Source organism: Dipodomys spectabilis, unplaced genomic scaffold (genome assembly GCF_019054845.1).
Source record: "Dipodomys spectabilis isolate Male_0828 unplaced genomic scaffold, ASM1905484v1 ptg000652l, whole genome shotgun sequence".
NCBI classification, from domain to species: domain Eukaryota; kingdom Metazoa; phylum Chordata; class Mammalia; order Rodentia; family Heteromyidae; genus Dipodomys; species Dipodomys spectabilis.
Window position 1 is genome coordinate 610,390 of NW_024871329.1, and position 133,699 is coordinate 744,088.

The 133,699-nt window shown below is 53.2% G+C and overlaps 1 protein-coding gene across 2 annotated transcripts; it reads left to right on the forward strand.

Moving 5' to 3' along the window:
• The first annotated feature begins 38,189 nt into the window (after positions 1-38,189).
• On the forward strand, positions 38,190-119,989 carry Adarb1 (adenosine deaminase RNA specific B1). 2 transcript variants are annotated; one of them, XM_042671648.1, is made up of 10 exons: positions 38,190-38,345; positions 90,131-90,202; positions 93,493-94,427; positions 97,423-97,537; positions 99,623-99,791; positions 100,686-100,831; positions 101,797-101,965; positions 109,225-109,406; positions 118,682-118,860; positions 119,737-119,989. In XM_042671648.1, exons 2-10 carry the CDS (start codon positions 90,175-90,177, stop codon positions 119,914-119,916), a joined length of 2,103 nt encoding a protein of 700 aa, XP_042527582.1. In that variant the 5' UTR covers positions 38,190-38,345; positions 90,131-90,174; the 3' UTR covers positions 119,917-119,989. The 2 variants fall into 2 exon arrangements, with proteins under 2 accessions (XP_042527582.1, XP_042527581.1); XM_042671647.1 differs by having other exon boundaries at positions 100,683-100,831; positions 119,737-119,988.
• The last annotated feature ends 13,710 nt before the right edge of the window (positions 119,990-133,699 follow it).

Sequence of the window (133,699 nt, forward strand, 5' to 3'; positions counted from 1 at the left end):
CTACAGAGTCAAGACCCCTTTCTGAGCTTCCTGCAGGGGGCTCTGTGGGCTCTTTGCTGAGGGAGGGTGTGAGGTCGCTGTCTGTGAGACTTCATTTGCCACAGGCTAGTTTGCAGTTCCGCTTGCCTCTCTTCCAGTGCAGCACTCTGCAGCTGACAATCCATACCTGGGCAAGGTGGGCACAGGTCCAAAAGCGGTTCCTCTGAGTGGAGGTGCTTCTCCTGGGAGACTCTAATGCAGAAGCTCTATGGGGGTCCGATTCCCAGCATGGTAGAAGATGTGGTCATAATTTAGTTTCCTAGTGTAGTTTTTTGGTCTTTGGTTTTGGGTTCTTCCCTCCCCTGAAGCATAGTGATATATTTTTAAGAGTATAATCAAGTATGTTAGTATTTGCCTTTGTGTCTTTTGGGTGTTGAGTCCTATTTTAAAAACGTTTGTTCTATTGTCATATTCCTTAATTTCTCTTAGTAGTTTTGTGTTTTGTTTTTCACATTTAGCTGATTGCTCTGAGTAATACTCATTTTTGTTTGGCTTCAGGTTGGCCTAATGCTTTTCCATTTAGCTGGCTATTTGCCTCAGTGAGGGGTGTGCCCCGAGCCCTGGGATCAGGCATGCCAACCTCTTCTTCTTCTTCTTCTTCCTCCTCCTCCTCTTCCTCTTCTTCCTCCTCTTCTTCCTCCTCCTCCTCTTCTTCCTCTTCCTCTTCCTCCTCCTCCTCTTCTTCTTCCTCTTCCTCGTCTTCGTCTTCATCTTCTTTTTTTGGGTCGGGTCGTGGGGCCTGAACTCTGGGTCTGGGAGCTGTCCCTCAGCTCTTCAGCTCAAGGCTAGCGCTCTACCACTTGAGCCACAGCACCACTTCCGGCTTTTTTCTTTTTGCTTATGTGGTGCTGAGTAATTGAACCCAGGGCCTCAGGCATGCAAGGCAAGCGCTCTACCACTGAGCCACCTTCCCAGCCCTCTTCTTCTTTCCCCCCACCCCTCTACGTCTTTTTTTTTTCTTTCAAATTCTTCATTGTGAGTAAGTGATTACGTAATTTCCCAAATTTGACAGTATTGTGGGATAGTGACACGGCGGGCGCCTCTCAGTGCCTGTGGTTGTAACTCCTGCCCATAGTTTGTCATTTATATAAAACAAAGGATTTTTGTCTAGAGGATCCTACTGGGAGTATACTATCTCTTCCTTTCTAACCATGGTACCTTTCCTCTGTTAGCTGCTTAGAGCTTTGAGTACCTGTAGAACACACTGGTAGTGGTCGTTGGTGTTCTGCTCCTTTCCTTAGACTGTGTGTGGTAGCTCCTAAGGTGTGGAACTACTTGCCATGCTGTTCTGTACATAGTCTTCATCTGGTGTAGCAGCTGACCCTCTCCCTAGTTCATGGAGGCCTGTGAAGTACCTTTGTCACCAACAGCCTGAGGACTTCCTATCCTGTCCACCTTTTCTTACTCTCTGCTGCAGGAGCTGTAGCTCTTCCTTCTCTCCTGGTATGCACATCTCACAGGTCTCCTTTAGCCAAGGTTCATGTATTCCAAGAGACAGCCTACTCTGACCACACTTTAGAATTACATTTGCTGTTTAATACCTCTTGCTTTTTTCAAAATGAATCCCCCATTCTCAGTCCCTGAGTCCCCATCTCTCAGCCCTTCAGCCTTTCAAGACTTTTGAGGTATGGTCTAGAGACTGTAAGATACACACAGTGGGGCTGGGAAGGTGGCTGAGTGGTAGAGCGCTTGCCTTGCATGGATGAAGCCCTGGGTTCTATTCCTTAGCACCACACAAGCAGAAAAAACCGGAAGTGGAGCTGTGGCTCAAGTGGTAGAGCACTAGCTTTGAGCTGAAGAGCTGAGGGACAGCTTAGGCCCAGAGTTCAAACCCCATGACCGACAAAAAAAAAAAAAAAAAGATATAACACAGTGCTGTAAAGTTTTAACTGAATGCTTTTTTTGGGGGGGGGGATGGGAAACTCCTTGATTTGTAGCATTTGCCTATTTCTGTCATCTGTATTCTTATTTTCCATTTTAAGCAACCAGTGCTGTCAGCTGGTTGAATTTCTGAATGTGGGACATTGGTGGGGCCAGTGTGCCACAGAGCCTGGGCATGAAGTCTGGTGGCTTTCTCTCAGTCTGACACATGGGTGGTCCTCAGGACCAGGCCCCATCTGACAGGCGGCTCTGCCTCCCTTGGTGGGCAGTGCTCACCTGTGTCACCAGTCTGCTCTCACTGCTGGCTCGAATACCGCCTGTGTGTGTCTTCAAGTCACCCACTAGTTACTTATTTGAGATAGGATTTGCTATGTAGCTCTTGCTGACCTCCAACTGTGATCCTCCTACCCTCAGCATCCTGAGGGCTGAGATCATAGCTAGGCACCGCCTTGCTTGGCAGATCACCTATGTTTCTGTTTGAGCAGGTATGGCCCTGCATTTCCCACATAAGAACTTCCTTGTGATTAGTAAAAGGTAGAAATTATAAAGATTTTTATTGGAAGGCTGAGCGTGCAAGTGACCCATGCTTGGTCATGGTGCTAGTTTTACTAGAAACATTTCATGGGTTTGCGATGGCAGGTATGATCTGACAGTCATGCAACTCTCATCTGTAGTGTAGACTAGACCCTCTACCACTCACTTGTGTATGAGATGATGGAACAAGAATTCTTGAGTGCCTGCTATGACACATTTAGGGGCTGGGGATATGAGAGTAAATATAGAGAGCATACAGGCCTGGCCTTGCAGAGTGAGTGTATGCTCTGATGTGTCTGTGTCATTCAGTTGCCACACCTTTTGCCTTTTGACTGTCCTTGCCAGTTTTTCCTCTTTCAGACATCTGCTTCTCTTTGCTTCCATTATTATCTTACCCCAGTTTCTTCCACTGCTTCAGGTTTGAAATTCATGCTCTGATGCAACTTGAGGTTTAGCTTTAGTGCTTAGATAATTGTACTTAAATAGTACTTAAATAATTTCTGCTTTCACTATTTCTTATAATGAAAAGGCAAAGACATCGAGTCTGTTGATTTGTACATTAGGAAAGGCAAACATTTGAAGGTTGGTTTGGTGAAATGGCACTTTGTAAATGGGTGTGGACTGTCACTGCTGAGTTTGCATCTGTGGTCCTGGTCTCCATGGCTGCTCACAGGGAGGGCAGTAGGTGGTGTGACGTTCTGTCTTCAACTTCCTCCCATTACCTTCTGGAAGCTTGAAGGCTCTAGGAGCAGGAGTCTGGTCATCAGCCTGCCCATGGTGTGGCTGTGTTGCTGGCTACCCAGGTGTCCTGTGGGGAAGAGGAGATGGAGGCTCAGCAAGGGGTGGGCTCCTGCAGGGGGAGGAGCTGGAGGACCCAGATGGAGCTGGACTATTGTGGTCAGCTGGGCCAGGAGCTTGGATTTAGGCCAGTGGACCTTCAGGCACCCATCTGCTCATCTTTCTGCCATGCTGGTTTGGGTTTCTGCTGTTCTAATTCTTTGCAAAATTAATTTGTCTTTAAACATCATTATTTTATTTACATGAGAAAATAACTGCTTTATTTATTTGGAATTTCTTACAGGACTCTGTAGAGATCAGAGTGTGTAACACACAGTGCCAGGGATTATGGGGCCTGAGGGGAGCTGGGGGAGTCATAGGGCACAGGCTGCCTGACCAGGTATGCTTGCTCCTCCTGACCCCCGCACAGCACTCCCGCCACTTTAGGTGGGGAACTCTTGGGCCCTTTCATTTGCATGGTGGCCACGACCTCTTTCTTCATTCTCTCTACTGCCCAGCCAGCTGGTCGGTGTGAGGGATTCTTGCACATAAGAGTAAGTTGTCAGGCTGGGAAGGTGGCTCAGTAGTAGAGTGCTTGCCTTGCATGCCTGAGGCCCTGGGTTCGATTCCTCAGCACCACATAAGCAAAAAGAAAAAAACCGGAAGCGGCACTATGGCTCAAGTGGTAGAGCACTAGCCTTGAGCTGAAGAGCTGAGAGACAGTGCCCAGGCCCAGAGTTCAGGCCCCACGACCGGACCCAAAAAAAAAAAAAAAAGAGTAAGTTGTCATGTAAATATATATGTTCCCTACTTTTTATGCAGTTACATCTTCAATTTTAATCTTTGAAGGTAACAGTTATGAGGAATAAACCTTAATCTGGAGGTTGGATCCTTATAGATTACCTTTCTTCTTTTTTTGTTAATTTTAATTTTTATTCATTTATTTATTTTTTGCCGGCCTGGGCGCTGTCCCTCAGCTCTTCAGCTCAAGGCTAGAGCTCTATCACTTGAGCCACAGAACCACTTCTGCCTTTTTCTGCTTATGTTGTGTTGAGGAATCGCACCCAGGGCCTCATCCATGCAAGGTAAGCACTGTACCGCTGAGCCATCTTCCCAGCCCCTAATTTTTATTTTTTTTTTGAGAAAGTCTCACTTTGGAGTCCTGGGTGGCCTTGAACTCTTGAGCCTCTCGCCTCTACCTCCAGAGTGCTAGGATCACAGGCTTGAACCAGTTTGCCTAGTTAAATCTTAGTTCAGGAGTCCTTGATTAATGTAATTTTTTACTGCTGTTGTGCTCCTGTTTTTTTTTTTTCTCAGATATGGGGCTTGAACTCTGGGCTTGGGCGCTGTCCCTCAGCTCTTCAGCTCAAAGGGAGCGCTCTACCGCTGGGAGCCACAGAGCCACTTCCAGTTTTCTAGTGGTTTATGGAGATAAGAGTCTCATGGACTTTCCTGCCCGGGCTGGCTCTGAACTGTGATCCTCAGATCTCAGCCTCCTGAGTGGCTAGGACTACCGGCGTGAGCCATCGGCACCCAGCTTCCTGTTAAGATTCTTTTTTTTTTTTTTGTCGGTCTTGGGGCTTGAACTCTGGGACTGGGCGCTGTCCCTCAGCTCTTCAGCTCAAGGCGAGCGCTCTACCACTTGAGCTACAGCGCCACTTCTGGTTTTCTGGTGTTTTATTGGAGATAAGAGTCTCACAGTCTCTCCTGCCCGGGCTGGCTTTGAACCACGATCCTCAGATCTCAGCCTCCTGAGTAGCTAGGATTACAGACGTGAGCCACCAGCGCCTGGCTCCTGTTAAGATTCTTAAAGAAGACATATCTTATTTGTGTTTGTCAGCCACCTGGCCAGGACTGGTACCAACAGCATCACGTTATAGGGAAAATACATCTTCCTATAAATCTTAAAGGAGTGCATAAACTAGGGACTGTACGATGAGTAGGAGAAAGTCAGAGACAATCAGTGATGCTGGTTCTAGTTAACATCTAGCCTTTTACTTGGATATTTATAATGAATGAAGCCTTCTATTCCTATAAAACAGAGTCATGGATCCTTGCCCAATTTCCTATTTTTCACTTCGTGTCTAGAAGATAGACCCTAGGTCCTGAAGATGTCCAAATGCGTATCACTCCTGGCTTTCTGAAGTTGGGGGAACTCTCAGTCCCTTCGGTCTCCAGTAGGCACGCTGTTACTTGGCCACGGAAGCTGTCTTGGTGAGTATCAGATTATGACTCCTATGCTCACACAATAGGAGAATGAAAACCAGGAAACCAAGGCTCTAAAATAAGCTCTCAAGTGTGCAGTCTCTGAGGAAGGAAGCAGCCCCTCCAACCCTCACTGTGTAGGGCCTCACTTGGCCGCTTGTCCGGCCAGGAGCCAGTGCCTGGTTGGTTTACCAGGGTGCTGTGTTGTTTTGTCAGTGGCACTGAGCTTCCCTCTGCGTTTTGGGGAGGCTCCTAAGTCCTAGTGGGAGGGAGACTCTTACAGACCTAGCCAGGGCCTCCTCCCAAAGCTCCAGGTCTGCTTACTGCTCCCCCTGCAGGCTTCTAGAAGCATCTGTCTCATATCCCTGGCGTAGCAAGAGAAGCTCACGTCTGACTGTGAGTGCTGTACCTCTCTTCTGGTCATATATTGGCTGCTAGCTGATGTGGCCTGTTCTGCCATTTCCTGGGTATCGTCTGTGCTTCTGGAACTGGGCTTTACCTGTTTGTAGGGAAGCCCTGGTTGTTAAAAAGTTCTGGAACTTCTGGGCTGGGAAGGTGGCTCAGTGGTAGAGCGCTTGCCTAGCATGCCTGAGGCCCTGGGTTCGATTCCTCAGCACCACATAAGCAAAAAGAAAAAAGCCGGAAGTGGCACTGTGGCTCAAGTGGTAGAGCGCTAGCCTTGAGCTGAAGAGCGGAGGGACAGCGCCCAGGCCCAGAGTTCAGGCCCCACGACTGGACCCAAAAAAAAAAAAAAATAAGTAAAAAGTTCTGGAACTTCTGAAGTCTGTCATCACCCGTGCACAGTGAGTGGCAATATTGGCATCTGCCCTTGGCCTTGGTGGGCCTCGCCTTCTTTTGCTCTCTCTTCTTTCCTCTCTAGGGAGGAGGCTCTTCCACACGGGAGGGGTGCAGGCAGTGCCTGGGCTCCCTGTAGGGGTCAGGGGAGAGGTGCTGGAACCAGGGCATCTCCTGAGCTTTTAGTTATATCCCAGAACTTAATTACTATTCTACTGGTTATTTCTTTGAGCACTTACCTCTTACCTGTTCTCCTAAGCACATCACAACTGGTCTTTTACCTGTACAAGGTGGGGGTGTTAGCAAATGTCAGATGGGATCATGGGATTGAGGTGACTTGGTTCACATCGCTTTGTGACTGATATGATTATCTGTAGAGCTCTACCTGATTCTCTTTTGGATCTTGGTGCTTGCTAGGTAGGTGGTCTGCTGCTTGAGCTACCCTTCCAGTCCTTTTTGTTCTGGTTATTTTTGAAATAGGATCTTGTTTTGAGCTCTGGCCAGCCTGGTTGGCATCGTTCCTATTTATACTTTCTGGTATGTGTTTGCCACCACATTGTCTATCTATCTATCTCTCTCTCTCTCTCTTGCTTTATATATATATATTATGTTATATTGTTTATTTATTTATATTTATATATATATATATTTTATATATACATATAAGTGTGTGTGATCAAGGTCAATGGCCAGTATTTCATTTCTACCTTACTCAACATCTCAACAGAGCTTGATAGAACTGGCTCTTCTTTGCTAGCCTGGTGGTCTTTGGTTCTGTTTTCTGGGCAAGTTTAACTCTGTACTTCTGTTCACATTTTGGATTGCAGTTCCCCCAGCCTCCTGCTTCTGTGCTCTTCCTGCTTCCCTCACCCCTGTAACTGCCTTCTGAATCTACCTGGGAATGCTAAGTACAGCAGCTCCTCATTGCTCGGCCCTGATCCTAGACTTGACACTGTCTGCCCTCCTCCTAGGGTCCCTGCAGTGATCTCTCCGGGCAGACTGTATCTTATGACCTCAGCTCAGACTCTTCAGTGACTTCCTATCGCAGTGGGACATTTCCCACCCTGGCCTGTTCCTTTCTCCTTTTCCTGTATTTGCTGTTCCCTGTGGGTGGGACCACTGCTGTTGTCAGCCATCGGATCTGATGTTTCCTGAGAGAGGCTGTCTCTTCTTGTCTCCTTCTTCTCTATGTCACTTGGTCTCCTGAGTGACCTCTGGGTGTAGTTTGTGTGATGCCTGGGACCTGAGCTGCTTGGAGGCTCAGGCAGACCTGGGCACTGCAGTGGTTCTAGTTCCTGCAGTTTACACACCCAGCATCTCTTGCCTGTGTGTGGGTCCAGAGTGGATTGGTAGTGCGTGGTAGCAACTATGGCTGTTATGGCTTTCAGTCCCTGGCCCCCACGTCTGGGAAGTCAGTAGTCTGGGGCTGGACTAGCAGGCTGTGGCATTTCCTGACCAGACCTCCACCTGCTGCTTCAGGTACTTAAGTCTTGATGGGTGTTTAGGTCTTGATCAATGCTTAGGTCTTCAGGTCTGCTGATAGCTGGACTGCTGATGTTGAAGCACAAAAGGAGGGAAGCTGGAAGGGCTGGCATCTCCATCAGGAAAGTGAAAGCATTTCAGGAAAACCCAACTTTGCCTCATTGGCTGCAAGGTTTTACAGCCTCCCCTCCCCCATCTTGGGGCAGGTCTGTGTCAACAGATACAGGCTGTTGGATCAGCAGGAGCACTGGCTACTTGACCAATAGAGGTACAGAGTGCTGTGCTGGGCACCCGACCTGTTCTCTGCTTGGAGTCCTGGGCCCTCTGGGAGAGTCACCCACTGTGGATGGGAAGGTAGAGATCAGAGGTAGGTTCCCACCTAGGAAAAGTTCATTACTCCATAATCCCAAAGCAGGCAGTTACTCATCCACTGATGAAGCTTCTTCTCATGACGAGAGATCTGAGCACGTAGCACCTTGGCCCAGACTAGCCCTGGCGAGAGAAGGGTGGGGCTGGGCTACACAGGCAGCTGCCAACTTCAGACACTTCCTGCTGGGAGGAAGGGTGAGTTCAGTTGTTCTAGGGGAGCCCGGGAGGGGTTTCTCACCACTGTAGGTGGGCAGAAGTGTGGAAGCAGTGCAGTTTCCAGCCGGGCATTGCCAGTGCCTGCCTTGCTGGCCATCCTGCTGGGCTGGGCTGCAGTGTCAGCACACCCTGATGCTGTCCTGTCTGAAAACAGCAAAGCCTAACCTTTGTTTGTCTGCCCCTCATCCACTCACCAGGGGCTGTGCCAAGACTGGTAGTACATACCTATAGTCCCAGTACCAGGGAGGCAGAGGCAGGACTGCTTGAATCTATGCTGAGAATTATAGCAAAAACCTGAACAGAAATAAAGGTCCCTGGAATGGTTTCTGGAAAGCCATCCTGCCACAAAGGATCCCCGATGTCCTCACCCCTCCCCTGACAGTCAGAGTCCTTCCTGGAAGTGATGGCTTTAAAGAGACCAGAAGGTTCCGAGAAGAGAGGGGAGCCCCTGGGCATTTGCGGGGGCAGTTCTCAAATGAGGTTTCTTTCCAGAGGGTTCTCTTGGAGCTAGAGGCTGGGCTGGTTCCTATGTTCTCAGCAACACCCTCAGAATGAGAGAGGGGCTGGTCCTCTCGGAGAATTTGCTTGGGGGTGGGGGGCGCCAGTGCCTTTCTTTGGTGTGAAGAAAGGCAAGGCAGAGAAGCCAGTTCAGCTGAGTTCTATTGGGTGACCACATGCAGGTGTTACAAGAGCACTGTCCTCTCCCAGCTGGAGAACAAGCCAGTGCTCAGGAGTGTCTGCTCTGAGCGGGGGCGCAGGACCAGCTCAGAAGCTGTGGTTAGGCAGGGTCACTAGAGTGCAGGCCGAGGGGCTGCTGCGGGCAAGGATTAGAGCTGATGGGGATGTAGATGTCCTTGTGGGGTGGCGTGCAGGCTGCGGGGGTGCTGCTGGCAAGGATGGGATCCGTGGGGACCGAGATGTGCTTGTGGGGTAGAGTGCCATGCCTGGGCCGGCTGTGCTGCAGGGTGGAGGGCAGGGCAGAAGGCTTTGGTATGCAGCAGGGCTATACAGTCTTTTATTCTGCCTTCCCTCCTGGAGCCCAGGGGCCTCCTCGCCCCTGTTTCTCCAGGCCCAACTCATTGGAACCTGTGCTTGCCTTTCCTGACTTTTTTCCTCCCAGTGAATGTCACCTACACCCCATTGTGAGAACCTGGTAGTTATTGGGTTTCTTGGTTTTCTGTGTTACACAGGCCTCACATTCTGTGGGCCTGCTGCCCCCCAGCCTGCCCCAGGTCTTCCTGGAGAGGCCGGAGAAGTCACAGCCTCTCAGCTGGACCTGCCCTTCCCCTCACCGTCTTGCTCTGTGCACCGCTAGACGCCTTTGTCCTGTCCTTGTTGGTGCTCTGTATTCCGCTGGGCCGCAGGTTCTGCCCTTGTGCTTGCTGTCCTTAGTCATCTACATGTGTCTGTGATGAACGTCTCCTCCTTAGCCCAAGGTAAACGGCATGGCTCCACCTGCCCGTAGCTTCCCTTGGACCACCCCACCCAGATCCCCAGCAGGCCTGTGCCTCCTCCAACCACTGCCTCCCCCCACACCCCAAACACCCCGCTTCCTCCCCTGCCGGCCGGGCTCTAAGAGATGAAGCAGGACATTGCGGTGGACTTGTTCCTGGTTCGTGGCCTGGCAGGCATGCCGCCTCCCCCTCCCCACGGTGGCGGGCACCAGAGGGCTTTCCCGGCGGGCCCGTGTCCATGGCTGGGAGTCCTGGGCGCCCAGCCTGACCCGCGGGAGGTCCTCTGCCCCAGCTCTGTGTGTGTGTGTGTGTGTGTGTGTGTGCGTGCCTCGGCGCCCAGCTGACCCGCGGGAGGTCCTCTGCCCCAGCTCTGTGTGTGTGTGTGTGTGTGTGTGTGTGTGTGTGTGTGCGCGCCTCGGCGCCCAGCTGACCCGCGGGAGGTCCTCTGCCCCAGCTCTGTGTGTGTGTGTGTGTGTGTGTGTGTGTGTGTGCGCGCGCGCCTCGGCGCCCAGCTGACCCGCGGGAGGTCCTCTGCCCCAGCTGTGTGTGTGTGTGTGTGTGTGTGTGTGTGTGTGTGCGCGCGCCTCGGCGCCCAGCTGACCCGCGGGAGGTCCTCTGCCCCAGCTGTGTGTGTGTGTGTGTGTGTGTGTGTGTGTGTGTGTGCGCGCGCGCAGGCCTCGGCGCCCAGCTGACCCGCGGGAGGTCCTCTGCCCCAGCTCTGTGTGTGTGTGTGTGCGTGTGTGCGTGCGCCTCGGCGCCCAGCTGACCCGCGGGAGGTCCTCTGCCCAGCTCTGTGTGTGTGTGTGTGTGTGTGTGTGTGTGCGTGTGTGCGTGCGCCTCGGCGCCCAGCTGACCCGCGGGAGGTCCTCTGCCCAGCTCTGTGTGTGTGTGTGTGTGTGTGTGTGTGTGTGCGTGTGTGCGTGCGCCTCGGCGCCCAGCTGACCCGCGGGAGGTCCTCTGCCCAGCTCTGTGTGTGTGTGTGTGTGTGTGTGCGTGTGTGTGTGCGTGCCTCGGCGCCCAGCTGACCCGCGGGAGGTCCTCTGCCCAGCTCTGTGTGTGTGTGTGTGTGTGTGTGTGTGTGTGCGCGCGCCTCGGCGCCCAGCTGACCCGCGGGAGGTCCTCTGCCCAGCTCTGTGTGTGTGTGTGTGTGTGTGTGTGTGTGTGTGTGCGCGCGCCTCGGCGCCCAGCTGACCCGCGGGAGGTCCTCTGCCCAGCTCTGTGTGTGTGTGTGTGTGTGTGTGTGTGCGTGTGTGCGTGCGCCTCGGCGCCCAGCTGACCCGCGGGAGGTCCTCTGCCCAGCTCTGTGTGTGTGTGTGTGTGTGTGTGTGTGTGTGTGTGCGCGCGCCTCGGCGCCCAGCTGACCCGCGGGAGGTCCTCTGCCCAGCTCTGTGTGTGTGTGTGTGTGTGTGTGTGTGCGTGTGTGCGTGCGCCTCGGCGCCCAGCTGACCCGCGGGAGGTCCTCTGCCCAGCTCTGTGTGTGTGTGTGTGTGTGTGTGTGTGTGTGCGTGTGTGTGTGCGTGCCTCGGCGCCCAGCTGACCCGCGGGAGGTCCTCTGCCCAGCTCTGTGTGTGTGTGTGTGTGTGTGCGTGTGTGTGTGCGTGCCTCGGCGCCCAGCTGACCCGCGGGAGGTCCTCTGCCCAGCTCTGTGTGTGTGTGTGTGTGTGTGTGTGTGTGTGTGCGCGCGCCTCGGCGCCCAGCTGACCCGCGGGAGGTCCTCTGCCCAGCTCTGTGTGTGTGTGTGTGTGTGTGTGTGTGTGTGTGTGTGTGTGCGCGCCTCGGCGCCCAGCTGACCCGCGGGAGGTCCTCTGCCCAGCTCTGTGTGTGTGTGTGTGTGTGTGTGTGCGTGTGTGTGTGCGTGCCTCGGCGCCCAGCTGACCCGCGGGAGGTCCTCTGCCCCAGCTCTGTGTGTGTGTGTGTGTGTGTGTGTGTGTGTGTGTGTGTGTGTGCGCGCGCCTCGGCGCCCAGCTGACCCGCGGGAGGTCCTCTGTCCCAGCTCTGTGTGTGTGTGTGTGTGTGTGTGCGCGCGCGCGCAGGCCTCGGCGCCCAGCTGACCCGCGGGAGGTCCTCTGTCCTAGCCTGCTCCGTGCGTGCGTGCGCCGGCCACCAGCGCCACAGCAGAGGGCTGCTGGGCCCCCAGGGCCCGGGCCTGGGGTCTCCTCTGGTGGTCCGGTCCCTCCGCACGTACGCGCCGCACCCAGACAGATGCTTACAGCGGGTGGGGGGGCAGAGTGGGCGGGGAGCTGGGGGGGGAGCGGGGAGCGGGGGGGGGGACGGGGAGCGGGGGGGGGAGCTGGGGGGAGAGCGGGGGGGGGGACGGGGAGCGGGGGGGGGGGAGCTGGGGGGGGAGCGGGGGGGGGACGGGGAGCGGGGGGGGAGCTGGGGGGGGAGCGGGGGGGGGGACGGGGAGCGGGGGGGGAGCTGGGGGGAGAGCGGGGGGGGGACGGGGAGCGGGGGGGGAGCTGGGGGGGGAGCGGGGGGGGGACGGGGAGCGGGGGGGGCGGGGAGCGGGGGACGGGAACAGGGGGGATGGGGAGTGGGGGGGGCAGGGTGGCAGGGGAGCGGGGAGCGGGGGGGGGCAGGGGGGCTGGGGGGGCAGGGGGGCTGGGGGGGGAGGGGGGGCCGGGGAGCGGGGGGGCAGGGGTGGGGTCCGGGGGGGGCGGGGGGCTTGGGGTCCGGCGCCGGCCCCCAGATAGGTCAGATCAGACGCAGCGCGGCGCACCCTGCACCCCGCGCCCGGCCCGACTCGCCCGGGAGCGGGCCTTGAACTCAGGCGCGCGCCCTGCTGGCCTTTGGCTCCAGGCTGGTGCTGCCCCGCTCGAGCACGGCTCCGCTTCCGTTTCTTGGCTGCCAACTCGGACCCGGGGCCCCGGTCCCGTCCGGCCTCCCGCCCCAGCTTCCCGGGGCCGCGCCCGGCAGGAGATACCGCCGAGCCGCTGGCTTTACTCGTTTAATGAAGCAAAGGCCGGAGCCACGGCCGCCGGCGTGGGGCGGACGCGGCCCGCGCGCGCGGCGGCCCCGGCCGGCGGGGTCCTGGCCTCCGGGCGCGTCCGGGGCGCTAGCCGAGGCTGCGCGGCAGGGCCAGGCCGGCCAGCAGGAGCAGCGCCGCCAGCAGCAGGAGCGGCCGGGCCGCGGGCCGCGGGCTGCGCGCCTGGGCCTGGGCCTGCGCCGCGGGGCCGAGCGCCGCCCGCACGGCCGACGAGTTGTCCCCGGGGGTGGAGGCGGCGGTGGGCGCGCTGGCTTCGGGCTCGGAGCGGGTCTGCGCGGGCAGCAGCAGCAGGGCCAGCAGCAGCAGCGGCGGCGCCGGCGAGGCCCGGGCCGCCATGGCGGGGCCGGCTCTGCTGGGAGCTTCGGGTGCTGGCGGGGTCCGGCGGGGTCCGGCGGGGTCCGGCGGGGTCCTGACGGGTCTGGCGAGCGAGGTCTGGCAGGGGTGAGCCGGGCGGCAGTTAACGGTTGGTCCCGGACGGGGCGAGCGGGGCGGCCACGTGCAGGGAGGGCCGCGCTGCGCCCACGTCCACCCTCCCGCGTGGGGCCTCTTCCTCCTCCCAGCGCGCCCGCGCCCACCGCACCCCACCATGCTTGGTGGACACCTGGGGGACTGTCACCGCTGACCCCCCACCCCGCGCGTGGTGAAACCTTCCCTCTAGAGCAGGAAAGAACTTTCGTGTTAAAGAGTGACTTTATGGGGCTGGGAAGGTGGCTCAGTGGTAGAGCGCTTGCCTTGCATGCATGAGGCCCTGGGTTCGATTCCACAGAAAAAGCTGGATGGCTCAAGTGGTAGAGCACTAGTCTTGAGCTGAAGAGCTGAGGGACAGCGCCCAGGCCCCACGACCTACAAAAGAAAAGAGTGACTTTATGGCGTCTCTCCTGCCCCCCATTCCTCCCCCCAGGCTCCACCCTGACCCACCTCTGCTGGCACCTGCAGCATTGCTCCCTTCCCACCAGTCACTGCAGCAAGTACTGAGGGGGCTCATGATTTATCTAAAACTTTCCTGATGCTTGTCAAACGTTTTGATATATTTGATGCTTGAGTTGGAGAACACCCATTTCCCATGTGGTTTTTGTTTTGCCAGTCTTGGGGCTTGAACTCTGGCCTGGGCCCTGCCCTTGAGCCACAGCTTCACTTTTGGCTTTTGTGGTTCATTGGAGACAAGAGTCATGGGCTGACGTACTTCTCTGCCCAGGCTGGCTTTGAGCTGAAGCCCTTAGATCTCAGCCTCCTGAGCAGTTAGGTTTGCAGGTGTGAGTTACCAGCTCTGGACTAAGCAGTCCCCCCTCTCCCCTCCCTCTTTAAACTCCTCCTTCTCCCTTTGTATCAAAGTGGAAAAGCCATTTCTTCAGAATATGAGTTGGGGCTGTTAGCAGAAATGGGGAATATGGACCCTGTAGTAGACCAGTAGTCTACCACAAGTGCAATTTCTGTGTGCTCTGTAGAGCCAGGGCTCCCCTGAGAAAGGGCCGCTTCCAGGACTGGCCAGGAGCTTCCCAAGGTGAGCCCAGAGCACCTGCCGCCTGCAAAGTGAGAGGAGGCCGCTCTTCAGAGCCACCCAGCAGCAACACAAGCAGCTGCCAGCGGCCCAGGCGGGACAGCTTCACCAGCAAAATAAAGTAATGCTGGATGACAGCCCAAAGCATCTTTAAATAAACGTCACGACTCCCGAGGCTTAAATGAACCACTGTAAATAAACAGAGCTCCCGCTCCAGCGGGATCCCACAGCACCTCTGCAGTGAGGTGGGTGGGTGGGTCTGTCTGAGGAAGGGCGGCCTGGCTCCCTCCCCTAGGGGTGGGCCTGCAGGGCCCCTTCCTTCCAGACAGCATGGAGGCCAGGAACGTTCCAGAGAGCAGTGACCACATCTCCACTCGGTGTAGGGCAGCCTCCAGAGTGCAAGCTGGCCAGCGACGTGTGTGCCCGGTACAGTGTCGTGAAAATGGAGCCCGGTCCCTGTGACATTACTCCTGGCAGAAGTGCCTAACTTGTCTCCTTAGAATTTTCAAGGTTAAAAGCAAGGAGAGCCTGAGAAACTCTCAGTGAGGAGGGTCCTGACATGATGATAGGACCTAGGAAGAGGGAACACTAGGGAACTGAGGAAAGTGACTAAAGCACACAGTTCAGTTAGCAGTGATTAACTGATATTGGTTAATCATAACAAGTACATTGAATAGACTGTAGCAGAAGAAACTGGGCTTAAGGTGTGTGGAAAGAGCCTGCTGTGCTCAATTTATCTTTAAATATTTAGAATGTAAAATGTTCCAGAAAGCCCTGATAATTCCTTAGTGCTCCTTTTTGGTGTCCCCATCTATGTTCCAAATAAATATGACCCTAACTTTCATGCTAATTGTTCCATTGTTTTTTTGTTGTAGGGTAATTGGCTTTGTACCTTAACATATCCTTTGGCTTTGAAACTGAGGGGTAGTCACACATTTGGTGCTCACATGTGGTATACATGATTAACAAGCCAGCAAACAACACTTTGCCCCTCAGAGCCTCTTGGGTCCTTCTGAGAATAATGTATTAACTAGTGCATATATTTTTATCCAGTTTTCAAAAGTGAGGTCTGTTCACTTCAGTCAAGTAGGACTACCAATGTCTGCTGCCTGGGTTCCTTTGTCTCGTGTTTTCTGGTGCCTAGTGACCTTGGATAGCCTTGGGCAGCCTTGAGCAGCTGTAGACACCTTTGAACAGCCTTGGATGGCCTTGGGCAGCCTTGAGCAGCTGTAGACACCTTTGAACAGCCTTGGATGGCCTTGAGCAGCCGTGGACACCTTTGAACAGCCTTGGATGGCCTTGAGCGGCCTTGAGCAGCCATAGACACCTTTGAACAGGCTTGGATGACCTTGGGCGGCCTTGAGCAGCCGTGGACACCTTTGAACAGCCTTGGATGGCCTTAGGCGGCCTTGAGCAGCCGTGGACACCTTTGAACAGCCTTGGATGGCCTTGGGCGGCCTTGAGCAGCTGTGGACACCTTTGAACAGCCTTGGATGGCCTTAGGCGGCCTTGAGCAGCGGTGGACACCTTTGAACAGCCTTGGATGGCCTTGGGCGGCCTTGAGCAGCCGTAGACACCTTTGAACAGCCTTGTATGGCCTTGGGCGGCCTTGAGCAGCAGTAGACACCTTTGAACAGCCTTGTATGGCCTTGAGCGGCCTTGAGCAGCCGTGGTCACCTTTGAACAGCCTTGGATGGCCTTGGGTGGCCTTGAGCAGCCGTGGACACCTTTGAACAGCCTTAGATGGCCTTGGGCGGCCTTGAGCAGCCGTGGACACCTTTGAACAGCCTTGGATGGCCTTGGGCGGCCTTGAGCAGCCGTGGACACCTTTGAACAGCCTTGGATGGCCTTGAGCAGCCGTGGACACCTTGAACAGCCTTGGATGGCCTTGGGCGGCCTTGAGCAGCCGTGGACACCTTGAACAGCCTTGGATGGCCTTGAGCAGCCGTGGACACCTTGAACAGCCTTGGATGGCCTTGGGCGGCCTTGAGCAGCCGTGGACACCTTGAACAGCCTTGGATGGCCTTGAGCGGCCTTGAGCAGCCGTGGACACCTTTGAACAGCCTTGGATGGCCTTGGGTGGCCTTGAGCAGCCGTGGACACCTTTGAACAGCCTTAGATGGCCTTGGGCGGCCTTGAGCAGCCGTGGACACCTTTGAACAGCCTTGGATGGCCTTGGGCGGCCTTGAGCAGCCGTGGACACCTTGAACAGCCTTAGATGGCCTTGAGCGGCCTTGAGCAGCCGTGGACACCTTTGAACAGCCTTGGATGGCCTTGAGCAGCCTTGAGCAGCCGTGGACACCTTTGAACAGCCTTGGGTGGCCTTGAGCAGCCGTGGACACCTTTGAACAGCCTTGGATGGCCTTGGGCGGCCTTGAGCAGCCGTGGACACCTTTGAACAGCCTTGGATGGCCTTGAGCGGCCGTGGACACCTTGAACAGCCTTGGATGGCCTTGGGCGGCCTTGAGCAGCCGTGGACACCTTGAACAGCCTTGGATGGCCTTGAGCAGCTTTCACGGTCTTTTGCATCTGGCTGAGAGGAAAGTTGTAGATGTAATTAATTTGGGTTTCATGGAATTCACTTACCTGATGCTGCTTAGGTATGAGCTTGGGTTCAGGAGTTTTTGCCTGCAGCGGAAAACTATTAAGAAGGCCGGAGGAAGAGGTTGTTGCCCTCAGCACTCATTTAACTGCCCTTCTCCTGGGATGAGGTTAGAGCTCAGGAAAGAAGGGGAGGAGAGGTTAGGAGAGGTGCAGTGGCGTCAGGACAGGAGCGAGGAGTGAGAGACAAGGAGAAGCAGGGTGCTTCCGGGGAGGGGCTCTCAGAGGCTTCACGCGGGCCCCCACCGTGCTGGCTGCAGTGGCCTCTGGGGACTGACTCATCTCTGCTGGTGGGAAGGGTCTGGTGCTGCATGTGCCAGGGCTCAAGCAGAGGTGGGCCAGGGTGGAGCCTGGGGGGAGGAAATGACACCTGGTAGCACCCAGATGCTCCCTGTCATATCTGACTAGCCTCTCCCCATCTGTTTGGAGGGCCTCACATAAGCATCATGTGCTACAAGCCCCTAAAGGTCTTTCAGGGTGACTGCTGCCTATATGGGGTCTAGGCTATAATGACATGAATAGAAAGCTTGAACTTTTTATTCTTGAACTTTACTTGGGAGATACTCCTCCCAAATAAAGCCCCCCAATTCAGAGTGCAGTCTAGGAGAGCGGGGCTGAACTCCAGACCCTTACTAGCAGGATTGGTGTGCAAGGCAGTGAACTACAGGGGGTGGGCTTTCCTTCCCACATGGCTCTGTGTTTGCTATAGATGCACATTGATTCTCTGTATTTGTATTTTCAAGGAGCTTGGGTTTCATCTTGGCAAGAGAGATGGAAAGCCTGGTTTCCCTGTTTTCTTCAGCTACTCCTGGCTGGCTCAGCTCTTCAGCCGTGGAAGTTCTCAGATCACAATTCATTGATTTGTGTTTTGGATGAGACAGCCCATCAGAGGTAGCCCTAAGGAACTATTGACTTTTCTGAACACTGCATAGATAAAAGCCTTCTAAGACTGTCTTTATACTCTCTATTAAATTTCTTCATACAAGTAGAGATTATGTCCCTTTTACTCACAGGGGACATATTCCAAGATGTCCCATGGGTGTCTGACACTACAGATTAAGTACCAAGCCCTCTGTGTACTGTACTGTGTATTTTCCTATATGTGCACACTTGTGATAAAGTTTACTTCATTAGATAAGGTATTATTAACAGTAACTAATAAAATAGGACAGCTCTGCTAATGTCCTGTAGTATTATAACATACTGTAACAAGAGCCACATGAGCGTGCTCCGTCAGGATGTCTATTGTTCTGCATTCACCCTTCTTACGCTAGTGACGCTGGTTGACACAGTGCCTTTGTGAAGCACCAGCATCACTGTGATATAGCCTTAGGCAGGTCCAGAAGCCTCACTTGAAGCTGTTACTACAACATGGTGACAGTCCGTCAGATAACTGATGTGCCTGCTAAGTGATTTGGGGGTGATCAGGGTGAGCGGGACTCAGAGACCACTTACCTCCCAGATGGGACACTGCCAAACAGCAGGAGACTTCTTCATGCCTGTCAGAATGGCAGGCATTTTTGAAGTGTTAATTCCTGGAATTTTTCATTAATATTGTTGTGCTGTTGACTTCAGGTACCTGAAACCATAGGAAGTAAAACTGTAAGGAAGGGACAGGAAACTAAAATATAATGAGTGTACTTCTTAGTGTATAGATTGCAAGAGCTGGATTCCTTTATCAAAATGTATGGGAAGATAGTATACTAGAAATGTGACCACTTTAGTCTTCCGATTATGAACTTGCTAGCTGGGTTTTCCTTTTATAGTATGCCTATATCTAGGAATTTTACTGAAATCCGCTCTCTGCTTTTTGGTATGTTTTGCTAGCCATACTGTCATACTGTTCCGTGAAACAACTGTAAAGGACTCTCAGCAGTCCGGCAGGGAGATTCTTCATAAGATGTCACTGTGGTTCTGGACTGTTTGCTTCCTAACTTGTTGGTGTCTTATCAATAGAATTCAAAACTTTCAAAGCTGTTTGCTTTTTTTCTTTTCTACAGCTGTATTAATTCCTTTCCATTTATTGCAATTGTATCCTGGAACAGGCTTATTAAATTCCATGAAGGGTTTATAGGTCCTTTTTTCTGCTTGGCTGTGTTGCCTGCTAGGCTTAAAGCTCTTTTATGATCTTTAACAAAGCTCCCTGTGTTATGTGTTGGTTGAGGTTGCGTTCACCATTGTAACCTAGACTAGTATATTAAGTGCCAATGCAGACTGTCAGCTGACTGATTGTTCTAAGTGTGTCCATCGTCCTTTCTCCAAAGCTGTCCTAAGTGCTTGACTAGAGGTGGAAGGAATCACTAACTCAAGTGTGCAGGGATTCTAGAAGGGGCTGTGTGCACAAACCTCAGTCAGGGTGGGATACAGGCCTCTGTGTGCTGGCTGGCTCCTGTTACTATTCTGACAGTGAATGATCTGGGAACTAGCCAAAACAACAAATTAATAAAAAATGAATTTTCCCAAATGCTCTGAACAATTTTGGCTGACTTCCCTTTTATAAACCGTGTTTAGCGTCTAACGCAGAATCAGTAATTAAGAACATGATTCTTCCAGGGTGAGCTCTTCCATTGCTCAAGCCATGGCTAGTGCATCCATGACAGGACATACATGGAAGACAAGATCTCATGCTAATGGAAATTACACATGTGGCTAAGGGTAGACTAGGTATGTGATAATTAGAATACTAAAGCATTGAGTTACCATTTGGAAAGTTGTTTTCTTTGCTTATTTCAAGTTCCAACGAAGACATTTAGAAATCTAAACATCTTTTTCATAGCTCATGAATGTCAATCGTTTGGCCCCTCCCAGATGGAAGCTTTGTTTTTCTCTGTGTAGTGAGTCTCACTAGAGGTGCTTAAATATAATTGAACTCAAAGGCAAAAAGGCATCTTGAGAAGGAAAATGGCAAGATCAACTCTAGGACTGCTAATTTGTCTACTCTGTCCACCAGCTGTTCTCCAAAGCAGGGAGGAAGGCAAGGCTGGAGGGCCACACAGAAGACAGGGCACAGCATTATTAATGGTTGTGAAGGTTGAGTCAAGGACAAGAGAAGACAAAGACATAAAATGTGGGAAGGAGAAAGGGAATCTATCTGTGTGGGCAGAGAACCCACAAGCCCTAGGGAAGCCTGGTCCCCTGGAGCTCTGCCCTTCACATTGGTTGGTTAGTGGCTGTCTTTCAGCTCTGGGTAAAGAATAACTCAGATAATAAAAAAAAAAGATTCCCCAAGGTAGCAGACATACAAAATTAATATTCAAACACAAATGATGATTTTTAACACATGCTCCAAGTAAGCAGTTAAAAGATATGGAAGAGATCACATCAGTGATAGTAACACTAAGATAGAGAACTTAAGAATAAGATGAAAAGAATGTTTCAGAACCTGAGAAGGAAGCACTAACATACTGGTGAATCCACAGAGGAGTCGCGAGCAGGTGGAGTGCCTTACACATGGTTAGGGTGCCTCCATCATTGAGACACTAGTTCTCCAAGTTCTCAAATTTAAGGTGATATCAGTAAAGACACAAAATGAACAACAGTTAAGTGTAGGCAGGACTGGACACACTGATTCTAAAATTGAAACAAAAAACCAAAAAACATGGTTGCATAGAACATTTAAAAGGAAAGAGTGCCAAAGAGATCATACTTACCAAATACCACAGCAGGTCACCAGCCTTTGTAGGGAAATTACAGTCAGGAGTGGAGTAATATCAGGATAACATCAGGTGGTGTGTACAATGGTGGTCCGATAGTGTATCAGCCATCTTAGGATGCCCTGGTTGTTCACACCACCACAAAGTAGCCTAGTGGAACATTTCTCTGGTTGGCTTCCTGGTAAATGGTGTGTGACTGTCGTGTGGTAATGTGCATGCGTAGACAGATGAATGAAATAGGAAATTCAGCAATAAGTTCAAGCGTAGGCAGAGGACATGATAAAGGTGACGTCTCAATTTTCTGGGCCGAGGATGGTGTTGTAGTAAATGTTATTGCCCTAGTGAGATACAGAACAAGCTCTGAATGTGTCAGAGAGCCAAGTGCAGAAAATGGAATTATGCCAGTGCTAGATGAAAACATGAGTGAGTAAGTCTTTTCAAAAAGTAGTACTTAAAGTTTAGGTTCACCGACAGAAAAGATGAATAAATTTGCCTACATTAAAATATTGCAGCAAAAACCTTTTGCCTGTAAAGTAAAAAGACAAAAATGTCAGCTGTGAGAAAAATCTTTGTAACATATTTTTTTAGTTGAGAAAAGACCAAAATCTCATAGGAAAAATAGTCAAAAGAAACAAACAACATGGATACTCACATGCATGCACACACGTTTATGTAATATGGTTAATATTTTTCTTTTTGTGCCAATACTGGGGTTTGAACTCAGGGCCTTGCGCTCTCCCTTGGCTTTTTTGCTAAAGGCTAGCATTTTACTACTTGAGCCACAACTCTACTGGCTTTTTGGTGGTTAATTGGAGATAAACATCTCATAAACTTTTTTGCACAGGCCGGCTTTGTACCACGATCCTCAAATCTTTGCCTCTTGAATAGTTATGACTACAGATGTGAGACACCAGCATCCAGTTTTTCAAACTGCTTTTCTGATGCCTGTGTTTTAACAGTTCTGTGGTCTTCCCTTTCACAGGTCCACCTAGGGGCAGTCTGTGCTTCTCATCCTTTGTGCTGCAGGTAAGCACATCGTCTGGTCCGGAGCAGAGGTCCTCTGGTACATGACCGGCCCTCCTGGCAGGAAGACATGCTTAGTTTTGACCAGTCCATGCCTTTTGCTTCTCCAGTGTGTTTCTATATACTTAGCTAGGTTTAAGAAAAGTAGTTTGTTTGCCCTGAGATTTTTGCTTGGTGTCTACAGAGGGCAGCTCTGTGCAGGAGGTTTTTAGCTGTGCTGTGAGGGATTGTCTTTCTTCTTGCCCATCTTAGACATTCACTGGAAGTCACAGTGGCTGAAAAAGCCATGGACGAACATGTATGTGACTTACACCCTCTTGGAAAGCTTGGACTTTTTTATGTTCACCTTTTGCTCCATGAGCTGGTGTGGGGAGAAAAGAAACTTGAACTGATCCCTTTACTGTGTACTTACTTTCACTTGGCCTTTACCCTGCAAACTCTGCAGAGAAAGTGAGCAGTCCCCATCGCCATCGAGCTGAGAGGTCTAGAGAGACGCTGGCCTGGGCCTTACGAGTGGGGCTGGCCTAGCGGCTGTCAGTGAAACAAACCTTAAGATCTTCCTGTCTGTCCTGTGATGGAATTATCTTTCCTTCTTCCCAGCAAGTGTGGAAAGCCACATGGATTGCTGCCAGTAGTGCTGTGCTTTCCAGGCCGACGGCAAGTCTCTGAGCTGGCCGGGCGGTGCCTGTGACGACTTGCTGGTGACTAGCTGGATGACGGGGTGGGGAATTCCTTCACTGTCTCTTGTTTACTTTCCTTTTTCTCTAAGAAGCCAAACCTAATACTTGCTACTGACCAGAATGTTCCAATTCCTGGGAGACCAAACCCCTTACCATGGCAGCTTGAAGAATAATCCTAATTTATCAATCCCTTTAGAAGTTCCTGTATTAAAGGAGCTGTGAACATTTAATGTTTCTAGTCACCATTGCTGTCAAACTTCATTTTATCTTGATTAGATCATTGATGCTCCCCCTTATGAGAATAGCTAAGAAACATGTTCATTGAATCAGATCTCCTGGATCGTAGTATAAAAACAGACCTTTCCCAGCTCTGTGTTGGCAGCTCCCCTAGTGTGTGTCCCCATGGCTGTGTCCCCAAACCTTGTTCTCCTAGCCCATGTCCCCCACGCTTGTATTCCTGAGCCTGTGCTCCCGTGCTTGCATCTCGCTGAGCTGGTGGCTGCCACCCTGTGGTCTTCTGGCTGCACTCCCCTGAGACTGTGCCCCTCCCAATCCAGTGCTCCCGTTAGCCTGTGCTTCTCCCCCCTCCCCCCCAGCCTGTGCCTTATCAGCCTGTTTCCCACAAGCCTGTCCTTCCTAAATTTGTGTCCCTCCAGCCTGTAGCCTACCTATGCCTCCCTGATCCTGTTCTCCTATGAGCCTATACTCCCAACCAAGCCTGTGCTCCAAGAGGTTGCCCTGCCCCACACCACCCACCTCTGGGGAGTCAAGGCCACTTCCATCTGAAGAGCCCTCCTGCCCTAGCTTTCCTCTCTCATCAGAGTGGCTTGAAGCAGCTCGAGTTTTACTTTCATTGTTGAGAAGTGTCACATCCACAGGAAAGCACACATGGAAACATGCAATTGGGTGAGAGCAAACGTGCCTCCCCCAGTAAGTCACAGATGCGGGCAGCGCAGACCACTCCCTCAGGCGTCCATAGGTGCGGGGCCTTTCAGAGCACACCGCATCTACTTCCCCAGGCCTAAAGGTTGTCACTGAAGTGGATGTCTGGACCTGCATTCTAGTGATGCCAGTTTGTTTTTCACTTTTTAATAAGCTGCCTGCCCCCCAGCATTTGAAGTCTATAGCAAAATGAAGCAGAATGTATTGAGACTTCCCATCTATACTCCCTGACCACCCCAAGGTTCCACCTCCACTGTCCACACCTCAACAAGAGGGGACATTTGTGTGGTGCTGCAGATCTATACATAGTATTTTCTTGTGTTGGGATACTTGGGTGGTGTTGTACATGCGTCCTGGCTTGTCCAGGAACATGTGGTTCCTGGCTCGCCGTCCTTCCCGATATGAGTCATAGGAACGCCAAACTTCCCTGGTCTTGAATGGCCATGGGGAAATGGTCTCATGCATTGTGTCTGACAGGAGGTCAGAAGTCCCTCTTCATTCCAGAGGGCTCCTACTTCGTTCCCTGAAGGAAGGAAGTCCGGTATATTGGGACTGCGGGGCCTTGCCTTGCTGGGTTTCCCTGCGCAGGCTTTTAGCAGTCATACCTGTGCTGTGGGGTCTCCATAGGACCCCAACGGACAAGCCTGGGGGCTTCTGGACAGCTGAGTGTGTAGAAGGCAGTGTCCACCGAGGGCAGGGAGCTCCACGGGCCTTACCTGGGAAACGAGCAAGCATAGTCAACTTCCCCACACCTTGAGTTGCTTGCAGTGGAGTCGTCCATTGCTGTGGGCGGTCCTCTTCTGTTTGACCTACTTGTGCCCCTTGGGCTGAAGGTGGATATTTACTCTCCCCTGGTTTTGAGTAACTAAAGTGCTCTAACCATCAGTATTTCCTGATTCAGAAGCACAGGGCCTCAGTGGATGTGGCTGGGGCTTCGCGTGGGGCCTCACCTCTGCCTCTGCCCCAGGCACTGGGCATTTCTTGGGAGTTTCTGTCTGATTTCTACCTTTCCGACACCGTATAGTAGTGGGAGTCTGGTTTCTCATTTCATTTCCCTGATGTTCTTGAGATTGGACATTTCCTTTACATGCTTAGTGGTCATTTGGGTTTCTCTTACACGTACAGTGCCCAGATAAAGCTTCCTCACTGTGGATAGGGCACCTCTGCTGCGGCTCAGGCAGTACATACATCCCTTCTTTAAGGAAGCACCTCGCTTTCTTCTGAGGATTGTCACAATTGCGAGACCATTTCTGACTCCTATCACTGGTGTCTTTTCTGGAGTTATCTATCAAAATCACTTTAGCTCACATCTTATTCAGACATGTAGTAGTTCACATAGCAATGCACACAGCTCCACCTCTCAGCCTCTGCCTCCAGCTCCCTGGCTGGAGCAACCTTGGTGCTGGTGTAAGCCTTGCTCCCGGGGATTATCTCTGAGCGGAGTTGCAGGGCAGATGCAGATTCTGTTCTAAGTACAATCTGGTGGAAATACAGGGAGGTGGACATGGGTTACCTATACTCCTTTTGGTCTATCTGCTTCATAGGAGGAGTGGCCACCTCTTCAGACTTTCCCTCTGGCCTCCAGTTTGGGGACATAGGTGTCACAAGTAGGTGGCCATACGATAGGCTGCTTGAAAGGAATAGAATGTGCAACCAGGAAGTTGTAGGCAGATGGGCTCGTGCTCGTGAGGAGGCCAGGTGTGTTCTGGGTACTGCAGTTTTGGGCGGGAGATGGCTTAGGTTGGAGGCAGAATGTGTGTTTCACACATCAGCTGGACTTGGCTTAGTTTGTCTCTGAAAAGGGGAACCCAGCAAACTTGCTTGAATGCTTCACTCATGTTATTTGGGGAGTAAAATATGCTAGTAAATTTTAAACTATTTTGTAAAATGTGAATTTCCACTTTTATCCTTAACTCTTTCCTCATCTACTTTTGAAAGGGTGCTGAAGGGATGCATCTGGTGAGCCTCAGCCGGGGAAAGGCTGGGAGGCAGGCTGACAGCTGAGTTTGTCTGACAGGCTCTGGGCTCTGAGCTTGAATGGGCTGTGCTGCCTGTGTCGGTCGTAGGGCTTGAACTCTGGGCCTGGGCGCTGTCCCTCAGCTCTTCAGCTCAAGGTGAGCGCTCTACCACTTGAGCTACAGCGGCACTTCCGGTTTTCTGGTGGTTTATTGGAGATAGGAGTCTCACAGTCTCTCCTGCCTGGGCTGGCTTTGAACCACGATCCTCAGATCTCAGCCTCCTGAGTAGCTTCTCAGCCTCCTGAGTAGCTATGATTACAGGCGTGAGCCTTGGCACCTGGCTGACTGTGTATATTTAGTAAACTAAGCTTCCTATGTTTTAGAGGGTGTGCAGAAAGTTGCCTGTAAGTGCTTGCTGGCCACAGCCTTGGCTGTCTGTGTGAACCCTTGATGCTCCATTGCATCAGGTCTGTCTTTGTTTATTATGGCTCCACAAGTATTCCATATGTGCCGTCATTCCTGAGCTTCCTTGATTCGGCTCACTGTCCAAGGAGCCCTCATGCCAAGCCTGCACCACGTCACCCACGACCCATCTCAACAAGTGCAAGGCCAACCCCTGTGGCTGCTTGCGAGGTTTCTCACACTGCAGGTTGAGAGTTGTACTTGGCTCCTACTTTGTGGAGCAATATCCTGGTATGAATGCTACCTGTAAAAAGATTAGCAGGAGGTTATATTTGGTTTTGAGTGCCTTCCAAAGCACTGGTATTTATTAAGTCAAGGTAAACTGTGACAGAGTTGTGGCCTAAAGTTCCCTTTCCATGAGTATTTTGACTAGTAGGCTTACCTTGTAAAGCAGTCAGAAGTTGCCATCCTATTGAGCACATTCTGGCAATAGGTAGCAGTTGAGCATAGGAACAGAGAGGTTTCCTTGAGTCTTAAAGTGCTCTGGTAGAGGACATGAGGAATCTGAGTGAGCCCAGAGGGAAGTGTCATTCTGAAGCTGTGTCAGAAGGCAGGACGTGTGACTCACCACTCCCACACTGTACTCCATGTTCCCTTCCCAAAGCCCAGGTACCCGAGAGCCAGCAGGATGGCTCTTCAGAGAGCCTTTGCCATCTGCTCTATGGCTTGAAGATGAAATGCATGCGTTGCCACATGGGCAGTGTTGGAACTGGTCTGCTCCTTTGTCCCAGAGGTTCTGAAGCAGGTGGTTTTGGGTGTTTAGTCTCACCTCTTGGTGGTCAGGGGAGGTGGACCACCTCAGTCCGAACGCTGTCTGGGCTCGTGGGGAGGTGTTCGAGCTCCCTGCTGCACAAGACCCAGCAGAACCTTGTTTGCTCTTGACATTGGATGATGAGGACACTGGCAGTGTTGTGCTGTCTTTGGTTCACCCAGCTTGTTCCTGAGACAGCCCAGAACGAGAAGCTAGTTGGAGGTCAGGATCTGACATGCTCTGTGATATTCTGATGTCATCCCATTCTCTTTGCAGTATAGGCACATCAGTGGTCACATCACTGACTTCCTGAACATGGCCATTTTGACCTTAACCAAAGCATCTCCTGCCTCCCTGGGGTTTGAATCTTACAGGTTGAATTTCATAGTTGAGACTTCTTAAGTTTATAGCAGTTGATCCTAAGGGTTCTTGTGGCAGTGGATTTCACTTTGTCCTGTTTGTCTGTAACTCACATGAAGAATGGTTGTCTGCCCTGCAGTCTGTCGCTCTGAGGTTTCGCTGCAAGAGGCTCCAAGTGGGCTCTCTGCCAGATTCAATACTAGGACTCATACTTAGTATTTAGAAGAATGTTGTCATTTTAGAAGATCTTGTCGTTACTACACTTTTATTGGGTGGAGATGGCATTCTCTGAGTAAATACTGGCCGTGCTGGGTGAGAAGGTGTGTGTTCTCAGGGATGCGGAATACGATGCCACCGCTGGCTCGATGGGGCCTAGCCTATCCAAGCCCCGTGTTCCACCCCCCCTTTGCCACAGAGGAAAAAAGGAAAAGTCATCTTTGCATCTAAGACAGGAGCAACTGTTTGAGCTTGTTCCTTTGGTGTGAATGGTGTCTTTGATGCACATGGGCAGGCCTGCGGCCTGTGCCTTAGAGCAGCCTTGTTCCCATCACAGCTGCCCTCTTCTTCAGGTGCTACACAAGTCTCTGGAGAAAACTTTTTGTATTTCTGAATTCGTTCTAAAGGCCTCCACCCCAAACCACATCACCCTCGAACTGTAGCTTCTTCATTGTACCATGGACAAGACGGGCTCTCTTCCTAGCACTCTTTCATTTTACCTTTTTTTTTTCCTTTTACTATGAATTTTTTTTTTTAACAGTTCAGACATTAGAGGGGGTCCCCGGGACCCAGCCTGATCGCACTCTTTAGGGCACAAGCCAAAAGGTAGAAAAGAGAAAGAGGGAGAGAGAAAGGGAGAGATAGGGAACATTGGACATGATTGGCAGAGAGAGCAAAGAGAGCCTGAAAGTAAACAGACTTCTGACCATTCACCACTGCAGTGGCAAAAACTGTCTACATCTGAGAATGGCATAAAAAATTAGGCACTCTGGCCTTCCAGGGAGTGTAGGAGGCATTTCAAAGGGGTATCACGGCTTGGGCGTGACTCATAGCACCCCATTAAATGTGTGGGAGAGTCAGTCTGGTGGGTGAAGGAGAGCAGAAGCAACGTCCCAACTTCCCCCAGAGCCCTCTAGAGAGAAATGGCCAAGTCCCCAAAACCAAGTGTCCTTGGCTCTGAAGGTGACCGGCCTTTCGGCTAAAGGCTGCAGGAGCTCTCTGGCATGGCGCCACATCTGGACAGAGACTGAGCAACAGAGAAGCGTAGAGAGTAGTTTCACTCACCGGAGTAGAGAAATGGTGTGGACGTGGATGTGAAGGCCAGCAACGGTATTGGCGAAAAGTCTCATGTGGTGTCTCAAGGCAGTTCAGTTCTCAGAAAAGGGGTGGTTAGGAAATTCTAACGTTTCCAACTCAAAAACCCCATCCCAGGTCTCAGCACCATATGTAAGGTATATTAAAAGGTTTTGTTAGGTAGCCGCCGAAGAGAACACCATGTGCTACTCAGGCAGGAGAAGAAGTTTCTTTACCCAACTGCTGCTCCCGCTGTGCACAGTGGAGAGGCATGGCCAAAAGAAAGGGGAGACCCACCCCTGCCAGGACTTACCTAGGCCAGGGACAGGAAGAGGTGTGGCCAGGGAGAGGAAGGGTGTGGCCACACTGGATCCAGATGTGACCTCAGGGTCTGAGACCCTCCTAAAGTCAGGTGGGAGGCATGTGACCAGAGGTGGCCCAGGATGTGACCTAGCAGGAGGGGAAGGTGACTGCTTCCAGGTCTGCCAGTTACCTAGGTAACAGATACTGGGCAGAAACTTAGCCTAGAGGTAGGGAGGTGTCTAGACAAGTGGAACAACTTCTTGGTTACTGACAGCTCGTGTGTTTAACAGCGATCCTAGGAAATCGTAACTGAGCTGGAGAATTCCCAGTTCCTGGTGCTGTGCTATTGTAATGTCACCGTGAGCACGTTACCCACATGTGCAGCGGTGCTATTGTGTGGAAGTACAGTGGTAGCGGGGGTGTGCTGGCTCACAGTGGCCACCCTAGCTGCAGGGAGGCTGATATCTGGAAAACAGGCTGGAAGCTAGCCGGGGCACAAAGTTCACCAGACCTCATCGCAAACAATAAAAAGTTATCCTGGTGGCCCACGTCCGTCATTCCAGCTATATGGGGACTGTAAGTAGGAGGACTGAGGTCTAGTCTGGCCTGGGCAAAAAATGAGACACCTTCAAAAATAGTAAAGGCAAAAGATGTTGGTGGCATGGCTCAAATGGTAGAGCTCTTGCCTAGCAAGCATGAAATCTTGAATTCAGATTCAGATATGGCAAAAACTAAAACAAAACAAAGCAACCCAACCCAGCAGTACAGCAACACAGTTATAGACAACATGTAATACTCTATTGTGTTAATAATCAACTCTGTGTGTGTGCGTGTGTGTGTGTGTGTGTATACTTATTATTATTCTTTTTTTGTTGGTCATGGGGCTTGAACTCTGGGCCTGGGCACTGTCCTCTACTCTTCAGCTCAAGGCAAATTCTCTACCACTTGAGCCACAGCACCACTTCTGGTTGTCAGGTGGTTAATTGGCGATAAGAGTCTCATAGATGTTCCTGCCCGGGCTGTCTTTGAACCATATCCTCAGATCTCAGCCTCCTTTTTTTTTTTTTTTTGGTCGGTCATAGGGCTTGAACTCTGGGCCTGGGTGCTGTCCCTCAGCTCCTCAGCTCAAGGTGAGCGCTCTACCACTTGAGCTACAGCGCCACTTCCGGTTTTCTTGTGGTTTATTGGAGATAGGAGTCTGACGGTCTCTCCTGCCTGGGCTGGCTTTGAACCACGATCCTCAGATCTCAGCCTCCTGAGTAGCTTCTCAGCCTCCTGAGTAGCTATGATTACAGGCGTGAGCCTTGGCACCTGGCTGACTGTGTATATTTAGTAAACTAAGCTTCCTGTGTTTTAGAGGGTGTGCAGAAAGTTGCCTGTAAGTGCTTGCTGGCCGCAGCCTTGGCTGTCTGTGTGAACCCTTGATGCTCCATTGCATCAGGTCTGTCTTTGCTTATTATGGCTCCACAAGTATTCCATACGTGCATGCCATGTAGCTCGGTGTGTGGTGGACTGTGTGACCCTCCACGGCGTGCACAGGTGGTGAAAAGGACAGCATGCGCCGTTGATGAGAATGAATCCTTTGTTAGCTCAGTTGCAAATAATGTGATGTCCATACTCCACTTCCTATGAGGGCACATCTGTGCAGTGAACACACTAAAGTTCTTTAACAGCTCCTGTATTGATAATTATTTAATTATTGAAAACCTGGCATATGCCCATAATCCCATATGCATAAGGTAGAGATGGGAGGATGGCGGTTGGAGGCCAGCCTAGTCAAAAGGTTTGTAAGAAGCCATCTTATAGAACAAGCTGGGTATGGTGGCATGTGCCTGTCCGCCCAGCTCTGCAGGAGAGTCAAGGTGCTTGCCAGTTTGAGCAAGAAATGTGGTCCCAGGTTAAAAAAGGCTAAGGCTAGAAGGGCTGCCTCAATCTCTTTAAGTGCGGTGCGTGTGAGGCAAACGCCACATTCGAGCAAGAAGTGGGCACAAATGAAGCTAAAGACCCTTCTTGTGCCCCTGTTTGGAGAAGTACGCAGTGAGCAGTTCATGTCTTCTCGGCCGTCACCAGCATAACAGCAGCTCCTGTGGGAAGCCAGCAGACAGAGCCTCCCGGCTCCTAGCTGTTGCCAGTCATAGTTTTAGATTCATACTGACAAGGTCTAAACATTTGTCATCTGTTTTTCATTCATCTTTAGGCTTTCTCTATAAACTTTATCTAAAAATTTCACTATAAGGAAAGCAACATTTACAGTATTAGGATAATGTAAATATATTTTACCATAGAGCCAGGAGGTATAATTATGTAGCACAAAACCCTTGCCAATCGTAGGAGAGTGCTCACCGGAAGCAATGGTGGCTTTTTAGGTCTCTGTGCTGCTCCCGGCTGCTCCTGTTGCCATGGCTTCTCCTGCCTGTTTCTTGGGTTCTATTTTTGTTTTGCTGGAGCTTTTCCTTACTCAGCTGCTTTGTGTAACCATGGCCAACAGGCTACACTGCTCAAACATGTAATTATTTTCTTTCTCCTTACCTGAATGATAATCTGGCTGAGTCTGAAATTCAAGGTTTGTTTTGTGATGCCTTCAAACTTAGAAACTATTCTTGGTAGTTTTCCAGTCTACTATTATAGGTGAGAAGTTGGACACTGGTCTTGTTCTTTTCAGGCAAACCTCTTCTGCCCACCATCCTCAAGCACTGATAGTTGGATTTCTCCTTACCTGCTCCCTTCTTGAGGCCCATGAGGTTGCACCCTAAAAAGTTAGATTTTCTTTAGAAGTGATTCTCAAGTTTCTTTGTAGACAATGGGATGGTACCTCGTGGCTGCTGGCTCTTTGGAGGACCCCTTCTTCACCACAGGGCCTTGTTTTGCAGCTCCTGCTCCTTGCCAGGCCACCCTGCTTCCTTCCCTGGCTTTCTTGCCTTTGGTTCAAACCATTCTGTCATTTTTGAGCAATATTGTGGCTCATTCACTACACCCCAAGCTACTTGTTCTGACATTTTGACAGGACCTTGGCAGAATGGAAAGGAGATATGTACCTTACCAGCACTTTGAATCAGAAGACTTTTTGGGTCACTCTTGCAAAATGGAAAATTCTGGACCATGAGTCCCTTTGATAGTGGATGTTCTCTCTCCAGCAGCAACATCACTCAACACTGTCAAAGGATTTGGAAGAAATGAAATGTGCCACTTTCCATGAATTTGTCTGCAGCAAATATAAATCTTGTGTGAGACATGGGGTACTTTTAGATATCATCTCATGTTATATAAGAGTGTTCCATAAACTTAAAAATAGCTGGGCACTTTTGTTACGGTTGCCTTGGGCTTTACTAGTTGAACTTCCCATACTTGAGCAGTGCATGTCCAAGAGAGAAGATGTCACCACCTCAGCAAGCTGGGGAAGGTGCTGTAATCCGCTCTGCAGGGAGGACAGAGGTAGCCCTTAGCACTAGCAAGCTGCTGGATAATTCATCTAATGTGGAAGTGATAAATCGAAAGCAACACTGTGATTAAAAAAGAATGGTAGCAGCTAAAATCTGTGATAAATTAGATCTCCCTCTTCTTCCTCTTCTTCCTTTTCTCCTCCTCCTCCTTTTTCTCCCCCCCTCCCCCCCCCTTTCCCCACCGCCCCATTTCCCCTCTTCCTTCTCCTTCTTTTTGTACCAGTACTGGAGTTTGAACTCAGGGCCTGAATGCTGTTCCTTAGCTCTTTCACTCAAAGTGGGTACTCTACCAGTTGAGCTACAGCTCCATTTCTGGCTTTTTGGTGAATAATTGCAAATCCTGCACAGGCTGGATTTGAACAGAGATCCTCAGATCTCAGCCTCCTGAATAACTAGGATTACAGATGTGAGTCATCAGCAACTGACAGGTCTTCTGTATCTGAGCAGTTGACCTCGGTATGTTGTGAGTATGCTTGACCTCAGGGCCTGGTCACTGTCCCTTAGTTTTTTTCTCAAGGTAGAACTCTACCACTTGAGCCATAGCTTCATTTCTGGCTTTTTGCTGGTTAATTGAAAAGTAAAGTCTCAAAGACTTTTCTAACCAGGTAAGCTTTGAATTGTGAAATCCTCAGGCTTTAGCCTCCTGAGCAGCTAGGCTTATAAGTGTGAGCCACTAGCACCTGGCTTGTCTATGGTTCTCATGTCTATGTTTATAAGAGAAGTTGGCCACTAACTCGTTTTTTTATTTGGTCAAGGGGCTTGAACTCAGCCTGGGCCTTGAGCTTTTTTATCCAAGAATAGTACTCTACCACTGTGAGCCACCGCTCTACTTCTGGTTTCTAGGTGGTTAACTTAAGAAAGAGTCTTTCCTGTCTAGGCTGGCTTCGAACTGTGATCTTCAGATCTCAGCCTCCAGAGTAGCTGGGATGACAGGCGTGAGCCACCGGCGCCCAGCAGCCACTAATTTTTAATATCTGGACCATCTGTGACAGATTTTAGCTCCAGGCCTCATACAGAGTTTGGGAGGAATCCCCTCCTGTGTGCTCACTGGGACAGTCCTTGTGGAGACCTGTGTCTCCATGCTCCCTCCCTTGTTCTTCAGCCTTCCTGGCTGGCTGTTCTTTCTCCAGGACTACTCTCCTCCTGAACAGTGTCCTTGCAGTCCACCTCAGGTGTGATTTGTTTTCGTGGTGAAGTGCTGTGTAGAGTACAGAACTTCAGTGTCTCTGCCCACAGCCTGAGTATCTCCACATCATTTCCTGGTCCTGGTTTGTGGTTAGTTAGTGCCTCGTTGTAGGAACAAGGAAGTGATTCAAGAGGTTTCTGTCACCAGTGATTAGAAGCTTTTCTTGTGTGGGCAGTTCTGCGTTGAAGGCCAAATATAGCAGCAGTTTAACACATAAAACAGAGTTTTAGTATTTGTTGATTAACCTTACCAAATACTTTCAATTATAACATTACTGATGGAACCTGAGAATCTATGCATGCAAACCCGAGTCTGTGAGGGAGGGTGGTAAGAGGCTCAGGGGAGACCTCGGGCAGTCTGTGTCTGTCGCCACCTGTCCAGGACAGTGGTTTGCAGCCTCTGCTGACCCTGAGTGTACCTGTAAGAGCAGAGCACGAGGGTGCTCCTGCCTCAGTCCGCACCTTGCCACGTCTGTGTGTCTACATCTCCTTGGAGTGAGAGGAGAGGAGAGCGGTTAATGGGGCTGGAGCACCCACAGTCTGCGTGTTGAGCGGGAGGCCTTGGAAGGCGAGGGTGTAGCTGAGTCCTAGTGAGAGGGCCCAAGGACAGAAGAGGTGGGTGACGCTGAGTGCCAGTCCCGGGCATGCGCCGATGAGGTTAGAACTGCTGCTCACCAGGCAGGCAGGCAGAAGAGAAGGACACACCTTCTCCCCCTCCTAGGGCACTCTGCTACTCGCTGCCCAGCAAACAAACCAGACCTGCTGGGGAGTGAGCTCAGGGCCGGACTGCAGCAGCCCTGCTGGAGTCTGAGCCCCGCCCCCGCCCGTCCCATGTGCGGGGAGAGCTCTGGCCAGTAGGCAGACCCTGAGGAAGAGGCCATAGACCCTCCCGAGAGGCCACATCCTCATTTCCACCCTCTGCATCCTTAGCTGTCATGTTCCACCCACCCCAGGAGCCCATGCAGGTGCCCGCTGGACCCTCAGCATGGGACCAGCACTTGCGCTCACACGCTCTTGCCCTGCCTCTTGGGCTGCTTGACTCATCGGTATCCGTTTCTTTCCTTCTGTCTCCCATCTCTGGAGTTCGCTGTCTGTGTCTGTCTGTGGAAATGCAGAGCTCATTACTGGTGTTGGGAGCATTGGACAGACGATACAAAGTCATCATGTAGTGAAAGAAATGCACCTACTTAAAGAGTTGCTCTAATGTTGCCAACAAGCTTTAATTTCTCACCAAACATTAGAGTGCTGAGGGCTTGTAAAAGGGATTTCTCTCAGGTCATAAAAATACTTCCAAGCCGGGTGCCGGTGGCTCACGCCTGTAATCCTAGCTACTCAGGAGGCTGAGATTTGAGGATCACAATTCAAAGCCAGCCCAGGCAAGAAAGTCCGTGAAACTCTTATCTCCACTAAACCACCAGAAAACCGGAGAGCTGAGGGACAGCACTCAGGCCCAGAGTTCAAGCCCCATGACCAACCCCCCCCCCAAAAATTCCAATAATTTACTATTTCACTTAAAAAATACAAGGAGGGCTGGGAAGGTGGCTCAGTGGTAGAGCGCTTGCCTTGCATACATGAGGCCCTGGGTTCAATTCCTCAGTACTACATAAGCAAAAAAGAAAAAAGCTGGAAGTGGCGCTGTGGCTCAAGTGGTAGAGCGCTAACCTTGAGCTGAAGAGCTGAGGGACAGTGCCCAGGTCCAGAGTTCAGGACCCATCACCGGACCCCACCCCTAAAAAAAAAATACAAGGAGAATCGACACTGTTGTTCAGTGGTAGAAGCTTGCCTAGAATGCACAAGGCCCAGGGGTCCATCTTCAGCACTGAAAAATAAATAAGTTAAAAAATATAAAACAGTCCTTAGAAAAGTTTTATAGTGGCATAATTGACAAAAGCCTGAGCATATTTGAAAGTGGACCATGTGATCGCTGTTGGGACTTGCCACAGTGGAGATGGTGACACCGCCACCTCCCACGCCACCTGTGCCCTCACCCTGACAGGCAGGCCACCCGGCCCCTCTGCCTTTCCAAGGCTCAGGTCGGCCGGTGGAGCCACCTGGCAGGACCCCATCTCATGAGGCTCATCCACTCTGTGTTTACCCATAGTTCATCCCAAACCGTCTCTCTTGTGAGGGAAAGTATCATTTGCTAAGAACGTAAAATGTATTTCAATAGTAGAACAGGTGACAAAGTGTAGACCAAAGTGCAGAGAACCAAGAACAGGACAGCTGAGACCCTGACTGGCCACACGCTGTCACAGGACGCCGGCTTCATTGGGTCTGCAGAACTGATGGTCACAGGACGCTGGCTTCATTGGGTCTGCAGAACTGATGGTCACGTGACGCCGGCTTCATTGGGTCTGCAGAACTGATGGTCACGTGACGCTGGCTTCATTGGGTCTGCAGAACTGATGGTCACGTGATGCTGGCTTCATTGGGTCTGCAGAACTGTCACATGACGCTGGCTTCATTGGGTCTGCAGAACTGATGGTCACGTGACGCTGGCTTCATTGGGTCTGCAGAACTGATTGTCACATGATGCTGGCTTCATTGGGTCTGCAGAACTGATTGTCACATGACACCAGCTTCATTGGGTCTGCAGAACTGAGGTGTGTCGGGTTTCCTGGCCTGAAATGGACCCACGTACTCCAACTAGAACTAAGCCTGTTCAGGAGCCATTCCAAAGTTGTGGGTCTCTGGCATCTCAAGGTAAAGAGTCTGTTCCTTGCCCTTCATAGGAAGGGTGATTGAAAGGAGCCTCTGCCTTCCTGCCCTCCTGGGCCCCTTCAGCTCTGTGTGGGCGGGGCTCAGCGGCCAGCTGCTCCCCATGAGATTCCTAGTCTCTCCGTGCGAGGACCCTGCTCTTAAGCGTGCGTCACAGTTCCCACGGCCACGTCCGTTGTCCAGGTGGCATTTGGAAGCCAGCACAGGGCAGAGGAGCCCAGTCCTTGCCGACAGCACGCATCTCGGACGCACTTCCACTTCCTAGCTCAGAGCAACTGAGTGGTTTACAACTCTGGCTTTCCTTTGAGTTCCTCCTCTTGCTTATTGGAAATCCTACCTGATCCCTGGAAGTAGTGCTGCCAGGCTGGGTTCACTTTGCTGCTGCTGCTGCTGGACTGTAGGTCTGCCAGAGTCCTCTTCCAGTGTTCCCTGCCGCCGCACTCAGCACGGGTTCCCCACCTCCCACCTCCCACCCCAAAGCTACTGGATATTTTCTGAAGACTCTAGGGTGTGGATCGTCTTCATACCTTTGTGGTCTTCTGTCTGCCCTCCTGCCTGTTGTACCGAGACAGTCCCCTTTGGTATTTCTTTCTCAGCCAAGATGCGCCTGTGTCCCTTCCTTGACCCTGGGCTGCCTTTCTACCTCTTGGTGCCGAGGACTTTCAGTGCGCTGACACTGCCAGTTCTCAGGACTGTGCAGCTTAGGAGTGCCAGCCACTCCCAAAAGTTAGGGAGGCAGCTTCTTTACCATGCGTCCTTCTGTGTTGGCAGCTTTCTCCTTCCCCGTGGGCATTGCCCTCCGTGGGCATTGGCTTGGGAGTGTCCTGCCTGTCGGTGCCCTGGGGTGAGAGCTGCTGTGGGTGCACAGGGGCCTTGCTTACTATTTACCTCCATGCTTGGGGAATAGTGTTCCTTCTGTGCCTTGAAAATGACAGTACTTAGTGTTTGGCAGAGTAAAGCCCTAATTTCCAGTCTAATTAAATTGCAATGTAAATATCACTTTAAGAGGAAATGCAGTTGCTTCATTTAATCAATAAGATCGTTCCTGGCACAGCAAATCCATAAAGTGCCCTGAGTGATTTTTTTTTTGTCGGTCGTGGGGCTTGAACTCAGCCTGAGTGCTGTCCCTCAGCTCTTCAGCTCAAGGCGAGCACTCTACACTTGAACCACAGCACCACTTCCGGTTTTCTGGTGGTTTATTGGAGATAAGAGTCTCATGGACTTTCCTGCCCTGGCTGGCTTTGAACCGAGATCCTCAGATCTCAGCCTCCTGAGTAGCTAGGATTACAGGTGTGAGCCACCAGCGCCCGGTCTCAGTGAAATTTTTGTGCTGTTTGTACTATGTGTGAAGAAAGTGTTCCTGCTCCTGAGTGACCCTCACCTCGGTGGCACTCCCCGGCGTGGTGCACAGGCTCCCTCAAGTGCTCTCCCGGGAGCCCTTATCACGCGGCGGTGAGGAGGGCTCCCGAGACACAAGCAGCTACCAAGCAAAGCCCCAGGGAGCATCAGGGATCGGGCCACTGTCCTCCCCACCCACTGGTTTGTCCTGCTCTGCCCATCCCACATGGAACTGGGGACAGCTGCATGGCAGCAGGCTTACAGCTCTGCTGGGCTCTCTCCCTTGCGTCTCGAAATGTCGCCGTCTTCTCCTCAGTGCTGTCTCCTTCTCCACTGTGATTCTCCTTCTCCTCAGTGCTGTTCTCCTTCTCCGCTCGTCTCTGAGGAAGGCCGAGCCCCCGGCCCCTCTCCTGGCCCCATCTCATCTCCCGCAGCGGGCACAATGGCATTGTGCCTGAGTGGTGGGAACGTGGCAGGAAGCTCGCTCTCAGCACATCACTGACCAGCTAGCAGGCCAGCTGATGCGGCTCCCAGAGAGGGCTTCTTGGAGGACTGCAGCAATGAGGAGGAGGGAGGAGGAGACATGTGGACTTGACCAGTCTGCAGAGGCAGTAGCTGAGCCATGTTCCCATCTGCCTGGGCCTTGTCTTGGCTTCTTCCTCCAGGGTCCACCCTCCCTGCACACCGCCCCCCACTCGACTAGTAGGAGTCTGCAGTCCAAAGGCTATTGGTATCAAAGACTGCCGATTGGGGGAGACGAGCCAGCGCTTTGGCCCCCCATGGCAGGGTGGGCACCGGCTGAGCAAAGGCCTGCGGTGTGTGTTTCTGCTCTCTACTGCCACATACACCTGCAGAGGTGCTTTTATTTTGAAGAGAATAAATATGTACAATATTTTGCTGAGGGCCTCCTTCCTTTATGGAGGTGTGGTGTCTGTCTATGCCTGCCGGCTGGGTTGGGGGGAGCCAGCGTGACGCCTGCCTGTGGCCAGCCGGTGGCACAAGGGCTGACTGGCAAACCCCTTTACAGTTTGTATGAGCATGTTTAAATTATGTCCACTTGTATTAGATTATGTCAACGTTGAGTTTGGCTTGCTGACTGGTGCATGACAGCACCCAGGAGGCAGGAGGATCAAGGGTTTAGGGCCAGCCTGAGCTGTATAGTGAAACCTTGTCTCAAGACGAGCTCAGTTCTGAGAGGTGAAATGTCAAGTAACCAAATCTTTTTCTTACACAGAATGGAGTTTGCTGAGCTGGGCTTGGAGAGCTTCAGGTGTGGTTGGAAGAAGTACCATCCAGGTGGATCGTACTTATTTTAGTTCTACTGAGCTGTGATCTCAGTGATACTGACACAGAAGGAGCTTTGCCTCAGGATCAGAGCAAAAATATAAACTCAAGAAATTTCAGGGTAAGTACAAGCTTATAAGAATTGGATAAAATGTGATTGATACAAATTCTAGGTGTGATGGCACATACCAGTAATCCCAGCACAGTCATGGCAGGGGGTGGATCTCTAGTTTGATTGAACCTAGCTACATAGCAAAACCCTATCTTAAAAAAAAAAAAAAAAAAAAGACTTGCTTGACGTAAGCTGCTTAATTACGTCTTGTGGTTTGCCTTGCCTTTGACATGTATTTCGCTGAATGATGTCCAGATCACTGGTGACCCGCAGTAACTGGTTACTCTTGTTCACTCATGTCTTGCTGTGGACTCAGATCCCCTGGGAACCCCTCTAGGCACCTCATGGGTGCCGGCAGCTCTGGCCTCAGTCACTGCAAGTGAGGTCAGCACTTCATGCTAGGCACGAGGTGATTTTACCGGCTATTCTGTTCTGTTGAGGTGATTGCCGGGGAATTTCTTTAGTGCTAAGTTTTGGCAACTAGGGCATGAGTCAGCACCATGGCCTAATTCTAGACTGCCAAAGTCGACATTCCCGTGGAAGTTTCTTCTTGGGTTTGGAGGAAGAGAGAGGACACAGAGTGTGGCCATGGGGACACTGCGTACCCTGGGCTCCAGCAAGGCCCTGATGCACTGCTAGACCTCTTACCCCTCTCCCCCACTCTCACCAACACAGACTGCCTTCGCAGGCCGTCTGCAGCTCTAGAGCTTCCAGACATCAAGGGTAGGGCCAGCCTGCGCCATAGCCCGAGGAGCAGAGCTGTGAGGACAAATGAGGCCCCCCAGGGATGTAAATGTGGGTGCAGGGGAGTGGCCAGTAGGCCCTGGAGGTCACTGTGTTTAGGAAGCACCATTGTGCCTATCTCTGGCTCCTGGGATTTAAGTTCATGTCAGAAAAGGCCCTACTTATTATTTCTTTGCCTTTAAACGTCACAGAAGTAACTGGTCCCACTTATACTTATCTGAGTGTTGGAAGGTCAAGGGGAAGGTCATTTCTACTGTCACTATACCAGGTGGAGTTTTATATTTGGCTGTGACTCATCTTTCTGCCCATCAGTGATATGAAGTCAGTTTCTCGGTAACCAAAGTTTATTGAAAGGCACAGCATCCCAGAGCCACAGTAGGCCCAAGAAGACATACGGTTCCACGTTGCAGTGTTGACTGTAATTTATGACTGCCTATTTTTAACATGCCACAGAAGTAAAGCATTGCATTAATTATGCCTAGTATGTGAAGTAGCAAGTATTTTTATATAAAGTAAACATGCACTAGAGAAATGAATTATTCATAATCCTTTGCACAAATAAATTGTTCTTAAAGACATAGAAGCATATGCTGAGAAAGTAGAGATGAAGGGCTGAGGCGGTAGTGCTAGGGTGCGGTGGAGCATGTCTCCTCCTGCTGGTGATGTGGGGTAAGTGTTAGCTGCACTATAGAAACTATTGCTTTTCCCCTGTACAATGAGAACTAATTTCGGCAACAACAAAGAGTTTGAGGCTTTATTCTTTTCCTTCTGCTGGCTGTGAACATACAGCGAGCATAGGAGGCTTGGCTGAACATGCCAGTATGAGAGAAGAGATCGACTGACGTGCTGATTCCTCACCGGGGCCTGGAAGTTGGCTTGGCCGTGTTGGCTCTGCGCCAGCTCACCATGCTGCCTGGGCTTCTTCCTTGAGAAGCTGACATGGCTTGCATCTTGACACCTGAGATGCTCTCCTGAGGTGGAACACCATGGGTGAACCGCACAGTCCTAACGGTGCTCACCCGTGTGTGAATGACTAGGCTGCAGGGAGGTTTGCCTCTGGCTTACACGAGGCATTCGCCAGCTGTTTCTCATCCTCTCTGTGTACCAGATATTCTTTCAAAGCAGAAACTTAACTTTTCATTTTAAAATGAAGTTCATAAAAGATACTGCCTTATGTAATTATAGCCATATAATTTGAAGTGTGCTCAGATGTAGTGAAAGGAGAATCTTAAAAATGTGTAAAAATACCAGCCAGGTGCCGGTGGCTCATGCCTGTAATCCTAGCTATTCAGAAGGCTGAGATCTGACTTGAAGCCAGCCTAGCCGGGAAAGTCTGTGAGACTTATCTCCAATTACCTGCCCCGCCCCCCCAAGCCAGAAGTTGAGCAGTGGCTCAAGTAGTAGAGCACTAGCTTTGAGAAAAAAAATGCTTAGGGACAGAACTCATGAGTTCAAGCCCCAGGACCAGTACAAAACCAAAAAAAACCTTTCAGTCACATGGAAACATACAAACCTGCAACTCAGCTGCATCGTGTGCTGAGTGGCTGGCAGTGCAGCTAGACGTGCATTAGCACAAGCTTAGAGCTGAGAGCTGGCTTGAGGCAAGGCTCACCCACAGAAGAGGCGGGTGCACTCTTCCCCACACACGGTCCTTACGTGAACCAGGTGTGAACCCACAGAAGAGGCGGATGCACTCTTCCCCACACATGGTCCTTACGTGAACCAGGTGTGAACCCACAGAAGAGGCGGGTGCACTCTTCCCCACACACGGTCCTTACGTCCTGTGAACCAGGTGCACATGGAGCATCACTGTGCTCGCACGTCAAGCAGCCCATGCTTGTGTGGAACACTCATCACCATATTTGTGTGTTAAATAGTTAAATCATGTACAGAATGTCACCATGCTTGTGTGTATTTGTGTGTCAAACAGTCAGATCATACACAGAATGTCACCGTGCTTGCATGTAAAGCACATCACTGTGCTTATGTGTAAAACATACCACTGTACTTGTGTATAGAACAGTCAGGCTCATACATAGAATGTCACTGTGCTTGTGTGTAAAATGTAGTCAGGTCATCTACAGAATGTCACTGTGCTTGTGTGTAAAATGTCAGGTCATATACAAAATATCACTGTGTTCGTGTGTAAAACAGATCACACACAGAATGTCACTGTGCTTGTATGTAAAGCGCATCACGGTGCTTGTGTGCAAAATGTCAGGTCTGGGCTTGCTCTCTGTGGACAGCTTTACCAATGGGAAGCCTCTTGGCGCAGGACACAGCTCTGTGTCTGGGACAGTCCTGCTAGCCCCAGAAGCCTAGGAGGGCTGGATTACTGATAACCAGACTACTTTACCACTGCCCCTTAGCACCATACAGCCACCCGAACAGCACTCCTCTTGAGGAGGAGTGTGCAGGGGAAGGAGCCCGTGTCAACAGCAGCTGTGTCTCCAGGGGCTGGTGGAAAGCTTTGGGATGATGGGGAAGCAGTGATGGGAAAGGGAGGGAGGGGCCACGAGGACACTCCTCTGTAGTGGTCAGCTCCTGGTGTTCCAGTGCCCAGGGGAGGCCCGGGGATGACACTGGAATATCTCCTGTCCCATTTCCATTTCTTCAACAACTGTAGCCTTTGGAGTCTTCAAAGTGGTGAGAGGATTTCTGATGTCTTTCGTTTACTGGTGAATCCACTAGGGCAGCAGCTTGTGTGTGGCTTCAGGGTGGTTATTGGAACACTGGTTATTGGAAAGTCCACGACCAAGGTAGGATTAAAGAGTTGGGACTTACAGGGACCATTTGGCGGGTGAGGAGGCAGCTACCAGGGTGCTGAACAGGGACACAGTCCTACTGTGCCCACAGCTGGGCAAGCTGGTAGATATAGAATTTAAAATAATCTGACATCGGGCAACAGTGGCTCATATAATCTCAGCTACTCGGAAGGCAGGCATTAGGAAAATTGAAATTCCAGGCTAGCCTGGGCAAAAAGTTTATGAGATACATCATCTCAACCCAGCTGAGCACCGCAGGAAGTGTAGGTAGGAGGATTATTGTCTAGGCTGGCTGGGGTAAAAAGTGAGGCCCTGTCTCAAAAACAACCAGAGCAAGCCAGGCGCCAGTAGCTCGTGCCTGTAATCCTCGCTACTCAGGAGGCTGAAATCTGAGGATCGCGGTTCAAAGCCAGCCCACGCAGGACCATCTATGAGACCCTTATCTCCAGTGAACCACCAGAAAACCAGAAGTGGCACTGTGGCTCAAGTGGTAGAGCACTAGCCTTGAGCTGAAGAGCTGAGGGACAGTGCCCAGGCCCAGAGTTCAAGCTCCACGACTGACAGAAAAAACAGTAAAGAAGGTTGGAGAGGTGGCCCAAGCAGTAGAGTGCCGGTGGAGCAAGCCCAAAGGCTCGAGCTCATGCTTCTAGTTCTGTGTTATCATCTGCACTGTCACCATTATCATCTCAGTAAAACTTGGTCTAAACAGTAAGTTTTGGTGTGTTCTAGGTGGGTAGAGTCCAGTGTACGTGTGTGGCTTTAAGTTCCCTGGAGTGTGCTATCCACAGAAGTGCAAAACAAAGGAAAAGCTCAGCAGGCATGTGGTTGGACAGTGCTGGGGCAGAAAGCTGCCCAGAATTCCTCTTTGCTGTTCTGTGCCCTGGCCTCGACCACTCAGAGGAGAGGCCGTGGTGTCCTGGAGACCACGCGTGAAGAGAAATGGGAAGACCAAGCTGCAGGCTCCGGAGAGTCTGTTCATTCTTCAGTAGAGGCGCATGTGGAGACCCAGCATGGTCCTCCCTCATCCCGGTAGCACAGGTGACGCCTGCTGCGCTGGCTAGGATGCACAGCTTGGAAGTCTTCAGACTCCACCTGCTTCTTCCACCTGTGACAGCCATGCCCGGGGGGCCACTGCCATGCAGCTGTTGCTTGCCTTTCCTTGGTCTCTGGTCAGGGTAGCTGGGGCTGGGTGACAGCATGGCATGAGTGACCGTGTGGCCTGAGTGACTACGTGGCCAGGCAGAGAGCTGTTCTTGGTGTGATCTTCTCTTGTGTCATGGGGTAGCTGTGCTTTTGTGTCCAGTCAAGGTCCATGAATCAGGGGTAAGAAAATGCAAAACCCTGTTTGTGGAAGTGGTGCAGGTGGCTTCATCCAGTGCTGGTGTGCAGCCCCCGCAGTGGAGTGGACGTGGCCAGCACAGCCAGCTCTGAGCTCATGCACCGCGCGCGCGCGCGCGCGCGCGCGCGCACACACACACACACACACACACACACACACACACACACACACACACACACACACACACACACACACACACACACACACACACACACACACACACACTGTCCGTCCGGAGCAGAGAGGCAAGCCGGTGGGGGCAGGGCAGGGCAGGCCAGCTTCATGGCTGTGGGGTGGGGCTCTGTCCTAGAGGCTGAGCAGGTATTTTCCTGGCTGCAGGGCTGGAAGGCGGGGTCTGGTGAGTCAGAGAGGATGAGAATAGGGGCTGGCAAGGCAGGCTTGTGTGCATGCCAGACCAGTGTGTATTTCAGTGTTGATCTGAATGGCACCTTCAGATTGGACACATTGGACACATTGGAGGGCGTTTGACGAAAGCCAGCCCACAGCCCTGCCCTCCTCAGAACCTTTGGTGGTTGTGTAAGTGAGCTTTAGCTGTTTGGTTTTGGTGGTGGCGGGAATTAGCATGCTGCAGTGGTGGAGTCACAGCGGGCAGAGCACAGGAAGGACCGTTCCTCATGAAGTCTGCTTAGCTCAAGCAGGAAGATGTTGGTCAGGACCCCAGGCTCCCTCATCCTGGGATCTCAGATGCGCTGTGAGCCCATTTGTGGAGGCCCATGTGCTGGGGCGGGCCAGGGGCAGTGCATGTGTGCCCTTGTGTGCCTGCCGGGATTAGCAGGAAGGCGGAGTTGTCCTCAGTGGGGCTTCCGTGGGGCCGAGTCAGAGGTCTGCACTGGGCCTTCCCGCTCTTCACGCCACACTGCTGACCTTGGCTCCTCAGCTGAAAACTTCACTGCTGACCTGCACTGAGAGACAGAAGGGTCAGCCTGCTCCCTTCCCCACCTTCTCTGCCTGTGTCATGGAATACCTTCAATTGGAAGGGCCAGAAAACATCTCCAGTCCTGTCTAAACTGAGATTTGTTCATGTTTTATGTCACAAGGAATCCAAAGGAAGTTTTTTCCAAGGTTGGTACAGAAATCAGCTATGTTGGGCTTTGGTGTTTCTGCCATTCTTATAACTAGTTATTCCCCCACGGTGGCAGTGTAGCTGCTGCAGCTCCAGGCACAACAGGAAGGTGGCTTATGGGGCCGGCCCTTTCGCCAGGGACATTCCAGAAGCTTTCAGCTTATTTTCTTCCCCGGGCAGAGCTGGTTCCTGCAGCCAGCATAGCCACAAAGTAGACCATATGCTCTATAACTCCTGTGGTCCCTGGCAGGAGGCAGGGAGGAGCCTGGCTAGGACCGGTTTGGCCACCTGGGCCCTTGGCTGCTTCTGTTTGGTGCTCCTTGGCTGGTGAGGCTGCCTCATTCCGTGTAAGCTGTGCCCACCTTGCCCTGCTTCCCGCTACTCCACCCTAAGCTCCCCGATCAGGTGCCAAGCCCTGACCCGAGTCCTGACCTGCCTGTGCTGAGCACCACCACATCCCCCTCCATTTCTACCACCCAGCTTCAGAGTTACTGGCTTTATTTTCTCAGGCGCACCACAGCCTGCAAGTAGCCTTTGTTACCCTGGTTGCCGAGGCTTTGTGATTGGACAGCGCCGTTTTGAGCTTGGCACTGCTCTCTGTGTGCTGTCCTCTCAGCTAGAACTTCTCCTTGGGCAGCTCTGGGCCTTGCATGCTGCCCCTCTGCTGGGGGGCCTCCCTGGGCAGCTCTGCATCCTGGGTGTGTGGATCCTTCTGATGGAGCCCCTCCCCGGGCAGCGGTGGCTGTGGGAAGTGAAGGAGTTAACAAGCACAGCCTCAAGATATAGACTCTGGCCCCTGGTGGCCTGGCTCCTTGTTGAGGGAGAGCCACGTTTCCCTGTCTTTGTCTCCAGTTATTTCTGGATCACCCATTTGGTTTTTGGAGCCCATTCCACTCATTCTTGAAATCCATATATTTTCTATTTCAAATGAGACTGAAACCTTCATTCATCTTTTGACTTTTTCCTGGAAGTTTTGTTTGTGTCTTTCCCTGTGTTTATTGGGGGCTCATTGTCAGTTCGTAGCATCACCCTTGACGGGAGACCTCTGGTACAGTGTAACACATTCTGACCACCATGCAGCCACCTCTGCTTCCCGTCACTGCTGGCCTGCTACTGACCGTGTAGCCTGTGGGTGGTGAGGAGCTGGCCCGCCCTCTGGCTGGTTGCCCTGCAGGTCCCTGCCGTGGCACTATGCAGACAGCAGGTGGTGCTGGAGGATCGCTTGGAAGACAAGGTAGCTAATCACTAGCTGTGAAGTGGTTGGGTTCATTCAATTCAGCAAAGTTGGGACCTGGGCAGAGGGCCCAGGAGGTGTGGAAGGAGTACTTACTGCGCCTGACCTGGCTCCCCAGAGTCTGTGTGGTTACCTCTTTAATGTGTTTACTGTAATAGATTGTATCTGGGTACAGAAGAGGGGCTTCCAGATTGCCAAAGCCTTTTCCTACTTAAACAACTGCCGCCGTGCCTGTACAGTTGGTGTGGATACAGTTTTACACTTCTACCGTAGCATACATTTCAAGTAGGCAATGAGTTAAACTTTAGGAAAAGCTAGCAAGTACTATTTACTTCTGAATAAGTAGCAATTTTAGCAAGTAGATGAACCAAAGTTTGTATTTGTTTCATTTGTAGTGAGGCAAGGGTGACATTTCAATACCTAAGCTTTACCTATTTATTTTATTAGCACACATTCATATTATGACATTTCTATAGATATGAAAAATGTACTTGGGTCAGATTCACCCCTCTGCTATACTCCTATAATCTTCCTTCCACTCCCTTCCAAACACTATTCAAACTGCTTCACCCCTCTACTACCTGTCCTTAACCCTCCTTCTACCCTGTTCACTGGTTAGGAGGTTTTGTTATACAGTCTGTGTGTACACGCATGTGTGCACGTGTAAAACATACTTTGTATTCATTCCCCAGTATCCTCTCCACTGATTTCCACTTCTCAAATACCCCTCCTTTTATGCACATGCCCTACTATTATTACTACCATGATCACTTTAGGTCTAGATTCTGCATATAGGCAAAAGCATATGATATTTGAGCTTTTGAGCTTGGCTTGTCCTGCTCAGTGCAATGATCTTCAGTTCTATACTCTTTTCTGCAAAGGGACATAATGTCATTCTTTATGGCTGAAGAATACTTCACTATGTGTATGTGCATTCACTGTATGTATATACAAGTATATATATGTACATATATATCTATATATCTATCACATTTTATCCATTCATCAGTTGAGCATCTTTGGCTGAGTCCTTAGCCTGACTGTTGTGAAACAATGTTACTGAAACGTGGATGTGTAAGTGCCTCTCTTGTGTGTTGACCTTACATACCTCTGGAGAGATGTCTGTGAATAGTATAGCAGCATCCTACAGTAGTTCTATTTTCAGCTTTTTGATGAACTTTTAGAGTAGCTCTTTGAGGATTTCCATAGTGGTTGTACTAATTTACATTCCAACCAACAAAGTATGTAAGGGTTCCACACACACATCCTAGCCAGCATTTGTTGTTTGTTTTCTTAATAGTAGCCATTCTGACTGTTGAAAGATGGGATCTCAGTGTCATTTTGTTTGTGTTTTCTTCATAGCTCAGAATGTTGAAGACTTTTTCATGTATTAGCCATTTTGGGGACTTTCCTGTTCATTTGTCATTTATTATTGGTTATTTGTTCTTTTGGTGTTTGTGTTCTGAGTGTTAATCTTTCACCCAATGAATAGCTTGCAAATATTTTCTTCCATTCTGTAGGCTATCTCTTTATTCTGGTAATTGCTTCCTTTGATGTGCAGAAGCTTTTTAATTTGATACAATCCCATTTGTCAATTCTTGCTTTTATTTCCTGGACAATTGGAGTCTTGTCCAGAAACTAATTGCCTCTAATTTTTTATCTTCCAGTGTTTTCCTTGTATCTTCCTGTAGTAGTTTCAGAGTTTCAGGACTTGCATGGAGGTGTCTGATCCATTTTGATTCTGTGCGTGGTGAGGCTTGAAGGTCTCATCTCAGTGACCTGCTTGTGGTTGCCCAGTTTTCTCAGCACCACTTGTTGAAGAAACTGTCTTTTCTCCAGTGATGTCTTTGTTTCCTTTGTTTAAAAAAAGATAACTAGTTGTGCGAGTTTCTTTCTTTTCTATTGATCTACATGTCTGGAAATAAAGAAGTGGATACGTTTCTAGATGCCTAAGACCTACCCATGTTGAACAAAGTGGATAAAACCCACTTAAACAGACACATAATAAACAAGATTGAAGCAGTAATAAAGAGCCTCCCAAAGACAAGCAGAAGACCTGATGGATTCATTTCTGGTTTCTACCAAACCTTTAATGGCTAGCAATGCTCTTCAAACAAATACATGAAACAGAAAGGGAAGGAGAACTACCAGATTGATTCTAGGAAGTCAGTATTATGCCGATACCAAAACACAATAAGGACATGAGAGAGACAGAGACAGAGGAAAAGGAAAGGGGGAGGGAAGAGGAGGGGAAGAGGGAGAGAAAGAAAAAGGGAGAGCATAAATTATGAAGTTCCAATGCCAGGAGGACAGATTATAATGAGACATTTTTCCATCAGAAAATCATTCCAAATGAACAAGTTAACAGTGCACCAGATCTTTAAAGAAAGACTAAAACAGTGCTCTTCAACTGTTAAAAAAAAATACAAAGAATACTACCAAACTCATTTAATGAAGCCAGTATTACCCTAAAAACAAAAGTGAGTAAAGACATAACAAGAAAGTTATAAACCAATTTTCTTGTTTAACATAGATGCAAAAAAATCCTCAACAAAATACAAATGGAATTTAATAACATTAAAATGAACACACACCATGAGCAAGTTGATTCCATTCCTGGGATACAGGGATGGTTCAATGTGCACCGACCAATGAACACAACACATAAATGGAATCAAGGATAAAAACCCCATGATCATTTCAGTAGATGCAAAAAACCCACTTTTACAAAATCCAGCATCCTTTCATGACAAAAGCTGTGAAGAAACTAGGAATAGAAAGAATATACTTCAGTATAATAAACATTTATATGGACAAGCAATGATGCTTCACTCCTGCAAATCTAGATCCTCAGGATGGAGAAAACCTGTAAAATCAAGGATCAAAACTAGCCTGAGTAGAAAAGTCTATGAAACTTGGCCAGCTAATAGCCACACTGGAGGTATGGCTCAAGTGATAGAGTGCCATCTCTGAGCAAGAAAGCCAAGCAAGAGCTCAAGCCACTAAGTTCAAAACCCAGTACTAGCACAAAGGAAAACATATATGTGTAACAAACCTACAGCCAACATTATACTAAATGGGGAAAAGTTAAAACCATTTCATCTAAAGTCAAGATTTGCTAAATGTGTTCACTCCCCTGGGGACTCCTATTCAATAGAACACTAGAATTTCTAGCTAGAACAGTAAGATGAGAAAGAAATAAAGAGGAATCAAATAGGAAAGATGATATTGTTATTCCTATTTGCAGATGATAGGGTCTTATAACTAAAGTAGTCTATCAAATGATTTTATACCTAAAATATCCTTAAGAAATCAACCAGAAAACTTCTGAACTTGTAAACATTTTCAGCAAAGTAGCAGGATACAAAATTAATATGCAAAAACTGTTAGCTTTTCTATATATTACCAGTGAACAAGCAGAAAAATAAATCAGTAAAAAAAAAAATCCCGTTCATAAATCCTCAAAATTAAACTAGGAACAGTTTGTGTGTGAGTGTGATTATGTGAGTGTGTGTAAATAGGGATTAAACTCACTCTAAGAAGCTCCATGAAGCAGCTGCTCGTAAATATTGTTTACTGATGTTCAGACACTCAGGATAGATCCGGCTCTCCATCGGACTCAGTAAGGATGACTTATACAGAGGAAAGCTTTATGTTTTTCTTTCTGGTAGATGTTTCTGAGGTGTTTTGATAGTATATTGAGGAATATCATGCCTTCTTGGTTTTTGGATGAGAGCTCCCTGTCGGGGGTGAGAACAGCGCTTCTGGGTCCACGTCGCCCCTTCCCTTCCTTGCTCTCCCTCATTCCCGCCTCTGGTCCCTACCCTCAAGTTCTACAGTTCATTTAAATGAACGTAATATAAATAATGAATGACAATTTAGAGTTCTAACAGAATGAACACTTTTTTCTTCTTAAAGAGTAGATTTTTTAAGAGTTGTTTTCTTCAATTAATATTCTAGGAACATTAGATTTTTAGAACCTTTACTCTGAGGATATAGATAAAAATAAAATTAATTAGCTCCCTGGAATGTCAAATGCTCAGTGGTATATGGCTATTTATGGCCATCTCCTAGAATTAAACAGTTCTTAACTTGCAGACATGGTAGCTGAAGACGAATTAGGTGCACATTTAAACTGAGAAACAGGACTCTGAAGTAAAGTGTCAGTGAGATGGTTCTAGAAGACATGCTGGTGCCCAGAGGGTTGATTCTGATGCTCAGTGGCCAGGCTTCTAGCTGTATGTTTTTCTCTTAATGAATACTAAAGGTGTTAGAAAGAAATGGGAAGAAGACTAGCATGAGAAGACATGGTTGGTGAGCGAAGGGCACATACTGGGTCTGCCAGTGCCCACCAGGCCTTGCCCGGTACGCAGCTGCTGCTCACAGCTTGGTTGCCCTCTGAGACTCAAAATCACTCTGTCTTTCAAAAAAAGCAAAAAGGACACCATACTGGAGGTTGGGAAGACTTGCTGTGCAGGGACCGCTTCGTGAGGTGGAGACAATGCATGTGGAGCCACCTCATCTAGTTCTCAGGGGCGTAGAGTAGATACCAAACAAGACTGCGCAGTGTGCTCATCCAAAACGTCTCCCTGCTTTAGAAGGCGCCCCACTTTTCCATCCCGACCTAGTGGTGTTAAACTGGGGAAGTCTGGAGAACCATGCCCCTTGGAGGAGACCAGGTAGTGGCACCGACTAGCCAGTCCACCAGCAGGGGTGGGCACTGCTTTCCCTTCCCTAGAAGAGGGGCATACAGCCCTACCCAAGCTCCGCAGAGCCCTCACGCCAGTCCGTGGCCGAAGGTCACCAGGGAGAGCAGGGCTTGGGACAGTGTTAGGCACAGTTGCTCCAAATCATGCCAGGGCTTTGGGCTCTGGGGAGGTCTTTTGTCATCTGGTACCTACCCCGGCTAAGTGCCTGAGGGTAGATCTATAAGAACTCACATTGGTCCATTTATATGAAAGCCCCAAGCACCAGCTCTGGAAAGGCTAGTCCCTCCTCTGTCTCTAAGGACCCCAATCTTAAAGCAGCAAGTACAAGGACACAGTTAATATAATGGGCTTGATGCATGGATGCCAGCTGAACACACACAGAGTCTGAGAGAGTGCAGGACACTGCCGTTCCAGCAGGATGGTGTGAGGGCCTTGCCAGAGAGCAGAGGGCAGCGTGCGTGGGAGGGCTGGGGGCGGCAGCGGCCTCTGTGTGGCTTTGCTGTGTCCCATTCATAGGCTTGAGGGACTCCCGTGAGACCATGCGGTAGCTTCTGACACACCTGACTCGCACACTGGGATGTTTAAATATGGGAGCATGGAAGGGCTTTGTAGGTTTTTCCTTTTATAAATACTACATCTGAATTCACGAATTGGGATGTGGCTGAATGTAATTATTTTTGTTTTTAAATTTTGTTGGTACCTGTCCTGGGGCTTGAACTCAAGACATTGTCTGGATATTGTCCCTAAGCTTTTTTTGCTCAAGGCTAGTGCTCTACTACTAGAGCCACAGTTCTACTTCTAGCCTTCTGGGGGGTATTTGATTAGAGATAATATCATGGACTTTCCTGACCAGGCTGGCATTGAATCGTGATCCTCGGCTCTCAGCCCCTGAGTAGCGTGAACACATTGAAGTGCCCAGCCTTGATTTTTTTTTTTTTTTTGGTCTTTTAGGTAGGGGTGCAGTCAAGGTGGGAAATGCTATTTTTCTATCTCAGAACTATCAGTTGGACCTTGTCTGGGAAATGTGGGATGGGAAGTGGCCAGGAAACTTGGTTCTAACTGGCCCTGGCCTTGTGGCCTGTGTTCTGAAGCCCCTCTGTCCAGAGCTGAGGAGTGAAACCTGCTGAGCTCAGCTTCCAGAGGGAACAGACCGTGGAAATAGCAGCACACAGCGCCCGGGGAGAGCCACTCCTCAGACTCCTGATCGTCCCCACCATCATTTTGTCCTGAGAATTCAGGCTCCAAATAGCTTTTTGTCATCCGTCTTATCTTTTTTTAGCCCATGGTTGGCTTGGTCTGGACTGCGTAGGGCTACATCAGTGTGGCGTGCTCTCTGACCCAGAGAGACCCCAGAGCTGTGGCTCTTCCCAGCATTCTCTGGCCTGGTTTGGTCACTCCAGGGAGACTCCATTTTGGCTGTTGCCTGTGGGCGTGGGCCCTGCCAGTGCCTCCCTGCCCAGGGCGGGTCAGGCCACGGTGCTGGTCTGCTGAGAAACTCGATGAGTGCGGCTTTGTGGGTTTGGTACGAGCAGCGTGTGGTCATCCCTCACTGTCTGATGCATTGCAGGGATTCGTTGAAAAACCATACAAGCCCCCACACAGAGCTAAATATAGTCAGTGACTTCATGGAGCAGCTCCAGAGAGCTTTTCTTGTTTCTTATTAACACAGTCAAAGCACATTTGTTTTCCTTTTGAATGTGGTTTCTTGGTTGAATTGCTGGGCTGGAGCTGTGTCCTCTGCCTGAACCTCATGGTAGATGTGGAGCTCCCAGTAGGGAGCCAAGCTCAAGAGTGTGACTCCAGCCAGGGCTGCGTCCACAGAGGCTCGTAGAGGAAGCTATAAAGCCAGCTCCTTAGACTGGTTGATGGTTTCCAAATACTTTTACCAAAATGGGTCATCTGTCTCTTGCAGGCCGGGCCTCCTGGGGCACAGAGAAACACCAGCGGCCAAGGAGGGGCGTAGCCAGACTGTGCCCACAGTTGGCCCAGTGTGTTCCACAGCCTCCCTCAGGCTCACCACGGCCAGGTGGCTCTGGTGCCAAGGCCCGGGCCTGTGCGCCCAGCTGGCTGCCCCAGGCGCCCCCCCTCCAGCCCCTCCCAACACTTCTGTCTTTGTTTCTGTCCTCTGAGGAGCCTCTCACCGCAGTGGCTCCTGCACCTCTACCTGCTCCTTGCTCACTGCGGTGGCCAGGGCTGCAGGTGCGGTGCTGACTGCCTGGCGTGGCCATTGTCAGCATAAAAGAGGACCCCACTCTACCCAGTGTGAGTGAGTGCCTCTGCTTCCCCCACTTACAGGACTGTCCCACCCCTCCTCCTTTCTTCTTGTGTTTATGGGCCCCACACTTCTGGCAGCACGCAAGCTGCACCTAGGGAATTCAGGCCAAGTAACGTCTCGTGGCTGTCATACTAGGCCCTGAAGCACTCACTTTTACTACACCCCATCATATCTGGGGGTTCTGCTCCCATGGACACCAACCCTGGACTGAACATTTTTGCAAAAATACATCTGTATGGAATGTACATAGACTGTCTTTCTTGACACTCCTAAACAATACTGTGTAACAGCTACATAGCATTACATTGCACTGAGTATGAGAATTGATGTGGAGAGGATTTATAAAGTGTAGGGGAGAATGCTGATTGCATATGATGCCATTCTGCTTTGTGGGAGGGGCTTGACCATCTACAGGCTTTGGTCCTGGGCTGGTGCCCTGCAGTCCCGAGGGGCAGCTGTCTGTGGTGAGGGTGGGCACCCCACTGGGTGGGGAGCAGCCACGGTTCAGCAGAGCTCAGGCACATGGGCTCCATTCCAGGGCTCTCTGACAGCGACATCGCGGTGTGTGCTGTATGCAATTGGGTGAGAGAAGAGGTCACAGGTGACTCAGGCCTGCGTCTGGGAGGTGAGGGAAGAGACTGCTGTGTAGCCATCCAGAGCCACGAGCCCACAAGAGGTCAGTGATATCCCAGAGCTGCAAGTGACCTCTCTGCTGCAGGCAGGGCGCGCGCCCCAGCCCATCCTGCTGCTCTTCGCCTGGGCACGTTTCTCTCCTTTGCCCCTACCTCATTGGCCTGGCTGTGACTTCCACCAGCCCCTTTCCCCATGCCCTGCCCTCTTCACCGTCCAGTGTAACATGCGAGTGTGTGGCCGCTGTGGCCACAGGGTGAAGTTCAGCCTGAAGAGCCCTCCGAGCAGCTTCCTGGAGAGCCACACTTCCACCTGGCTCCCAGGAGCCCTTGCTTCCTCCATCTTCTGCCTGTGCCGCTGCCGGTGGACGACCCAACCCCTCCTGCCTCTCTGCATGCAGAGGCACCCCAGGTGCACGCTGACCACTGTGTCAGAGCAAGGGCCAGGCGTGAGCGGCCGGCCGTGCACGTGGGTGAGCCATCGTCATCTTCGCAACAGGGCTGTGTCCAGGCCTGTTGTCTGTGACACCCACCCTCAGGTGGCCCCAGCATTGTAGGGTGGGGCTGGAGACCGGAGAGCAGCAGCCAGGGCCTGTCTGAGTATTTGAAAGATCTAACTTGAGCCAGCACACTATGAAAACAGTGGTTTTCTTCTTCTTTTTTTTTCCTGCCAGTCCTGGGGCTCAGACTCTGGGCTCGGGCACTGTCCTTGAGCTCCTACTTGCTCAAGGCTAGCACCCTACCACTTGAGCCACAGTGCCACTTCTGGCTTTTTCTGTGATTAATTGGAAATAAGAGTCTCATAGACTTTCCTGCCCAGGCTGGCTTTGAACCATAATCCTCAAATCTTAGCCCTCTGAATAGCTAGAATTATAGGTGTGAGCCTCCAGCACCCGGCAGTGGTTCTGTTCTTCTTTGACAAACACCCATCACGATGGAAAAAGAAATACAAAGCTGTGGTTTTCAATTTGACTGAAAGTTGGCAAAATAGCAAAGACAAGTAACTTGATTTGTCACCTTCTAACAACTGCATCCTGCTGAAAAGCCACTCCTGCTTGAACGCGTAGCAGAATCCAAACATCACTTATAAGTGAGTGTGTATTTACACCATGAAATTGCTCGTTTGTTTTTCATTTTGACAGAATCTTTACACTTCATACTAAAACTTCTCAAGCAATTTTTGTTGTTATTGTTAGAGATAACCTAAAGCAAGGTTGGCTGACACACCACAGCCTGTTTTTGTATGGTGTTTACACATTTAAAGAGTTTAAAAAGAATGAGAAGACAAAAAGTACAACAGAGACATAAGGTCATGAAGTCTAAAATAGTTATAATCTGACCCTTTATAGAAAAAAGTGGCCAAGTCATCTAAAGAATTAAAAATAAAATATATAATTCAAAGTCTATAAAGTTTCCATATATTTCTATCAAAAATTTACATAGATAAAAAAGCAAAACACTCAGGATAATTTTTCATATTTTAAGAAAATGCTAAAAGTGGTAAAATATAAATGAGTTTATATCAATGTTTAATTATTTAAGTAGAGCAGAATTTTAAATTTCATACTTTGAAAGTTTGGTTAGGTGATTTTAGTAACTTTGCAAAAACCTCAAGAGACTGTTCACCTACTGTGCATTGTCCATTTGCTTCTGCGCAGGCGTGCAGTGCTCACACAGAACACGTCTGAGCACACACTTCTTTTGCTGTTGTTGGGGTACTGCATTTACACTCAGGGCCTTGTGCTTGCTAGGCAAGCTCTCTATCACTGAACCATACCCGCAGCCCGTTTATACAGTGATTATTTTGACACAGAAGCTCCTGTTTTACACTTCGTCTGGCAGCTGGGGTGATAGGCACTTGCCACCACATCTAGGTTCTTGGATTGAGCTGGAGTCTCATGGACTTTTCTGCTGGACTGGCCTAGAACTTGATCCTTCTGATCTCACCTCCCATAAAGGCAGATGTGAGCCTATTGGTTGAAAGGGGTCTCAAGAACTTTATTGCCCTAGCTGGCCTTGAACTGTGATCTTCTGAGTTTCAGCTAGGATTCTAAAAACCACTATACCCAGTTATTTACACACACAGCTCTTTCTTTTTTTGGGGGGGGGGGGTCCGGTCGTGGGGCCTGAACTCTGGGCCTGGGTGCTGTCCCTCAGCTCTTCAGCTCAAGGCTAGCACTCTACCACTTGAGCCACAGCGCCACTTCCGGCTTTTTTTTTCTTTTTGCTTATGTGTGCTGAGGAATCGAACCCAGGGCCTTGAGCATGCAAGGCAAGCGCTCTACCACTGATCCACCTTCCCAGCCCAGGAACTCGTTTCTTAAGAGCTGTGTGTGTAGGGCTGGTAAGGTGGCTCAGTGGTAGAGCGCTTGCCTTTGAGCTGAAGAGCTGAGGGACAGCACCCAGGCCCAGAGTTCAGGCCCCACGACCGGACCCCCCCCCCCCCAAAAAAAAGAAAAAGAAACGAGTTCCTTACCATGGCCAAGGTCCTTGGGTTCTGTGTGTGGCTGTCGTAAGTACTGTGCTGCGTGTGCAGCCTGTAGGAACCTGGATGCTGGGTGCTGCCAGAGGGGGTGTCTCCTTGTGCAACGTGATGCACGGGCTGGGAAAGGATTTGATTGGCTTGTTAGTTACCTGCACGCTTCCTTCGGTCACATCCTCCGCCGAGAGCTGCTGCAGAGCATGGGTGTCAGTCTCCCTGCCGGCCGGATTGCGGGGGGCCTGCTCCAGCTCACTGTGTATCTGGACCTGAGGACCCCACGGGCTGTGGGCTTTACTGTGCCAGCAGTGAATGCTAGATCCCGAGTGACAGGCGCTGTGTGCTGTGCACACACATGCATGTCTGTGTGCATCTTTGCACACATGCACACAGGTGGCGCCTGGTGGTCAGAGTGTGCTAGCCTCAGGCTGCTGTGTGTGTCAGTGCCCTGGGTGTACTGGAAAGTTCAAAGGAGCTGGCTCTCACCTCTGCCCTCAAGAGCCTGGCATCAGAGAGCATATGTGTACCCCACTCTCCAGCACCCATAAATGACTTTAGGGGGCGGTACCTGCAGGTGCCAGGTGTTTTCCTCCTGGAACTCAACAGGATGTCCTTACCGTGCACCTGCCTTGTGTGCACTCCCTGAGTGAGCAGTGTTCTACCTTCTGCGGTCACCTGTGACTGTCTGCAGCTTCATTTCTCAGCTGTGCTCCTATTGATGGTTTCCTTTCATTGTTTCGGGGACTTCTGTGAACAGGACTTGGATAGGCTATCTGTTTCTCAGAAGGAAGATTTGCAGGCATGGCACTTCTCTCTCTGGCGGTGCTTTGTGTCTGCATTGGAGGGTTAACTGTCACATGCCACTTTCTGGGTGGTGTAGGAAGTCGTTGTGTGTTTGGGCCCCGTGCAACCTAATTCTGCCTACTTCTGCAGTTTGATGCACGAGCCCCAAGCAGCGGAGCGGTGGGTCGCCTATGGCCTGCCGGCAGGGTGGCTCTTATCCCAGCTGCCTGCGCTGAAGCGATCCGCTGCGTTACTGCCGAGGACTGAGGAGCACAGGATGAGCCTGGCACTGGCCGGGGCTGGCAGCCACTCGTCAGCCCGTGTGGTGTCGCTCGGCTTGGGAGCTCTGAGCATGGGGGCCTTCTTCAGCGTCGGGGGGCGTCGCTATAAAAGAAGGCGCAAGAGGCGCTCTGAGAGGAGAGGTAATTCGTTCAGCTTTTGTTGTCCGAGGAGGTGAGGGACTTTGCAGGCCTTGCAGAAGTGCTTTCTGGGGCAGACTGCTTTGTGTCTCTGTCTCGGGCCGCTCCCTTCCCAGCCCTGCTCAAGGCCTCCGTTCTGCTGGCATGTTTCGGAATTTGAACGGGGCTGGCCTTCAGAAGGGACTTGGAAGCACGTCTGTGAGCAGGAGCAGAATCTGTCTGGAGGAAACCTTAGGAAAGATGCTTGTGCAGCCGTAGAAGTTTGTAGTGTCTTAAGGTTTCTTCTCTTGCTAGAAGATTTTAATGATTATCTTTCGCTGCCGCTCTGCCTAAATCTGTTCTTGATGCTGAGACGTGAGACTGTAGCACCCATGGCAGAATGATTTTCCCTTGAAAATGAATTAATTCCCAGGTTAATTTTAGCCCTTATTTCAACTTAATGTTTTAATACATTAAAATATCTAGTTTTCCTTAAAACTAGATTCACAACTAATCTAAAACTAAAGCTTACAACCCTGTGGTTTTTCCAGGGGAAGCATTCCTTTTAAAGCTGTCTCTGTTGCTTTCTTCGTATAATCTGAAGTGACAGGAAATGTTTGGGTGAAAAGCTGCTTCTAGCCTGGGGCAAGCCAGCATGCAACCAGGTCTCACTGCCTCGGTGGGCACCGCCCTGATAGGACCAGCACCCGCCCTGTCTGCATGACAGGCTCTTCAGGATATCCTGCAGTGGGACATGGTCCCCTTGTCAGGAAATAAAAGAAGCCACTGTATTTAACTGTGCTTCCTAGAAGGAGGAGGAAGAAATTAATGTCAGAGTCAGCAGTCTTAGTGGAATTTACTAAATAGGACAAAGAGAGTGTCTAGTGGGGTGAGGACATCCTCGTTCTTAGACCATCTGCAGAGAGGTAGGACTCCAGGAAGAAGGGCACGCTCCTCGGGACACGCAGGCTTTGGCACTGCCCTACAGACTGACCACTCTCCCAGAAGAGCTAGGTTCTCACACCGTCACCCATGCTTCAGGCTTTGGAAGGCAGAATGTACTGAAGATGTCAGTAGGAAAACAGCAGCAAGAACTATAGAAAATGCGCATCCAAGACCCTAAGCTTAACTATGCCACCCCTTTTCTGAGGACTTCTGTCATCCGATGTGTAAGCTGGGTGGATGTTGGGAAGTTCAGGATTACCTCTGCCCTTCTTCCGTGGGAGCTCACAGCAGCTCCAGCTCCTGAGACCTCTTCCTTCCCGCACCCCAGAGCCCTCTTCCACGGCAGGAGATGCTCCGGACACGGGCCACAGCTTCCAAAGCGCCCACCTAGGAAGGGTGTGTGTCCCCTGTCCTCTTCCAGTGAGCATTACCAAGCATGTATCTGGGTGTGCAGTATTGTTCTTGGTTTCTAATATGCCCTGTCTAAAACTAATAAAAATGCCCTTTAAATTATGGCCATCCCTTTTACCACAAACGGAAGCATGATCTCCTTTTTGATTTTTTTATTGTTATTGTAAAGGTGATGTACAGAAGGGTTGCAGTTATGTAAGTCAGGTAAAGAGCACATTTCTTTTTTTTCTCCAGGGCTGAGGACCAAACCCAGGGCCTTGCGCGCGGCGGGTGGGCACCCTTCCGCTGGGCTAAACCCCCAGCCCCGAGCACATTTCTTTTCTTCCCTCCCATCCCACCATCCCACCCACATGTGACATCGTTCATTTTCAACATAGTGTCCAGTGAGTCCCATTGTTGCATTTATCCTTGTCCCTCCATTTCTTACATCCCCCCCCAAACAGGTAAATGAACATACAGAACAAAAAGGAAAGAAAAAAAAAGCAGCGAAAAGGAAAAAAACCTCTTGTTTTCACCTCCTGAAGTTGAAGTGTGATCTCTTCTATAACTCTTAAGTTGCTACAAAGCACGTGCAGTGAATTGTGGTTTGTTTGTGTTTAACCCTGGAGCAGTGTGTGCCTTTTATATGTTAATTCTTTGTTCAAGCAGTGCAGGGCAAGTTGCAGCAATATGATTTCTATTACTTCCCCTCACTCCTGGGTTCCCCCTCCAGTGCCGCGCCCCGCCCCTCCCCCGCGGCCTCCCCCCCAGCACACCACTGACTGGCCTTGTGAGGCTCAGGCTGGGCCTCTCACTCATTAGAACATGCCCTAGGGGATAGTGTGCGCTCAGCACCGGCAGGGACTGCCTGTCCTGGGGGATAGTGTGCGCTCAACACCGGCAGGGATGCCTGCCCTGGGGATAGTGTGCGCTCAGCACCGGCAGGGATGCCTGCCGTCCTGGGGATAGTGTGCGCTCAGCACCGGCAGGGATGCCTGCCCTGGGGGATAGTGTGCGCTCAGCACCGGCAGGGATGCCTGCTGTCCTGGGGGATAGTGTGCGCTCAGCACCGGCAGGCTGCCGTCCTGGGGGATAGTGTGCGCTCAGCACCGGCAGGCTGCCGTCCTGGGGGATAGTGTGCGCTCAGCACCGGCAGGGATGCCTGCCGTCCTGGGGGATAGTGTGCGCTCAGCACCGGCAGGGATGCCTGCCGTCCTGGGGGATAGTGTGCGCTCAGCACCGGCAGGGATGCCTGCCCTGGGGGATAGTGTGCGCTCAGCACCGGCAGGGATGCCTGCCATCCTGGGGATAGTGTGCGCTCAGCACCGGCAGGGATGCCTGCCCTGGGGGATAGTGTGCGCTCAGCACCGGCAGGGACTGCCGTCCTGGGGGATAGTGTGCGCTCAGCACCGGCAGGGATGCCTGCCCTGGGGGATAGTGTGCGCTCAGCACCGGCAGGGATGCCTGCCGCCCTGGCACTGGCTGTAGCTTGGTCAGGCTGTTGGGGCAGTTAGAACTCACTTAGGGACATCCCTGCCCCAGCCGGTCCCCAATGGTTGTGTGACATGCCTCGGTGCCTTCATTCCTGCACATGCTGCTGTTAACTCGAGGGCTACCCAGGTGCAGGGGTGCAGGTGTAGGCAGGGTGAAATGCAGAAATGCCTCTTCAGTTTGCCCTACCACCCGCCACACTGTATGAGTAAGGCCCCAGGGGTCCCCTTGAGGACTCTTGACACGGGTGAGGACACCCAGTCTGTACCGTCCTCACTGTCCTCGGGCAGGGGCCTGGCTGTGCTGTGGTTGAAGCCTGCCTCCCCCCTGCACCGTTTTCAGGTAGAGATATTAACCGGGACTGTCAGACCTGTGGAGGCTTGAGCCGTCTGACTGCTGTGCTGGTGAGATGGGATCTTTCCCAAGGCGGAGGGAGACAGGCAGCGAGCGGGCCATGGCCTGGTCCAAGCAGTCCGACACCTGGCGGCCTTTCTGGGCCCAGCTGTGACGCTAACATTTGCAGAGAATGCCCCCGTGTGAGATTCATAGCACATGGCTCCTGCAGGTAGAGGTGTCTGTACACATGTGTCTGTACCCCCACCTGTCCATCCACCCATGCACCTATCCACCTGCCCTCATTCAGTATCCTCTGTCTGTCTGCCACTCATTCATACATGATCCATCTGCCCATACATCATCCACCTATCTGTCCATCTTCCATCTACTCATCTATCATCTGTCAGTCCTTTCACCCACCCAGCAACCATTTACCTACTCACCTGTCCATCTGTCCATCCATTCATTTGTTGATCCATCATCTGTTCATCCTTCTATCCATTGTCCATCCACCCATCCATCTAACCACCTATTCATCCATTATCCATCCGTCTGTCCATCCGCACATCTACGGGTCATTTATCGCCATCATCCATTCATTATACTCCATTAGCCCTTCCATCTTTCCATGCACTATTCATCATTATTTCACTTACCATTCACCATTTCTCCCTCTCTCCATCAGCCTTTCACCCATCTACCCATCATCCACTCATCCATACACCCACCATTCATCCATTACCTATCTATCTATCCGTCCATTTAGCCATTATCCATCCATCCATCCGTCTAACCAACTTCTGCATGCTGGCAACAGTGACTCAAATACCCAGTGCACAGGTATAGTAATGGGATGTCAGTACCAGAGATATGACTCCAACTTTCAGGCTTGAAGTTTTCTTTGGAATGGGTCATGTGAAATCCTGTTGGGTAACTGAGGAGAATGAAAAATGGATTTATGTGATTGTTGTTTTATGTTTGAGCAGAAGTGGAACTCCCCAGGCGCTAGTTAGAGTGGAAGACAGTTTTGGAATGCCTTCCAGGAGAGGAGCCCCAATATAGAGAGCTGCTGACCCCCAGTGAACAGCAGCAGTTGTGGACAGAGGGCTCAGACTTCCTAGAAGTTATTAGGATAGACATAGTACATCTTATGAATTGGTGTCCATGGCCGTCTCAGCACCAGCAAAGACCCTGCTGCAGGACCCAGACTCCTCTCAGCCAGAGGGTGCAGTCCAGGGACAGGCAGGGCAGTTCAGGCCGGGAGTTGAAATCCAAAAGCAAGCATGCAGAAATGATTTGTGAAACTTTAAATGGAAAAGTAGATCCAGAATAAATCCCAACATGCCAGCTCCTAGTCTATTCATCGGTTAATACTGAAAATATGGTTTACATGGTTGTTTTTTTTTCCTTATTCTAGAAGATAAAGTGTAAGTTTTAAGTAAGTGGTGTTTAATTAGGCTAAGTTAGAGCGAGCATGGGCAGTCTTGAATATGTATGGTTACCCAGTATCCAGTACCCTGCAGGGCAGAGGATGACTATAGAAAAGCTATCTTGTGGAATCTTATCCTCCTTTGGGAGGATCTTAAGTTTTCTCTCATGCTTCAGGATGTGCATACCTTTCTTGGTGTGGCACACGGGTTATACCATGCTGAGAAGTGGGAGGAGGGGATGTGGATCCCTGTGGGCCTGTGTGTAGAAGCGCAGTGCACATGTGTGGACTCTGGGCGGGGCTCGAGATGGCCAGCAGCCATGTGAGAGGCAAGTCCAGTGCTCCGTGACAGCTGACCCTCGTGGTTGCCCAGGAGCTCCGGCTTCCTTTCTCTGTAGCTCCCCTTTCCTTAATAAAAAGCTCTAGATTCACCTGGAGTTGCCTCTCTTTCTGTCAGCAGTAGAAAGGGCAGAGAATTCAGAGGAGCACATACGAAGTTTAAGGAGCCAACCTGGAAGCAGAGGTGCACGCCGTGAAGAGTGCGACATTTCCCATGGGTGATGAACCTGTGTCCTCACCTGACACATCAGCCCAGAGTCCAGACCTGGGCCACTCTGATTGCGGCTACCAGTCTGTCTGTGTTCTCCGTGGGTGGAATCTAGGACCCACCCAAGCACACGGTGACCATAGTGAAACATCTATTCAGGGGAGTGCAGGTGAAATCACCCAGACACCAACTGTGGGCACAGAGCCCTGGCAGGCTGGAGTAGCTTCCTCCCTGACCCTTCCCTTGGGGGTGCTCTCCTGCCATTGCTGCCATTCATCCTTCAGAGTTCATTGCTGCCAGAGTCCTCCAGAGGAACATGGCTAGATGGAACATAGGAGTACAGGAGCCATCTGAAAGTAATTTAACCTTAGGTATAAAGTTGACATTTTTAGAACTTTAAATAGTGATAACATGATACAATAAATGCCTCGATTTTGCTGAATTGTATCAGAGTATAGAAACCTCTGTCCACGTACACCCGCAGCCTCATTCTGTGTGGCTGATGTCCCCATGCAGGGAGTCTGATGCCATCTCCTTCACCTTTGTCCCCAAAGCAACCTGAGCTATTGCACCTTCCATGGTGTCCCCTGCACAGCCTGGGCCTGCGGCCAGCCGCTGGGTGTGCAGGGTGTGGGGTTCTCTGGGACACTGAAATGCAAGCCTACGCTGGCTGGTGGATGAGCTGCAGAGACAGCTTGTGCAGGCTGAGGTGTTCTGTGATCTCTGCAGATTGTGTCTGGAGTTCTGAGACCCACCTGTGTGTAGAAGGAAGGTCTAGGAAAGATGGGTGCATGGGTGAGTGGATTCTTCTTTGCAATAATTAGGAAATACAGACACAAAATAAACTTCATGAAAAAGCAAAGATGGTAATGGTTGTAGCTGAATCTTTGAGTATGAACAAAGACAGACATTTCCTTCCAATCCTAGTACTGGATTTGAATTGGAAGTTGAGTGACTGTTTTAGGCTTTGCATTTTATGTATTAATGACCAGAAGTGACTTAGGCTGGCTCCTGCCTTGGAGGATGATACACACACACACACACACACACACACACACACACACACACACACACACACACACACACACACACACACACACACACACACACACACACACACACACGCAGGCAGCTGCTCACCACTCAGCAAACCTCCCTGGACCTCAGCCAGCTTAGGACTTCCATTCTTCTCTCTGTCTCTCTTTCTCTCCCCTGCCGGCCACCCTTCTTCCTTCCCTCCTTCCTCCTTTCCTTCCTTCCACCCTTGCTGACAGTTTGGAAACTGGCATTGTTCTTTGCTTCCTGGAGAATGAAAGAAAACTAAAAGTAAGCTTGTTAAAGCCCACTTGCGTCTTTTCCTCTATGAATTTGGCTCATGTTCATCTGTCACTTTTTAACTGGGTACGTCTCTGTATGCTTGATTCCAGCCATTGTTAGAAAGCTGAGCAAAGGAGAGTGGCATTGCTTTCAGGGAGGCAACGAGCCTTCCCACTGGGCTCAGCCGGAAGGGCTGCCTGGCACCCCAGAGTCCCTCACGGAAATCACTGGCATGGCACGTATCCAGAGCCCCCGGGATGGTGCTGGGACCTGCCGAGCCGGGCTCCTGCATGGGAGCTTCTGTCACCTCTCCCTGCAGGCCTGGAGCAGTGGGTGGACTGGCTGTAGTGGTGTGTGGAGTGTGCAGGTGGCTTCTTCTCACGGACCCTGCAGGGCCTAAAGACGCTGCCTTCAGTGTCGCCGTTGCATCTCATGACTCCATCCGGACGTGTAGCACTCAGGGCTGTTTCCTTCCAGTCCACCTCCTGCAGTTGCCCTGTGCTGCTAGCGGTAACCATGGCGTTGTTAGGAACAGTCCTAGAGTCTTCCTTCTGTTTAGTCATTGCAGTGGGGAGTAGAGTTAATTAAGCCTCAGTAGAATAGTCTGGATTTTATGTGCCCAATATTCTCATTTATTAAAAAAATCTTTGGGATGTGACTTTAATTCATACCATTATGGGGTTTTTAATCATAAAAATAGAGGTTTATTTTCTGCTAATCACCCGGTTGTGGTAAATGTTCTTCTGCCTTGAGAAAATATGCTGACTCTGGTCTTTACATCTTTGTTAATTTCTGCAAATCGGACTCTGCTACATTGCCCCTCTTGGGTGATAATTTTACGATTAGGTGTAAGATCCCAGCAGATGTGCACCAGAGGGTAGCAGAAAGCAGGTTGACGTCCAACTTGCATATGTTTGTTCAGATTACTTTAATTCTCTTGAAGACCAAGTACTTGGCAGGGACGGTTTGCCTGCATCTGCTGGCTGTGGTCAACACAGTTGCAGTGGCTATTTGTCATTTCTGGTGAGATTAGGGACCTTATATGCCACGACAAGCAACACCAGACAGGGACATCAAGAAGTGGGACCAGTGCTTGTGTTGGCCTGGCCTCTTGCTGGACAGATCATGGTAGCGGCATCAGGAGGGTGGGCAATGTCCCAACACCAAATTCTGAGGGCCTGCTCGCCGGCCTGCACGCCACAGGGGTGTGTAGGGGAAGGTGTGCCGTCACTGGTCACATCAGGGCAAGGAGGCTGAGGGCCTGGCTGGACCAAGTGTGGCGTGGACTCTCTTTGTGCCCCTCAACCCACTCACCAACCCTTGGACCACAGTGCCCAGTGGTCAGCGACCCTCGCATGGCACTCATGTCCCTTAGCAGAGCAAAGAAAACATTTCCCACTTTCCGTGACAGGCAGATACTCTCACCTCTTCTAGCCAGTGTAACTAAAGCTTTTGAACTTACAGAGTTTACAGGTCCAAAAACCACATGGGTGGTTTTTGGTTTTTGGTTTTTGTTTGTCGGTCATGGAGCTTAAACTCTGGGCTTGGGTGCTGTCCCTGAATGATTCAGCTCAAGGCACACACTCTGCCACTTGGGCCACAGCGCCACTTCAGGTTTTCTGGTAGTTAATTGGAGATAAGAGTCTCACGAATTTTTCTGCCTGTGCTGGCTTTGGACCACAGTCCTCAGATCTCAGCTTCCTGAGTAGCTAGGATGGCAGGACGTGAGCCACCAGCGCCCGGCGCACAGGGTGTGGTTTTGCTGGACACTTTGCTTGTGGTAAGGGAACTCATGGTGCTCATTCTGCCCACATTTCTGCGATCTTTTCCCTCCCAGGTGTTGTAATGGCCTGAGCCATCTCGACGTGGCTGCTGCCTGTGCCCTGTGCGTTGCCTGGCTGCCTTTCCTCTCCCGTTCCCTAGCCCCTTCACTTAGTACTGGCTGCTGAGCAGCAGTCTCTAGTGCATTTCACTAGAGACACCAGGTTTGTGAGCTGCTTTGCTCACAATGTGCTTGCACAACCACTCAGTGTGTAAAATCCTCAGAGGTCAGCTGGCCACAGACTCCCAGGAGCAGGACGTGGCTCATTGTAGAGGAATATTTTTGAAACTCGTGGTGGGATTGTTTGTGTAGCAGAGTTCACATGATGAGGTGGCATGGATTTCCTCATGTGCTCCATCGCCCCGTTGGGGCTCCCGGGGGACGGTAGACATCAGTACTGTTTTAAATAAATAGGCAACCAATTTGTCTTTTAAAAAAACATTGGCTTCAAAATGATCTCTCCTTCAGCTCACTGCCACTTTATTCCTGTTTTCAAATCTGTCGCTTAACAACTATTTAAAATAAAACCATTAACAGTCATAAAGAACATATAACACTTCTCTAAAAATCATCCTTTCTTGGTGAAAAGGGTTAAATTCAATAACTATTGTTAATGGTTTAAACATGCTTATTCGTTGTCTTCACAACTTGTGTGTATATGCATCATTCCTGGGGCTCAAAGTTAATGCTCTACCACAGCTTCACTTCTGGCTTTTTGGTGGTTAATTTGAGATAAGAATCTCATAGACTTGCCTGCCTGGGTTGGCTTGGAACCTGGATCCTCAGACCTCAGCCTCCTGAGTAGCTGGGATGACAGGTGCCTAGCTTGTGTTCACATTTCTTAACCTATAAATATTTAGTGGAGCCAAAGATAGCCCTTCACCAGCGTAATGGAGGATATTCAAGTTCTAGTGCATCCTGATTGTCCTTTTTTATTAGTGTACATTAACTGTACACATGGGTTTCATTATGGCATTTCCACACATGAGTGTCATGTACTTAAGCCAAATTCACTCACTGTTGTCTTAGTCCCCCTCGCTTTAAACAAGTTTTTCATGCATTTCACCCCTGTTTTCACACTTGAAGTACCAGCATCATACTTACCCCTCCTTTACCCCTTCCTGCTGGTTCCCACACCCAAATCGAACTTCATTTTGCACTTTTGTCGTTCCTTCCTTAGGTCTAGATGTGAGAGAGCATCTGGCATTGTTGTTCTCTGGCCATTTCACTTAACATGCTGCTTTTGCCTTCCATCCACTTCCCTGTAAACAACAGAAGTTCGTTTAATGTCCGTTGCTATGTATACCACATTTCCTGTATCCTTCCATCAGTGGGCAGACTCCCAGGCTGACTCCACAGTGTAGCTATGACGAGTTGTGCTTTTATATGCACAGACAGGGTGTGAAGTGTGAGGTATCTTCCAGGAAGTATCTGTGTTTGCTTTGTTAAGGGGGGGAGGGAAGAAGGGAGTCCTGCCAAGGCAGGAACATCGGAGGCTGGTAGAGATGTTACGTTTATATAAGTTATTTTGTAACATGAAATATCAGAAAAATACAAAAACATAAGAACTTTTGTCCCTCCCCCTGCAATTAAAAAACTGAAGCACTGAGGTTGTAATCATACTCTTTGAGTTCGAAATAGAACACTTGGCCTGAGGGCAGAGCCGTGCAGGTGAGCGGACCTGGGAGGCTGGCCGCGGCCAGCTTTTCTGTGGGGTCACTCAGGAGCCAGGGTGGGTGCGATAAAGAGCACTTTCAGAGGTCCTCGACCAAACACGCCACCTGCGCTAAGCTGTTTCTGAGAGGGCTCTGCTCTGATGGCCGCTGGGCAGCCATGCAGGCCCTGCCCTTGTGACTAGCCTGGAGTGCTCACCCCACCTAATTGCTCCTACAGTTCAGGCTTTTGTAAGCCTAACGTTAGGATTAGCTCCTCTAGTCCTGATAATGGAGCAGGTCAGAAGAGTGGCTGAACACTGCTAGTGGAGTTAAATACTAGCCTTGGCTCCTTGGAGGCCAAGTTTAAAGGTCTTGGTGCCCTCATGGGCCACAGCCTTCACTTAACCTCTTCCTGCCCAAGGAGGCATCTTGAAAACTGAAGGAGTTACACTGAATATTGCTATCAGTGGGACGTGGCTGTGAGGTGCTGCGGCTGCCTGCTCTGTGTGGCGAGCTTTGCTACCAGGGTTGACCTTTGGACGTGCCACGTGCTGGCCTCTGCCCCGCTCTGCTCGCGGCTCCCGCTGGCATTCCTAAAACGCAGCGCCACGTTTTCCACTGGACTTCCATCGTAGCCTTGACCCTGCCACCTCCCAGGCCAGCGGGCAAATGTGTGGAAAACTCAGCTTCGCCCCACTGCGCGCCTCCTGCCTCCTTCTGAGGGATCTTCATTTTGAGACAGTGTAGATGTCCCGGAGTGTGAGCGATAGTGGCGATGTAGACCGGGCTCTCTCTGCTTCCCCAGAATAAAAACCTGCTGTGAAAAGTATGAGGTCACGTGGTAGCTGTGGGTCTGTTTTAGAAAACTACAGTTAAACACACTACTTGACTTTCCCATTGGCTGCCCAGTCCATTTTCATCCTGCTTCCACACCCCAGCAGAGGGCCGAGGGCACACGAGTTGCTTCTCCCACCTGGGGGACACCTAGCTTCTCCCTGGCTTTCCTGAGCCAGGCTCATCAGTGTGCAGGAGTGTCCGGGGATCTGATGTCGTCTTCCTTGGGCGTCTTTGCTGTGCTTGTTTGCATGGGCATGGCCGTTGTGGTGCAGTCTCTTGTCTTTTGCTTGTCTCTTGTTGGGTTTTGATCTTACTACAATTGTTGGGTATGTGGTACTGGATCCATAGTTTCCCCCAGGCTGTCTTTGCAGAGCAAGGGTTTAGTTTTGAAGAGGTCCAGTTTACCGCCTTACCCTTCCCTGCATCGAGCTCCTGCTCCAAATCTCAGAACTCTTTACACAGTCCTAGATCCTGAAGGTTTCTCCCAAGATTTTTCTACAACGTTCATACCTCTGTGTTTTGCGTGATCCATTTTAAGATGGCTTCGGGTAGAGCAGGGCCAGGTCAAGTTCTCTTTTGGGCCTGGATCTGGCAAATCCTGTGTGATATGTTAAGGGCTGTCCTGAATCAAGTAGTTGTTGCACCTCTTGAAAGCTGTGCTGTCTCTGGTTGTTCTCCACCTCCGTGCAGGGCTGTCTCTGGTTGTTCTCCACCTCCGTGCAGGGCTGTGCTGTCTCTGGTTGTTCTCCACCTCCGTGCAGGGCTGTGCTGTCTCTGGTTGTTCCCCACCTCCGTGCAGGGCTGTCTCTGGTTGTTCTCCACCTCTGTGCAGGGCTGTGCTGTGTCTGGTTGTTCTCCACCTCCGTGCAGGGCTGTGCTGTCTCTGGTTGTTCTCCACCTCCGTGCAGGGCTGTGCTGTCTCTGGTTGTTCTCCACCTCCGTGCAGGGCTGTCTCTGGTTGTTCTCCACCTCCGTGCAGGCTGTGCTGTCTCTGGTTGTTCTCCACCTCCGTGCAGGGCTGTGCTGTCTCTGGTTGTTCTTCACCTCCGTGCAGGGCTGTGCTGTGTCTGGTTGTTCTCCACCTCCGTGCAGGGCTGTGCTGTCTCTGGTTGTTCTCCACCTCCGTGCAGGGCTGTCTCTGGTTGTTCTCCACCTCCGTGCAGGGCTGTCTCTGGTTGTTCTCCACCTCCGTGCAGGGCTGTGCTGTCTCTGGTTGTTCTTCACCTCCGTGCAGGGCTGTGCTGTGTCTGGTTGTTCTCCACCTCCGTGCAGGGCTGTGCTGTCTCTGGTTGTTCTCCACCTCCGTGCAGGGCTGTGCTGTGTCTGGTTGTTCTCCACCTCCGTGCAGGGCTGTCTCTGGTTGTTCTCCACCTCCGTGCAGGGCTGTCTCTGGTTGTTCTCCACCTCCGTGCAGGGCTGTGCTGTCTCTGGTTGTTCTCCACCTCCGGGCAGGGCTGTGCTGTCTCTGGGTGTTCTCCACCTCCGTGCAGGGCTGTCTCTGGTTGTTCTCCACCTCCGTGCAGGGCTGTCTCTGGTTGTTCTCCACCTCCGTGCAGGGCTGTGCTGTCTCTGGTTGTTCTCCACCTCCGTGCAGGGCTGTGCTGTCTCTGGTTGTTCTCCACCTCCGTGCAGGGCTGTGCTGTCTCTGGTTGTTCTCCACCTCCGTGCAGGGCTGTCTCTGGTTGTTCTCCACCTCCGTGCAGGGCTGTCTCTGGTTGTTCTCCACCTCCGTGCAGGGCTGTGCTGTCTCTGGTTGTTCTTCACCTCCGTGCAGGGCTGTGCTGTGTCTGGTTGTTCTCCACCTCCGTGCAGGGCTGTCTCCGGTTGTTCTCCACCTCCGTGCAGGGCTGTCTCTGGTTGTTCCCCACCTCCGTGCAGGGCTGTGCTGTCTCTGGTTGTTCTCCACCTCCGTGCAGGGCTGTGCTGTCTCTGGTTGTTCTCCACCTCCGTGCAGGGCTGTGCTGTCTCTGGTTGTTCTCCACCTCCGTGCAGGGCTGTCTCTGGTTGTTCTCCACCTCCGTGCAGGGCTGTCTCTGGTTGTTCTCCACCTCCGTGCAGGGCTGTGCTGTCTCTGGTTGTTCTCCACCTCCGTGCAGGGCTGTGCTGTCTCTGGTTGTTCTCCACCGCCGTGCAGGGCTGTTTCTAGTTGTTCTCCACCTCCGTGCAGGGCTGTCTCTGGTTGTTCTCCACCTCCGTGCAGGGCTGTGCTGTCTCTGGTTGTTCTTCACCTCCGTGCAGGGCTGTGCTGTGTCTGGTTGTTCTCCACCTCCGTGCAGGGCTGTCTCTGGTTGTTCTCCACCTCCGTGCAGGGCTGTCTCTGGTTGTTCCCCACCTCCGTGCAGGGCTGTGCTGTCTCTGGTTGTTCTCCACCTCCGTGCAGGGCTGTGCTGTCTCTGGTTGTTCTCCACCTCCGTGCAGGGCTGTGCTGTCTCTGGTTGTTCTCCACCTCCGTGCAGGGCTGTCTCTGGTTTTTCTCCACCTCCGTGCAGGGCTGTCTCTGGTTGTTCTTCACCTCCGTGCAGGGCTCTGCTGTGTCTGGTTGTTCTCCACCTCCGTGCAGGGCTGTCTCTGGTTGTTCTGCACCTCCGTGCAGGGCTGTCTCTGGTTGTTCTCCACCTCCGTGCAGGGCTGTGCTGTCTCTGGTTGTTCTCCACCTCCGTGCAGGGCTGTGCTGTGTCTGGTTGTTCTCCACCTCCGTGCAGGGCTGTCTCTGGTTGTTCTCCACCTCCGTGCAGGGCTGTCTCTGGTTGTTCCCCACCTCCGTGCAGGGCTGTGCTGTCTCTGGTTGTTCTCCACCTCCGTGCAGGGCTGTGCTGTCTCTGGTTGTTCTCCACCTCCGTGCAGGGCTGTGCTGTCTCTGGTTGTTCTCCACCTCCGTGCAGGGCTGTCTCTGGTTGTTCTCCACCTCCGTGCAGGGCTGTCTCTGGTTGTTCTCCACCTCCGTGCAGGGCTGTGCTGTCTCTGGTTGTTCTCCACCTCCGTGCAGGGCTGTGCTGTCTCTGGTTGTTCTCCACCGCCGTGCAGGGCTGTTTCTAGTTGTTCTCCACCTCCGTGCAGGGCTGTCTCTGGTTGTTCTCCACCTCCGTGCAGGGCTGTGCTGTCTCTGGTTGTTCTTCACCTCCGTGCAGGGCTGTGCTGTGTCTGGTTGTTCTCCACCTCCGTGCAGGGCTGTCTCTGGTTGTTCTCCACCTCCGTGCAGGGCTGTCTCTGGTTGTTCCCCACCTCCGTGCAGGGCTGTGCTGTCTCTGGTTGTTCTCCACCTCCGTGCAGGGCTGTGCTGTCTCTGGTTGTTCTCCACCTCCGTGCAGGGCTGTGCTGTCTCTGGTTGTTCTCCACCTCCGTGCAGGGCTGTCTCTGGTTGTTCTCCACCTCCGTGCAGGGCTGTCTCTGGTTGTTCTTCACCTCCGTGCAGGGCTCTGCTGTGTCTGGTTGTTCTCCACCTCCGTGCAGGGCTGTCTCTGGTTGTTCTGCACCTCCGTGCAGGGCTGTCTCTGGTTGTTCTCCACCTCCGTGCAGGGCTGTGCTGTCTCTGGTTGTTCTCCACCTCCGTGCAGGGCTGTGCTGTCTCTGGTTGTTCTCCACCTCCGTGCAGGGCTGTCTCTGGTTGTTCTCCACCTCCGTGCAGGGCTGTGCTGTCTCTGGTTGTTCTTCACCTCCGTGCAGGGCTGTGCTGTGTCTGGTTGTTCTCCACCTCCGTGCAGGGCTGTCTCTGGTTCTTCTCCACCTCCGTGCAGGGCTGTGCTGTCTCTGGTTGTTCTCCACCTCCGTGCAGGGCTCTGCTGTGTCTGGTTGTTCTCCACCTCCGTGCAGGGCTGTCTCTGGTTGTTCTGCACCTCCGTGCAGGGCTGTCTCTGGTTGTTCTCCACCTCCGTGCAGGGCTGTGCTGTCTCTGGTTGTTCTCCACCTCCGGGCAGGGCTGTGCTGTCTGTGGGTGTTCTCCACCTCCGTGCAGGGCTGTCTCTGGTTGTTCTCCACCTCCGTGCAGGGCTGTCTCTGGTTGTTCTCCACCTCCGTGCAGGGCTGTGCTGTCTCTGGTTGTTCTCCACCTCCGTGCAGGGCTGTCTCTGGTTGTTCTCCACCTCCGTGCAGGGCTGTCTCTGGTTGTTCTCCACCTCCGTGCAGGGCTGTCTCTGGTTGTTCTCCACCTCCGTGCAGGGCTGTGCTGTCTCTGGTTGTTCTCCACCTCCGTGCAGGGCTGTGCTGTCTCTGGTTGTTCTCCACCTCCGTGCAGGGCTGTGCTGTCTCTGGTTGTTCTCCACCTCCGTGCAGGGCTGTCTCTGGTTGTTCTCCACCTCCGTGCAGGGCTGTCTCTGGTTGTTCTCCACCTCCGTGCAGGGCTGTGCTGTCTCTGGTTGTTCTCCACCTCCGTGCAGGGCTGTCTCTGGTTGTTCTCCACCTCCGTGCAGGCTGTGCTGTCTCTGATTGTTCTCCACCTCCGTGCAGGGCTGTGCTGTCTCTGGTTGTTCTCCACCTCCGTGCAGGGCTGTGCTGTCTCTGGTTGTTCTCCACCTCCGTGCAGGGCTGTCTCTGGTTGTTCTCCACCTCCGTGCAGGGCTGTCTCTGGTTGTTCTCCACCGCCGTGCAGGGCTGTCTCTGGTTGTTCTCCACCTCCGTGCAGGGCTGTGCTGTCTCTGGTTGTTCTCCACCTCCGTGCAGGGCTGTGCTGTCTCTGGTTGTTCTCCACCGCCGTGCACGGCTGTCCCTGGTTGTTCTCCACCTCCGTGCAGGGCTGTCCTGTCTCTGGTTGTTCTCCACCTCCGTGCAGGGCTGTCTCTGGTTGTTCTCCACCGCCGTGCAGGGCTGTCTCTGGTTGTTCTCCACCTCCGTGCAGGGCTGTGCTGTCTCTGGTTGTTCTCCACCTCCGTGCAGGGCTGTCTCTGGTTGTTCTCCACCTCCGTGCAGGGCTGTCTCTGGTTGTTCTCCACCTCCGTGCAGGGCTGTGCTGTCTCTGGTTGTTCTCCACCTCCGTGCAGGGCTGTGCTGTCTCTGGTTGTTCTCCACCTCCGTGCAGGGCTGTCTCTGGTTGTTCTCCACCTCCGTGCAGGGCTGTCTGTGGTTGTTCTCCACCTCCGTGCAGGGCTGTGCTGTCTCTGGTTGTTCTCCACCTCCGTGCAGGGCTGTCTCTGGTTGTTCTCCACCTCCGTGCAGGGCTGTCTCTGGTTGTTCTCCACCTCCGTGCAGGGCTGTGCTGTCTCTGGTTGTTCTTCACCTCCGTGCAGGGCTGTGCTGTGTCTGGTTGTTCTCCACCTCCGTGCAGGGCTGTCTCTGGTTGTTCTCCACCTCCGTGCAGGGCTGTGCTGTCTCTGGTTGTTCTCCACCTCCGTGCAGGGCTGTGCTGTGTCTGGTTGTTCTCCACCTCCGTGCAGGGCTGTCTCTGGTTGTTCTCCACCTCCGTGCAGGGCTGTGCTGTCTCTGGTTGTTCTCCACCTCCGTGCAGGGCTGTGCTGTCTCTGGTTGTTCTCCACCTCCGTGCAGGGCTGTGCTGTGTCTGGTTGTTCTCCACCTCCGTGCAGGGCTGTCTCTGGTTGTTCTCCACCTCCGTGCAGGGCTGTCTCTGGTTGTTCTCCACCTCCGTGCAGGGCTGTCTCTGGTTGTTCTCCACCTCCGTGCAGGGCTGTGCTGTCTCTGGTTGTTCTCCACCTCCGGGCAGGGCTGTGCTGTCTCTGGGTGTTCTCCACCTCCGTGCAGGGCTGTCTCTGGTTGTTCTCCACCTCCGTGCAGGGCTGTCTCTGGTTGTTCTCCACCTCCGTGCAGGGCTGTCTGTGGTTGTTCTCCACCTCCGTGCAGGGCTGTGCTGTCTCTGGTTGTTCTCCACCTCCGTGCAGGGCTGTCTCTGGTTGTTCTCCACCTCCGTGCAGGGCTGTCTCTGGTTGTTCTCCACCTCCGTGCAGGGCTGTGCTGTCTCTGGTTGTTCTTCACCTCCGTGCAGGGCTGTGCTGTGTCTGGTTGTTCTCCACCTCCGTGCAGGGCTGTCTCTGGTTGTTCTCCACCTCCGTGCAGGGCTGTGCTGTCTCTGGTTGTTCTCCACCTCCGTGCAGGGCTGTGCTGTGTCTGGTTGTTCTCCACCTCCGTGCAGGGCTGTCTCTGGTTGTTCTCCACCTCCGTGCAGGGCTGTCTCTGGTTGTTCTCCACCTCCGTGCAGGGCTGTCTCTGGTTGTTCTCCACCTCCGTGCAGGGCTGTGCTGTCTCTGGTTGTTCTCCACCTCCGGGCAGGGCTGTGCTGTCTCTGGGTGTTCTCCACCTCCGTGCAGGGCTGTCTCTGGTTGTTCTCCACCTCCGTGCAGGGCTGTCTCTGGTTGTTCTCCACCTCCGTGCAGGGCTGTGCTGTCTCTGGTTGTTCTCCACCTCCGTGCAGGGCTGTGCTGTCTCTGGTTGTTCTCCACCTCCGTGCAGGGCTGTGCTGTCTCTGGTTGTTCTCCACCTCCGTGCAGGGCTGTCTCTGGTTGTTCTCCACCTCCGTGCAGGGCTGTCTCTGGTTGTTCTCCACCTCCGTGCAGGGCTGTGCTGTCTCTGGTTGTTCTTCACCTCCGTGCAGGGCTGTGCTGTGTCTGGTTGTTCTCCACCTCCGTGCAGGGCTGTCTCTGGTTGTTCTCCACCTCCGTGCAGGGCTGTGCTGTCTCTGGTTGTTCTCCACCTCCGTGCAGGGCTGTCTCTGGTTGTTCTCCACCTCCGTGCAGGGCTGTCTCTGGTTGTTCTCCACCTCCGTGCAGGGCTGTGCTGTCTCTGGTTTTTCTCCACCTCCGTGCAGGGCTGTGGTGTCTCTGGTTGTTCTCCACCGCCGTGCAGGGCTGTTTCTAGTTGTTCTCCACCTCCGTGCAGGGCTGTCTCTGGTTGTTCTCCACCTCCGTGCAGGGCTGTGCTGTCTCTGGTTGTTCTTCACCTCCGTGCAGGGCTGTGCTGTGTCTGGTTGTTCTCCACCTCAGTGCAGGGCTGTCTCTGGTTGTTCTCCACCTCCGTGCAGGGCTGTCTCTGGTTGTTCCCCACCTCCGTGCAGGGCTGTGCTGTCTCTGGTTGTTCTCCACCTCCGTGCAGGGCTGTGCTGTCTCTGGTTGTTCTCCACCTCCGTGCAGGGCTGTGCTGTCTCTGGTTGTTCTCCACCTCCGTGCAGGGCTGTGCTGTCTCTGGTTTTTCTCCACCTCCGTGCAGGGCTGTGGTGTCTCTGGTTGTTCTCCACCGCCGTGCAGGGCTGTTTCTAGTTGTTCTCCACCTCCGTGCAGGGCTGTCTCTGGTTGTTCTCCACCTCCGTGCAGGGCTGTGCTGTCTCTGGTTGTTCTTCACCTCCGTGCAGGGCTGTGCTGTGTCTGGTTGTTCTCCACCTCAGTGCAGGGCTGTCTCTGGTTGTTCTCCACCTCCGTGCAGGGCTGTCTCTGGTTGTTCCCCACCTCTGTGCAGGGCTGTGCTGTCTCTGGTTGTTCTCCACCTCCGTGCAGGGCTGTGCTGTCTCTGGTTGTTCTCCACCTCCGTGCAGGGCTGTCTCTGGTTGTTCTCCACCTCCGTGCAGGGCTGTCTCTGGTTGTTCTTCACCTCCGTGCAGGGCTCTGCTGTGTCTGGTTGTTCTCCACCTCCGTGCAGGGCTGTCTCTGGTTGTTCTGCACCTCCGTGCAGGGCTGTCTCTGGTTGTTCTCCACCTCCGTGCAGGGCTGTGCTGTCTCTGGTTGTTCTCCACCTCCGTGCAGGGCTGTGCTGTCTCTGGTTGTTCTCCACCTCCGTGCAGGGCTGTCTCTGGTTGTTCTCCACCTCCGTGCAGGGCTGTGCTGTCTCTGGTTGTTCTCCACCTCCGTGCAGGGCTGTCTCTGGTTGTTCTCCACCTCCGTGCAGGGCTGTCTCTGGTTGTTCTCCACCTCCGTGCAGGGCTGTGCTGTCTCTGGTTGTTCTCCACCTCCGTGCAGGGCTGTCTCTGGTTGTTCTCCACCTCCGTGCAGGGCTGTGCTGTCTCTGGTTGTTCTCCACCTCCGTGCAGGGCTGTGCTGTCTCTGGTTGTTCTCCACCTCCGTGCAGGGCTGTGCTGTCTCTGGTTGTTCTCCACCTCCGTGCAGGGCTGTCTCTGGTTGTTCTCCACCTCCGTGCAGGGCTGTCTCTGGTTGTTCTCCACCTCCGTGCAGGGCTGTGCTGTCTCTGGTTGTTCTCCACCTCCGTGCAGGGCTGTCTCTGGTTGTTCTCCACCTCCGTGCAGGCTGTGCTGTCTCTGATTGTTCTCCACCTCCGTGCAGGGCTGTGCTGTCTCTGGTTGTTCTCCACCTCCGTGCAGGGCTGTGCTGTCTCTGGTTGTTCTCCACCTCCGTGCAGGGCTGTCTCTGGTTGTTCTCCACCGCCGTGCAGGGCTGTCTCTGGTTGTTCTCCACCTCCGTGCAGGGCTGTGCTGTCTCTGGTTGTTCTCCACCTCCGTGCAGGGCTGTCTCTGGTTGTTCTCCACATCCGTGCAGGCTGTGCTGTCTCTGATTGTTCTCCACCTCCGTGCAGGGCTGTGCTGTCTCTGGTTGTTCTCCACCTCCGTGCAGGGCTGTGCTGTCTCTGGTTGTTCTCCACCTCCGTGCAGGGCTGTCTCTGGTTGTTCTCCACCTCCGTGCAGGGCTGTGCTGTCTCTGGTTGTTCTCCACCTCCGTGCAGGGCTGTGCTGTCTCTGGTTGTTCTCCACCTCTGTGCAGGGCTGTGCTGTCTCTGGTTGTTCTCCACCGCCGTGCACGGCTGTCCCTGGTTGTTCTCCACCTCCGTGCAGGGCTGTCCTGTCTCTGATTGTTCTCCACCTCCGTGCAGGGCTGTCTCTGGTTGTTCTCCACCGCCGTGCAGGGCTGTCTCTGGTTGTTCTCCACCTCCGTGCAGGGCTGTGCTGTCTCTGGTTGTTCTCCACCTCCGTGCAGGGCTGTCTCTGGTTGTTCTCCACCTCCGTGCAGGGCTGTCTCTGGTTGTTCTCCACCTCTGTGCAGGGCTGTGCTGTCTCTGGTTGTTCTCCACCTCCGTGCAGGGCTGTGCTGTCTCTGGTTGTTCTCCACCTCCGTGCAGGGCTGTGCTGTCTCTGGTTGTTCTCCACCTCCGTGCAGGGCTGTCTCTGGTTGTTCTCCACCTCCGTGCAGGGCTGTCTCTGGTTGTTCTCCACCTCCGTGCAGGGCTGTCTCTGGTTGTTCTCCACCTCCGTGCAGGGCTGTCCCTGGTTGTTCTCCACCTCCGTGCAGGGCTGTCTCTGGTTGTTCTCCACCTCCGTGCAGGCTGTGCTGTCTCTGGTTGTTCTCCACCTCCGTGCAGGGCTGTGCTGTCTCTGGTTGTTCTCCACCTCCGTGCAGGGCTGTCTCTGGTTGTTCTCCACCTCCGTGCAGGGCTGTGCTGTCTCTGGTTGTTCTCCACCTCCGTGCAGGGCTGTCTCTGGTTGTTCTCCACCGCCGTGCAGGGCTGTCTCTGGTTGTTCTCCACCTCCGTGCAGGGCTGTGCTGTCTCTGGTTGTTCTCCACCTCCGTGCAGGGCTGTCTCTGGTTGTTCTCCACCTCCGTGCAGGGCTGTCTCTGGTTGTTCTCCACCTCCGTGCAGGGCTGTCTCTGGTTGTTCTCCACCGCCGTGCAGGGCTGTCTCTGGTTGTTCTCCACCTCCGTGCAGGGCTGTGCTGTCTCTGGTTGTTCTCCACCTCCGTGCAGGGCTGTCTCTGGTTGTTCTCCACCTCCGTGCAGGGCTGTCTCTGGTTGTTCTCCACCTCCGTGCAGGCTGTGCTGTCTCTGGTTGTTCTCCACCTCCGTGCAGGGCTGTGCTGTCTCTGGTTGTTCTCCACCTCCGTGCAGGGCTGTGCTGTCTCTGGTTGTTCTCCACCTCCGTGCAGGGCTGTGCTGTCTCTGGTTGTTCTCCACCTCCGTGCAGGGCTGTGCTGTCTCTGGTTGTTCTCCACCTCCGTGCAGGGCTGTGCTGTCTCTGGTTGTTCTCCACCTCCGTGCAGGGCTGTCTCTGGTTGTTCTCCACCTTCGTGCAGGGCTGTGCTGTCTCTGGTTGTTCTCCACCTCCGTGCAGGGCTCTGCTGTGTCTGGTTGTTCTCCACCTCCGTGCAGGGCTGTGCTGTCTCTGGTTGTTCCCCACCTCCGTGCAGGGCTGTGCTGTCTCTGGTTGTTCTCCACCTCCGTGCAGGGCTGTCTCTGGTTGTTCTCCACCTCCGTGCAGGGCTGTGCTGTCTCTGGTTGTTCTCCACCTCCGTGCAGGGCTGTGCTGTCTCTGGTTGTTCTCCACCTCCGTGCAGGGCTGTGCTGTCTCTGGTTGTTCTCCACCTCCGTGCAGGGCTGTGCTGTCTCTGGTTGTTCTCCACCTCCGTGCAGGGCTGTGCTGTCTCTGGTTGTTCTCCACCTCCGTGCAGGGCTGTGCTGTCTCTGGTTGTTCTCCACCTCTGTGCAGGGCTGTGCTGTCTCTGGTTGTTCTCCACCTCCGTGCAGGGCTGTCTCTGGTTGTTCTCCACCTCCGTGCAGGGCTGTCTCTGGTTGTTCTCCACCTCCGTGCAGGCTGTGCTGTCTCTGGTTGTTCTCCACCTCCGTGCAGGGCTGTGCTGTCTCTGGTTTTTCTCCACCTCCGTGCAGGGCTGTGCTGTCTCTGGTTGTTCTCCACCTCTGTGCAGGGCTGTGCTGTCTCTGGTTGTTCTCCACCTCCGTGCAGGGCTGTGCTGTCTCTGGTTGTTCTCCACCTCCGTGCAGGGCTGTGCTGTCTCTGGTTGTTCTTCACCTCCGTGCAGGGCTGTGCTGTGTCTGGTTGTTCTCCACCTCCGTGCAGGGCTGTCTCTGGTTGTTCTCCACCTCCGTGCAGGGCTGTGCTGTCTCTGGTTGTTCTCCACCTCCGTGCAGGGCTGTGCTGTCTCTGGTTGTTCTCCACCTCTGTGCAGGGCTGTGCTGTCTCTGGTTGTTCTCCACCTCCGTGCAGGGCTGTCTCTGGTTGTTCTCCACCTCCGTGCAGGGCTGTCTCTGGTTGTTCTCCACCTCCGTGCAGGCTGTGCTGTCTCTGGTTGTTCTCCACCTCTGTGCAGGGCTGTGCTGTCTCTGGTTGTTCTTCACCTCTGTGCAGGGCTGTGCTGTCTCTGGTTGTTCTCCACCTCCGTGCAGGGCTGTGCTGTCTCTGGTTGTTCTCCACCTCCGTGCAGGGCTGTGCTGTCTCTGGTTGTTCTCCACCTCCGTGCAGGGCTGTGCTGTCTCTGGTTGTTCTCCACCTCTGTGCAGGGCTGTGCTGTCTCTGGTTGTTCTCCACCTCCGTGCAGGGCTGTCTCTGGTTGTTCTCCACCTCCGTGCAGGGCTGTCTCTGGTTGTTCTCCACCTCCGTGCAGGCTGTGCTGTCTCTGGTTGTTCTCCACCTCCGTGCAGGGCTGTGCTGTCTCTGGTTTTTCTCCACCTCCGTGCAGGGCTGTGCTGTCTCTGGTTGTTCTCCACCTCTGTGCAGGGCTGTGCTGTCTCTGGTTGTTCTCCACCTCCGTGCAGGGCTGTGCTGTCTCTGGTTGTTCTCCACCTCCGTGCAGGGCTGTGCTGTCTCTGGTTGTTCTTCACCTCCGTGCAGGGCTGTGCTGTGTCTGGTTGTTCTCCACCTCCGTGCAGGGCTGTCTCTGGTTGTTCTCCACCTCCGTGCAGGGCTGTGCTGTCTCTGGTTGTTCTTCACCTCCGTGCAGGGCTGTGCTGTCTCTGGTTGTTCTCCACCTCCGTGCAGGGCTGTCTCTGGTTGTTCTCCACCTCCGTGCAGGGCTGTCTCTGGTTGTTCTCCACCTCCGTGCAGGCTGTGCTGTCTCTGGTTGTTCTCCACCTCCGTGCAGGGCTGTGCTGTCTCTGGTTGTTCTCCACCTCCGTGCAGGGCTGTGCTGTCTCTGGTTGTTCTCCACCTCCGTGCAGGGCTGTCTCTGGTTGTTCTCCACCTCCGTGCAGGGCTGTGCTGTGTCTGGTTGTTCTCCACCTCCGTGCAGGGCTGTCTCTGGTTGTTCTCCACCTCCGTGCAGGGCTGTGCTGTCTCTGGTTGTTCTCCACCTCCGTGCAGGGCTGTGCTGTCTCTGGTTGTTCTCCACCTCCGTGCAGGGCTGTCTCTGGTTGTTCTCCACCTCCGTGCAGGGCTGTGCTGTCTCTGGTTGTTCTCCACCTCCGTGCAGGGCTGTGCTGTCTCTGGTTGTTCTCCACCTCCGTGCAGGGCTGTGCTGTCTCTGGTTGTTCTCCACCTCTGTGCAGGGCTGTGCTGTCTCTGGTTGTTCTCCACCTCCGTGCAGGGCTGTGCTGTCTCTGGTTGTTCTCCACCTCCGTGCAGGGCTGTTTCTGGTTGGTCTCCACCTCCGTGCAGGGCTGTGCTGTCTCTGCTTGTTCTCCACCTCCGTGCAGGGCTGTGCTGTCTCTGGTTGTTCTCCACCTCCGTGCAGGGCTGTAGTGTCTCTGGTTGTTCTCCACCTCCGTGCAGGGCTGTCTCTGGTTGTTCTCCACCTCCGTGCAGGGCTGTGCTGTCTCTGGTTGTTCTCCACCTCCGTGCAGGGCTGTGCTGTCTCTGGTTGTTCTCCACCTCCGTGCAGGGCTGTGCTGTCTCTGGTTGTTCTCCACCTCTGTGCAGGGCTGTGCTGTCTCTGGTTGTTCTCCACCTCCGTGCAGGGCTGTGCTGTCTCTGGTTGTTCTCCACCTCCGTGCAGGGCTGTGCTGTCTCTGGTTGTTCTTCACCTCCGTGCAGGGCTGTGCTGTGTCTGGTTGTTCTCCACCTCCGTGCAGGGCTGTCTCTGGTTGTTCTCCACCTCCGTGCAGGGCTGTGCTGTCTCTGGTTGTTCTCCACCTCCGTGCAGGGCTCTGCTGTGTCTGGTTGTTCTCCACCTCCGTGCAGGGCTGTGCTGTCTCTGGTTGTTCTCCACCTCCGTGCAGGGCTGTCTCTGGTTGTTCTCCACCTCCGTGCAGGCTGTGCTGTCTCTGGTTGTTCTCCACCTCCGTGCAGGGCTGTGCTGTCTCTGGTTGTTCTCCACCTCCGTGCAGGGCTGTGCTGTCTCTGGTTGTTCTCCACCTCCGTGCAGGGCTGTGCTGTGTCTGGTTGTTCTCCACCTCCGTGCAGGGCTGTCTCTGGTTGTTCTCCACCTCCGTGCAGGGCTGTGCTGTCTCTGGTTGTTCTCCACCTCCGTGCAGGGCTGTCTCTGGTTGTTCTCCACCTCCGTGCAGGGCTGTGCTGTCTCTGGTTGTTCTCCACCTCCGTGCAGGGCTGTGCTGTCTCTGGTTGTTCTTCACCTCCGTGCAGGGCTGTCTCTGGTTGTTCTCCACCTCCGTGCAGGGCTGTGCTGTGTCTGGTTGTTCTCCACCTCCGTGCAGGGCTGTGCTGTCTCTTGTTGTTCTCCACCTCTGTGCAGGGCTGTGCTGTCTCTGGTTGTTCTCCACCTCCGTGCAGGGCTGTCTCTGGTTGTTCTCCACCTCCGTGCAGGGCTGTCTCTGGTTGTTCTCCACCTCCGTGCAGGCTGTGCTGTCTCTGGTTGTTCTCCACCTCCGTGCAGGGCTGTGCTGTCTCTGGTTGTTCTCCACCTCCGTGCAGGGCTGTGCTGTCTCTGGTTGTTCTCCACCTCTGTGCAGGGCTGTGCTGTCTCTGGTTGTTCTCCACCTCCGTGCAGGGCTGTGCTGTCTCTGGTTGTTCTTCACCTCCGTGCAGGGCTGTGCTGTGTCTGGTTGTTCTCCACCTCCGTGCAGGGCTGTCTCTGGTTGTTCTCCACCTCCGTGCAGGGCTGTGCTGTCTCTGGTTGTTCTCCACCTCCGTGCAGGGCTCTGCTGTGTCTGGTTGTTCTCCACCTCCGTGCAGGGCTGTCTCTGGTTGTTCTCCACCTCCGTGCAGGGCTGTCTCTGGTTGTTCTCCACCTCCGTGCAGGGCTGTGCTGTCTCTGGTTGTTCTCCACCTCCGTGCAGGGCTGTGCTGTCTCTGGTTGTTCTCCACCTCCGTGCAGGGCTGTGCTGTCTCTGGTTGTTCTCCACCTCTGTGCAGGGCTGTGCTGTCTCTGGTTGTTCTCCACCTCCGTGCAGGGCTGTGCTGTCTCTGGTTGTTCTCCACCTCCGTGCAGGGCTGTGCTGTCTCTGGTTGTTCTTCACCTCCGTGCAGGGCTGTGCTGTGTCTGGTTGTTCTCCACCTCCGTGCAGGGCTGTCTCTGGTTGTTCTCCACCTCCGTGCAGGGCTGTGCTGTCTCTGGTTGTTCTCCACCTCCGTGCAGGGCTCTGCTGTGTCTGGTTGTTCTCCACCTCCGTGCAGGGCTGTCTCTGGTTGTTCTCCACCTCCGTGCAGGGCTGTCTCTGGTTGTTCTCCACCTCCGTGCAGGGCTGTGCTGTCTCTGGTTGTTCTCCACCTCCGTGCAGGGCTGTCTCTGGTTGTTCTCCACCTCCGTGCAGGGCTGTCTCTGGTTGTTCTCCACCTCCGTGCAGGGCTGTGCTGTCTCTGGTTGTTCTCCACCTCCGTGCAGGGCTGTGCTGTCTCTGGTTGTTCTCCACCTCCGTGCAGGGCTGTGCTGTCTCTGGTTGTTCTCCACCTCCGTGCAGGGCTGTGCTGTCTCTGGTTGTTCTCCACCTCCGTGCAGGGCTGTGCTGTGTCTGGTTGTTCTCCACCTCCGTGCAGGGCTGTGCTGTCTCTGGTTGTTCTCCACCTCCGTGCAGGGCTCTGCTGTGTCTGGTTGTTCTCCACCTCCGTGCAGGGCTGTCTCTGGTTGTTCTCCACCTCCGTGCAGGGCTGTGCTGTCTCTGGTTGTTCTCCACCTCCGTGCAGGGCTCTGCTGTGTCTGGTTGTTCTCCACCTCCGTGCAGGGCTGTCTCTGGTTGTTCTCCACCTCCGTGCAGGGCTGTCTCTGGTTGTTCTCCACCTCCGTGCAGGGCTGTCTCTGGTTGTTCTCCACCTCCGTGCAGGGCTGTCTCTGGTTGTTCTCCACCTCCGTGCAGGGCTGTGCTGTCTCTGGTTGTTCTCCACCTCCGTGCAGGGCTGTGCTGTCTCTGGTTGTTCTCCACCTCCGTGCAGGGCTGTGCTGTCTCTGGTTGTTCTCCACCTCCGTGCAGGGCTGTGCTGTCTCTGGTTGTTCTCCACCTCCGTGCAGGGCTGTGCTGTCTCTGGTTGTTCTCCACCTCCGTGCAGGGCTGTGCTGTGTCTGGTTGTTCTCCACCTCCGTGCAGGGCTGTGCTGTCTCTGGTTGTTCTTCACCTCCGTGCAGGGCTGTGCTGTCTCTGGTTGTTCTCCACCTCCGTGCAGGGCTGTGCTGTCTCTGGTTGTTCTCCACCGCCGTGCAGGGCTGTCCCTGGTTGTTCTCCACCTCCGTGCAGGGCTGTCCTGTCTCTGGTTGTTCTCCACCTCCGTGCAGGGCTGTGCTGTCTCTGGTTGTTCTCCACCTCCGTGCAGGGCTGTGCTGTCTCTGGTTGTTCTCCACCTCCGTGCAGGGCTGTCTCTGGTTGTTCTCCACCTCCGTGCAGGGCTGTGCTGTCTCTGGTTGTTCTCCACCTCCGTGCAGGGCTGTGCTGTGTCTGGTTGTTCTCCACCTCCGTGCAGGGCTGTCTCTGGTTGTTCTCCACCTCCGTGCAGGGCTGTGCTGTCTCTGGTTGTTCTCCACCTCCGTGCAGGGCTGTCTCTGGTTGTTCTCCACCTCCGTGCAGGGCTGTGCTGTCTCTGGTTGTTCTCCACCTCCGTGCAGGGCTGTCTCTGGTTGTTCTCCACCTCCGTGCAGGGCTGTGCTGTCTCTGGTTGTTCTCCACCTCCGTGCAGGGCTGTCTCTGGTTGTTCTCCACCTCCGTGCAGGGCTGTGCTGTCTCTGGTTGTTCTCCACCTCCGTGCAGGGCTGTGCTGTGTCTGGTTGTTCTCCACCTCCGTGCAGGGCTGTCTCTGGTTGTTCTCCACCTCCGTGCAGGGCTGTGCTGTCTCTGGTTGTTCTCCACCTCCGTGCAGGGCTGTCTCTGGTTGTTCTCCACCTCCGTGCAGGGCTGTCTCTGGTTGTTCTCCACCTCCGTGCAGGGCTGTCTCTGGTTGTTCTCCACCTCCGTGCAGGGCTGTGCTGTCTCTGGTTGTTCTCCACCTCCGTGCAGGGCTGTCTCTGGTTGTTCTCCACCTCCGTGCAGGGCTGTGCTGTCTCTGGTTGTTCTCCACCTCCGTGCAGGGCTGTCTCTGGTTGTTCTCCACCTCCGTGCAGGGCTGTCTCTGGTTGTTCTCCACCTCCGTGCAGGGCTGTGCTGTCTCTGGTTGTTCTCCACCTCCGTGCAGGGCTGTCTCTGGTTGTTCTCCACCTCCGTGCAGGGCTGTCTCTGGTTGTTCTCCACCTCCGTGCAGGGCTGTCTCTGGTTGTTCTCCACCTCCGTGCAGGGCTGTGCTGTCTCTGGTTGTTCTCCACCTCCGTGCAGGGCTGTCTCTGGTTGTTCTCCACCTCCGTGCAGGGCTGTGCTGTCTCTGGTTGTTCTCCACCTCCGTGCAGGGCTGTCTCTGGTTGTTCTCCACCTCCGTGCAGGGCTGTGCTGTCTCTGGTTGTTCTCCACCTCCGTGCAGGGCTGTGCTGTCTCTGGTTGTTCTCCACCTCCGTGCAGGGCTGTCTCTGGTTGTTCTCCACCTCCGTGCAGGGCTGTGCTGTGTCTGGTTGTTCTCCACCTCCGTGCAGGGCTGTCTCTGGTTGTTCTCCACCTCCGTGCAGGGCTGTGCTGTCTCTGGTTGTTCTCCACCTCCGTGCAGGGCTGTGCTGTCTCTGGTTGTTCTCCACCTCCGTGCAGGGCTGTCTCTGGTTGTTCTCCACCTCCGTGCAGGGCTGTCTCTGGTTGTTCTCCACCTCCGTGCAGGGCTGTGCTGTCTCTGGTTGTTCTCCACCTCCGTGCAGGGCTGTCTCTGGTTGTTCTCCACCTCCGTGCAGGGCTGTCTCTGGTTGTTCTCCACCTCCGTGCAGGGCTGTCTCTGGTTGTTCTCCACCTCCGTGCAGGGCTGTGCTGTCTCTGGTTGTTCTCCACCTCCGTGCAGGGCTGTCTCTGGTTGTTCTCCACCTCCGTGCAGGGCTGTGCTGTCTCTGGTTGTTCTCCACCTCCGTGCAGGGCTGTCTCTGGTTGTTCTCCACCTCCGTGCAGGGCTGTCTCTGGTTGTTCTCCACCTCCGTGCAGGGCTGTCTCTGGTTGTTCTCCACCTCCGTGCAGGCTGTGCTGTCTCTGGTTGTTCTCCACCTCCGTGCAGGGCTGTGCTGTCTCTGGTTGTTCTCCACCTCCGTGCAGGGCTGTGCTGTCTCTGGTTGTTCTCCACCTCCGTGCAGGGCTGTCTCTGGTTGTTCTCCACCTCCGTGCAGGGCTGTGCTGTCTCTGGTTGTTCTCCACCTCCGTGCAGGGCTGTCTCTGGTTGTTCTCCACCTCTGTGCAGGGCTGTCTCTGGTTGTTCTCCACCTCCGTGCAGGGCTGGGCTGTCTCTGGTTGTTCTCCACCTCCGTGCAGGGCTCTGCTGTGTCTGGTTGTTCTCCATCTCCGTGCAGGGCTGTCTCTGGTTGTTCTCCACCTCCGTGCAGGGCTGTGCTGTCTCTGGTTGTTCTCCACCTCCGTGCAGGGCTGTCTCTGGTTGTTCTCCACCTCTGTGCAGGGCTGTGCTGTCTCTGGTTGTTCTCCACCTCCGTGCAGGGCTGTGCTGTCTCTGGTTGTTCTCCACCTCCGTGCAGGGCTGTCTCTGGTTGTTCTCCACCTCCGTGCAGGCTGTGCTGTCTCTGGTTGTTCTCCACCTCCGTGCAGGGCTGTGCTGTCTCTGGTTGTTCTCCACCTCCGTGCAGGGCTGTGCTGTCTCTGGTTGTTCTCCACCTCCGTGCAGGGCTGTCTCTGGTTGTTCTCCACCTCCGTGCAGGGCTGTGCTGTCTCTGGTTGTTCTCCACCTCCGTGCAGGGCTGTCTCTGGTTGTTCTCCACCTCTGTGCAGGGCTGTGCTGTCTCTGGTTGTTCTCCACCTCCGTGCAGGGCTGTGCTGTCTCTGGTTGTTCTCCACCTCCGTGCAGGGCTGTCTCTGGTTGTTCTCCACCTCCGTGCAGGCTGTGCTGTCTCTGGTTGTTCTCCACCTCCGTGCAGGGCTGTGCTGTCTCTGGTTGTTCTCCACCTCCGTGCAGGGCTGTGCTGTCTCTGGTTGTTCTCCACCTCCGTGCAGGGCTGTCTCTGGTTGTTCTCCACCTCCGTGCAGGCTGTGCTGTCTCTGGTTGTTCTCCACCTCCGTGCAGGGCTGTGCTGTCTCTGGTTGTTCTCCACCTCCGTGCAGGGCTGTGCTGTCTCTGGTTGTTCTCCACCTCCGTGCAGGGCTGTCTCTGGTTGTTCTCCACCTCCGTGCAGGGCTGTGCTGTCTCTGGTTGTTCTCCACCTCCGTGCAGGGCTGTCTCTGGTTGTTCTCCACCTCTGTGCAGGGCTGTGCTGTCTCTGGTTGTTCTCCACCTCCGTGCAGGGCTCTGCTGTGTCTGGTTGTTCTCCATCTCCGTGCAGGGCTGTCTCTGGTTGTTCTCCACCTCCGTGCAGGGCTGTCTCTGGTTGTTCTCCACCTCCGTGCAGGCTGTGCTGTCTCTGGTTGTTCTCCACCTCCGTCCAGGGCTGTGCTGTCTCTGGTTGTTCTCCACCTCCGTGCAGGGCTGTGCTGTCTCTGGTTGTTCTCCACCTCCGTGCAGGGCTGTCTCTGGTTGTTCTCCACCTCCGTGCAGGGCTGTGCTGTCTCTGGTTGTTCTCCACCTCCGTGCAGGGCTGTCTCTGGTTGTTCTCCACCTCTGTGCAGGGCTGTGCTGTCTCTGGTTGTTCTCCACCTCCGTGCAGGGCTGTGCTGTCTCTGGTTGTTCTCCACCTCCGTGCAGGGCTGTGCTGTCTCTGGTTGTTCTTCACCTCCGTGCAGGGCTGTGCTGTGTCTGGTTGTTCTCCACCTCCGTGCAGGGCTGTCTCTGGTTGTTCTCCACCTCCGTGCAGGGCTGTGCTGTCTCTGGTTGTTCTCCACCTCCGTGCAGGGCTCTGCTGTGTCTGGTTGTTCTCCACCTCCGTGCAGGGCTGTCTCTGGTTGTTCTCCACCTCCGTGCAGGGCTGTGCTGTCTCTGGTTGTTCTCCACCTCCGTGCAGGGCTGTGCTGTCTCTGGTTGTTCTCCACCTCCGTGCAGGGCTGTCTCTGGTTGTTCTCCACCTCCGTGCAGGGCTGTGCTGTCTCTGGTTGTTCTCCACCTCCGTGCAGGGCTGTGCTGTCTCTGGTTGTTCTCCACCTCCGTGCAGGGCTGTCTCTGGTTGTTCTCCACCTCCGTGCAGGGCTGTCTCTGGTTGTTCTCCACCTCCGTGCAGGGCTGTGCTGTCTCTGGTTGTTCTCCACCTCCGTGCAGGGCTGTGCTGTCTCTGGTTGTTCTCCACCGCCGTGCAGGGCTGTCCCTGGTTGTTCTCCACCTCCGTGCAGGGCTGTCCTGTCTCTGGTTGTTCTCCACCTCCGTGCAGGGCTGTGCTGTCTCTGGTTGTTCTCCACCTCCGTGCAGGGCTGTGCTGTCTCTGGTTGTTCTCCACCTCCGTGCAGGGCTGTGCTGTCTCTGGTTGTTCTCCACCGCCGTGCAGGGCTGTCCCTGGTTGTTCTCCACCTCCGTGCAGGGCTGTGCTGTCTCTGGTTGTTCTCCACCTCCGTGCAGGGCTGTCTCTGGTTGTTCTCCACCTCCGTGCAGGGCTGTGCTGTCTCTGGTTGTTCTCCACCTCCATGCAGGGCTGTGCTGTCTCTGGTTGTTCTCCACCTCCGTGCAGGGCTGTCTCTGGTTGTTCTCCACCTCCGTGCAGGGCTGTCTCTGGTTGTTCTCCACCTCCGTACAGGGCAGGGCTGTCTCTGGTTGTTCTCCACCTCCGTGCAGGGCTGTGCTGTGTCTGGTTGTTCCCCACCTCCGTGCAGGGCTGTGCTGTGTCTGGTTGTTCTCCACCTCCGTGCAGGGCTGTGCTGTCTCTGGGTGTTCTTCACCTCCGTGCAGGGCTGTCTGTGGTTGTTCTCCACCTCCGTGCAGGGCTGTGCTGTGTCTGGTTGTTCTCCACCTCCGTGCAGGGCTGTGCTGTCTCTGGTTGTTCTCCACCTCCGTGCAGGGCTGTCTCTGGTTGTTCTCCACCTCCGTGCAGGGCTGTGCTGTGTCTGGTTGTTCTCCACCTCCGTGCAGGGCTGTCTCTGGTTGTTCTCCACCTCCGTGCAGGGCTGTGCTGTCTCTGGTTGTTCTCCACCTCCGTGCAGGGCTGTCTCTGGTTGTTCTCCACCTCCGTGCAGGGCTGTCTCTGGTTGTTCTCCACCTCCGTGCAGGGCTGTGCTGTCTCTGGTTGTTCTCCACCTCTGTGCAGGGCTGTGCTGTCTCTGGTTGTTCTCCACCTCCGTGCAGGGCTGTCTCTGGTTGTTCTCCACCTCCGTGCAGGGCTGTCTCTGGTTGTTCTCCACCTCCGTGCAGGCTGTGCTGTCTCTGGTTGTTCTCCACCTCCGTGCAGGGCTGTGCTGTCTCTGGTTGTTCTCCACCTCCGTGCAGGGCTGTCTCTGGGTGTTCTCCACCTCCGTGCAGGGCTGTGCTGTCTCTGGTTGTTCTCCACCTCCGTGCAGGGCTGTGCTGTCTCTGGTTGTTCTCCACCTCCGTGCAGGGCTGTGCTGTCTCTGGTTGTTCTCCACCTCCGTGCAGGGCTGTGCTGTGTCTGGTTGTTCTCCACCTCCGTGCAGGGCTGTGCTGTCTCTGGTTGTTCTCCACCTCCGTGCAGGGCTGTGCTGTCTCTGGTTGTTCTCCACCTCCGTGCAGGGCTGTGCTGTGTCTGGTTGTTCTCCACCTCCGTGCAGGGCTGTGCTGTCTCTGGTTGTTCTCCACCTCCGTGCAGGGCTGTCTCTGGTTGTTCTCCACTTCCGTGCAGGGCTGTGCTGTCTCTGGTTGTTCTCCACCTCCGTGCAGGGCTGTGCTGTCTCTGGTTGTTCTCCACCTCCGTGCAGGGCTGTCTCTGGTTGTTCCCCACCTCCGTGCAGGGCTGTGCTGTCTCTGGTTGTTCTCCACCTCCGTGCAGGGCTGTGCTGTGTCTGGTTGTTCCCCACCTCCGTGCAGGGCTGTCTCTGGTTGTTCTTCACCTCCGTGCAGGGCTGTGCTGTCTCTGATTCTTCTCAAAACTCTGTGAAGTAGTTGCCAAGCAGGTCCGTGCAGTTCTGTACTGGGCTCTCCTCTGTTCCATGTGTTGTGCTTGTGTATCCTTAGTCAAAACATGCTCTTTCTGACTATCTGATTGGGAGTGTTGAGACCACTAGACTTTCCTCCTGTTCACTGTTCTAGTTAGTGGATTCACATCACTTCTGTGGCCCTTTTCTTCCCTGGTTGAGATCTTCCTCTTTCTTTCTTTCTTTCTCTTTCTTTCTTTCTTTCTTTCTTTCTTTCTTTCTTTCTTTCTTTCTTTCTTTCTTTCTTTCTTTCCTTCTTCCTTCCTTCCTTTCTTTGTTCCTTCCTTCCTTCTTTCCTTCCTTCCTTCCTTCCCTCCCTCCCTCTCTCTCTCTCCCTTCTCTCTCTCTCTCTTTCTTTCTTTCCTGGTTTTAGGGCTTGAACTCAGGGCCTGGGTGCTATCCATGAGGGTTTCGTTTGTTTAAGGCTAGTTATCTGCTACTTGAGCCTCCCATCCCCTCTCCTTCCCCGCCCCCTGCCTGCTTTTTGGGTGTTTAATTGAAGATAAGAGTCTCATGGAGTTTCCTGTCTGGACTGGCTTCAGACCACAATGCTCAGCTCTCAGCTAGGAGTATCTAGGATTTCAGGGGTAAGCCACCAATGCCCAACTCTTTTAACCTTTTACTAATACATTTGACAGATATATTCTGAGGTTACATTAACAGACAGATAAGCTAGCCAAATGACTGTTGTGAAAACTATGGATATTCTGCTTGTGTGCCAGATGAAATATGTATGAGACATAGATTTAGTAACCAGTTCCTAGAAGCCATGAAATTACCTTTTTTATATTTACAATACAATATTTTGTTCACAAAGCAATATTGGCTTTAAAATCTTCTTTTTCTTCTACTGTCATTATAGACTCTGTTAGTACAGTATTGCAAAGTATTTAGGAAAAGAAGTATTTATGAAGAGGGATATTCAGGAAGAGGAAACCCTTGAATTTATTAATAATTAGGTAGTCATTCTTTGGCTATTTCCTGGATTTTCTCTAGCCAAGCAGAAGGTAAGTTGTGCCTGGCTCAGACATTGGGTTAGGCTTTGATAACTACACGTGTCGCAGCCTTACCTGTATGATCCTTTCAGGGGCACAGTGTCAGGTGAGATACTGAGGAGGCTTGTTCTTCTTGTGAGTACTCAGGACTAAGACCAGATGGCATAAGGTTTGAATACTGTTGTGTTCTCTGGTGGGCTGTTGGGCTGGCTGGTGAGCTTTGGGCCACCTGGCAGGGGAGGATTGCCACCTACCCCTAGCTCAGACCCTCTGAGGCCCTTCCGCTCCCTGGAGCTGAGTGGAGTCCTTGGCATTGGCCTCCGTCCTCCTTTGTTGTGACTCTTTGCAAATCAACCACCATCCTCTATGCAACAGTTGAGGCAAGAGCCCTTGCTGGGAAGAGAGGGTCCCATCCCATTGGCAGACTGCTGTTCCTGTTTTATGATCTTTGCCTTTAATTTGCAGTGATTCTGAGATTGTTCCACAGACTAGATGCCCTCATGGTAGTCACAGTAAGTGTCCTCTTGTTGTCTTTCAGACAGAAGCAGCCTCCGCCAGTCAAGTCCTCAGAAGTACTTTGCCATGGACGTAGACGATGAAGAGAACATGAGTAAGATCTAGGCCTATCACGTAGCTAATTTCCCATTAAATTCTTAGCGTTTTGTAAGTTTGACTAATGAGACCAGTGTGATATTTCCTGAGATATGGGCTGTTGGCAGACGCATGTATGTTTTCTAGTAGGCATGACTATTTACTGTGGACGTTTTCCCTACAGCCACCTGTCTAGATTTTTCATTCCTCGTTGTCGTCATGGGGCCACCATTTTTATTCCAGAAATACACCTCTAGGTGCCTCACAGAGCTGCATGCGAAGCCCTGTCACAGCGTGGTGCTAGAGTGACACTCTGAACGTGTCATGCAAAATGAAGAAAGCCTTGGAGACTGACCCAGCGGACGTACAGTTTGGGGCGATGGGACATACAAGGCACCCTGCAAAGACAGTGGCGATTCCTGCATTTGGAGGGAAGGGTGCGCACAGGGTCTTCAGCTTAAAAAACTGGAATGACACTGCGGGCTAGTGTGGGCCAACATGCACTCTGGGCCTCTCCCCTCCTACACACCCCCTCCCTGGGGCTGCCGGGATGCAGGGCCTTGAGCATGGACGTTCTCCCTTGATATTGTGAGGAGCCCGCTGAGCTACCTTCTCATCTGCTAACCGTCAGTCCGGGGAGCACGTGTATAAGTCAGGTCACAAGTGCCCCAGACAGCAGCACGCATGCCAGGGAAGTGGCACAGAAGACTGCTTTTCTAGCTAACATAGGCGTGTGTCTCAGGAAGAACACGCCCGCCCGTGTCCCACTGGAACCCATGACTTCACACACAGCTGGCCCTGTTTTATCTGATCGATACCCAGAGGCCAGTGGCACCTGAGAGGCCTGCCGGGGGAGGGGGGGTGCTGTGGTGCCGAGGAGGTCTGGGGGTGGGCTCGATCACACACTGCAGTATGCCAGCCCAGTGACCCCCCTGAGGGTGCCGCAGGTGTCCCCAAGGCCACCTGCCCAGGCTAGGTCTGTCACCTGCAGCTGCAGCCATCTTCTCCGAGCCCCTGGCAGCTCAGCCATTAGGAAGGTAACCTGCCAGAACAATTGTCACAGAAGGACTGGCTGCTGGGTCTGTCAGCCCTGCACTTTCGATCATTTTGAAATCAGCAAAAAGTTTTATGATTCACTTCACATTTCTGATGTGCAGAGAGAAAACGTATCTCCAAAGAGCTGTGAGAGGGCTCTCTGTTCCTTGTTTTAGTATTTTCTTTTTCTTAGCAGCATTTTGAATAAACAGAATATGAACAGTAACATGGTACTTCTGAAATGAATAAGAACTGAGAATTAGTGTGAAATGTTATAGGAAGCATGTTTTCTTCTACTCTTAAAACTATTTGTCAATTTAGTCCTGATGGTTATTATGTTTGAAAGGAAAGCATTTGGAGGTTATAAATGTTTGGTAATGCATGCCGGAGTATGTTTATAACAATGTGATTTTTTTATGCTGGTAATTCTGTAAGCAATATCTAGTATGTAATATTCTCAGTCCGTTTACTAATCTTTCCATTCCATCTCTGCTCTATCTTTTTAACCCTTTGTTCCCGGAGTACCGAAAGGAGTAACCTACCGGCCTTTTGCTGGAGGATGTTATAAATGGAAATTTAGGGTCCATTCCATCTACTTTGTCAGCTGGGAGAAGTGGTGTGTGTGTTAGGGAGAAGTTTCCCATGGGCTTTGTCCATCCAGTGTAATCATTGCTGTCTCTGGATGGCCATGGCCTTGGACGTTCGCAGTGCTTCACCCCACGGATAGACACCAAAGACCCAGGGTCTTAGCCACATTGACCTTTCTCGTAGGTTGCACGACAAACAACACTTCCAGAGTTTTCAGTGTACTTAGTGTAAGTAGAACTGCTTGTACATCCCACACTAGAAATAGACCCGAAAGCCACATGCTCACAATTTTACAGAATATTTTGCTTAATATTTCTGTGAATATTTGGAAGCAACTGGTGAGTCATTTACAACATTGTGATACCCTAAGCCTTATGTGAAGGGCTTGTAAGCCTAACGGATGAAAAAGGAATTTTTTTTTTCAGACTGTTCAATCAACTTAAAGGAAGGAGTAAATGCTTTCATGTCTTCCTTTTTTATAAAATAGTTTTTGTTTGTTTTTGAGGTAGAGTCTCCCAAAGCTCACGCTGGCTTGGAGCCCTTGAGCCTCCTGCCTGAGCCTCCCAGGCACTGGGACTGGTATAGATTCCATCCCCATCCTCACTTCCCCTTTTAAAAATCAAAATGATGTTTATTTTACCAATTATCTTTATTAATTTTAAACATGAAATATCTTTAAAAGGGAAGATAAAAAATCATTTTAAGCTTGGTAGGGTAGCCCAGACCTGTAATCCCAGCTAGGGAGGATTGAGGTTCAAAGCCATCTGGGCGAAAGTTAGTAAGACCTTTTCTCAGTTAATAAGCGGGATGTGGTAGCATGCTACTGAAGCTGGCCCTGAGTACCAACAGGAGATCCTATCTGAAAAATAACTAAAGAAATAAGTGAAAGGCTGTGGACATAGCCTCGGCCTGCCATGCTGCTACCCAGGCATATGGCTTGAGTTCAAACCCGACTACCACCAAAACCAAGAATTACTTCCAAGTCACCAATTCATGCAGGCCCTGGAGGCAAAGACCAGCAGTAGAACACCTACTGCCAAAAAAGTTAGGTGCATTTATGAAGTTAAGAAATCGTAGCCTACAATTCTGTATTTTTCTCTTATATATAGTTTTATGATAAAATGTGTGAAAGATTCTGAGGCAAATATCCCCAAATACAATGAAAAATCAAATCAATACTAAAAAGTAAAGCCATATTCTTAAAAAAATTTTAAGTCATAACACTCTACATAATGACAGTTTCCATGACCAATTCATAAACTAAATCAAATAATCACGTGTGTTGATTTGATACTTTAAACCTTAGACACAAACTTGGGAACGTGTGTTTTAAATTGTGCTTCCTCTTTTGAGAGATGCTGTGGTCAGTGTGGGAACACTTGGCCTTGATAGGGAAGGCTGAGAGAAAATGTATGTGTTTGCACACGGCTGTATTCCACGCAGAAGCTGTTTGTGTACTAACTAGCAGAGGGAGTAGCACTTAGGCAGCAAACCTCAAATCACTCATTTCAGCTGAGGCCGAGAGTTCTTTGAGCTGAGACATAGTTCCTCGTGTTTGCATGAGCAAGGCAATGCATACACACACATCACTTACCCAGTTACAAAGAAATAAAGGAATCTATAAATTTTGCATTTACAAGATCCTGCAACGAAGGCGTTGTAAGTTACTCTTTCTGGGCACCGCAGGTTCCAGCAGCACTGATGTTAAGGAAAACCGCAATCGGGACAACGTGCCCCCCAGGGACAGCAGTGCACCCGGTCCTGGCGAGGGCACACAGCTCTCCAACGGGGGTGGCGGCAGCACCAGCCGGAAGCGGTCCCTGGAGGAGGGCAGCAATGGCCACTCCAAGTACCGCCTGAAGAAGCGGAGGAAAACTCCTGGGCCTGTGCTGCCCAAGAACGCCTTGATGCAGCTGAATGAGATCAAGCCTGGCTTACAGTACATGCTGCTGTCTCAGACGGGGCCTGTGCACGCCCCGCTGTTTGTCATGTCTGTGGAGGTGAATGGCCAGGTGTTTGAGGGGTCTGGCCCCACAAAGAAGAAGGCAAAACTCCACGCTGCCGAGAAGGCCTTGAGGTCTTTTGTTCAGTTTCCCAATGCCTCCGAGGCCCACCTGGCCATGGGCAGAACCCTGACTGTGAATGCCGACTTCACGTCTGACCAGGCTGACTTCCCCGACACGCTCTTCAACGGCTTTGAGACACCGGACAAGTCGGAGCCGCCCTTCTATGTGGGTTCCAACGGAGACGACTCTTTCAGCTCCAGCGGGGACCTCAGCCTGTCGGCGTCCCCAGTGCCTGCCAGCCTCGCCCAGCCCCCCCTGCCCATCCCCCCTCCGTTCCCACCCCCGAGTGGGAAGAACCCCGTGATGATCTTGAATGAGCTGCGCCCAGGGCTCAAATATGACTTCCTCTCCGAGAGCGGGGAGAGCCACGCCAAGAGCTTCGTCATGTCTGTGGTCGTGGACGGTCAGTTCTTTGAAGGCTCTGGGAGAAACAAGAAGCTCGCCAAGGCCCGGGCTGCCCAGTCTGCCCTGGCCACTATCTTCAATATGCACTTGGACCAAACACCGTCTCGACAGCCTGTCCCCAGCGAAGGGCTCCAGTTGCACTTGCCGCAGGTAAGGAAGGGTATGTGCTGTAAAGCCAGTGGCACTGCCCTTGGTGACACTTTGATGTTGCTACCTTGGGCTTCCGGTGTTGCCCGGGACCCCGTGTCCTCAGCAGAAATAGGACTGTCACTAGTGAGTCCAGCCAGGGACTCTCCTCGCTGACCATGGTCAGATGGTCCCTCAGAAGCATGGTGGCCTTCTGCTGCGAGGTGGGGTTGTACTGGTGTAGGGTGGAGAAATCTGAGCCCTGACCATGAGGCACAGTCCACTTGAGGTCCACACCGCCCTCTCCACTCAGCTGGTAGCATGCTACTGAAGCAGGCCATTACCCTACACCAAGTGTTTGTCAAGAAAAGGGCAGGCGAGCCCCAAACACTGGACCTTTGTCTCCAGTAGGTGGTTTTATCTTTGAATGGTCATTGCAGGGTGCAGTCTTCTACATAAACTAAGAGCTGCTGGCCAGCTCCCCAGTGGAAACCCAGGTGGGGTCACTGCTGTGTGCTCCCAAGTGACAGGCTGCATTTCTAAGGCTAGGAGCTGGGCTTAGAGAAGCAGCCGTGGTGGTGGGGAGCGGCGATCTTGAATCTGCTAGCTTCCGGGCGTCTCTGTGCGCCCATTTCCCACCAGGCACCCATGGGGCTTCTCTGTACTCCAGCTGGATGTGAGCAGCCATGCTGACGTTTGTCTCCTACCCGGTGACATCAGAAGATAGGGGTTCTCTGGGGCTCAGGTTGTGTCTGTGGGCCCCACCATGTTCACTAGGGCTTGCTTCTCTTCTTGGAAACCCAAAACTCTGCTGGTCTATTGTTTTAAAAAAAATTATGCTTTTGACTTTCTTCTGTGTGGCTTCCTTCTTACCTAAAAAGCTGTCTAGTGGAATCTAGCCACAGGGAGGGGCACGGATGGCAGGGTCCTCCACTGCTTTCCTCCAGCTCTTTAATGTGCAGGTAACGCACGCTACATTTGGCCAGAGTGAATCAAGCACTGCAGTGGACAGCTTCCTTTTCCTGCGTCCCGGTGTGTGAGGCCACCTCTCTCCTGCCTGTGACGCCGCTAGAGCTGCTCATACAGCTGGGTCTGAGCTGACCATAGCTCTCAGTTTTAAAAGAAGGAAACTACCAGATACAACACGAGCTGAAAGGAATACAGAAGTATTTTACTATTTGTTTTTGTTTTTTTTTTTAGGATCTAAGTATTTCCTACACTATTAACTCCTTTCGGTCATTCCTCCAAGAATTGCCAGGGCCTGTGTAACTTTACAAACCAGAGGCTCTAGGTCCCCGGTGATTTTTTCATTTTTAGGCTTATTAGTGGGTAAAATATTCAGCCTGAGTTTGTCAGACCAACTGAAGTGACTTGTCCCTCTTAATGTTCATGGAGTGGGGTCAGACCACTGAAGCCACTTCAGCTACTCTGGAGCCCACGTACCAGAGGCTTTGCAGTGTTACCAGGAGCCCCTAAGGGAGAAGGCCTTAGCCAGCTTCCCTGGTATGGCTGCCTGTTGTAGGGCTTTTGGTAGAAGGACCAAATCTCTGGCCTAAAAGGCAGGGGTCCTGGGAGGGACCTAGATGGCAGGGCCCCTCTGCACCTTCTGAGGCTACTGAGCACCAGAGCCTGGACTCCAGTCCAGAGCCACCGTGTGGGGCAGTGAGCTGGGTCTCCTGCCGCTGCTCAGTGGTCCTGCCACCGCTGTGCCCTCCGGGGCGCCCTGGCAGCGCGACTCTTTCTTCAGAGTACCTGGGGGTGGTCTTCCAGGACCAGTCCTGGGAGGGTCGTGCTGGGGTTCAATGCCTTTTCACTACAAGTTTCAAATGCACATCAAGAGTGGAAGCAAGCTTAGCTTTTTCCTGGTGTGAGCCTGGAAGGATTCAGGACAGGTGTTCCTGGTCTTCTACTGTTCTGCCTTCCTGGGCTGCAGGGCGTGGGGGAAGGTTCTAAGATCAGACAGCAGTGGCTGCGTGGTGACTGGTGCCCTGCTGTAGTGCACCCTGCCCACATGGCACTGTTGAGTGTTGTCCCGGAGCCCTGTGTGTGCCTGAGGCTGAGCAGCGCTGCTGGGATGTGTGGCTTGGCTTTTAGGAGCACGCTGCTTTGTCATTCCACTCACCCCTCCAGTTTCAAGGGCAGTCACTTCATGAACCACAGGGGGTATGAGCTACCCGGGAGTCTCACGGCTACACAGGCTCTGGGTTCCGGCGAAGGCCACCAGCTCCCGTCCTCTGCAGGAGACCCGCTGAGTGCTTGCAGAGAGGCCTGGCCTTCTGCAGAGCGGGAGCTGGCATTTCCCGGGTGTGTCCGGCATGTCTACTGTCATGTTTCCCCCTGAGTAAATTCGAAGGCATGGTCCTGTGCCTGGCATCCTGACTCTGGACGGCTCCTGCAGCCCAGTTCTGTCCAATCCTTCTCCTCACCCGTGCCATGTGTGGGTTGCTGCTGTTCCTTTGAGGTCATGAGAACCTGGCCACAGGCTCTTGTCACTCTGAACCTGTGCGGCCACCCTTTGAGACTCACTGGTGACTTCCGGTGTGGAGACAGGTGGAGAACATCCTGCCAACAGCATTATCGCAAATAGGCTGTCCGCTAGAACAAGCGTGACTTTCCTGGTTGTTTTGGAAGTCTTTTGTTAAGGGCAGCATTAGGTTTGCCAGTGGCAGTGCGATTGTCTGGACGTGTGTGTAAGGTTAGTAGTATGTTGGTCTCATTTGGCTTGTCAAACCTCGACCCAACAGCCATTGTCCCAAACACTGGATACTCATCATTTCCAAGACGTAAGCCACCAGAGAAAGACTACAAAAGCCAGGCGCCTGTAGCTCACATCTGTAACTCTAGCTGCTCAAGAAGCACATATACACATGCCCACACACGTGCACACTTGCTTGTTGGCTTTACCCTTAATGATTTTCTGGAGGAGAAGCGGTGTGCATCCCTGTGCGTGTTGGTGGGAGGGAGGCCGGGACGCAGCCCAGGAGCACACTGACTCTAACCTTGCTCTGTGCTTCGCCAGGTGTTGGCAGACGCTGTCTCACGCCTGGTTCTGGGTAAGTTTGGAGACCTGACGGAAAACTTCTCCTCGCCTCATGCACGCAGGAAAGTGCTTGCTGGAGTGGTCATGACCACAGGTAAGTGTGTTATGCTCTGTCTGCATGCCCGCTCCCATGTTTGACAATTGTGAGATGCTGTCAGTCTGGAGAGGCCCTGTGACACCACCGGGAATTACTTTCTTTGCCTGTGCCTGCCGTATGCAGGTGTAGGGACAGCATCTCCGTATGCAGGTAGAGGGGCAGCGGCTGCTGAACACAAGCATAGGAACGTGCCTTTTCCCTGTTGGGGCTGAGGCGTGGCTCAGTGGGAGCTCACTTGCTTTGTAGACAGAAAGCCAGACTTCATTCCCCAGCACCAACAAAGTAATAAAACCTTCTTTGTTAAACTGGGATTAGAGCTCAGAGCCTCTTCTAGGCCTCTTCCCACTACTGAGCCACACCTGTAGTCCTGTTTGCCCCAGGTTATTTTTAAGATGAGGTCTCACTTCCTGTCTAGGCACATACCTAGCCTGCAATCTACTGATTCAGGCTTCCTGCAGTTGCTGGATGACAGCACATGACAGCTTCCCTCGGTTGAGAGGGAATCTTGCAGACTTTCCTACCTGAGCTGAGCCAGAGCCATGGACCTTCCAGACCCAGCCTCTCATGCAGCCGTATGACAGGCACATGCCATGGTGCTCACTATGGGTCTCTTGAACTTCTCTGTCTGGCCTGGCTTTAACCCACAATCCTTCAGTTCTTAGTCTCCCAATTAGCTACAAGATTACAAACTCGAGACACTGCCACCTGACTAAATACTCAGCTTTTTGACCTAAGTCTTGCCTTTGGAGTAAGCATACTGTGTTAAATTTTAGCAACTCTTGTCTTCAATTATGTGATTGGCCTCAATTTGCTCAGGGAAAAGCACACTACTGACTTACTTGCGTTTCAGCTGGAAATCGTCTGCATTCTCAGTTAGTGTTATTTCTGCCAGATCTGTGTGGCTCCAACAGCACATCTACATAGACCACAAAGTCTGTGGGGGAAAGCACAGTTCAGGATAGTAGTCGCCCCATTAGATTATTTAGAAGTTTCCAGCAGTGAAGGAACTGCTGCCCTCCTCCTGTATACCCACGGAGTGTGGGTATAGCAGCGTCATCTCCGTGATTGCTAAGGCCAAGGATGAAGAGCTGCACGCTTGACCAGTGCCTGGCTCCCGGGGGTGGGGGGGCAGCGTGGGGATGGTCTTGGCCTAGCCTGGATAGGAATGTAGGCCGCAGAGCAGAGAGGTGGAGCTGGAGGAAGAAGGCGCACCAGCCAGCCAGGGAGACCCCTCTCCCCCCCATTCTCCATGCTAGTAACCTTGTCATCTCCCGTGCAGTGGCTCTGCCTTGGCTGTGCTGGGGTATGAGCCTGCTGGGAGGCCACACGCAGGGTTCTTTTGCCAGGCCAGGGATGGAACCCAGGCCTCCCGCCAGCCAGCCTCTGCCGTGAGCCACACCCAGCCCTCACTTATGTCCACATGTCCTGTCTGGGTCAGTGACCTCTCAAGGCTGGTACCCGAGCAACCCCTCTCCAGAGGTCACTCCCCCTTAGCTGCCTTCAAGCCATTCTTCCCAACCTTTACAGGGTTTTTGTTTTCAGCAAGGGGGGAAGGGGGGAGTATTTTTGTTTTGAATAACAGGTGTTTGAACTCATTACTTTGTCCTTACTGAGCTGGTCCCCTACCACTTGAGCCACGTCCTCGGTCCTTTGTGCCTTAGTTATTTTTCAGATAAGGCCTTGCATTCTTGCCCAGGGCTGGCCTAGGACTATGATCCTCCTGCTGCCTGTGCTTTCCCCAGAGCTGGGACATCAGGAGCACGCCATCATCTGTGGCTTGTTAGCAAATTAGGGTCTTGCTAATTTGTTGCCTGTGCTAGTTTCAAACCACAATCCTATTTCACTTTACACAAGCAGCTGGGATTACAGAAATGGACCACCTGACCTCTCTTTATTGCTTTGAATCTTCATTTGGGAGGTTCCTTCCAGGACAGTTAGTCCTTTGCATAGTGCTCCCTGCCTAGATGCCAGGGGTGTGTGCTCCAGGGAAAAGGCTGTATTAAGAATGGGAACTCAGGGAGGGTCTGAATGGTCTCACAGCCCCCGTCTCTGTGCGACACCAGCTGCTCTCCTGTCTTTCAGGCACAGACGTCAAAGACGCCAGAGTGATAAGTGTTTCAACAGGGACAAAGTGCATCAACGGTGAATACATGAGTGACCGTGGCCTCGCGCTGAATGACTGCCATGCAGAGATAATCTCCCGGCGGTCCCTGCTCAGGTTCCTCTATGCACAACTTGACCTTTACTTAAAGTAAGTTTAGCAGCAAACAAAAAGGAAGCTATTTTGTGTGTATGTGCTGGTCCTGGGGCTTGAACTCAGGGTCTGGTCACTGTCCCTGAGCTTTTTTGCTCAAGGCTAGTGCTCTACCACTTTAGCCACATTCCACTTCCACTTCTGGTTAATTGGAGATAAGTCTCACAGACTTTCCTGCCTGGGATGGTTTCAAACTGCAGTCCTCCAACCCCTTATCCTCCCAAGTAGCGAGGATTACAGGCGTGAGCTACTGGCACCTGAGAAGGAACCTGTTTTTAGTATCTTCTATCAGAAAACAATACAGAGTTTTTTGTTCCTGTATACCCTGAGAAGTTCTCAAAATGCTAGCTGTATTAGTAATACTGAGGCTGAGTCCTGTTCTCCTATGACGTGCATTAGACCCTGCTCTCCCGTGCTGCTGACTGAATCTCATTCTTCCATGATACTCCATCATGAAATAGAGTGGACTAAACTTAAAAATACATGCACATTTATGCCTGAGGTAGGCGTTCATATGGAACATAGTCCATGTTTGAGACCCTGTGATTTTTGTTTTCAGTATGGATAAAAACAAGATTTCCTAAATACCCCATAATGGTGGTTCTCATTCTAATCCCGTGTCTGGTCAGAACAAATCATGGACCTGACTACTTTTCTTAGTAAGACCATTTCCTCCCTGTTGTCTTTCTGCTGTGAAATCATGGCTGGGGAGTGGTGGCCTACAGTTAGTGACACGTCTGGTAGGGAATGGCCCTGAGCTATTGACGCCCATAGACATGTCTAGCAGAGATCCCAGATCAAGCTCACCTCTCCCCTCCAGAAAACCTGCCAGACGCCAAAGCTAATGATGCAGCGTTCAACATCTCTTTTGTGCCTTTTCTCATGCAGTAGCAAGGATGATCAGAAAAGGTCCATCTTTCAGAAGTCGGAGCGAGGTGGATTGCGCCTGAAGGACACCGTGCAGTTCCATCTGTACATCAGCACGTCACCCTGCGGGGATGCCAGAATCTTCTCTCCCCACGAGCCAGTGCTAGAGGGTACGAGGGCAGCCTCCAGCAGTCCATAGGCCTAAGAAAGACCTATCACATGTAGACAGATGCCACATACTGTGGGTGTGGGTGCAATGTGGGGTCTGGGGAGCATGGATTATTTCTTCTCTATGAAGTTTAATTAGTAAATTGTAAATAAAAATGCAGATGTTAATTCTGATTGGGCTAATTTCTGATTAGCCCAGTAATTAGAATGTAGGGGAGATAAGAGATCAGAATGAGAACCCTATTTAATCCACCTCCGGGTCAGACGACTATGGTCCTTCATTTTTCTGGTGAGCTATGGAAGTGGGAAGCTGCTCTCCCAGAAGCCCGGGGAGGCTGGTGCCATGAGACACTGCTGGCCGCACAGGCTTCACCCTGAAGGCCAGGCCAGCCTTGGTGTCACAGGCGCTCACAGCCATCTCTGCTCCCATGCTTAAGCATCATTATATATTCTGGGTAGGACATTTGATCACATTGTTTCCCTTGACGATAAAGGCAGTAGACTTACTGTGGACACTTGCTAAATATTCTCAAAATATGAAAAGGGAAATAAAAATCACCCATGTTTATATGACCCTAGAATGACCGTACTTCCCATAGATTTATTTCTGCATATGTCTACATGAGGGTTTAAGTACAACGAACACCAACTATCTGTCACTCAGAATTGGTAGATGTTAGCATTTTGTCCTGTTTGCTTCCACTCATCACTGATGACAGAAAAAACTATTTCAGTCAAAATGCTAACTGCCTTCTCCTAAACCCCACGGAGACCACTTTTGTAAATTTGGCTTGTATCACATCCTTTTAAATCAGTTTTATAATTTATAAATCATATTGTATGTGTATTGTACATATGACACAAGCATGTGTATAAGCTGTTTTAAGTTCATAGGGCATCGTTAGATCTGTTGCACAGTAAGTTGATAGCTTACTTCCTGTGGGTCTGAACCTTTTCTTTCTCTTAGAGCCAGCAGACAGACATCCAAATCGTAAAGCAAGGGGACAACTACGGACCAAAATTGAGTCTGGAGAGGGGACAATCCCTGTGCGCTCCAACGCCAGCATCCAGACCTGGGATGGGGTGCTGCAGGGTGAAAGGCTGCTCACCATGTCCTGTAGTGACAAGATAGCTCGGTAAGGCCCGCAGGCCCCCGCTGCCCGGGGTGTGTCCTTCCAGCCGCCCCGCTGCGTGTGTAACTCCTTCTAGCTAACCCCTGCATGGTGTGAGTCCTTCAAGCCACCCTGTCGTATGTGAGTCCTTCCAGGCACCTTGTTGCATTTGTGAGTCTTTCCAACTTCCCTTTTCCAGAACTGTTTGGAGTTGGGCACTATTCCCTGCTTGGGTACTTATCCCAAGAGTTCTCTGAAGGTGGCCCCTGCGAGGGCGATGGCACAGGAGGCTTGGCCTTTCCTCACTGCCGCTTTATAGCCAGCCCCTCTTTTCATTCATTCATGGACTTGGGGTTCGGGTGATTGTGCCGAACATGCTACAGACTGTGGTATTTTGAACTGTTGGCTCCGGAAGGAAAGCACAGAGAATCTCCTTGTCTGCGGCAGGTGTTTGATCTTGACTGATACACTTGCAGCTAAAAAGTGTCCTCTTAGCACTGCTTTTGCTGCACCCCAAAGTTCTGGTATGTTGAGTTCATCTTCCTGCATCCAAAGTGTTTTATCATTTCCCTTATGGCTTCTTTAATTCATTGGCAATCGAAGAGAAATTTCCCTGTTACTCTCAGCTACTTCAGGTCCAAGACAGACTACTTTATAGAGAAAAGGTTTGAGGGGAGATTGAAAGTCCTACACAGGGTAGCAAGCTCTGTACCCCACACAGAGTACACAGGGTAGCAAGCTCTGATGAGGACACCGTAGATGGCTTCACCTCATGGATAGCAGCAGCACAATGGCAGGGGCTCGTCCATCACAGCAGGCCAGAGTGTAATGCCAGTGTCAGATGCAGGCTTGCATCATAACCCGCTCGCAAGAATCAACCAAGGGTCCCCAAAGGCTGTCTTCCATGGTGGGTGCCCTCTGACCTCTAGGCTCCACCGCCTATCTCCTTCCACGTCACCTCAGCAAGACCTGGCTTCCCTCCTCTCACTGCATCTCGCCGAGACCTGGTTTCCCACACATGGACCCTCACTGTGCAAGCCTCGACCAAACCGCAGCAGGTGGTTTATGGTTTTTACACTAACGTTTATAAGATGGTAGGCCCGTGGTTTTCCTAAACCTTGCAGATTCTCTTACCTGGTTTTGGAATCAATGTTATACGAGTCTGGTTGAGTGAGGCTTTCGTCTTATTGCTCTTCCCCAGCCCCTCCTAAGATACAGTGTGCAGAACGCAGAGAAATGACCAGTCCCCGAGTTATGGTGGCCGTTGTTGCCCTCATAGCTGTCAGTGTCATTTTGGCTGAAGATAGATCCAGAAGTTTCAGTTAGAATTTCAGGTCCTTTTCTGGTTACTAGTTCCTTAAAATTTGGTCTATGTAGTTAAAATATTGAGCCTTTATACTATTCTAGAACTTGGGGGTTTAAAGCGGCTTTGAACTAGCAAGTTGATGGGTTATGGACGCAGGCAGAGGGTGTGGGAACGCAGTGGAACCACAGTTAATGGCCGTGAGGGTGAGAAGAGAGGAGGGCCAGCGTGCGTCCGGGAGGAAGGATGCTCGAGGTCAGCCCAGCAGTTCCTTCTCCTCCCATTCCATCCTGGGCTGCCTGGAGGAGAGGCTAAAAGCAGGTGGCAGTCTGTGTTGGAAAGTCAGAGCTGGTGTACTGACTCATAAGGCCTGTGCCCCTTGTCTTGTACTTAACCCACAGCCTTGGACACAAACACAGATGAGCAGAGGCAAGGCAGTGTCAGAGTGGCTGAGGAAAGCCACGATCCCTACTAGTATAGATGTCCAAAACAGTGCCAGTTGTTTAAAGCCCTGTCTCTGTCCAGGGACCCCTGTGGAAGAGGCAAGTGGGCTGGGCAGGGCTGAGCCATTTTCCACACAGAGGGTACCACAGGTGGGGGACAAATTGCTGTGGTAGATGATGGGGAGGAGAATGCAGTGTCTATCCATGTGTCCTGCCACCGGGCTGGCAGACTGGCAGTGAAGGCTCTGGGATATGGGGAGGCCTACCTGGGGTTGGGAGTTGTGGGCACACGGAGAGCCTGGGCTCTGGTCGGTCTCTGGCTACAAGGGATTGTGACTCACACATAGCCAGATGAGATCAGGGGGCTTGGTGAGTGCAGAAGACAGGCAGGGGAGGTGGGCAGCAGGAAACGGGCTTCTGGTAGAGGTTAGCAGCATAGGGAACCTGGGCGGGGGCTCCCCAAAAGGGCATGCTACACAGTTGTTCATTTTGAGGGGCCTATGTGACTTTCTTTGGTTGATCTGGTTGGTTTGAGAGTTGGAAGCAGGTCTGGGGACACGCCAGGAAGCTGCAGGCCTGGGTCCAACTGCCCATCAGTGGGCAGAGGCTGAAGAGGCTATAATTGGGGACCTGGCTGCCCATTGGTGGGCAGTCAGGGCCAAGTTAGGCACTGCACTGGGTCCAGGGCACAGAACACATAGCCCTCTGAAGCCTGTTCTCAAAGAAATCACCTAAGGAAAACAAAAGAGAAAAGGTCATGCACAGATGCCCTGAACCCAGGGCAGCAGGCCTGAGGTTGCACCGTGAGCGTGAGTACCTGTGCTCCTCACCTCTGGTGACAGCAGAGCGTCCCCCCCCACACACACACACTCCGGGGCACCGCAGTCTGTGTGATGGTTTGTTTCCTAGGTGCTTTTGCTGTGTGGAGTCTGTGGTCTGGGGAAGGTGGGCATCTGTTCTCTGCAAGGCTGGGCCTGTCGGCAGAGTTGGCTGTGAAGCCTCCCATTTTCAGCCTAGGGCCTCCAGAGTTCTGGAAGCTCCAGGGATCCTAGGAAAGGAGTGCTAAGAATTAATGAGTCCTAACAGATACCTTTCTGCAGGATCACAGCATTAGTGTGCCCAGGGGAAGCCTCTGCCTGAGAACCCCAAACCCTGGGCTTCTAATCTGCATTAGAAAGGAGCTCTGAGGTCTCCAGAGCCCCTTCAGCTTTGTTTTATAAAGTAGGAAGCTTGCTTTCCTTCCCTTTAAGGAGGATAGAAAGAGTGAGTCTAGGAATTGAGGCATTCTTCCATTCAACACATTAAAAAGTCTTTTCTGGGGCAGATATACTCTTGTGATGCTGGCACAGCCAGCAAATGCAACAGACAGCAGTGATGTTCCTCCTGTAGGCTAGAGGTTGGAGGTTGGAAGTTAGAGGTTAGAGGTACTAGGCGGGGAAGACCCAGGCACATTGGGCGTAAACTTAAGAAGAAGGTAGGACCCGTGGCTGACTCCATGGACCTGGGGCTGACTCCCTGGAGCTCTGGGCTGAAGGAGGGCAGGTGAGGGTCTAGAAAGCGACAGGCTATTGCACACCCAGCATTTGCTCAAGAGCTGTTGGGGACAGCATGCGAGAAGGGCTGACTTGCGTGTTCGCAGTCCTACAGCATGCTGCTGCCTGTTGGAGAGGGGAGGGCTGGGCTGTGAGGGGAGGGCTGGGTTGAGAGGGGAGGCCTGGGCTGTGAGGGGAGGGCTGTGAGGGGAGGGGAGGGCTGTGAGGGGAAGGCTGGGCTGTGGGAGAGGGCTGAGCTATGAGGGGAGGGCTGGGCTGTGAGGGGAGGGCTGGGCTGAGTGGGGAGGGCTGAGAGGGGAGGGCTGTGAGGGGAGGGCTGGGCTGGGAGGGGAGGGCTGGGCTGTGAGGGCTGGGTTGAGAGGGGAGGGCTGTGAGGGCAGGTCTGTGAGGGGAGGGCTGGGCTGTGAGGGGAGGGCTGGGCTGTGAGGGAGGGCTGTGAGGAGAGGGCTGTGAGGGGAGGGCTGGGCTGTGAGGGGAGGGCTGGGCTGTGAGGGGAGGGGAGGGCTGTGAGGGGAGGGCTGGGCTGTGGGAGAGGGCTGGGCTGTGAGGGGAGGGCTGGGCTGTGAGGGGAGGGCTGGGCTGTGGGAGAGGGCTGGGCTGTGAGGGGAGGGCTGGGCTGTGGGAGAGGGCTGGGCTGTGAGGGGAGGGGAGGGCTGTGAGGGGAGGGCTGGGCTGTGGGAGAGGGCTGGGCTGTGAGGGGAGGGCTGGGCTGTGAGGGGAGGGCTGGGCTGTGGGAGAGGGCTGGGCTGTGAGGGGAGGGCTGGGCTATGAGGGGAGGGCTGGGCTGTGAGGGGAGGGCTGGGCTGTGAGGGAGGGCTGGGCTGAGTGGGGAGGGCTGAGAGGGGAGGGCTGGGCTTTGAGGGGAGGGCTGTGAAGGAGGGCTGGGCTGGGAGGGGAAGGCTGGAAGAGGAGGGCTGGGCTGTGAGGGAGGGCTGTGAGGGAGGGCTGGGCTGTGAGGGGAGGGCTGTGAGGGGAGGGCTGTGAGGGAGGGCTGGGCTGTGAGGGGAGGGCTGAGAGGGGAGGGCTGTGAGGGGAGGGCTGAGAGGGGAGGGCTGTGAGGGGAGGGCTGGGCTGTGAGGGGAGGGCTGTGAGGGGAGGGTTGGGCTGTGAGGGAGGGCTGAGAGGGGAGGGCTGTGAGGGGAGGGCTGGGCTGTGAGGGAGGGCTGGGCTGTGAGGGGAGGGCTGTGAGGGGAGGGTTGGGCTGTGAGGGAGGGCTGAGAGGGGAGGGCTGTGAGGGGAGGGCTGGGCTATGAGGGAGGGCTGGGCTGTGAGGGGAGGGCTGGGCTGTGAGGAAAGGCTGAGAGGGGAGGGCTGTGAGGGGAGGGCTGGGCTGAGAGGGGAGGGCTGAGAGGGGAGGGCTGTGAGGGGAGGGCTGGGCTGGGAGGGGAGGGCTGAGAGGGAGGGCTGGGCTATGAGGGGAGGGCTGAGAGGGGAGGGCTGGGCTGTGAGGGGAGGGCTGTGAGGGGAGGGCTGGGCTGTGAGGGAGGGCTGGGCTGTGAGGGGAGGGCTGGGAAGGGAGGGTGGCATCAACAGCCAGCCAGAGGTCAGGCCTCACATCTCTTCTGATCGTGGATCCCCAGGGATCTGTGCTGATCATCTCTGAGGTGAATGCAATGCCAGCATGCAGCCTGGGCAGCTACAGGCCAGAGATGGGCACAGCAGAGGGACACTGGTCTGCATGCTGGGCCCACCACAATTTACCACTCAGACCTAGAGGCTCCTAGTGTCCACTGTGGTCCAGACAGTGGGAGGTGCAGATGGGTGTGGGCTGGGCGCATGGTGCCTCCCCTGGGACAGCTGGTAGAGGGAAGTCCACGTGACCATCACCCCGCTGCACTTACAAGCCTGCTCTCCGTCCTGGGCCCAGTCCTCTGTCTCCAGGCTGCCCACTTCCCTGTCCCACTGACGCCAAGTGGCACTTCCCAGCGTGCCACCATGGCCTGTCCCCATCCGTCCCTTTCCCTGAGGCCCATTGCTGGACCCTGACATCACATCCTACAAGGTACCAGGATCAGTCCTTGTCCCTACACCTGCACCCAGTAGAAGTTCCACTGCTCACCCCAGTCTACACCGCCGCCACGGCCGCTCCTGCCGTCAGGCGGACCTGGGCCTCTCCTGCTCCTGCCTCTCCTGTACCTGCAGCTAGATATGCCTTCCTCCTACAGCCTGTTACCCAAGGAACCTTCCCTAATCTTCTGCCCCTCATCTTCCCTTTTCTTAGTACCTTATTCTTTCCTTCAGGTTGGTTTGCCTCAGTGAGTGGGTCTTCATTTATTTGCTTTTTTGGTGCTTTATTTTTAAATGATTTATTCTTATTAGCATCTGTCAGTCATACAAGAGGTTTCATCCTAACATGTCCATTTAGATAGACATCTCTGTCTTTCTCCCTCCTCCCCTCCATCTCTTCACAAGCTAGTCTCAGCAAGTTTCCTTGTTCTATTTTCAGCCATGTACGTAAAGTATTTTGACCGTATGCACCTCCTTTCCCATCTCTGTTCATCCTCCTCCTCCCACTAGTGCCTGCATCCCACACAAAATGTTTCAACTTCCTAGTATTTGTTTTCATTAAAGTGTTTCATAATTATTCAGAGGGTATTATTATGGTATCTCTTATATGCATGCACCACAGTCAGATTGATCATGTATATATGTGTATGATCATGTATGTGTTTACGTGTGTTTACACTTTAGGTTTAACATCTACATATGAGAGAAAACATGTAACCTTTGTCCTTCTGAACCTGGCTTTCTTTTCTTAATATGATGGCTTCCAGATCCATCCATTTCCCTACAAATAACAACTTCTGTTCTTCTTTATGGTTGACTAATACTCATGTATGTGTGTGTGCACATACATACTCCACATTGTCTTGATTCACTGGTCAGTTGAAGGGAATCTAGGCTGTTTCCAGATCTGGGCTGGGGTGCTGCTTTCATATCTCGACTTACATTCCTTTGGGAAAATGCCTGGAAGTAATATTACTGGGTCATGGGTTAGTTCTACTTTTAGCTTTCTTAGAAAACACCATACTGATTCCCAACAGTGTATTAGGACTCCTCTTTCCCCACGTCCTCATCAACATTTTGTTTTTGTTTTTTGATGGCCATTCAGACTGGACTGAGATGGTATCTCAGTTCTAAAGAATCAGTAACCTAGCTAGGTGCTGGTGGCTCACACCTGTAATCCTTGCTACTCAGGAAGCTAAGGTCTGAGGATAGCAATTCAAAGCCAGCCTGGGCAAGAAAGTCTGTAAGATTCTTCTCTCTAGTTAACCACAAAAATCCAGAAGCAGAGCTGTGGCTCAAGGCTAGTGCTCAGACACAGAACTCAACACCAGGCTTAGGAAAAAAAGAAAAGGAAAGAATCCGTACCCTAGGAGCCAGTGAACGCAGCCATGTGGGTGCGCAGGCTGCAGGGTCCCCTCCTGTGGGGTTGAGCAGTGTGGGCACGTGGCAGGCCATCCTGCAATGGAGTGGCATGGCTGCTGATAAATGTCAGCTCAGCCGCTCCCACCTTCATGCCTGTCTCGGCCGTCTACAGGTGCCCCTGCCCTCCCAGCTGGCAGGCAGGGCAGGGAGGCCACCTGCCCTCGCATCTCCCAGCAGGCCGGATCCCAGGGGCTCCACACGTAGTACCCCGGCCTGCATCCTGGGAGTGAGTGTGGGCTCCTGTTGGGGCATCATTTTCAGTGGAAGTAATCAAATGAATGCTTTTGTGTTGGGAATTCACTGCAGGTTTTCATAAGAAATACAAGGCCCCTTGGTCTCTCTGTGTAGCTGGTCTCCAGCCCTTGTGTTGTCATGGGAGTATGTCAGCAAAGTCACTGCACAGCTTAAGATCATGTTTAAACGGTTTTCCTGTTGAGCATTTTGACTGCTAGGCCAGCTGGGTCCTCCTCCCCCGCCTTCTCCACTTTCCCTCGCAGTGTCTGCTCTGGTGCGGCCCCACAGCCCTGCCTCTCCTGATGCGCCTTCTCCCCACAGCTGGAACGTGGTGGGCATCCAGGGGTCGCTGCTCAGCATCTTCGTGGAACCCATCTACTTCTCCAGCATCATCCTGGGCAGCCTGTACCACGGGGACCACCTCTCCAGGGCCATGTACCAGCGGATCTCCAACATTGAGGACCTGCCCCCTCTCTACACTCTCAACAAGCCCCTGCTCAGCGGCAAGTATTCCATGACACCCTCTCCCTCCTATGTCCCTCCCCCTCTGCCACCTCGTCCTCACACCCAGGGTCACACCGTCTGCACCGCCCCCATCACCTAGAGCCAGTCTATGGCCACCAGATTGTGGTAGAGCCACTGAAAGAAGGCACAAGACCCCACCTCCAAGCCTGTGGGGCCTGGTCTCCAGGGCCTGTGAGGCCCCTGCAGGACTGGGGCCTTTCGCTAGCTGCAGACCTTCCTGGGTGGAGAGATGCAGTGGGCCCAGCACCGTCTCTCCCTCTGCACTCACACGACTGCCAAACAACAAGACGCGCAGATGCTGTGAAGGTGACGGAGCACTGGCCCTCCCAGCCTCACTGAGCTAGGCCTTGTAGGACACCGTCCTGACGGGAGGCCCCCCAGGCCTCATCACAAGAGCCGCTGGCATGGCCGCCCCCTCCGGGAGGCAGGGCCAGAGCGGCAGGTGTGCTGGCCGCGGGCTGACCCTTCCTCGGTGCTGCCCTGCCCTTTATACCCTCTGTTATCCATTTCTTTTCTTTTTTAGAATTTCAGTGGCTAAGAGTAAAGTGAACAGGAGCTTTTGAATTCACGGGTCCTAACTTCTAAGCCCACCCTTATTTAAAGGGACACAGTTAAGGTACTTCTACCGTTTAAAAATGTTGTTTTACTTACTATTTGAAAGCACGAAACTAAAACCATAATCCTAAACTAAAACAGGCTTCTTCTGGTGTGTGTGAGCTTTGCCCTGCTTTAGTGCTTGGCAACTAGCACGTCTTTAACAGGCAGAAAGTAGCGTGGCGTTTCTGTGGGAAGCATGTCTCTCTGGGCAAATGAGTGTGCAGGTGTGGAAAGATAAATTGTCTCAGATCAACTCTAGCCACTCCTTCTCAAAACAAACTGAGTTAGGTCACAGATAGCACTCAATGGGGGTAAATTTGAACATGAAGCAAGTGTTCTTTGGATTAGTGCATGAATCTTTCATGAGCCAGGAAATATTTTTCCTCTGTTCTATGTTATACATTTCAGAGTGGGTGCTGAATTGGCTGTTGCTATAACAACATACCCAAGGCTGGGTACTTTTCAAAGAAAAGAGGTTTATTTAGCTTGCAGGTTTGCAGGTGGCAAATCCAAGACCAGGCAGGTCTTGTGAGGGACCAGGGTCCTTGTGAGGGATGGAAGAAGGTACGACCTGGGTGGGAGCGGGAGCAGGACACCATGGTAGGACAGAAGGCCAGAGCCCAAGACAGGATTGGTGCACTCCTGAGCACATCTTGTTCTACTGCAGGTCCCCAGAGAACCACATGATTCCTTCCCAGGGCTCACAAGCACAGACCTGACACTTCACCACCACAGCACAGACCTGACACCTCCATCACCCCAGCACAGACCTGACGCCTCCATCACCCCACCACAGACCTGATGCCTCCATCACCACAGCACAGACCTGACGCCTCCATCACCCAGCACAGACCTGACACCTCACTACCACAGCACAGACCTGACGCCTCCATCACCACACCACAGACCTGATGCCTCCATCACCACAGCACAGACCTGACGCCTCCATCACCCAGCACAGACCTGACACCTCCATCACCCCACCACAGACCTGACACCTCCATCACCCCAGTACAGACCTGACACCTCCATCACCCCATCACAGACCTGACGCCTCCATCACCCCACCACAGACCTGACGCCTCCATCACCCCAGCACAGACCTGACGCCTCCATCACCCAGCACAGACCTGACACCTCCATCACCCAGCACAGACCTGACGCCTCCATCACCCCAGCACAGACCTGACGCCTCCATCACCACAGCACAGACCTGACGCCTCACTACCACAGCACAGACCTGACGCCTCACTACCACAGCACAGACCTGACGCCTCCATCACCCCAGCACAGACCTGACGCCTCCATCACCACAGCACAGACCTGACGCCTCCATCACCCCAGCACAGACCTGACGCCTCCATCACCCCAGCACAGACCTGACGCCTCCATCACCCAGCACAGACCTGACGCCTCCATCACCCCAGCACAGACCTGACGCCTCCATCACCCAGCACAGACCTGACGCCTCCATCAGCCCAGCACAGACCTGACGCCTCCATCACCCAGCACAGACCTGACGCCTCCATCACCCCAGCACAGACCTGACACCTCCATCACCCCACCACAGACCTGACGCCTCCATCACCCCACCACAGACCTGATGCCTCCATCACCCCACCACAGACCTGACGCCTCCATCACCCCAGCACAGACCTGACACCTCCATCACCACAGCACAGACCTGACGCCTCACTACCACAGCACAGACCTGACGCCTCCATCACCACACCACAGACCTGACGCCTCCATCACCCAGCACAGACCTGACGCCTCACTACCACAGCACAGACCTGAGTCTAGTCTAAAACTAGACTCATAGACTCATAGTCCAGGATAGGCAGGTCTTGGTGTGTCCCGGTGGACAGAGGGAGCAGGTGCTCTACAGCCCATGTCTCAGGCTTGCTCAGGTGGGGCCGGTTGGCCACAGTCCTGGTTCTGGTTCTCTGGGGTTCCAGGGAAGTTGCTTTCACTGCTACTGGAGTCTGTGCAGTATCTACCTTGGTCCTTGTGTCCAGTGAGGCAAAATTTGAAACCGTGAAAATGATAGGAAAGTTTATTAGGAAAGGAATGCCAAATAAAGAGACACGGTGAGAGCAATGAGATTTATGACATGCCATGGCGCAAGGAGGTGGGAAAGCGGCCGGCAGAGCAGCGGGCAGGAGACGGGGCAGTGGGTGAAACCAAAGCCTGCCTGGCAATGAATGCCGGGGCAGCTGCGAGAGAAAGGAGGCGGGACATCCGGCACGCGAGCGGAGCAAACCCCAAAACAAGGAGATGAGGACGGTGCACTACCTTATGAGGAGCATGAAGGAGACCCACCAATCAGAAAGTTGTCTTCAGAGACCCAGTTTTCCCTGTTGAGCCACGTCATCTCTGTAACCCCAAAGCCAGGGCAGGATGGCTGGAGATGAACGAGGAGCTGACCTCCTGTGCCGTGCGTATGCCATGGGTTCTAGTTCTCTGCCGTTGTTTTCTCCTAACAAGAAAATATTTACTATGTTCACATCTTGCCTGAATTCTTTTCCTCAACAAAAGAATTTATTTATTTACTTTTGTCTGTCCTGGGACTGACAGCCACCCTGCTGATAGGGCCCGAGTAACAAGCAAGCTCTGGGGCAGGGTGGTGGTGGCCAAGCTGTCTTTACTGCTTTTTTTTTTTTGCCAATTCTGGGTCTTGAACTCAGGGCCTGGGTGCTCAAGGCCAGTACTCTACCACTTGAGCTACAGTACCACTTCCAGCTTTTTCTGTGACTAATTGGAGATGAGAGTGTCACCGACTTTCCCACCCATGCTGGCCTCAAATGTCGATCCTCAGCTCTCAGCCTCTTGAGTAGCTAGGATTACAGGCGTGAGCCACCAGGGCCTGGCCCTTTACTGCTACTTTTTTTTTCCTCCTTCAGTTGTGGAGCCTGAACTCTGGGCCTGGGCGCTGTCCCTCAGCTCTTCAGCTCAAGGCTAGCGCTCTACCACTTGAGCCACAGCGCCACTTCTGTTTTTTCCCATTTATGTGGTGCTGAGGAATCGAACCCAGGGCTTCACGCATGCAAGGCAAGCGCTCTACCACTGAGCCACCTCCTAGCCCCTTTACTGCTACTTTTAATGCAGATGTTGTCAGTAAATGAGAACAAACCAGGCAGTGCTGAGGCGCTGTTACCAGAATCCCTGGGAGTAAGATGGGTCTGGGTCCAAACGCTAATGCACACAAAGAGAACAGGATAGACCACACCGAGAAGCAGGGAAATGAGCTTATGTATAGTTTTTTTGGGAACTGGAGAGAGTTTCTGGCTCTGCTTTGATGTGAGCAGTCTTACCATCCACAGAAGAGAGGAAGTGTGCACATGCAGATATTTTTCTCCCGAGGGGAGTCTTTTTCTGGCTCATGACTCTTGAATGGCCCATTTTCACTCCCAGCATGGAATTTCCTAGAGGACACATCCTGGATTTGGGGGGGGCTCTGTGAGGGCAGCAGAGACCCAGAGGAGGCAGAGAAGGAGGCTGTCTGATTCAGCCTGGTGCCCCAGGAGGTCCGGACCAACTGACCGGTCACAGTGAGCATGGAGTCCTGGAGGGGAGGGTCTCAGAGCTTCCCCTCTGGGGGTCCCGTGGGGCCACCAAGGGCAGGCCATGCGTCATTTGAGTTCCCTCCTGCCCAGGGCTTTATGGTTCAGATTTGCAGAATAAAGGCCACTTCCATCAAGCCTGTAAGCTGTACTTTCCCTAGCCCATTAGTAAGGAACTAGCAATCTCTATAACATGAACCATAGTTCCTCTAACCATTTCCTGTCACCCCACTGTGTGAGGGGTGGCTTTAAGTGGAAATAAGAAAAAAAGTCAATGCCAGCTTCTGTGTGTGTGTGTGTGTGTGTGTGTGTGCGCGCGCCTCGGCGCCCAGCCTGACCTGCAGGAGGGTCCTCTGTCCCAGCTCTGTGTGTGTGTGTGTGTGTGTGTGTGTGTGTGCGCGCCTCGGCGCCCAGCCTGACCTGCAGGAGGGTCCTCTGTCCCAGCTGTGTGTGTGTGTGTGTGTGTGTGTGTGTGTGTGTGTGTGTGTGTGTGCATGTGTGTGTGTGCGTGCGCGTGTCTGTTATTAGGCCACTTCTCTGTTGCTCTGTATGTTTTGCTTTAAAAGTTCTGATTCAGCACACTTGATTTATAACATCTGGGGACTTTCATTACCAACCGAGTTGCTCCTGCTTGGATTGGTTTCTGCATGGTGGCCTGTGATCAACTCATTGCCCTCCTTCTCGCTTTGCAGCCCTGGAAAGATGAGCTGCTCATGGCTGCCAGGCCCAGACACACAGAAACTCATTTCTCTGACCATTTAGGGGCCTTGTGCCCCAGAAAAAGCATATGGATAGTATTTGAGCCTCAGGCTAGCTATTTCCTTTTTGCTTTATTTACTCCATTTTTGCTAAAAATGACATTTTAATTAGCATAAAACAAAATACAAAAAAATTGTACTTTTAGCATCTTACATTTTAGTTAATTGACCATTTAGCTTTAATGCAGATGTTGCAGTTCTAGAGTTTAAGTGTCCTTCAACAGTGATCTTTCGATTTTCTCAGAAGTAATGGCTGACAGAGGAAGATGGTATAATGTAAGCAATAGTCATTTGTTCCTGAAAGAGCCAATCCTAATACAGCCAAAGATGCCAACCAGTTATCCCTAAGCAGGCATGCCCGACCCTCCGAAGAGAAGCCGTCCTGCACTGTCTGCAGGGGACAGCTCTGCAGCCGGCCAAAGAAGGGGCAGTCCCAGATCCAAAGCGAGGCTCCATCAGGAAACACGGGAGAGGTGCACTTCCACGAGCAGCCCAGGGCACACGGGAGAGGTGCCCTTCCACAAGCAGCCCAGGGGACACGGGAGAGGTGCCCTTCCACGAGCAGCCCAGGGGACACGGGAGAGGTGCCCTTCCACAAGCAGCCCAGGGCACACGGGAGAGGTGCCCTTCCACGAGCAGCCAGGAAACACGGGAGAGGTGCCCTTCCACAAGCAGCCAGGGCACACGGGAGAGGTGCCCTTCCACAAGCAGCCAGGGGACACGGGAGAGGTGCCCTTCCACGAGCAGCCCAGGGCACACGGGAGAGGTGCCCTTCCACAAGCAGCCAGGGGACACGGGAGAGGTGCCCTTCCACAAGCAGCCAGGGCACACGGGAGAGGTGCCCTTCCACGAGCAGCCAGGGGACACGGGAGAGGTGCCCTTCCACAAGCAGCCAGGGGACACAGGAGAGGTGCCCTTCCACAAGCAGCCCAGGGCACACGGGAGAGGTGCACTTCCACGAGCAGCCCAGGGCACACGGGAGAGGTGCCCTTCCACGAGCAGCCCAGGGCACACGGGAGAGGTGCCCTTCCACAAGCAGCCAGGGCACACAGGAGAGGTGCCCTTCCACAAGCAGCCAGGAAACACGGGAGAGGTGCCCTTCCACAAGCAGCCAGGGCACACGGGAGAGGTGCCCTTCCACGAGCAGCCAGGGCACACGGGAGAGGTGCCCTTCCACAAGCAGCCAGGGGACACAGGAGAGGTGCCCTTCCACAAGCAGCCCAGGGCACACGGGAGAGGTGCCCTTCCACGAGCAGCCCAGGGCACACGGGAGAGGTGCCCTTCCACGAGCAGCCAGGGGACACGGGAGAGGTGCCCTTCCACAAGCAGCCAGGGGACACAGGAGAGGTGCCCTTCCACAAGCAGCCCAGGGCACACGGGAGAGGTGCCCTTCCACAAGCAGCCCAGGGGACACAGGAGAGGTGCCCTTCCACGAGCAGCCCAGGGCACGCGGGAGAGGTGCCCTTCCACGAGCAGCCAGGGGACACGGGAGAGGTGCCCTTCCACAAGCAGCCAGGGCACACGGGAGAGGTGCCCTTCCACAAGCAGCCAGGGGACACGGGAGAGGTGCCCTTCCACGAGCAGCCCAGAAGCCAGACGGCCTGCTGTGAGCTCCTCAGGCTTTGTCCTCCCTGGTCATCTTCCTTCACGTTCCAGAGAGTCCTCTCTGCAGTTAGAATGCTCTTTATGCTCAGTGAATACAGGATAATTCTCTTGGCGGGAACCTTGCCCTTGCCCTTACCACAGCGATAGCAGCGGGTGGGTAATAGTGTAGACCTGCCGTTATGCCGAGAGCGTCTGTGGGAGATTCCCTCCCGTCTAACGTGACCCTTCTCATAAATTCACACGTAGGTGCCTGAGCTCCATGTTTTCTAAAAGGCCTAGAGTGTAGCAGGAGAGCCTTTCCTCTTGCCCTTTGTGTTTGTCATTTTGGTGAATTATTGAAAGATGGCACTTCTGCCCTGAGGTCAAAGTTCATTTAAACAGAAAAGATTATCCTTTTGACCCAGGACCACTTGGTGACACATTCCTCCATTTGCCATGAATTGTTTTTGTAATATTTGTCAGATATTAGTTGACGTGTGTGTGTGTGTGTGTGTGTGTGTGTGTGTGTGTGTGTGTGTGTGTCTACTTCTGGACTCCAGTGGTTTCCACTAATCTTGCTTGTCTGTTTCAAGGCCAGTGTCACACTGCCATGATTGCCATCATGATTTTAGGTTTTGAGCTCAGGAAGAGCCAGCCCTCCAACGTCATTCTTTTCCTCTAATGAAGGACCTAGACTATGTTGGTCCTTCTTGTGTTTCCATAACAATTTTATAATTTGCTTTTCAATTTCTACATCAAAGCCTTCTTGGATTTTTGTTTTGATTGGGTTACTGATGAATGTGTAGACCAGTCTGAGGAGAACCAGCATTTTATCAATTTTGGGGGCTGGGAAGGTGGCTCAGTGGTAGAGCGCTTGCCTTGCATGCATGAGGCCCTGGGTTTGATTCCTCAGCACCACATAAGCAAAAAGAAAAAAGCCGGAAGTGGCGCTGTGGCTCAAGTGGTAGAGCACTAGCCTTGAGCTGAAGAGCTGAGGGACAGTGCCCAGGCCCAGAGTTCAGGCCCCACGACCGGACCCAAAAAAAACCCAACAATTTTGGATCTCCCACTTGAAGAACATAGTGTGTGTCTCCGCTCACTCCCATAACCTTTGCTTCTCCTGGCAGCGTTTACATCATGCATGTCTTTTGTCAGATATAATGATAAGTGTTTCATATTCTCAGTGCTACTATAATTGTTCTATTTGTGTTTAGAGTTTCCGTTGTCTGCTGCTGGTCTATGAAAGCATTGGTTCTAGCAGCTTTCTAGGAGATGCTGCTGGGTTTTATGACACGTGGCCATGCTGTTTCTGCCTGTGAAGTTTGGCTGCCATTGATTTCCTTCACCCCTGACTGCGTGGATGGGACTTTCCATAGGTGTTCAGAGAACTTCCTTGTCTGGTGTGTGATGGTAGGGAAAGATGTTCTTTGCTTGTTCGTTGATGCCTTGGTGTGCAGTCTAAGAAAGTTTCTATTTCCAGTTTGCTAAGAATGCATAATGAAGAATGGATATTAGATTGTTTTCAGTGCTTTTTGTCTGTTCTGAGATGGTCATTTGGTTAATGTCTTTATTTGTTAATATGGTGACACTGGTGTTTAAAAAAATACTAAACCAACCTTGCGTTCCTGGGCAACCTGTTGATTGTAGGGCTTGAACTCAAGGCCTGGGTACTGTCCCTGAGCCTTTTTGTGCTCTTGGCTAATGCTCTACCACTTAAGCCACATTGCCATTCCAGTTTTTGAATTGTTAATTGGAGATAAGAGTCTCACAGGAACTTTTCTGCCCAGGTTGGCTTTGAATCATGATCCTCAGATGTCAGCCTCCTGAGCAGTTAGGATTATAGGTGAGTCCCTGGTACCCACTAGGCTTTCTTTTTAAATTCGTTACATATTGTTGGATTCATTGTCTTTATAGCTTTTACATCTATAGAATTCTGATTTGTAGGGGTTTGGTCTGTAGTTTTGTTTTAATGTCTTCACTGGACATAAAATGTGCTCTGATGCACTTCTTCCTCTCCAGGAAGAGTTCCTGTAGAGCGCACAGTAATGCTTCTTTAAGTGTTGGTGAGAATTCACTAGTGAAGCCATTTGGGCTTGAGGGTTTTCTTTAATGAGATATTATCTAACTACAAATTGAATTTCAGTAATAGTTGTAGGGCTCTTTCTGTCCTTTTTTCCAGGAGGCTTAGTGGTTTATGTGGTTCTAGGGATTTGGCCATCTCCTCTGGCTTGTTCAGTCTGCTGACGTGGGCATTCACAGCCACCCTGTCATCTTCCTAGGGTCTGTGGCACCCTCCTGACATAACTTCTTCTTATTCCTTAAACTTGGGGACCTGCATTTCCTTATCGGTGTTGCTAGAGGGTTATTCTCTAAGAATCAAGCTTTGGGTTCATTGCTTTTCCCCCCTCTTAGTTCAATGATTTCTACTTTGAACTTCCCATTTCTGCTTACTTGTTACCATTGTCCCAGCTTTGTTTTTTAGGTGTTAGCCGCAGAGTGGGATCAGGCACGCTGGATGGGAGGTCCTGGCTCAGCGTCTCTTGGGCACAGAGTGGCAGCAGGCACTGGCTGGTGGTGCTGCTGCCACCACAAGCAGTGCGCCCTCTGCAGGACGGTGTTTTTGCTCAGTGCTCAGTGCTCACCCTGCAACACCCCCCCCCCCCCACTGTGCGCTGTGCCAACCTGGTGCCCATCCCTCCCTCCCTAGGGCGGACGGGGCTTGGTGTCACCCCATGGTCCTCTCCGTTTCAGGCATCAGCAATGCCGAGGCTCGGCAGCCAGGGAAGGCGCCTAACTTCAGCGTCAACTGGACCGTGGGTGACTCCGCCCTCGAGGTCATCAACGCCACAACTGGGAAGGACGAGCTGGGCCGGCCGTCACGCCTGTGTAAGCACGCGTTGTACTGTCGCTGGATGCGTGTGCACGGCAAGGTACTGAGCCGCCCCACCCCCGTGCGGCTTCCCCGGGCCCCTCCCGCCCTCCCCCTCCTGGGCTCACCATGCCATCCTGTCACCACCAAACTATTGCTAGCTCTAAAGCATGCTCCTACGCTGGGCACCAGCGGCTCACACCTGCAATCCCAGCTACTCAGCAGACTGAGAGCTGAAGAGTGCAGTTCAGAGCCAGCCCAGGGAGGAAAGTCCGTAAGAGTCTTATCTCCAACTAACCTCCACGCTTGGCTCCAGTGATAACACGCTAGCCTTGAGCCCCAAAAGCTCAGTGGCCAGGCCCTGAGTTCAAGCCTCAGGACTAGTAAAGACAAACGCAAACACCAAAAAAATACATGGCCCTGGCTGCACAAGTCTAGGACTGCGCCCAAGACGGCCTGCACCCCCCTGCCGCAGTCAGACCTGCTGCCTTCCTTTCTGGCCCCGTGTGAGGACACTTCTCATTCAGGTTCTGGAAGTCGCAGACCAGGAAGGGCCGGCCATCTGCCCTAGCACGTGCTCCCAGCTCCCACTCAGCTGCCCTCCATTCCGGCTCACAGACTTTTGCTTTAGCTGCAAGGCCCTTTCCCCAGACCCCGTGTCATTAGTTTTCATCCACTCTGAGTCTAGTCTCTGAGACCAGCACAGAACCCGCCCTGCCCCGGAGGATGGCCCCCGTGGGGCTGGCATCCCATCTTCACATGGAGTGGGGCACCGCAGTGTCCTGCGGTCCCCAGACCCGCCCATAGCGGCACGGGCTGCTGCTTGGGGCAGCGCCTGCCCGGGCGCCATCCCCGCCTCCCCTTAGACGCCGGCCGAGGTTGTTTACACTGTGGGCACTGCAGGCGCCCACTGATGCGCACTCTGCTTCTCCTGCAGGTCCCCCCATACTTGCTCCGCACCAAGATCCTGAAGCCCACCACCTACCACGAGTCAAAGCTGGCGGCAAAGGAGTACCAGGCTGCCAAAGCACGCTTGCTTACGGCCTTCATCAAAGCGGGGCTGGGCGCCTGGGTGGAGAAGCCCACGGAACAGGACCAGTTCTCTCTCACACCCTGAGCAGGGCAGGCGCAGAGTACAGGGCGGGCACAGGGGACTGCAGCACCGGGCATGCTCCCCAGAGCCCCACAGGAGCTCACCGCAGAGGGCACACCGCTCGGGGAGGGTGTCGGGGGCCTGGGACCGCCGGGCACCCAGCTTCGTCCCCAGCTCTCCACGCCCAGCCAGGCTGGCGTGGGGAATTGTGGGGTGCCAGGCATCTCACATGTGAACCGGGGTAGGTGTGCAGTGGGGCGCAAGGGGCCGTGGGTCCACACCGCCCCCGGCTGCCCCCTGCCCCACACTTCCTCCCCTTGAGCTGTCCAGTGACTGCTTTCTATCTCAGTTTACGTTAGAAATTGAGTTCTACTGCGTAGGGCTTCCTTAAGTTTAGGAAAATAGAAATTACTTTGTGTGAAATTCTTGACTAATTTATTCAGAGCTAGGAATGAGTTTATAAAATAAGAAGTAATATGTCAGGTTGCATACTTTAATTGCAAATGCATTTATACGTGGAGGAGGTGGGAGCGTAGAGTAGAAGTGGAACCGGAAGAGAATGACTCACGCGTGTCCGTGCACAGCCCTCCACCCTGCGTGTCCACAGTCAGGAGGCCACACAGGCCCGTGCGGACTGTCCCCAGCCCGCGCAGTGCGGGCTGTGTGCACAATGACCCGGCCCGACCTATAGCAGTGACTTTGTGTCCTGCAGACTCCTAACGCAGGACCTGCCATCTCAGCTGCTTCTAGAAGCTTCTGTGTGCCTAGTTTGGGTCATATCATGGAAATCTTTTCTCAGTTTACTTCTAAACCCAACACTAAACACATGCAGAGACCTGTACTGGCCTTCTGTTCGGGCTTTTAACGGTGTTCGGCTTCTGTGGACAGTGGTGACCGGGCAGGGCTGCTGCACAGAGCTGTCTCTCCCTCCCTGCACCTTCCTCAGGATCTGTGGCAGGAACGAGGCCTTCACAGGACAGAAAGAGAAGTATTTAAGTAGATTCTCATTTTTTGAGCATACCATGGAAGGCATATTTTTAAGTTATTCTTTATAGAGTTATCAAAGACATTTTTTAAAAAGCATTCAGAAGGAAGCTGGTGACACACTGCGAGCAGACAGGGCGGCGGCCTCCTGGGGCGCGGGACCTGCTGTTCAGCCCCGCTGGCGTGCAGGGCGACCGGCAGGGCGGCGGCCTCCTGGGGCGCGGGACCTGCTGTTCAGCCCCGCTGGCGTGCAGGGCGACCGGCAGGGCGGCGGCAGGCGGGCAGCGAGCTCAGGCAGGTGCATGGTGCCTTGTAGCTTCCACTCAGGGTTAGGGAGCGCGGAGGGAAGGCTGGCCGCCTGTGTGCTCCGCGCAGCCCGGGGACTGTGGGCAGAGACAGGTGCAGACCCGCCCTGGCCTGTGCTGCCCGTGTGTGGTGCTGAGTGGCACACCGGGTTTGGTGCCCTTCGTGGGCTTAGAAAAACCAGGCAGCTGTGGAGCAGATGCTGTCTGCCGGGCACGCTCCGGCCGTCACCGCGGGGCCTGTGTGCCTTCTGAGTCGGGAGCTCTGCCAGGGAGCTGAGGCCACACGGGGATCCCCGGGATGTGTTCAGAACCAACCCCTTCACCTCCTGGCAGGGTCGGAGAGCTGGGTGTCCTGGAGGGAGAGGTCAGGCAGTGGAGCCCTCCCAGGCAGACTCCTAAGGCCCAGAAATAACCCAGACAAGTCTGCATTGTTACTCCTGTCTCTAAAGGGTACTTTTTCTAGTTGAGATTGGGAGGTGGACTTAGTTTTGAAAGAATATGTGGATTTGGGTTATAGAGTCCAGCAAAAATATACCCCATATACATTAAAAACAAAACAAAAACCCCACCCAGTTGTCTGGCTTTACTCTCTGCAGTCAGATGGTAGCTGTAATGAACACAATTGCCTCGCAGCGAGGGGCTGGGGGAGGGGAGGGCCGTCCTGCGGGGCTGGCTCGGCGCGTGAGAGGAGGAGGGGGAGGCAGCTAGGGTCAAAGGACTGCTTCCTCAGGCTCATCAGGAAGGAAGGCGGCTCCTGGCGCTGCCACGCAGCCCGGCCTGTGCAGGGGAGCTGCGCTGGGACCTGATGTACTAATCGCACCGACACCCAGGCACAACTGCACCACGGTCGCATGGGGGGGGGGGGCAGCGTCCCTGCAGGGAGTCTCAGGTCTCAGGTTGGGTGACGGGACAGGTGTGCTTAGCCAGGGCTGTTGCAGTTGGATCAAAGCCCTGGGCAGGGCTGGGTAGGCGTTGTGTCCAGAGCCCTCATCACCTGTCCAGGGGTCAGGAGGTTCACCTTCCAGCGAGGGACACCAAAGAACTGGTTTTCATTCCAAGTCCATCTTTCCCTGCGTGGGAAGGTCTTGTCATTGCAGTCAGTTTTGTTTTCAAGTGTGTGAGCATCATCTCATAAGGCCTCGCTGTCTCTGGAATGCATTTTGTTCGACATACTCACCTCAGGCTGTAGTTGCTGCTTTCCTTCGAGCTCCCTTCCATCTTGTCAGTTGATGCTGGTGCGCCAGGGCTGGTGCCTGTCCTCACCACGTGCACGATCTGAGGGCAGTGGTGTGGAAAGCCACGTCTGTCCATGCTGGGAGTGGCCCTGGCCACTTCCACACTGCACACCATAGTTTCCAGCTGTGCCCAGTTGTGACTGATCTAGCAAGAGACATGTGATGAGTTTGAGTTTGCCTCCTCTCCCCCCCCCCTCAAGTTCTGTGAAATTCTGGAACTTCTTTTGCACCAATCCCAAACTCTACACGTGGAAAGGGCAGAAGGCCCGTAAACGTTTAGGGTGTGCAGCTGTGAGTCCTTGTCTCGTGCTGTTGTGTGGTGGCTGCTCTGCTCTGGCCGTCTGGCTGTCCACACTGGGTCCGGGGCTCACATGGTGCCTGGGAGAGGAAACAGGGAATTCCTACCCTGCAGGGCCGGGTGGATAGAGATGGATGGGTCTGACCCAGTCCGGCCAGCGTGTCCAGTTGCTCACCTCCAGAAGATCCTGTTCGTGCAGCTGTACTTCCTGCTTGCTGTCCGGGGTAAGACCCCAGGAACACTTGCTGTGGCCACAGCATGGGCTTATGGTGTGCTAGGGACCCAGGGGCCGTTCTGAATGGAAACACAAACGTTTAGAAGCACAGTCTGTGGAATGTCCGTGGAGTAAACCTCTGAAGCTGTTTGCTGCTCTAGGCTTTGGGTTACCTGCTTTTAATTTGATTTTAGAATTTGGATACTTTATATGAATGTTATTCAGCCAAGAAACTTGTTGCTAAGATACAATCTTCAGTGTTCTCTGTATGTATATTTATGTATATACCACACGTTAACCTGCATGAGCTTCCTCTCACTGAGGCCAGCCAGAACTGAGCATGAGACGCTGTCACATATAGACAAAGATTCAAGATGTCCTCAAATAAAGAATAAGATATTTCACTACTATGGTGGCACAGAGAGTTTCTTTCCCTTTAACTTATTCCCGTCACTCACCTCAGGCTGTAGTTGCTGCTTTCCTTTCGAGCTCCCTTCCATCTTGTCACTTGAAGCTGGTGCGCCAGGGCTGGTGCCTGTCCTCACCACGTGCTCGATCTGAGGGTGATGGTGTGGAAAGCCACGTCTGCCCATGCTGTGAGTGGCCCTGGCCACCTCCACACTTCTCCACACCACAGCGTCCAGCTGTGCCCAGTCCTGAAGGTGTGATCAGACTTCACTAAGATTGAAGGTGTGATCAGACTTCACTAAGATTGAAGGTGTGATCAGACTTCACCCAACATTTGAAGGTCTGACTTCACTTTACCCAAGACTATGGCTGACACGGTCTGTGGCCTGCTCAAGGTTATACTGAGTGCCCAGAGTGTTTGCCCAGCTCCCATGGCTCCTTTCCCAACACCTCTGGATTCCGACTTCCTCTTCAGCTCCTGAGAGTTTATGGGCTCCTCTACCAGAAATGACTTGGTGGGAGGAAGAGTATGTTGTAGCTGATCTTTGTCTTCTCCCATCTGTGCCAGGAGTGATGGGAAGCCTGCAGCGCTGGCTCGAATGTGGGCAGAACACGGGAAGGACCTACACCTTCAGCCTGGCCACTGGCTGAGAACACGGTACAGTTACAGAGAGAAGATACAGATTAAGAACTAGAATACTATTTTAGAAGGACATTCATAAGTAATACGTGTGCCCCGTGGTGTGAGGGAATGTCACGCTCATGTAAAATGTAAATGGACTTGGCGGAGGGAGAGGGGGTGGAGGGGGGGAAGGAGGGGGTTTCCTATGGTCAGTAGCTCGGGATCTGGAATGTTGCTTTTTTTTAATGTTCATTTGACTAATATATATTTAAGTGAAAAACCTAGAAAAATTGCTAAAAGTCATAAGTTCTCCAAGTAAAAAGCAGTACTATTATAGGCAAATAACTTCTCTTTTGAAATTGATGAGATATTTAAACCAGTCCAGTTGGGAATTTGACGTAACCTTCTGTAATACATTTGGCCTTTTATCTGCTTGTCTCAGGCAGAACATAGTAGGGCCAAAATGAACACTAGAAACTGACAAATAATTGTACCCATTTCTTCTGAGCTGAAGTCGCAGCGTGCTTCTCATGTCTCTCATTTTCTGTTGACGAATACTCTTACAGCACTATTGGGCTGGTGTTCAGCCATACCTGTCTTCCTTCTTCATAAATGCAAGGGAACCTGATTATGATGTTTAACAGAATTAATGAGGGAAGATCTGGGAAGTAGATCCAAGTGATAGGGCACTTGCCTAGCATGGGCGAGCCCCTGGATTTTATCCCCAACGCTGGAAACATTTTAGTAAGGGAAGGTTCTAGATCATTTTTTCAGTGCTAAGCACCTGGGAGTAAGAAACAGACACAACCTTTTCCTTCTTGCACATATCTGAACACCTGCCTACATGTCTCACTAAGTTGTTGGACATTAAGACTCGCTTTCTTTCAGTGATATATCGTAAAATAGGTCAGTTAATTATATTAGATCTACATGTTTGAAACTGTCTTTATTGTCCTCAGTAATTCAGTAATTCTAAGATGTGCACTACAATTTATTTCTCTGGTTTTCTGTTTTTAATATCCCTAGAAAAGCATGCTAACACTTTTGCTTCAAGTGGAAAAGTAGGTCAGACTTTTCTGACAGAAAATAAGTCTAATTTGGTTCAATAGGCTGACACGAAGGATTAGGTTACATGGAGGATGTGTGCCGTAAATAGAATGAGCTAAATCTGCAGCTTCAAAGGTGGCAGCGAGAATGCATTCAGAATAGTATGATAGAAACACTTCAAAAAAAAATTGGGGAAACGAGCCACTAAAACAAACTTTTTTTTTTTTTTTGTAAAGATACTACACTGAGGGTTACAGTTGCATGAGTGAGGTAATGAGTACACTTCCTCTTGAACATTGTTACCCCCCTCCATTGTTTTCCCCCTACCATCCCCTCCCTCCCTCCCTTCCCCGAGGTTCTTTTTTTTTTTTTTTGATTGTGCTTAAGTGAATACATAATTTCCGGAAATTCACAGTATTGTGGAATAATGATGCTCATTTAAAGTCACAAGTTCATTCTAACTTTCCTGGAGCAAATTGTCTATCACAGTCTGTAATATATAATGGTGTTCACATGTTATATACCATATATGTGATCAGCAGCGTGGGGATATTTAGTAGAGGTTCAACCAGATGAGTGGGAGTTCTTTGTTTCTTAAGTCCTGTTAGTTTTGTCATATCACCTAACATTTTGGATTTAGCATCCACTTATCAGGGAGACCATGTACCGTTTAAAACAAACGTTTTAATGTCCCCAACCTCCCTGGAATACATCAGGCCTGGCAAGGTAACGGAGACCCATGGACAAGTGACAGCCCTTGGGTCGGCTAGGCCAGGCCTCTTGAAAATGTACCAGACATCGAGAGGGGCAGGATAATGAATCCCTGGGCAAGTCAAGTGGCTTCAAATCTTTTGCCCTAGAAACCCTTGCAGTCCCCGCCCACTGCTCGGGAGCCAGTGACCCGACAGGCGCCCGGCAGCCCTGGTGACAGTTCGCAGGACAACTCAAGAAATAAGCGGGGCACAGTAGTTCCTCCAGCCATGTGGGAGCCGTAGGTAGGACTGAGTGCTCAGTCTGCCCCTTCTGCCCCTGCCAGAAGATGTTTTCCCTGCCCAAAAGATGAGCAACACAAAAAGGCAAGAGTCACAGCGCCAGTGCACCTGAAAGACAGGTTAAAATTTGAAACTGGAAAACTGTACAGAGCGAGATCCCACACAGCCTTAAAACAGCGCTGGTGTTCGTTGCTGTTTTTTAAATTTTTGGCTCATTTTGGGGAGTTACTACTTGGAAGGAGTTGGGAGTACATTTGAGGGATATTACTAAAATCTATCTCATCTTCAAATTCATGTGGTTTCCTAACATCTTCAGAACAGACGAAGTGTAACTGAGGCTGGGTGGGATTGATCCTGGCTAGGGACTGGCAGGCTAGAAAAGCCCAGAGCCGACCCCAGAGCCGACCCCAGAGCCGACCCCAGAGCCGACCCCAGAGCCGACCCCAGAGCCGACCCCAGCCCCGGAGAAGGTCATCCAAGGAGGCCTGGAAGGGCTTTCAGCCCCAAGGCTTCCGGACCCGGCCCACGCCCAGCAGCTCCCACAGACCACAAACGCCCATCCGCTGACTGCCACCCACCGTGGGACCCGCTGCAGCTGTGTCCGGTCAGGCCTGGCAGGCGCCAGGCTGTGGGTCACCTCCAGGAGTTATTTCCTCAGCCAAGCAAGCCTGGAAGTTTCCCTGCACAAGAACACAGGCTTATGTAGGAGCTGGGGTTTGTTTGTTTTGTTCTGTTTTGTTTTGCTGGGCCTAGGGCCTCGGTGCTGTCCTTGAACTTCTTTTTGCTCAAGGCAAGTGTTCTACCACTCGAGCCAGGGCTCCATGTAGAGCTTTTTCTGAGTAGTTTGTTGGAGATAAAAGTCTCACAGATTTTCCTGCCTGGGCTGGCTTTGAACTGTGATCCTTGGATCTCAGCTGCCTGAGTAGCTGGGATGGCAGGCCTGAGCAGTGGTGCCCGGCTGAAAGCTGGGGTGTATAAAGCAAAGCCAGGTGAGGGCAACCTTCAAACTCACCTTTGTTTTTCCTCTTGCCAGAAACGAATCAGCTCAGCATGGATGCCCGGTGTTGTGGGGAGGCGGGGTCATCTCAAGTATGCCTGCCTTTCATGAAAGGTCAATCACTGTTGTGTGCTCTAGAACGGCTCTGTATACAGTGCATGCATACTAAGTAGCCCTGTATGGTGATGATAAAAAACAAATCAAAAGGGTCAAGTTGAAGACAGTCTCTCTCTTAGCTTAGGTCTGAGTATTAAAGAGCAGAAATGCTGCTGGCCGACATGGCCGCCTGCCTAGCGGGGGCTGCTGGTCATTGAGCCTTTCACGCAGCTGTGGAGATGCAGGCTGCCAGCCGGTCAGGAGAATGGAATCTGGGATTACCTGTGCTGCAGTGAGGCCTTGTTCGGTCTGGAGCTGTCTGTTCGTCAAGGGCATGGATTCATCCCTTCCTGACCTTGCCCTGGGTGAGGGCATGGTCCTGCACAAATGTCTCGAGGCGTGGTCTGGGCTGAGGAACAGGAGAGACAGACAGGCCCAGACACACAGGAGAAAACATGAGGGGAACCATACCTGCTCCAATAGGCAATAGACCAAGTGAAGCCTGCAGAAGAGTCCTGGACGACATTCTCAGTGATGAGCCTGTCTGCATGCAGACCCGAAGCCCATCTGACTCGGGGGTGGAGACGGCAAACGCGGCAGACACAACATGGAAACAGAGCGACCTTGTGTCTCGTCTTAGCCAGGGGACACATCTACAGGCCAGGGTAGAGTCAGCGGTTTTAGGAAAAGTGGCCAGGTCTCTGCAAGGCCAGCATGGAAGCTGTTGGAGCCACAGGTGATAGGTGTGTCAAAGCCAGTGCAAAGCAATTCTGTATTGGCCAGCTACGGAATCTTGGAGCCAAGAACAAGTGGCACTGGGGGGCTCCTATCGGTTTTCTTTGCTCCCTGTCCCCTTGTAGGTTGGTTGCCAGGGCCCCTTGTCTAGACGTTCTGGCTTTGGGTTTGGCCAACGCCTTTGACGGCAGCCCAGGTCAGTCAGCCTTTCCCCCATTTCTGTCTCTCAGCGGGGAGTGGCAGAGAAGTACAGAGATGTACAAGTGCTGAGCGGGCAGCCTGACAGAGGGACAGTGGCCTCGCTGTCCCCAGATGAGCACCGCAAGGAGACCTGGGTGGCCACCCAGGGAGGTGCCCCACTATGGTACAGGGGAATAGTTAGATGAATGGAGAATCGCCCCAAAATAGAGGCACAGACAGAGCCCGCTGATCTTTCTGAGGCCCCCGGCATGGTGAGGGACGGAGTCCAGACACCGCCGCAAACCCCTCTGAAACCAACCCCTGACCTCCCCGCAGGTCCCCGGTGTCCTTTGTGAAGGTGGAGACTTGAGCCAGAAAAGCTTTTCCTCCGCGCTGGCTTTGATAAACCTCATCCACAGCTGGTGCAGTTCCCTTGGTAAACTGTCGGTAGCACACACGGAGGAGGAGGACAGCGCTGTGCAGCCCTGCGCCCCTCGGAGCCCAGGCAGCCAGCCGACGCACCAGTCAGCAGGCTTCACGTTGCCGGACAGGAAAGAGCTCAGCCTGTCCTCCTGAGATCCAGGTCCCTAACGCCTTGAAGCCAAACCTGGAAGATGGCTGGTGACGCCACCTAGTGGCAGTACAGGTGACAGGCCCAAGAACCCTCTTGCTGGGGACTTGGAGCAACTGACTGGGAAGTGCAAGGCCAGAGTTCAAGCCCCAGTGCCACCAGAGAGAGGGGAGTGTGGAGGAGGGAGGATGCTTTAGGCCACGTGCAGTGGCTCACACGCGTAATCCCAGCTACTCAGGAGGCAGAAATTGGGAGGATCTCAGTTTGAGGCCAGCCAGGGCAAAACGTGGGACAGAGCCAACTGCAACAAATACGGTGGGCCTGCTGTCCAGGCCCACATTTCTACCCATGGAGTGCAGTAGAAGGACCTTTGAAGACATTCCCAGCCTAACAGGGACGGCCTGTCTGAAAAATAAAGCATAGAAAGGGCTGAAAGTGTGGGGCAGGTGGAGTGCCAACCTAGCACCTGAGACCCTCAGTCCACAGCCCCACCGCCAACCTAGCCCACCAGACCCTCAGTCCACAGTCCCACGGCCAACCTAGCACCTGAGACCCTCAGTCCACAGCCCCACCGCCAACCTAGCACCTGAGACCCTCAGTCCACAGCCTCACCGCCAACCCAGCACCTGAGACCCTCAGTCCACAGCCCCACCGCCAACCTAGCACCTGAGACCCTCAGTCCACAGCCCCACCGCCAACCCAGCCAACCAGACCCTCAGTCCACAGCCCCACCGCCAACCCAGCCCACCAGACCCTCAGTCCACAACCCCACCGCCAACCCAGCCCACCAGACCCTCAGTCCACAGCCCCACCGCCAACCTAGCACCTGAGACCCTCAGTCCACAGCCCCATCGCCAACCCAGCACCTGAGACCCTCAGTCCACAGCCCCACCGCCAACCCAGCCCACCAGACCCTCAGTCCACAGCCCCACCGCCAACCTAGCACCTGAGACCCTCAGTCCACAGCCCCACTGCCAACCTAGCACCTGAGACCCTCAGTCCACAGCCCCACCGCCAACCTAGCACCTGAGACCCTCAGTCCACAGCCCCACCGCCAACCCAGCCCACCAGACCCTCAGTCCACAGCCCCACCGCCAACCCAGCCCACCAGACCCTCAGTCCACAGCCCCACCGCCAACCCAGCCCACCAGACCCTCAGTCCACAGCCCCACCGCCAACCCAGCCCACCAGACCCTCAGTCCACAGCCCCACCGCCAACCTAGCACCTGAGACCCTCAGTCCACAGCCCCACCGCCAACCCAGCCCACCAGACCCTCAGTCCACAGCCCCACCGCCAAACCAGCCCGCCAGACCCTCAGTCCACAGCCCCACCGCCAACCTAGCCCGCCAGACCCTCAGTCCACAGCCCCACCGCCAACCTAGCACCTGAGACCCTCAGTCCACAGCCCCACCGCCAACCTAGCAACTGAGACCCTCAGTCCACAGCCCCACCGCCAACCTAGCCCACCAGACCCTCAGTCCACAGCCCCACCGCCAGCCTAGCCCACCAGACCCTCAGTCCACAGCCCCACCGCCAACCCAGCCCACCAGACCCTCAGTCCACAGCCCCACCGCCAGCCTAGCCCACCAGACCCTCAGTCCACAGCCCCACCGCCAACCTAGCCCACCAGACCCTCAGTTCACAGCCCCACCGCCAACCCAGCCCACCAGACCCTCAGCCCACAGCCCCACCGCCAACCTAGCACCTGAGACCCTAAGTCCACAGCCCCACCGCCAACCTAGCACATAAGACCCTCAGTCCACAGCCCCACCGCCAACCTAGCCCACCAGACCCTCAGTCCACAGCCCCACCGCCAACCTAGCCCACCAGACCCTCAGCCCACAGCCCCACCGCCAACCTAGCACCTGAGACCCTCAGTCCACAGGCCGACTGCCACCCCAGCCCACCAGACCCTCAGTCCACAGCCCCACCGCCAACCCAGCACCTGAGACCCTCAGTCCACAGCCCCACCGCCAACCCAGCCCACCAGACCCTCAGTCCACAGCCCCACCGCCAACCCAGCCCACCAGACCCTCAGTCCACAGCCCCACCGCCAACCCAGCCCACCAGACCCTCAGTCCACAGCCCCACCGCCAAACCAGCCCACCAGACCCTCAGCCCACAGCCCCACCGCCAACCCAGCACCTGAGACCCTCAGTCCACAGCCCCACTGCCAACCCAGCCCACCAGACCCTCAGTCCACAGCCCCACCGCCAACCCAGCCCACCAGACCCTCAGCCCACAGCCCCACCGCCAACCCAGCCCACCAGACCCTCAGTCCACAGCCCCACCGCCAACCCAGCACCTGAGACCCTCAGTCCACAGCCCCACCGCCAACCCAGCCCACCAGACCCTCAGTCCACAGCCCCACCGCCAACCCAGCCCACCAGACCCTCAGTCCACAGCCCCACCGCCAACCCAGCCCGCCAGACCCTCAGTCCACAGCCCCACCGCCAACCCAGCCCGCCAGACCCTCAGTCCACAGCCCCACCGCCAACCTAGCACCTGAGACCCTCAGTCCACAGCCCCACCGCCAACCCAGCCCACCAGACCCTCAGTCCACAGCCCCACCGCCAACCCAGCCCACCAGACCCTCAGTCCACAGCCCCACCGCCAACCTAGCACCTGAGACCCTCAGTCCACAGCCCCACCGCCAACCCAGCCCACCAGACCCTCAGTCCACAGCCCCACCGCCAACCCAGCCCGCCAGACCCTCAGTCCCCAGCCCCACCGCCAACCTAGCCCGCCAGACCCTCAGTCCACAGCCCCACCGCCAACCTAGCACCTGAGACCCTCAGTCCACAGCCCCACCGCCAACCTAGCAACTGAGACCCTCAGTCCACAGCCCCACCGCCAACCTAGCCCATCAGACCCTCAGTCCACAGCCCCACCGCCAGCCTAGCCCACCAGACCCTCAGTCCACAGCCCCACCGCCAACCCAGCCCACCAGACCCTCAGTCCACAGCCCCACCGCCAGCCTAGCCCACCAGACCCTCAGTCCACAGCCCCACCGCCAACCTAGCCCACCAGACCCTCAGTTCACAGCCCCACCGCCAACCCAGCCCACCAGACCCTCAGCCCACAGCCCCACCGCCAACCTAGCACCTGAGACCCTAAGTCCACAGCCCCACCGCCAACCTAGCACCTAAGACCCTCAGTCCACAGCCCCACCGCCAACCTAGCCCACCAGACCCTCAGTCCACAGCCCCACCGCCAACCTAGCCCACCAGACCCTCAGCCCACAGCCCCACCGCCAACCCAGCACCTGAGACCCTCAGTCCACAGCCCCACCGCCAACCCAGCCCACCAGACCCTCAGTCCACAGCCCCACCGCCAACCCAGCCCACCAGACCCTCAGTCCACAGCCCCACCGCCAACCCAGCCCACCAGACCCTCAGTCCACAGCCCCACCGCCAACCCAGCCCACCAGACCCTCAGTCCACAGCCCCACCGCCAACCCAGCCCACCAGACCCTCAGTCCACAGCCCCACCGCCAACCCAGCCCACCAGACCCTCAGTCCACAGCCCCACCGCCAAACCAGCCCACCAGACCCTCAGCCCTCAGCCCCACCGCCAACCCAGCACCTGAGACCCTCAGTCCACAGCCCCACCGCCAACCCAGCCCACCAGACCCTCAGTCCACAGCCCCACCGCCAACCCAGCCCACCAGACCCTCAGCCCACAGCCCCACCGCCAACCCAGCCCACCAGACCCTCAGTCCACAGCCCCACCGCCAACCCAGCACCTGAGACCCTCAGTCCACAGCCCCACCGCCAACCCAGCACCTGAGACCCTCAGTCCACAGCCCCACCGCCAACCCAGCCGACCAGACCCTCAGTCCACAGCCCCACCGCCAACCTAGCACCTGAGACCCTCAGTCCACAGCCCCACCGCCAACCCAGCCCGCCAGACCCTCAGTCCACAGCCCCACCGCCAACCCAGCCCGCCAGACCCTCAGTCCACAGCCCCACCGCCAGCCCAGCCCGCCAGACCCTCAGTCCACAGCCCCACCGCCAACCCAGCCCGCCAGACCCTCAGTCCACAGCCCCACCGCCAACCCAGCCCGCCAGACCCTCAGTCCACAGCCCCACCGCCAACCCAGCCCGCCAGACCCTCAGTCCACAGCCCCACCGCCAACCCAGCCCGCCAGACCCTCAGTCCACAGCCCCACCGCCAACCCAGCCCGCCAGACCCTCAGTCCACAGCCCCACCGCCAACCCAGCCCGCCAGACCCTCAGTCCACAGCCCCACCGCCAACCCAGCCCGCCAGACCCTCAGTCCACAGCCCCACCGCCAACCCAGCCCGCCAGACCCTCAGTCCACAGCCCCACCGCCAACCCAGCCCGCCAGACCCTCAGTCCACAGCCCCACCGCCAACCTAGCACCTGAGACCCTCAGTCCACAGCCCCACCGCCAACCCAGCCCACCAGACCCTCAGTCCACAGCCCCACCGCCAACCCAGCCCACCAGACCCTCAGTCCACAGCCCCACCGCCAACCTAGCACCTGAGACCCTCAGTCCACAGCCCCACCGCCAACCCAGCCCACCAGACCCTCAGTCCACAGCCCCACCGCCAACCCAGCCCACCAGACCCTCAGCCCACAGCCCCACCGCCAACCCAGCCCACCAGACCCTCAGTCCACAGCCCCACCGCCAACCCAGCACCTGAGACCCTCAGTCCACAGCCCCACCGCCAACCCAGCCCACCAGACCCTCAGTCCACAGCCCCACCGCCAACCCAGCCCACCAGACCCTCAGTCCACAGCCCCACCGCCAACCCAGCACCTGAGACCCTCAGTCCACAGCCCCACCGCCAACCTAGCCCACCAGACCATCAGTCCACAGCCCCACCGCCAACCTAGCACCTGAGACCCTCAGTCCACAGCCCCACCGCCAACCCAGCACCTGAGACCCTCAGTCCACAGCCCCACCGCCAACCCAGCCCACCAGACCCTCAGTCCACAGCCCCACCGCCAACCCAGCCCGCCAGACCCTCAGTCCACAGCCCCACCGCCAACCTAGCCCGCCAGACCCTCAGTCCACAGCCCCACCGCCAACCTAGCACCTGAGACCCTCAGTCCACAGCCCCACCGCCAACCCAGCCCACCAGACCCTCAGTCCA

Bases quoted from the DNA above. Each gene is read 5' to 3' on its own strand.
- Adarb1 (XM_042671647.1), top strand. From the start codon at position 90,175: ATGGACGTAGACGATGAAGAGAACATGA. The intron at 94,428-97,422 runs GTAAGGAAGGGT...GTGCTTCGCCAG, and splicing joins TCCAGTTGCACTTGCCGCAG to GTGTTGGCAGACGCTGTCTC. The intron at 99,792-100,682 runs GTAAGTTTAGCA...TTTCTCATGCAG, and splicing joins CAACTTGACCTTTACTTAAA to TAGCAAGGATGATCAGAAAA.